Source organism: Lagenorhynchus albirostris, chromosome 16 (genome assembly GCF_949774975.1).
Source record: "Lagenorhynchus albirostris chromosome 16, mLagAlb1.1, whole genome shotgun sequence".
In the NCBI taxonomy this organism is placed as follows: domain Eukaryota; kingdom Metazoa; phylum Chordata; class Mammalia; order Artiodactyla; family Delphinidae; genus Lagenorhynchus; species Lagenorhynchus albirostris.
Window position 1 is genome coordinate 84,036,852 of NC_083110.1, and position 138,205 is coordinate 84,175,056.

The following is a 138,205-nucleotide window of genomic DNA, read 5'->3' on the forward strand; positions in this document are numbered from 1 at the left end:
TCAGTAGCCAGTGCTGGCAGAGCCCAGGCGTGGCCAAGTGGGTGCCTGGATGGAGTTCTAAGCGGCAAACACTGAAGGGATCGGCCTTTGAAATGGTGGCCAACAGCAGCTAATAATAAACTAATATCTTCGGCCAGAGGAAAAGGAAGGTGACATTGGTTGGCTGGTCACCCTCCTTCTCAAGGATGCGCTATAAAAGCTGTGCCTCTCCCCAGGAGTGTCCGCATGAGTCGGCAGATCCCCGGAAGGCACCATGGCCGCCCTGGGCATCGTGGTCGCCCTGCTGGTGTGGATGGCCACCCTGCTGCTCATCTCCATCTGGAAACGCATCTACAGCAGCTGGCAACTGCCCCCTGGCCCTTTCCCACTGCCCATCGTTGGGAACATTTTCCAGTTGGAATTTAAGGATATTCCCAAGTCCTTCACCAGGGTAAGAGAAATATCGTTGATTTGAGGGAGGAGCATTCAGGAATTAGATGTAATATGTGTGCATTCAATTCACTCTCAGACAAATTGTAATTCGATACCAGCTTGTTATGAATTCGCTGAATTACCAGTAGCACCCAAGAGTGATAGTCAAAATATTTAGCTAGTGTTACAGCTCGGGTATGGAGCTCAGTGGGCCTTGGCCATGGCTGGCCCCGAAGGCCCTTGCTCGAGCGAAGCGTTAACTGCCGTGCTGTCGTTGGGTGGCTTGGCCAGGGCAGTGTGACCGGGGCTGCTGCTCTTTGCCACTGGGATGCAAGGAGGGACACGCGTTGAGACCAGACGCACACTAGCTGCGCGTCAACCTGCAGCACTCCGTAGCCGCCAAAGAACAGGGGGAAAAGTGAAGTGTTTGACCCCCCCCCCCCCCCACCCACTACGATTGCTGTGAACAGTGAACGAGCTAACAAATCTAAAAACAAAATGCGTTAATGAGTCTATTAAATGAGCTAGTAAAAGAACGCCACAGGGCACGGAGCCGCTCTGAAAGGCGTTGACGAGCTTCCGGCAGAGGAAGACGTGCTCGGGCCTCCGGGGCCTCCAGCAGCGTCCTGGGGTCCGGGACCTTGACTGGGGACAGCAGACAGGGGTGGGGGTGGGGGTGGGGGGTGGGGCGGATATGGGCAAAGGGGCCTCAGGGGGAACAAGAGGAATCGGCCTTCCCAGTTACTTGTTCCCCGGAGGGAGGGCAGCTAGGCACACCCAGGTGCGCCGTGCGCTGGAGGTGTTCCCGGCAGAAGAAGCCTCTAGGGAGGTCTTCCCCAGATCACTCTGGGTTCTCCTGGTCAACAACAGCGACCTTGGGGGGCACGTTAAAGCGAGGCATGTTCCCCAAGTCCGCGGTGGCTTCACTCCCCGGCCTGGTGGCCTCCGCAGCTGGCAGAGCGTTTCGGCCCGGTGTTCACCCTGTACCTGGGCTCACGGCGCTTCGTGGTCCTGCACGGCTACAAGGCCGTGAAGGAGGTCCTGCTCGACTACAGGAATGAGTTTTCTGGCAGAGGAGAAATCCCCGCGTTCCGGGTGCACCAGGACAAAGGTGCGTCCTACTTGGGGGGGGGCGGTGCTTGTGGGGTGGGGAAGATGCTGGGGGGAGGTACTGAGATAACAGTAACAACATGCTAAAGACAGAAAGGTGAAGCGATCCGCAGACAACTCGGGTGAAGGTTGGTGCATTCACTCACTCAAGTCATTGCTCTGCACCTTTTGATGGACCCAGAGTGGACAAGACCTGGAGCACCCACCCTCCGGCCAGCAGGACAGACGTGTTCATAGAGAAATAGGACCCAGGGAGCTGCTTCTGACGGCTGGGCCGGGCCTCCCCCCGCAGACCTTCCCGCCTCCCTGGGCCCTCAGTCTCCCCTGGGAGCTCTTTCCAGTCACAGTTTCAACTACTCGTGGGTGTTGGGGCTCCATCCACCGAGGGCCCCTCACCTACGATGGGCACCCCGCTTCTCCATCGAGGGGGCCTCCCGATGTCCTACCTGGGGCTGTTCTTAGACCAGGAAGGGGGTGTTGAGACTCCCCAGTGACCCCGTCTCCCCAGGCTCACCTCTTTCCTCTGCCCCTCCCCCCTCCAGTGTCTCCAGAGCCCCTGAGTCCCCCTCCGGCAGGCGGAGGAGGCCTTGGCGGGGCAGGGGTGGGGGGGGGGTCTAACTGGTCTTTATCTGAGTGTTTTCCAGACTCCTGACTTCAGACTCCATCTTCCGCGCCTCCCAGGAGGTCCTGGAGCCTGGGCGGGGGCGCCCCTCCCCCACCTCTGAGCTCTGAAAGCTCCCTGCCCCACCTGCTGTCCTCCAGCCTCACCTGCTTGGCCTTTGTCATTTGCTCCCTGGTGTTTGAGATCCAAAGCAGATGAGAAGGAAACAGTGTCCCACCAACCCAGCAAAACTTGGAAGCCTCTAGCGCTTCCTGAGTCAACTTTGGTGATGAGCCTCTAGAAAACTTTTATTCATTTTATGTAGAATTTTCAAACTGATGTGCTTACAGTTGTATACGGGCTCCTTGCCTTATTTTTCCAGTCTGCATTTCCGAGGTTATATCCTGCCACAACCAATGGCGGTTGATTGTCCCTCTTAGATATTGTGGGTGGGTTTGTTATTGGGGGCGGCTCAAAGCAAAATTAACCACCCTAATCTTTGTCATTAACACAAGAGGAGACTTACTGGAGCAGAGCCCCAGGAGAGCAGGAGTTCTGGGGCCAAAGAGCTCCATCCTGGCTCTGGGGACCCTTTATCTGCCAGCCCTGGTCCAAGTCATGGGCCCCTGAGAGCAGTCAGGCAGGGGCCAGCATCCACATCCTGCAGGTGGGACACAAGGGGCTTGCCTGCCTCCTGCCTGAGGGCTCCAAAGTGCTGTTTTTGTATGTCCCACACGGCCCAGGGCTGACCCTGAGCCTCAGCCAGGCCCTGGACCAGGGCTGCATTTGGTCCCCAGGAATAATGACGTGAGCATTGGTGATTACCAATAGTGTGGAGCAGCGGCTGCGTATTAAAGTGCCGAGGGGGCCGCACCCATCCTTTCAGTCAATCTTCACAAAGCTCTGGGAGAGGAGATTTGTTGCCCCATTTCAGCCTGTTTGGATCCCACATGATGGTGCGCCTCTGGGTTCTGTCTCTTCCTCTCTCCATCTCTGTGTCTCTCTGACTCTGTCTCTTTCGCTCTCCATCTCTGTCTCTGTCTTTCTATCTCTGTATCTCTGTCTCCCTCTGTCTCTTCTCACATTTTTCTGTATCTTCCACCTTTTCTTTCTACACAGTTCTTGCCAGAACATTTTAAAATTAACTGCTTCTCTGCCCCTCCCTCCTTAACCACCCCTTCTCCTTATCACATGCCGTTCAGGGTGGAGTGAGGTGGTCCCCCAGCGCCTCTCCTCCTGCCTTCCTTCTGGCTTCTCTGGTCCTCAGGACTAGGGGCACAGCCTCTGCTCTGTCCTCTGGCCTCCTCAGCACACGCTCCCTGGTCCCTGCCACCGCTTGCTTGTCTGCCCTGTGTCCTGGGTCAGTAACTTGGAAGGCTGGAGCTGCCCGAGGCCTGGCCGGGCTGATGGCATAGACACCCGCGAGTTTGGAGCGTCCCTCCCCTAGGTTCCCTCTTGGGCTGCTGTGCCACGTACCCAGCATCCACTTGGCCCGTTATGCAGTGTCCCACAGGAATCGGCACCAGGATACCTGAACACAGGACCCTGAACTCAGTGTCACCTGTGCTTTTAACCTGGTGAACGGCACCTGTAAATGGGTCTTCTTGGTGCCCACACACCCATCAGTAGTCATGCTGTCCATCCCCGGGCTTGACTCCATGGCAGCCTCCTTGGGTCACATCCCTATCCTCCCACCCCTGCCTGTGTGCTTCCCCTGCAGACCGTCCAGGTGTCCCTTTGGGGTAGAATGAAGCCCTCCTCCGCTGTACCTCTCAGGTCTGGCCAGACTTCCTTCTGGAATGTCCGGGGCCATGGCTTTCCTCAGGCCTCCACGTGCAGGAGGGAACCAGATCAAGATCTTCCCGGATCTGGAGGTCTCCGTGGTCCGGGGGCCCTGTGACCTCAGATTTTAGTAAGGACTTGCTGTGAAGCCACAGAGTGTGAGCTGAGGTGTCTATAGTGTGAGGGTAAAAAAATCATTGGAAACAGGATGGCTTCAAGGAAATTAGTAAACAGGAAAGAGGCAGAGGTTTTTCTCAGTGGTCAGGTGTGGTTTCCCTCCTGTGGGGAGGACACAAGGCAGAGTGGGGAAAGCAAGCAGGCTGGTGGTTGCAGAGCTTACAGGGGCAACGGAGAAAGCCAGCCGGCCCCAACGGCTTCTCTCCAAACCCAAGCATCTGTCACTGCGCGGGTCAGTGCGGCCCCTGGTCCCTCCCGCGCAGAGCGCAGCGCAGGGCGCCCATCACTCCTGCCCCTTTCTCCTGAGAGGACAGTTTGCAGTGACAGCCTGCTGCTCCCTCTTCCTTAGGGATTATTTTCAATAATGGACCGACCTGGCAGGACACCCGGCGGTTCTCCCTGACCACCCTCCGTGACTTCGGGATGGGGAAACAGAGCAATGAGCAGCGGATCCAGAGGGAGGCCCAGCTCCTGCTGGGGGCGCTCCGGAAGACCCATGGTGCGTACAGCCTGGCCTGGGCCCCACGACCCCTGACGACCGAGGCAGCTTCCCATGTTGGCCCCCAGACGCCACTTCACAAGCTGGTTTCCCCTCTAACCCAGGGAGCGGGCGTGGTCATCAAGGGGGCCGCTGGTGTGTCCTGAATAACTGACAAGTGAAGAAAACCCGAGTGGTTCCCAGTCACCACCTCCCGAGAATTCTCACAGCCCTAGGGTGTCTCTTCACAAGCACTGGAAACGGCCCTCCTGCCACACCCACGAGCGAAGTGGCCTGATGGCTCCCCTGTTTTCCAGGCCAGCCCTTCGACCCCACCTTTGTCATCGGCTTCGCGCCCTACAACGTCATCTCCGACATCCTCTTCCACAGACGCGCTGACTACAACGACAGGACGGCCCTGAGGATGCTGAGTCTGTTCAATGAGAACTTCTACCTGCTCAGCACACCCTGGGTCCAGGTGAAGCACTTCCCTCCCTCTCGCCTGGTCTGCACCCGGCTTCAGTCGAGGGTTTACAGCAGGGAAAGGATAAGAAGGGGTACTTGTGTGTGCGGACAGACAGGCACACAAGACTAGAGAGCCTGAGCGCTCCTTCGGGACACTTCCACGGGGCCCGCCTTTCCCCCTTGCTAACCGCAGGACACTTACCATTTCACTCTTTAAAATCAGTCCTCACCAGGCACACGGTACCTCTGCCTATGTGCTCGCATTCCCACCACGGAACTCACACGACCTCGTAGAGTGGTGCCCAGAAAGATACTTTCAGCCAAAATATTCTAAACAATACAATAGTGACAGCCATCAGTTCAGGTTTGGAGAAGGTTGTCAGCCTAGTACGCCAAATGCTATTGCATCTGGAAAAAATATATATAGTAAGAAAATTCTCTCCCTCCCTCCCTCTCTCTCTAGCTTTATAATAATTTCTCAGGCTGTATACGTTACCTGCCTGGAAGCCATAGAAAACTAATGAAAAATGTGTCTGAAATAAAAGAGTACGCTCTAGAAGGAGTGAAGGACCACCAGAGGTCGCTGGAGGCCAGCTGCCCCCGAGACTTCACTGACACCATGCTGTTGGAAATGGAGAAGGTACCCTCACAGCTCTCAGCGTCCAGACCAGGCGGAGCCGGGCACTCGGCCGTTGTGAGAGGGTCTGCGGGGGCAGGGCGCATCTTTCAGATTTGTATTATGACCTGCACTGCAGTGTCCACGCCGCCCACATCGTGTACATTCTGATGCTCTTAGTTTTATACAAGTACACTGGCTTGAGCGTGACCACCACACCTCGACACACGGCCAGCCTTCCTGGCCGCCCTAGGCTCCACGGTACTGTCCACTGTGCCGGCCAACAGGATGGCCTTTCTTGGGGAAGCCATCAGGGGGCTGTGGGACCGGGTGAGTGGGCCCCTCACGTTGGCTCCCTCCAGCCCAGCCTCTTAACCACTTCTGATCAACTGACTAATGACCACATGTCACCTGGGGAGAGGCCCTCGGTGCTCCTCGTCACACGTGACCCCCACGTCGTGCACGGACTAAGGGGGCCCGGGCCCTCCCGGCACCACCTCTCTGGCACCCCCCGGGTCGCCCGCCCAGATCAGTCGAGCTTCTCTTCCTTCCTCGGCATCACACGTGGCTCCAGAGGCGCACGTGAGCCCCACACCTGCCTCCCGGTGCCCTTGGGGTCCTCCTCCCACCCCTCCCACCTCCCCCCCATGCCCAGCTCCCCGGTGACTTCCCTGCCTCCTGGGACCTGAGGCAGCGGCCGTGGGGTGGAGTGAGGCCGAGGGCAGCCCTGCAGAAGCCCCACAGCTCAGCCCTGAGCTGCTGGAGGTCGTGGCGCAGGGCCAGGGAGAGCCCCACCCCCAGGAGGGCCCTCGGTGCTGTAGAAGGAGCACGGACCGCACAGCCAGGTGAGGGACCCACAGCCAGGTGAGGGCACAGTCCCACCCGTGGTCGGTTTTCTGGGAGCCTCTGTTCCCTAGCCTTGCAATGGAGACGATGGTGTCTGTGCAGGATGGGCCCCCTGTGGAGCTGGCAGGGCTGCCAGGTGCTCTTCTGCTGAGGGACACAGGGTCTCTTTCTCATCCACCTGAACACCTCCCTGTATTGAGGCCCTATCTCTCACATCGCAGGAAAAACACAGTACAGACCCTGTGTACACTTTGGACAACATTGCTGTGACCGTGGCTGACCTGCTCTTTGCGGGGACAGAGACCACCAGCACCACCCTGAGATACGGGCTCCTGATTCTCATGAAATACCCGGAGGTCGAAGGTAGGACAAGTAACAGGCAAGGCCACCGGACCATGTGGCCGTCACACCTGCACGGTCAGCCTGGAGCATTTAGGCTTCAGCTTCCCGTCGGCCACACGGGGACTGCTTGTTAACCCTGCAGCAGTGACACTGGGGTTGCTGGACGAATGCGTTAGGGGCAGTGTTCCCGTACATGACAGGCCCCGGCACTCAGCTCTCCCACACCCACTGGCAAACCCCAGATTGCAGGAAGAAAGCCCAGTGGAGAAACGCCAGGCCAGCTGCATCCCTCCAGGCCATGATCTATTTATGACAGAGAAAAAATGGGCACACCGCCCCTGGGTCAGCCCCAGCCTTCCAGGCAGAGCTGAGAGGCAGGAGGGGGCAGGGGCAAGGCCTCCTGGCGTGTCTCACCCGATTGGAAGAGTGGGGATCAGAGGAGGAACCCCAGGAAAAGCACTGCAAGTCTGCCTGCTGCCCTGGACCCGGCCTTCCCTCCCAGGGCTCCTCCCCAGCACTGGGCCGGGTGGGACCCAGGGTGGATCAGGCATGGCTTTGGGGGCCGCATGCACAGAGCACGAGGCACTAGAACCACCCGCATGGGCCAGTGGAGGCGATGTGAGCAACGCCACTTATCAACAGGCCAATCAGCGCCAACCTCCAAGGAAAGAGGAGGTAAAGGAGCCATCGCCTGGGGCCAGGGTGCCCTCCCCGGCAGTGCTCAGGCCTGGGCACAGAGCTGGGGAGGGGGGGTCCCCACTGCAAGGAGCCCCTCACCACCCGAGCCATGCTGGCTGCGGTTGTGTGCCAGGTATGGGAATCAGCCCTTTAACACACTGTATTCTTGGGGGCTGATGGAAAGGGCGTGAGGTTATTTTCCCTAGGAATGTGTATATGTGACCTGTCCAGGGTCAGACCTGGTCCGACTCCAAAGCCTTTGCTTTTCTACCTGACAGAAAGGTGATGCGAAAGAGCCGGAAGTCTAGGGCGCGAAGGCTCCACGGGTCTGTGGCAGCTCTGAGGGGGCTTCTGACCACTCTGTACTATAGGGGAGCCACGGAATCCAAGACTGTTTTAATTATGGATTATGAGGAATTTCCAATACAGAGAAAAAGACAGAAAGGAAATATGACTGACGCCCACACATCCACTGCCAAACTTAACATGTGTTGACAGTTTTCAGTACTGGCTCAGAGCTCTTGGAAAGAAAGCAGGGTGCAGAGCCAGCCCAGGCCCCTCCTCGCCTCCCTGCCTTCCACCCACCCCTAACTCCACATATCCCTGGACTGCCACGTGAGATCCCTGTGCACCACTTCTTATATTTACCATCTAGTAAACATCAGCATACTGTCCCTCTTGTTACACGTGTTTAAAATTGTTACTCGGTTGCCATACTGCGGAAGCTCTGCAGTTCACTCAACAGATTACAAGGCCCACAGGCAACCTCAAACCCACAGAGGCCAAGCGGAGGCTGGCCTGCCGGAGCCTGCTCAGAAACACACGGAGCATGCCAGTTTCCATCCTCCATTCGCCTCCACACTCCTTACAAGCCTGCAACAAACCAGCCTGGGGTAACCATAAACACAGTTTCCCTCCAACTAGAGATCCCCAAGACCCTTTCTTATTCTCTGCTCCTGGCATGACGACCAGAACGGGGCTAGCCATGACCAGCTAAGGTAGTGGAGGCCATGAATAAGTAACTACATAAATGCTGTAGACGGTTCCTAGCCTCACTGAGCCTGGTTCTTGCTGACGCACGCGGATGAACTACCCAAGAATCCAAAGCTCCATGAGCATCTACTGGGTATATGGACGGGAGCATGATCGCTGAGCCAGCCTGGAGTCGTGCATTTATTCCATGCATGTCTTCGCAGAGAAACTTCATGAGGAAATTGACAGGGTGATTGGGCCAAGCCGAATCCCTGCCATCAAGGACAGGCTGGATATGCCCTACCTGGATGCCGTGGTGCATGAGATTCAGCGATTCATCGACCTCATTCCCTCCAACCTGTTCCACGAAGCAACCCGGGACACAGTGTTCAGAGGATACGTCATCCCCAAGGTCAGATGTGAGCCTGCAGCGCACCCCCGAGCACCACCCTGCCGATCGGCCGCCGGCCAGGGAACAGGACGGGGACCAAGGACACCTGCTCTAGGCAGAGGCGGCTGAACACTGGGGGCCGGGCCAGCACCCCTACCCTGCAAAGTGCTGCTGCCCCAGCAGGCCTGTGGGGACCTGGTGACCACAGGAATGGAGGCAGTCTGGGAAGGGGCTCCTCAGACGGTGCCTGGGGTTGAGGTGTGTTCCAGCAGCAGAAAGAGACAACAACAGTAGCACCCAGCCCTGGATGAGTAGGTCAGAGGAGCTACTTCCCTGAAAAGATGAGAGCTCTCATTGCCATTTGGTCGTGACCCCCACCTGCTCTCTGTCTGCCCTCAGGCGAACTCCTTCCCCGGTTGGGAACATACCATCTTGTCTAACGTAACATTCAACCGCTGGCTCCCAGGTGAGCCTGTGTTGTGTCAACTTGACTGACCAAGGCAGCCTCTGTTCCTTCCAGGGCACAGTCATAATTCCGACACTGGACTCCCTCTTGTATGACAGCCAAGAATTCCCCGAACCAGAGAAGTTTAAGCCAGAGCACTTTCTGAATGAAAATGGAAAGTTCAAGTACAGTGACCATTTCAAGCCATTTTCCGCAGGTAAGGTCACGTGTAGCCCCTTCCCGGGGATTGTCCCTAAGTCCTGCTCTCCGTTCCATGTGTGACCAGCATCGTGCCCCTGATTTCCGTCCCCAACATGACCCAAATGTGTTCTTCCCTGTTCGGAGAGGTTAAATGACATCTTTTCACCAGAAGTCCTGGGAATGAGTTGAGATGAGTTCTTCTTTCCTTAGATACTTCACTTCATTCAGTGCTAAAACTCTTCATTTACTAGAACTTAGTGAAAATCTTTCAAAACTATATTACTGACTCTCCATAATTTTAAACAAGGGTTACTAAGCAAATTTTAACGTTTGGTTACCTGGACTCATTGTAGGACCATCTAACCTTTCCAGCCCTTGGCTGCCTTTCCAGGGCCTGCCCTTGGTGTGGGTATGATGGAAGATCTGAAACCAACTCGATAACTTTAACACCCACACGAGAGCTTTGGCTTCCACCTGGGGCCGCTCTTCTTTCCTGTAGGACATCAGGCTGAGCACTGGGCAGGGCCCATTCTCCCAACCTAACACAGGTTCATGAAGCTGAGTCCTGGTGGTTGAGGCTGTGTGAAGGCTGGTCCCTGAGCACACCCGTCGCTGATACTCTTACACTGAAATCCACTCTGGGCTCCCTTTCAACAGACAGACGGGGGTCAACTCTGCTTAGGGTGGCCGTTGACGCACAGCCTCCTCCCACCCAGCTCTGCCCTTGCTGTGTCGCCCAGGGCGGTGTCTTAGTGTTGTTGTCACCTCCAGGAAAGCGGGTGTGTGTTGGAGAAGGCCTGGCTCGCATGGAACTGTTCCTGTTCTTGGCCTCCATCCTGCAGCACTTTAACTTGAAGTCGCCAGTGGACCCCATGGATATCGACCTCAGCCCCATCGCAGTTGGGTTTGCCAAGGTCCCCCCCCATTACAGACTCTGTGTCATTCCCCGCTCACAAGTGTGAGGCACACGTTCTCTGAAGCCCGCGGGTCCCTTGATGCTGGCCTGGAGGCCTCCTGCTTCCCTGTGCCCCTCAGCAAGGCTAGCCAGGGCTCCACAGGGAACCACCTGGGCCAGAGAGGCTGCTTTCCAGGCCAAGCACATTCTTCAGGTAGAATTTGAAACAAAGTCCATAAAAGATTGTGTCAAACTAATTAAAGTAATTAAAGCAAACTATGACTTAGTTTGTGTTGGAGTTCCTAGAAACCATGATAAGTAAGAACATATCAGTGTAGGTTAAACTGAACTCTTCGGCAAAAGTAGAGCTCCCCAGTCACCAGAGTCAGCATCTCCTGTAAAGGATTCACAAAAAGGAGCACAGACACTATTTTTTGCTGTTTGGAAAAAATAAAAATAATATACCTTCGGAGGATTTGTTAGCCATATCCTAAAAGTATCCCCTGACATCTTTCCCTAGGATGTGAAGTATTCCTTTGGGCTCACTAATAGCATTATCCTGTGCTATATTTTAAGATTAAAATATGTCTGAAAAGTCAGCATAGAGATCTCTTATTATCTCTTAAGTCTTTGTGCCTGGAAGCGGAACTCATAAGGATATGGGGACCCTTGTGCAGAATGAGGCAGAAACGAGGAAATCATTAATCAGCTCCGTGAACTAAACCTCAATGTTGTGAAACAGAAGAATAATTTGGGACAAGAACCCTGTTCCCACCCAGAGGGCACACACCAGGAAACCCACTGTACGTCCAGACTTCCTGCTTTGACTTCCCCGTCAGTAAAATGGGCATGTCAGCAGCCCCCCTCCACAGCATAGAGTGTGAGGGCTGAACGGGTAAGATGCAGAGCTTTGGAACACTGTGCAGCACATAAGTCCCATGTTCCTTAGTAAAGTGAGTAAGTTTTCACAGCCAGCAGTGCAGCATCTTCCAGCTCTCACTGACCCTCCTACTTCTCACTTATAAGGTCCTGTGATAACATCGAGCTCACCCAGGTAACCCTGGAATCCCTCCCCTTCTCAGGATCCTTACCCTATCACATATGCAAAGTCCCACCTACCACGTTAGGTAACATATCCACAGATTAGAAAGAAGGAAGGGGTGTCGGGTCCCAAGCAAATCCAAAACCTAGCGAGCAAATGACAAGACCTTAAAGCCTGGGAATGATCCTCTTTGCATCATTGAAAGTCAGGCCACACTTGCAGTTCATTTTAAAAGCCAAGCATCCCCTGACATCAGACAAAAATTACGAAAACTAGAACAGGGCCCGCAAACCCCACTCTCTGTCCTACTTGACACGGCCTTTAAGATCTTCAGCGACAGGGAGGAAATTTCCAGGAATAGGTGAGAACTAAGAGAGGAGGAAAAATTAAAGCGACACACGCTCTAATACATGGCCGTTGCCACTGCTCAGTCCCCCACAACAGGGACCGACAGGAATCCCCTCTCCTTCTCAAAGACCACCGCTGACCTGCTACCAGTGCAGTCAGCAGGGGCACACTGTCAGGAAATGCTGCACCCTGCCACCCCATACCCCATGCCCTTACTGTCACCAAAAGGGCCATTGGAAAAGGAGTTGTCCCTCCCATCCTCAAGCGGGTAGGCCAACACCATGACCACCCAACACCCAGGGTATTTCAGGTCCCTGCCCCCTGGGCCAAAGTCAAGGCCAGTTTCCCCTGTCGGTGGTAAGTGGCCATCAGGAACGAGAAGTGGACTGTGCTCTGGATCTGGGGCTCCTGGGTGCGGACGACTGAAGGTGCCTGGGGCTCAACCTCCAGGCCCCTACGTTCCCCATAAGACCGGAGGAGCCCCAGGTAACCCTAGATGTGGCAGGGGCTCCTATCAGTGTCTGATTGACACTGGGGCTACTTATTCAGCTCTGACCTCCTTCTTTGGTCCCACTCGCTGTTCCTCGATCCTCCCAACAGGGATAGATGGACAACGCTCTTATGGCCATTTTACACCTCCCTCACCCTGTCTCTTGAAAATGCTTTATTCACACACTCTTTCCTAGTCCTCCCAGCCTGTCCCACACCTCTGCTAGGCTGGGACCTTTTAACAAAACTTAAAGCTACTTTATCATTTACACCAGTAAATATGGCCCTAACAGCCACCACGAAGACTACTCTAGCTAAAGTCCCACCCCATCCCCAAGTTGTCCCTAACAGAACCACAATTTTTGGTTCCAACCCTCAAATATTAAGCAAGAAGACTGCAAAAATCTCAAGACACCTGAGGATTATGACATAGGGTGGAACCTTACTATTCCTTCTTTCAACTGGGCTTAAAACTTTTCCTCTCATCCCTCAAAGGTTGCTTGCCTCTCTCCTTTAGCTGGAATGACTTTAGCTACTACCTGTGAGGGCATAGAATATTCCCGCACCCATTTAGGAAAACCCTACTTCAACATCACCTTAGACGTCTGCCTAGCCCCTACAAATCGCACCTGTTTCCTTTGCGGACCCAATGCCTATTTATGCCTTCCAGCCAACTGGACGGGGGACCTGTACCCTTGCATACATTATTCCTAATCTTATCCTTATAAATGACAGCACCCCACTTCCCTTATACTCTCAATCACGTAAACAAAAGTGGGCACCTCTCACTGTAATATCAGTCCTAGAGATTATTGTTGGGATAGAAACAGGCTCATCTGGACTTTTAAACTTTATTTTCACTGCCCGACAGCTCTTTCTTGAACTTACACAACAGACTGCCTACCCAGCAGCTCAAATTAACACTCTACAAGAACAAATAAATTCTCTAGCAGGAGTGGTTTTACAGAATAGGAGAGCTTTATACTTACCAATGGTTGAACAAGGTGGGACCTGTGCAATGTTAAAGGAGAATTGCTGTTTTTTTTGGTCAACCAATTGGGCAAAATTCAAACTAAACTTCGGAATATTATCGAAAGAGCTAAAGGGTTTTATATGAAGGGAGCCTCAGAGGGATTCGACTGGTGGGATCTCAAGACTAATATCTGGTCCTGGTTCTCTTGGCTAACTCCTCTTCTAGGTCCTATAGCAGCCTTCCTACTTCTACTGATCTTCGGGCCATGCATTTTTAACTTCCTTGCTAAGTTTGTCTCTTCTAGAATACAACCAATGAACCTCCAGATGGTAAGGTGACAAGAATACAGGCCAGTCAACACCCAGACAACACTTGAACAAGCCTCCGTCACATCCCATGGAGCCCCCACCCCCTCTCTAGGAATACTCTGACGGAGAGCAGGCATCAGGAACCCAGGGCGCCTACGACGTCCCTGCCTCTTCTCCTAACAAAAAGCGTTCTGGAACGCCTGAGAAGGAGCTAGGCAGACAGGTAGACATGAGCAGGGTGTCCAACAGGGCCAAAGGATTGGCCCTATAAATAAAGAGAGGGGGAAATGTGGCGCTCCAAGGACAAAAAGCAAGATAAACTCAAAGGGCCAGCATTGCCGGAACAAAGAGTTACAGGACTCCTATCGTTCTGTCACGTTGCGGCCACTGCAATGTCCCAGAGCCTCCCAAGCAGCATGCCCTGTCCCTTTCCCATCCACACCGCCTGCCTTGAACTCCTCTTGTGGCACATACAGGCACGCATAGACCTACGTGTAATAAAATTTTCTATTTCACGTTTCCTCGTGGTCTTTGTTGACAGTGGTTCAACAATATCGCGCACACAGGATATACATTTAAACTGTTAATTTAACAAAGTCACAACAGTTGCAATATTGGTTTACGTACTTTAATAAGGACAGACATTGTGATATTTCACGATTCATGCGGTAGTATGCAACTGTTAAAAAAAAAAAAAAAGAAAGGACGTGGGATCCATAACCGCAATGCCATTATAGTTAACAAAAACATTAAAGCTAACTTATAGTATCATCGGATTCTCGGCCCCCATAAGAATTTACCCATTCGTCTCACAACATCTCTTTCAGTTTCTTAAACTAGGACTTAATAACAAACCAGAATTCCACGTGGTTGCACGTGGGTCGAGACACAGTCTCATCCATCACATCCGGGGCTCAGGGCAGCAAGACCCATTACCCCTCGATACACAAAACGTCCCCCGACGGCGCCGACGGACGGAGACGCGTGTGGGACACGCACTCTCCCCACGCAAGGACGCGTTCCCGCGGGAGCCTCTGGGATGGAGTCTTACGGGTTTCTCCTGCGCGTGTGCGGCCCCGCCCACCTCACCCTCTTCCGTCCGGAACGTCGGGGCCCCACCGCGCTACGGCAGCTGCGCCCGCGCCCTGGCTGTCCTTCTGGGACCCTGAAGGTGGGTGCAAGGGTGGAAGGCGGCCGCGGCGCGGGGACGCAGGGCGGGGTGGGGACGCTGCTCCACTCGGTGGGAGCGTAAAGGTCGGCGGGTGTGAGCGGCGCGGCCTGAGGCGCAGGCGCGAGCCGCACCCTGGGCAGGGGCCGGGAGGCGATTGTGGCCTTAGGACCCGCTGGTCCAGGGCTGGAAAGGGCCGGCTCGGGCCGTGCTTCGAGTGTTGCTTGGTCAGAAGACGGTGCACTGCGGACAGCCGGGTGCCCGCCTCCGGAGGCTTCGCGACCTGGGGGTGGAGTCCAAGGTGACTGTGAGGCCGGGGCGGGTCTGCAGACCACGCGAGCGAGCGTGGGTGGGCTGCGGGCTGCGTGCACTGTCCAGCTGTGCCGCCGAAGCAAGCCTCCCGGGCGATGTCATTAACCTCTGTGACATTCGGTTTGCTCACCTGTGACGCGAGCGCCTTAAGGACTAGCGAGTTGCCCCCGATTCCCGGGGAAATCAGTGTGAAGTGCATGAGGAGTCTTACTGTGTGGTAGTTGTTACTGGGGTCTCTCGGAGTCTTTTCAGCAGGTGAGGTGTCAGGTCCCCTCCTGCGCTGTGTAGCCTGCTGAGCACCAGGTTTCGTTTACAGTTTTCACAAGACCTAGTTTCTAGGGACCGTGAGTGCCAGGGGGGATCGTTGGGCTCTGAATGACTGACCCCTTTTCTTTGGAACAAGGTAGTTATTATGAAGCATGAAGGGGAGGCGCCCTGTGAACGAAAGACAACCCCTGAAACCTGAACCCGCTTATTAGCGCTTCAGAGCAGAGGCAGAAGAATCACAGAAAGGAGGAGATTCTAGCTTTGCATGGCCAAGCAATTATTGATGCTTCTGCGCAGAGTGAACGAGATATGGGTGACACTGCTTCCTCCCGAGGTTGTCAAAGACTGGGTGATAATGGAAGGTCCGAATGGACTTTCAGAAGGAGACCTGAGCTAGGCTGAGGCGGGTAGGCAGAGGCCAAAAGAAATGTTACTTATTGGAGAGGTCCCGAGGGTGTGGTCTGGGGTGGAGGGATAACCTGTCACAGCTGAGAGAATCTGTCTATGGTGCTCCCTAAATATTCCCATTCCTTCATTCTGCTCCCACTGTTTCTGTTATCTGAGCTCTCTCAAGCCTATTATACCGTCAAGTTTGGTATCTGGAGGTATGCTGGTGCTTGCTCTTCCCAGCAGTTCTTTCTGTTAGTTCAGGAAGGGTTTGTCAGGGTATGTCTGCCTTATGAGAAAGACTGGGGAGTGAGCGGGGTGTGGGTGGAGGAGAGGAAAAAGGATTTGAGGACATGAGTGATGTGCCAGGCTCACGTGATTTTTTGTATACATCAGGCATCTTGACTTTTGGATAATATTATCCACTCTGCCACCATTAAGTCAAACACGTTTACTTTTGACACCATTTTTGAGAAATGCAGTCAACTTAAGAACAAATAAGTTTTAGAAGACCTTGTCTTAAACATGCCTGTCTTATTTTCCCTAATTCTTTCTGTGGACTAAGTGAGCTCCGGGGACTCATAATACAAGTGTTTCCCACTTAACATCAGAAATCTGTGCTTGATAATCATAAATTCCACAGCACAATAACAGAAGCCTATTTTCCACTGTTTAAAATGGGAAAATTAGAGTGAATCACACTTCACTCTAATTGGCTCCAAACTGATTTTTTAAAAATGTAAATAAAACACAGCATATGCCCCCATAAAATTAACAGGCTCATGTTACGGTGTAAAAAAGTTAAAATATAGTTTTCTGGTCTGCACACAATTGCTTTTTAAAATTCACGTGGTCTCTTAGTGCAACAACCTTACTGAGGTCCATCCAGGTGACATTTGTTTTCCTTTCAGAAGTTCTGCATGTGTTGTGAAGTTCTATTGGTTGTTTTTCAGCATGTAATGTAAGACTTTTTTCCCCACGTAATTTTGTTAAAAACATTGAGTTTGGGGACTTAGACATATCATTTAGCATTTGCTCAGTAATGAACCAACCCAAATTTACTGACTTAAAAAATAAAAAATAATAAAAAAACATTGGGGGCTTCCCTGGTGGCACAGTGGTTGAGAATCCGCCTAACAGTGCAGGCGACACAGATTTGAGCCCTGGTCTGGGAAGATCCCACATGCCATGGAGCAGCTAAGCCCGTGCGCCACAACTACTGAGCCTGCGCTCTAGAGCCTGTGAGCCACAACTACTGAGCCCACGTGTCACAACTACTGAAGCCCGTGCGCCTAGAGCCCGTGCCTCACAACAAAGAGAAGTCACCGCAATGAGAAGCCCACGCACTGCAACGAAGCGTAGCCCCTGCTCACCGCAACTAGAGAAAGCCCGCGCGCAGCAACAAAGGCCCAACGCGGCCCAAAATAAATAAATAAATAAGTATATTAAAAAAAAATGTGCTCAAAGTTTAGCATTTTGGGTTTTTTAAAATTTTTGTTTTGTTTTTACTTTTTAAAATTTTATTGACGCATAGTTAATTTACAATGTTGTGTTAGTCTCTGTTGTACAGCAGAGTGAATCAGTTATACATATGTCCACTCTTTTTTAGATTCTATTCCCATATAGGTCATTACAGAGTATTGAGTAGAGTTCCCTGTGCTGTCAGTAGGTTCTTATTAGTTATCTCTTTTATATATAGTAGTATGTATATGTCAATCCCAATCTCCCAATTTATTCCTCCCCCTGTCCTTTTCCCCTCGGTAACCATAAGTTTGTTTTCTACATCTGGGACTCTATTTCTGTATTGTAAATAGGTTCATTTGTACCATTTTTTTTAGATTCCATATATAAGCAATATCATATGATGTTTGTCTTTGTCTGACTTACTTCACTCAGTGTGACAATCTCTAGGTCTGTGGTTCAGCATTTCGGGGCTAGGTTTAGTTGGTCAGTTCCTATGTTCGTGTTGTCTGGTTCACAAATGAAGCTGTAGTCATCTGATGCCCTGACTGAGGCTGTTTGATTTAAGATGACTTCATTTACTTTTTTGGTGGTTTGTGCTGGCTGTTGGCTAAACCACATGTCCCTAACAGGCTAGCCCCAGAAGGCAAGCTGTAGTGGAAAAGTGCTTTTCATCTGTGTTTGCATCATATGTCCTTATTTTTTTTTAATATCTTTTTCGGAATATAATTGCTTTACAGTGTTGTGTTAGTTTCTGCTGTATCCTATGCCCTTTTAACCAAAGCAAGTCAAATGGCAGAGCCCACATCAGTTGTAGGGAACTTCACAGGGAAATAAATGCGGAGAAGCAGCCATTGTTTAAATCGGAGAATCAACCTTTGTTTAAATAAAGCAACAACCATTGTTTAAATAAGCATTTTTAAAAATTTAAATTGATGCCCCTCCATTCACCTTCTCTCGCAGCTCTATTTCCAGAGTCCTCTGTGTGTTTCTAAGAACAGCAGGAAATGAATACATCTCTGGTGAGTTGTTTTTTTTCCTCAGCTTGTTTTATATTTTACTATATGAGCTTTATGAGGGTCCTTAAAGTAAAATGGAAAAGTAAAACTAAGTAAGATTCAGCTTCAGGGCAATATACATAAAAAAGATAAAGGTGGCATGTGGATATAGGCAGGTAATATGACCTTAGAGTGGTCCAAGGTGAGTGCAATGGCAAAAACACAGATACACCTGTTCTCTGATCAGAATGGACCCTTAGAAGAAAGCATGCTATATTCCTTTGAGACATGAGAACTTGCATGCACAGATGTCTGAACAGTGGCTTAATTGGTCACATAGATGATGGAGTGGACAGTGTTTCACTGCCAGTCTGGAAATAAACACTTCATGCATTCTGCAATGGTGACACTTACCTAGTGCTGAAGCAGAACTTGCTTAATAAGGTTTTTCTGGAGTTGCTAAAAGAGTGTGGTCCCAGACAGCTTTTGGAAGGCCCTACTTGATGCATAGATAAAACGTGGAATGTCTAGAGGATTGAATTGACTGCAGGTCCTTTAAGTAACTCATTTCTCTCCGCTAGTCAATGCATGCAGGTTGTATAGCAGACTGTTCAAGGCTATATTTTCTGGCAAATGTTTCCACTGCTCTTTTGCAGCTTAACCTACTCAACATGGTCTTAATTCATTTCTTCTCAAGCTCACCAGTAACCTAAATTATAGTTGGGTTCAATGAATATGTTGTAGTGTTTGCCTTACTTGAACCTTCTGCCATATTGAAGCTACTGTCCACGATCTCCTGGAAATTCTCGGCCATTAGCTTCTGTTGTGGCCTCTCTGATGGTTTATTCCCGAATTCTTCTGTCTTTTTCTTCTGCTCCTGAGCGTTGCTCATCCAGGTGTTCAAACCTGGGCCCCATTCTTCACACGCTGCAGTTCTCCTTGACCTGTTTGGCCCTCTGTGATTTGACAGTCCTGTTTCTCTCCAGCTTGGACCTCTTCCCTACCTTTAGACCATAGGTTCAGCTCCTTGTTGAATGCTTTCTTGTAGCTATCCAGAAGGTATCACAAGCTCAACAAATCCAAAATGAAAACCACATTCTTCTTTCTTCCCGTACATATGATGCTACTTTCATGGAGCCAGTGAGTCAAACCACCAAAATGGGATTTCTCCTGGACCCCTCCCTCTCTCTCAGCTTTAATCTCATCTAAGGTAAAGTCCTGCTACTTCTGTTTGTGCCTTTAATTTCGTCTGATGTCTGCATTGTTGCTCACCAACAAACGCAGTAACTTTCTTTTTTACGTTGGAATTGTCATCCTTGGCAAAACCTGAAGGATGTGTTTGCTGTGATCTGGTTAGAGTCCCCTCGAGCTGTGCTACTGGCCAGCATGTGTGGTGACAGCCTTAGGAGTCCAGTGAGAGAAAGAATTCAGGAGTTATTCAGAGTTATTTTGAACAAGGGTCAGGACAAAGTTACACAAAGTCTAAAAACAAGGGTTACAGATTTTTGTAATTTTTAACTTCCATTTATATAAATTTGTCAGTGATTCTGTCGCTTTTATTATGATGTAATTGTGTATTGCTAGTTCAAAAATGACCTTTTTCCAAACCCTGTTAAAGACTATTTAATTCTTCTGCTATTTCAGTTAATCACTTAAAAATGAATAGGGAGAAGTGCATGTGTGCATTATTCATAACTATGACTATGGAGCAGAACTCTCCTAACTGTTGGTTAATTTTTTTTATTGTGATAAAATATACATAAGCTAATGTTGGCAATTTCACCATTTTTAAGAGTACAATTCAGTACTCGTAGTATATTTAGTTTATTCACACTGTTGTGTAATCATCACCACTAAGAATATCCAGATTCATCCTCCCCAGATAAAACTTTACTCGGGACTTCCCTGGTGGCGCAGTGGTTAAGAATCTGCCTGCCAATGCAGGGAACACAGGTTCAATCCCTTGTCCAGGAAGATCCCACATGCCACGGAGCAACTAAGCCCATGCGCTGTAACTACTGAAGCCCGCATGCTGCAACTACTGAGGCCTGAGCACCTTCTCCCGTGCTCTGCAACAAGAGAAGCCACTGCAGTGAGAAGCCCGTGCACCGCAGCAGAGAGTAGCTACCACTCACCGCAACTAGAGAAAGCCCGCACGCAGCACTGAAGACCCAACGCAGCCAAAAACAAACAAAAAAAAACTTTACTCGTTAAACCCTAACTCCCTATTCTCCCCTCCCCCAGCCCCTGGCAGCAACCACTCTAATCTCTGTGTCTATGAAGTTGATGACTCTGAGAACCTCATGTAAGTGGAATCATGCAGTGCCTGTCCTTAAGTGACTGACGTATTTCACCTAGTGTAGTGTCTTCAAGGTTTATCCATATCGTAGCATGGTAAAATTCACTTCCTTATGAAGTCTCAATAATATTGCCATTATATGTATGCCCACGTTTTACTTATCCATTAATCCATCAATGGTTTTATGGGTTACTTCGACCTTCAGGCTATAAAGGATAATGTTATGACCATGTGTGTAGACATATCTTTTCTAGTTCCCACTTTTACTTTGTTTCTTATACACCCAAAAGTAAAGTTGTAGGATCGCGTTGTAATTCTGTATTTAATTTTTTCAGGAATCACCGTGTTGTCTTCCGTGGTGGCTGCACTATTTTACATTCCCACCAGCAGTGCACAAGGTTTCCAGTTTCTTCATATTCTTGCCAACGCTTGTTCTTTCCTGTTTTGTTTTGTTTTTTACATAGTAGCCATCCTAATGGGCATAAGATGGTGTCTCACGGTGCTTTTGATTTGCTTTTCTCTAATGACTAGCAATGTTGAGCATGTTTTTATGTGTGTATGGGCCATTTGTTTATCCTTTTTGCACATTTTTTAAATAGACTTTTATTTTTTTATAGCAGTTTTAGGTTCCCAGCAAAATTGAGCAGAAGATACAGTGATTTCCAGTGTACTCTCTGCCCCCAGGCGCTGCCTCCCCATTATCAGTATCAGGTATTCATTTGTTACAATTCATGAACCTACACAGACATATCATTATTACCCAAAGTCCTCGGTTTACATTATAATTCGCTCTTGGTACTGCACTTTCTATGGGTTTGGACAAATGTGTAATGATACGTATTCACCATTATAGTCATGCAGAGTGGTTTTATTGCCCTGAGAATCCTCTGCGCTCCTTCTGTTCATATCCTTCTGTAGTCCGTAGCCCTTGGCAACCACGGGTATTTTTCCTGTCTGCATAGTTTTGCCTATTAGAGAATGTCATATAGTTAGAACCACGTTAGGTAGGTTTTTTAGATTGGCTTCGTTCACTTGTTAACATGCTTTTAAGTTTCCTCTGTGTCTTTTCATGGCTTGATAGCTCATTTATTTTTAGCACTGAGTAATATTACATTTCCTGGTTGTACCACAGTTTATCCACTCATTTACGGAAGGACATTTTGGTTGCTTCCAAGTTTGGCAGTTGATGAATGAAGCTGTTGCAAACATCCGTGTACTGGTTTTATGTGGACATACGTTTTCAGTTCCTTTGGATAAATACCAGAAGCGCACTTGCTGGATCATGTGTTAAAAGTGTGTGTTTAATTTTGAAGACAGTACCAAACTGTCTTCTAGAGTGGCTCTACCATTTTGCTACTTTGTTATGGCAGCCCTGTCAAATTAATACACTGCACTTCATTCCACGGCTTTTTTATTGGTTACTGTAAGGCTTACGATATGAGTCCTTATCAGAATATACTAGAGGAGCAGTGCATTACTTCACATAAAATGTAGAGACCTTTGAGTAGTAGTATTCCATTTACAACCCCTATCATTTGTACTTTTGTTTTTATACAAGTGTATTTACATATTGAGTCTACATACATTATGAGTCTCCTGTATGTTATTATAATTTTTCTTTAAACAATCATATCTATTTTAAAGGAATTAAGAGAAGAAATATATATATATATATATATATATATATATATAAAATCTTTTATATTTACCATTTCCAGTGATCCTGATTCTTTCCTGTGGATTCAGGTTAACATCTGGTATCTTTTTCTTTCCTCCTGGAGAATGTCCGTTATCATTTTTAGTGCTATCTTCTGATGATGAATTAGCTTAGTTTATCTTTATCTGAAAATGTCTTTATTTCATCTTTATTTTTAGCATAGTTTCACTGGGTAGAATTACAACTTGAAGGATGTTTCCATTCAGGGTAATAAAGGCGTTCCCCACGGTTTCTGATAAGAAGTCATCTATCATTCATGTGCAGATGTACCTGAGTGGGATCTTTTCCTTTGGCTGCTTTCGAGATCTTCTCTTTACCTTTGGATACTGGCAGTGTGACTGGTGTGCCTAGAGTAGTTTTCTTTTCTTTTTTTATAAATTAATTAATTTATTTTTGGCTGCGTTGGGTCTTTGTTGCTGCGCGTGGGCTTTCTCTAGTTGCGGCGAGTGGGGGCTGCTCTTCGTTGTGCGCGGGCTTCTCATTGCAGCAGCTTCTCTTGTTGTGGAGCACGGGCTCTAGGCGCGTAGACTTCAGTAGTTGTGGCACACGGACTCAGTAGTTGTGGCGCACGGGCTTAGTTGCTCTGCGGCATGTGGTATCTTCCTGGACCAGGGCTCAAACCCATGTACCCTGCGTTGGCAGGTGGATTCTTAACCACTGTGCCACCAGGGAAGTCCCTAGAGTAGTTTTCTTTGAATCTAAGCTGATCATGGGTCATTGAGCTGCTTCAATCTGTAAATTCGTGTCTTTCACAAAATTTGGGAAGGTTTTAGCCACTGTTTCTAAAAATACATATTATGTTCCATTCTTTCTCTCTCCTTTCTGGCTGGTGCTACAGTCACATATATGTTAGACTGTTTTCTAAATTGTTTCTTAGCCTCTTTTCATTTTTCTTCATTTTTTTCTCTCAAAAAGATAAGAAAATATCTACTGATCTATCTTTAAGTTCATTGGCTTTCTTTTGCTGTTTCCAATGCGATGTTCAGCTCATCAGAAAGTTTTTCATTTTTGTTACTGTAGTATGTAGCTCTGCAATTTCCATTTAATTGTTTTTCTAGTTTGTTTTTCTGTACTGATATTGCCCCTCCCCCCCCGCCAATACATTATTTTTTATCTTCCTTTAAGTACTTGAATGTATTTATGGATGGGTTAACTATGTTTCTGCTACGTGCAGCATCCGGGATACCTTGGGATTAGTTTCTAGTGATTGTTTATGGTCGTTTTTTGTTTTTCTTCTTGAATATGAGTAACATTTTCCTCTTACTTTACATGTGTTGCGATTCTGAATTATGTACTAAACATTGTAAATCATATGTTGCAAGAGTTTTTGGATCCTGTTACATTTCTCTGAAGAGTGATTTTGTTCTACAAGGCAGTTAACTTGGCTGGATTCAAATTCTAAACTTCATTTCTTATAGTGACCAGCAGCTGACTCTTCATTCATTTCCTTCAGCTTTGAGAGGCTGCTTTCTTGTTGGGCCCTCTGAGGTCTTCCACATATGTGTAGTTTAGCAGTCAGCCAACAACTGTGGTTGGTTTTGTGTGGAAATTTGGTACATTATGTTCTTTTGCTGCTTCTCTCCGAGGGCTACCCCCCAACCCCCACTGAGTTTTCCAGTTTTGTTGGCAGCCCTGAACTATGCCCTCTGACACCTAAGCCAGTAAAGCTTCAGCTTTCAGTTTCTTGATCTATTTGCAGATTGAAGATTGCCCTCTGGTAAAATGCCATAAACTTGCAAAGTAGTTTGTCCTTTAATGGATTATTCAAATCTAGTTTCTGCCTACTTTTAGTTGTTCTCCAGTGCCTTTAGGTGATTGTGTTATAAATTTTGTCCAGCTTTTATAATAGTTTTCTGCACATTGTTAGTCTGGTCAAGCTACTTTGCCATTAACATACAAGCCATGCTACATTTATGATGTTTATATTTTTAAATCTATCTTCACTAGTTTATCTGGCCTGTCTTTATCATAGGGTCATTTTCTCTCCACTGGACTATTGGTCAGCTCTCTTAAGTCTCCCAATCTTATTACTATCCCAACTCAGTTCTTTCTTCCATGGGAATAATTCATCCAAGATAAGGGGCAGTAAATTACGGCATACAGGTCAGATGTGGCTACTACCTATTGTTGTGTGACCTGTGAGCTCGTTTGTTGGCTTATTACACCTTTTCTAAGCAGTTACTGTAAGGTTTGTGCTATTCATCTTTAATTTATCATAGTCTACTTTAAAATAAGATACCATTTATATAAGAACCTTAAAACAGTATACTTCAAAAGTTTTCTCCTCCCAGCTTCTGTGATATCGTTGGCATACCTTTTACTCCCACATGCATTCTTTTGTTTTGGCTGCGTTGGGTCTTCGTTGCTGCGCACCGGCTTTCTCTAGTTGCAGTGAGCGGGGTCTACCCTTCATTGTGGTGCACAGGCTTCTCAGTACAGTGGCTTCTCTTGTTGCAGAGCCTGGGCTCTAGGTGCACGGGCTTCAGTAGTTGCAGCACATGGGCTCAGTAGTTGCAGCACACAGGCCCTAGGGCATGCAGGCTTCAGTAGTTGTGGTCTGTGAGCTCAGTAGTTGTGGCTTACGGGCTCTAGAGCACAGGCTCAGTAGTTGTGGTGCATGGGCTTAGTTGTTCCATGGCATGTGGGATCTTCCCGGACCAGGGATCGAACCTGTGTCCCCTGACTGGCAGGCAGATTTTTAAGTACTGCGCCACTAGGGAAGTCCCCCACATGCATTCTTATTTTGCTTCATATGGTCAATTACCTTTAAAGGAGTTTGAACATAAAAATAATATAATATTATATCATAATATATTATAAAACATATATTACATAATACAATATATATTATATATTTATTAATATATTTACCATTTTGAGTGCTCTTTATTCCTTTATATATACCCAGACTTCTATCTGATACATTTTTCTTCAGATTTTAGGCAATTTGATTATCGTGGTCCTTGTTCTAGTTAGCTACCTGATGTTTCTTGCTTGTACAAAGTCTGGTCCCCAGAGCGCCCTCATGCCCTTTACCATCCCCATGATCACCCTCAGGTTCAGTAATTCACTAGCAGGACTCAACAGAACTCAGAAAAGCCGTTGTGGGCTTCCCTGGTGGCGCAGTGGTTAAGAGTCCACCTGCCGATGCGGGGGACATGGGTTCGAGCCCTGGCCCGGGAAGATCCCACATGCCGCCGAGCAACTAAGCCCATGCGCCACAACTACTGAGCCTGCGCTCTAGAGCCCACGAGCCACAACTACTGAAGCCTGTGCTCCGCAACAAGAGAAGCCACTGCAATGAGAAGCCCGTGCACCGCAACAAAGAGTAGCCCCCGCTCTCAGCAACTAGAGAAAACCCCCGTGCAGCAGCGAAGACCCAGTGCAGCCAAAAGTTAAATAAATGAGTAAATAAATTTAAAAAAAGAGCTGTTGTACTCATGTTTATGGTTTTGTACAGTGAAAGGATGCAGATTAAAATCAGTTAAGGGATCAGGCACATAAAGCAGGTCCACGAGTCTTCATGTGCAGGGTTCCAAAAACCTGCCAGTGGAGCCACGTGGACGGTGCCTTTTTCTCGCAGCAACAGGGTTTGACAGTGTGCGTGGAATGTGGAGAAATAGGGAAGCTTACTTGAGCCTTGATATCCAGCTTGCACTGGGGCTCTGTCATGTAGACCTGGTTGACCATCTGTGTGGCTGACCTTAATCTCTAGTCCCTCCATAGACTGAGCTCATAAAATGTGCTGATAACAAGGCCTCCCACCATTAATCACATTTTTAGCATAGGATATCTGTGTGACCCAAAGCTATCAGGTTAAACAAAGATATTTGTATCAATCAAGACACTTCAGGGCTTATATGTAAAGCCTGAAACCGTAAAACTCCTAACAGAAAAGCTTCTACATGAGACTTGGCAATATATGGCACCAGATGCACAAGAAACAAAAGCAAAAATAAACAAGTAGGACTACATCACACTAAAAAGCTTTTGTACAGCAAAGAAAGCACTCAACCAAATGAGAAGGGAACCCGTGAGATGAGAAAAATTTGCAAGTCATATATGATAAGAGGTTAATATCCAAAATATAAGGAATTTATTACAACTCATAGGAAAAAATAACCAAGTCAAGAATGGGCAAAGGACCTGAATAAACATTTTTCCAAAGAAAACATACAGATGGCCAACATGTACATGAAAAGGTGCTCAATGTCAGTAATCATTGGGAAAATGCAAATCAAAACCACAATGAGATATCACCTCACCCCTGTTTAATGCTAGTATCCAAAAGACAAGAGATCACAAGTGTTGGTGAGGATGTAGTTAAAAGGAAACCTTTTACGCTAGGGTGGGAATTTATACAGCCATTTTAGAAGACAATATGAGGTTTTCTCAAAACTTAAAAATAGGGACTTCCTTAGTGGCCCAGTGGCTCATACTCCGTGCTCTCAATGCAGGGGGCCCAGGTTCAATCCCTGGTCAGGGAACTAGATCCCACATGCCACAACTAAAGATCCCGCATGCCACAGTGAAGATCCCGCACACGGCAACAAAGATCCCGCGTGCTGCAACTAAGACCCAGCACAGCCAAATAGATGATAGATAGATAGATAGGAAGAAAGAAACAATAAGAAACCTTAAAAATAGAACTACTCTGTGATCCAGGAAATCTGCTTCTGGGAATATTTCTGATGGAAAAGAAATCAGTATCTCAAAGAAGTATCTTAACACCCGTGTTCCTTGCAGTGTTACAACAGCCAAGATACAGAAATAACCTAAGTGTCAGTCATCAGATGAATGGATAAAGCAAATGTGGTATGTATATCTATGGGAATGTTATTTATCCATTAAAAAGAAAGATTCTGCCATTTGCAGCAACATAGATGAACCTGAGGGCATTATGCTAAGTGAAATAAGCCAAACAGTGAAAGGCTACTTTATGGTATCACTTAACTGTGGAAGGAAAAATTTAAAAAGTTGAGTTCATGAAAACATTAGAATGGTGGTTGTCGGGATGGGGGAAATGGTAAAGGTTGGTGAAAGGGTACAAACTTCTAATTATAAGATGAATAAATTATGAGGAACTAATGTACAATATGGTGACTATAAGACCATAGTTTATAATTTATTGTTTAGTTGCAATTTGCCATGAGAATTGATCTTAAGTGTTCTCACATATACACACAAAGAGGGTAACGGTGAGGTGATGGGTGTGTTAAGTAACTTGATTGTAGTAATCGGGTCATAATGCATACATTTATCAAATCAGCAGGTTATACACTTTAAATATATATAATTTTAATTGTCAATTATACTTCAATAAAAGTGGAATAATGTAAAATTAGGTATAAAATTAAAAACTAATAAAATAAAAAATAAATATGCCTTCCTCAGTGGCTGGGCTGCTTTTTTTGATATGCCTCTTGTCGATAGTCTCAAGCAGCCTCTTTAAATCTTAAACTGTCAGTACTTTTTAGTTCAGTTTGGTTGGTTTTTGACAGTACAACCATAAAAAATATAGTTGGGTTTATATATCTTTGATTTCAGCCAGTTTGAGCTTTTTGAGACATACCTTTCTTTTTTTTTGGTATTCATGTATCTATATATTTTTTAGACTGTAAGTTTTTGTTTTTTTCTTAAGTATTTCATCCTTAGTCTTTGCCATTTTGTGCAGCAGAAGGGATTTATTGTGGGCCAGCTCAAGCCATTCTTAAGTTTTAACAGTGACTGTCATAGTTATATTCTTCATTTGTTACTTGCCATACAGTTCAGTATAATTACTTTTGATTCCTAAAGTATTTCTCATTGTATTTTTTTCTGTAAGAACTGAAAGAGGCGACTTTTTCTGCCTCGACACAGTAAAAGCTAAAGAAATGTTTTGAGAGTTTTCCTACTCTACAAGACCCCAAATTTCCAGCTTCTGCTTATTTTCTTTCATCCCTCCTTGCAATCTGTTTTTTTTTCCCCTCCCCTTAGCTCATCATTTTCCTATATTGCTTTATCAGAAGCGGTGACTAGTAGTTGAGATTTACTACTCACATTTTGATTTCCTGCCTCTTTTTCTAAGATTTTAAGTCCATGAGGTAAACATTATTTGATTTAAGAAGTATGACTCATGTGGCTTAAGTAACAGTAAGTATATAACTACCAGTTATCTTAAGTAACACCATGGTCCATTATAACACCATCCTCACAGTTTCTTTGCACCACTTGTTGCCATTGTTGGTGTTCGTTTCTGTTTGGTTTGGTGCCAGTTCAGTTACCAGTTCGGTCAGGAAGAAAGGTTTCTTTCTCAGTGCTATTACCTGTCCTTCATGGGTCAGCTTTAGTTTTGTTCCTTTCAGCATCATGCAGCATCCCAGACAGAGGAGTATTTCTTTCTGTCATATTGCTGAGGATGAACATGGTAAAGGGGAAATACGGTGATCATTGTGTGACTCTTAAATAGGTTCTGTTTAGGAGTAATGCTTCCATTCACATGTCATCGGTCAAAGCAAGACAGGTGGGGAATTACAAATCTGTTTATATGTGAGTTCCAGCGCAAGGCGATATATACATCCTTTTACAGAGAAAGGCACTGCAAGGAGTGCTATGAACTGAATTATATTCCCCCCAAATATATATGCTGTAGCCTTAACTCCCAATGCATTTAAGCAAGTTTAAATGAGGTCGTAGGGTGGGGCCGTTACTCCAATAGAATTAGTGGCCCTATAAGAAAAGGAAGAGAGAGATCTTTTCCTTCCTTCTCCCTCCCTCCCTGCCATATATGGACTCAGCAGAAACACAGCCATCGGCAAGCTAGGAATGGAGCTCTTACCAGGAAATGAATTGGCTGGCACCTTGATCTTAGACTTCCCTGCCTCTAGAATTGTAAGAAAAGAGTTTTCTGTTGTTTAAGCCACCCAGTCTATGGCACTGAATTTAGCTGGACAGAAATATAACCTACCACATGTTTATTCTTAATTTTCCACATGAACTTTTAAATCAGCTTGCCATGATGTGTACTACTCATTCACATCCGTGAACGTGGTGTGTCTTTTCATTTGTTTAGTTCCTTTTTGTATCCTTCAGGGTTTTTTCCCCGCCTCATAAATTTTGTACATTATTTTGTTAAATGTATTGCTAGGTGTTTTGTCTTCTTGTTATTGTGGTTGTGTGAGTATCATGTATATGAAGGTTTATATAAAAGCCTTATATTAGTCATATAAGCTACTAACTTATTAAGTCTTCCTATGTGGAGTACTTGGATGTACTTGGATGTCATGTGATTCTCTTCAGCTTCCCAAGTATGAATTATATGGAAACCATCATCACTTTCAGTGCTGTTTTTCTCTCTTTAATTGTGTTGACTGACACTACTAGTACAGTGTTAGTAACTATGGTGATGAAGCATCCTTGCTCTGCATGTTTCCCCATAAGTGTGATGCTGGCTTTCACTTGTGGCTAAGACATACATGTTTATCATGTTAAGGAAAAATCCCGTGAATCCTCTTTTAAGTTTTTTTATTACAAATGAGAGGGTATTTTTATAGATGTCTACTTATTAGCATCTAGAATTTTCTCCACTGAACTACAAATATGATGAATTGTATTAATAGATTTCTTAATATTGAGGCTTTCTCTATTCCTAGAATAATTAAAAATTTCTTCTCCATTGTCATGGTCTGTTTTTCTTTCTCTGTCAGTAAATATCAGTGTTTCCTAAAACACTATACCTGTTCATTTTCTCCTTTCAATCTCTTAGGTTCTCTTTGAGCAATTTTATTCACTCTGATGGCTTCAGCTACCACTAAAATATTGCTGTTTCCTAAATCCTTTTCTTCATCTTGTATCTCTCTCCTGAGCTCAAGAGCATATATCCATTTGCCAGTTGCACATCTTCACATATTTGACCACAGAAATTTCAAACTTCAAACATGCTGTGTCCAAGATCTGTGTCTGTTCTGCAAATCCTATTCTTTGCCCTTATCCCAATATCAGTTTATAGCGCTAGTATCTACCAGCTTGTTGTGCAGACAGCCTGGTAGTAAAGCTTTCCCTTCACCTTCTCAGAGCAAATGAGTACCAAATTCTTTTTCTTTTTTTCTGTTTTGGAATTAGTCCCCTGTTCCGTATTCATCTTCCTCTGTTACCTCTGTTACCTAGTATAGTTGGTCATTTCTCCCTCTGGTTTTTTCTCCTCTGATTCTCCCTTAAGCCCTTCTCCATTCTCCTGCTGGATGATGACTGTTAAAGGGCACATCTGGTTATGTAGCTTACCTCTCGTTAGCAGCCCCTCATTATTCACTCCCTGTTGTTTAGGAAGTGGGTCATGTTCACTCTTGGGTAGACATAAGCAATTCCTTAGGTAATAAGAAAATTCTAGGATGCATGTGTACATACTTCTTTAAAAAAATGGTGAGCACGTAAGGTTTTTTATTGATGGAGTTAGGTCATATATTTAAATGCAGGGTAACTTTATAATCAGTTCCTTGAATACCTTTACTGTCTTTATCTCTTATCTCAGCCCAGGAGCACCCACCTGGATGTGGTGCTGCTTGTACTTCTATTAAAGTGGCATCTGTTCTTTATGCCTCTCAGCTTGACTTCTGCTCTTGCCTCATATTCATGAGAACATGTGGTTCACACTGAACAGCTGACATGTTTAGCTCTTCAGTGAAGTGCAACCTGACAGTACAAAGTACAACTATTCTTTTTCTCCCTTGATACCCCAGGCTACCTTAAATATGTGTGTAACCTGGTTCATCTAACACATTATTCCAGGTAAGTGTTTGTACTTATGTCTCCATACCAGCTCATATGTTCCTTGTATCTTTGGCAATGAGGACCATTCCAGATTTATAAGGGAAACTATGATGGTACTTTGAAGAACTACTAAATTAACACAGACGTAGGGTATTTCTATGATGGTTTCTCCTTATCCCACAATATAGAGTACAAAGCATGGTATGGTATATCCTGTGTAAGATAAAACACACACATAAGAATGAATTCCTAGACCTCCTGTTCTTTTGACCCAGGCTGATGCCTTGAATTGAGGAAAAATGTACCATTACAGGGGTTGGTGTCACTTGAGGATGTGGCTGTGAACTTCACCTGGGAGGAGTGGCAGGACCTGGATGATGCTCAGAGGACCCTATACAGGGATGTCATGCTGGAGAACTACAGTAGCCTGGTGTCACTGGGTGAGCAAAACTCCCCTAGTAACTGCCAAGTGCAAGCACGTTTTTCTTCATTGGTAAAGGTACAGTTGTTTGTGAAATGAAATGCTACTTAGGTTTAAGATTCCGGGCCAGGAAGAACGTGTGTTCACCCCTCCAGTCAGAGGTTCAGATTGGCCCTTCATTGCACTACTCTTGAGGCTGTGCTGTTGGCATTTTTCAAGAGCCCATGAAACATAAACAGTTTGGCAAAAGTCCTACAGTATTTCTCATCAACAGGGCATTGCATTACCAGGCCTGAGGTGATCATCAAGTTGGAGCAAGGAGCAGCACCATGGACTGTGAAAGAAAAACCCCAGACCAGGGTTTCCCGGTGTCAGTGCACACTGTCACTGTGCACACTGAGCAGGGAGTCAGTGCACACTGAGCAGGGAGGCTGCGAAGACAAGTGCACAGCAGATGTTGGCCGTGCTGAGCTCTTTTTCACCAGTTGTTTTCTCCAAGTTCATACCTTGGGACAGACTTCAGTCTGCATGTATCAGACTCATGCATTATTCAGTCTCCAGATACGGCTCTCACATGTAAACCTCCCCCTTTTTGTTAATTGCTGAATGTTTTCTTAGACTTACCAAAAACCGGTGCCCACCTGCCTCCTCTTGGAATTTTTTCTTGGTTAGTCACTGTCCCTAGATTCTCAGTAGGCCGCCTTTTTTGGTTTTTTAAAAATATTTATTTTTTGGCTGCGTCGCATCTTAGTTGCAGCACGTGGGATCTTCGATTTGTTGTGGTGCACGGGCTTCTCTCTAGGTGAGGCGCACAGGCTTAGTTGCCCCACAGCATGTGGGATCTTAGTTCCCCGACCAGGAATTGAACTGGCGTCCCCTGCATTGCAAGAAGGATTCTTAACCACTGGACCACCAGGGAAGTCCCAATAGGCCTCCTTTTTGTTCATTCTCAGAGACTGTTTTCTTTTGGGCATTTAGTCGTACATTCATTTATTCTTTTAACATGTTAATTGGGAAGTTTTACACACTGGTAAATTTTGTAAATGTGTGGATAACAGCAGTAATCAAAGAAATGTCCTTTTTAAAATTAATTTATTTTTATTTCTGGCTGCATTGGGTCTTTGTTGCTGCACATGGGCTTTCTCTAGTTGTGGTGAGCGGGGGCTACTTTTCGTTGCGGTGCACAGGCTTCTCATTGCTATGGCTTCTCTTGTTGCGGAGCACAGACTCTAGGTGCACAGGCTTCAGTAGTTGTGGCTCACGGGCTCTAGAGTGCAGGCTCAGTAGCTGTGGCACATGGGCTTACTTGCTCTGCGGCATGTGGGATCTCCCTGGACCAGGGATCGAACCCGTGTCTGTTGCATTGGCAGGTGGATTCTTAACCACTGTGCCACCAGGGAAGTCCCGAAATGTCCTTTTTATATAGAACTTATATTTTGTTGAAAGAGAAAAATGAAACAAATGTACATGTTTAGTAGTGAAATCAGAGCCACAAAAGTGTTAAACAAGGATGAGAGAGAGGATAATAAGAGTATAGTGTTTCCAGAAGGGTGTTAAGAAGGCACATTTAGGGGAGATTAAGTGTTTATGTTGGTAGAGCTTACGTTTGAGATGACTGTAGTCCATTTTGACATGGAACATATGCATGCATGTAAAATCTGGAGTAGAAGATGGACATCACTGCTGGAGATGCAAATTAGCAAATCATTAACTCAAGACTGGTAGGAGTAGAGGAGGTGGCCTACGGACCTATTAAGACCATGAGAGAAGTGGTCCAGGTACAGGTCTCATGAATCACTACATCAGAAACCATGAGGCTGAGAAGGACCCAGAAAACTGTTCACCGTGGAAAGCGGTGGCCTGTGACACGGGAGGATAAACTAGAGACTATGGGTCCAAGGCCAGTGAAACCAAGAATTTCATACTTTGGGAGTGGAGTTTGAAATTAAATTTTTTTTTACTTTCTCTTGTGAAGATCATTGTTTTTTTTTTTTTTTTAAAAAGAATGAGAAGTATACATGGGACTCCAGTTTCAATACAACTAAGGGACAGCTGAAACTGTAAAGTACAGTAAAGTTAATATCTTCAGAAGCAGTGAATTATCAAGTAGAGTCACTCGCACCATGAAGTGAGGTGAAAATGCCTTGGCTGTTGGTCTCAGAAGCACCCAGAGAAAGCTTTTCGAAGATGGTGGGCACATGCTGGGTTGCAGAACCTAAATCCTTCAGGCCAGCAGGGAGGAGTTTCACAAAGTGATGAATTAGAGTTTCATGAACTTGTTAGGGTTCTGAGAAGCCAAGGGTATAGTGTTAAGTTAAGAATTTGCAGAAAGCTCCCTTGTCTAGCATGGAAAAAAAGATTAAGCCTTTGAAAAACCCACAGGTGCCTATAGGTGTTCCCCAGGGAGAAGTAAAAACTAAACAAACATAGGTGTAAAGTTCTTCTCTCTAAGCAGTATTCTTGTTTAGGTGACAGACAAGTGGCCCTCTCCCATATCCTGTAAGTAACTTATCCAGGAAAATCATGCCATCTTCAAAGCTGAGCTATTAGAAAAGGGCTAGCACAAGTTACCCACAATTATAAGAAGAAAGGTAGAGATAATGAATGGAAAACCAATGGTAGATGAAAAGCTGTCAGCTGAAATCTACATTTAGACAGTAAGTAAATATTTTGATCTAATACTTCCTCATTGAAAAGAATTTAAAAGAAAAGAAAAAAACTTAAGCAAAACCAAACAAAAACAAAAAACCCAATGATTTGACATTAGAAAACCTATCAATGAAGGTTCTTACATTAATTCATTAGGGAGAAAAATCACATAAAATCAGTACCCATTATTGATTTTTTAAAATATTTATTTATTTATCTTTGGCTGCGTTGGGTCTTTGTTGCTGAGCGCCGGCTTTCTCTAGTTGTGGCGAGCGGGGGCTACTCTTCGTTGTGGTGCGTGGGCTTCTCACTGTGGTGGCTTCTCTTTGTTGTAGAGCACGGGCTCTAGGCATGTGAGCTTCGTAGCTGTGGCACGCAGGCTCTAGAACACAGGCTCAGTAGTTGGGGTGCACAGCATGTAGGATCTTAGTTGCTCTGCGGCATGTGGGATCTTCCAGGACCAGGCCTTGAACCTGTATCCCCTGCATCGGCAGGCTGATTCTTAACCATTGTGCCACCAGAGAAGTCCCCCGTTACTGATTTTTTAAAGAATCATATCCTGCTAGGATGAAAAGAAACTTCTTTACCTTTACAAACCATTCAATAGGAAATACTTATATGTGATTCAAAGGTATGATCTGTAATTATGTTTATCTCCTTTTAGATGTCCAGATTGTGGATGACATGATTGAGACCAGCCAGGAAAATCACGGTAGACGTTTGTGGCAAGTTGTAATCACCAGCAATGAAACGTCAACTAAGGGGACAGCTGACTTAGGAAAAACATTTAATTTGAGCCCAATTCATATTTCAAAACTGATGATAAATGATGGTAACTATTCAGAAATGAAGCCAGAAATGTTGAATATGTGTAAGAACACGTTTCTCCCTAGTGAGCCTGATGAGATGCATGCTGGAGAGAAACCGGAGGATAGTAATAGAACTGGGAAATCCCTCAGATATGCTGAGTACCCTAGGCATCAGAAGAAGAATCAAACTCTGCAGCAACCTTTTGAATGTAACAGACAAGGGAGAGACTTCATCAAGGAAGCAATATTCTTTATACATAGGATGGTTCGTATGGGTGAGATGGCTTACAAATATAAGAAATATTGGAAGGCCTGTGGTAAGTCAGCTCTCATTGCCCAAGAGAGAACTCACGTAAGGGAGAATCACTATAGATGTAGCAAATGGGGGAATACCTTTTGTAAGAAACCAACACAGAAACCAACACAGAGCTGATCTCCAGGAGCAACAGCATAAATGTAATCGAAGTGGGAATAATTTCTGCCAGAAATTACATCCCACTCAGCTTCAGAGAATTCAGTTAGAGAAAATGTTTGAATGTGATGTATGCGGTAAAACGTTCTATAAAAAGTCTAATCTCACTAAACATCAGAAAGTACACACTGGAGAGAAACCCTATGCACGTGATGAACGTGAGAAATCCTTCTGCCATAAATCAGGCCATACTATTCATCAGAGAATCCACACTGGGGGAAAGCCCTATGAATGTAAGGAATTTGGGAAATCATTCTGCCAGAATTCAGCCCTCACTGTTCATCAAAGGATTCACAATAGGGAGAGACCTCATGAATGCAATGATTGTGGTAAAACCTTCCATAAGAAGTCAGTACTCACTGCACATCAGAGAACTCACACAGGAGAGAGACCTTATGCATGTAAAGAATGTGGGAAATCCTTTGGACACCGGCCAGCCCTCACTGTACATCAGAGAACTCACACAAGAGATAAACCTTATAAATGTAATGAATGTGGGAAATCCTTCTGTGTGAAGCCAAAACTCACTGTACATCTGAGACTTCACACAGGTGAGAAACCCTATGAATGTAAAGAATGTGGTAAAACTTTCTACCAGAAGTCAAAACTCACTGTACACCAGAGAACTCACACAGGTGAGAAACCTTATAAATGTGACGAATGTCAGAAAACCTTTTGTGAAAAGTCAACCCTCAATAGACATCAGAGAACACACACAGGAGAGAAGCCCTATGGATGTAAAGAATGTAGGAAAACTTTCTTCCAGAAGTCAGCCCTCACTGTACATCAAAGAACTCACACAGGAGAGAAGCCCTATGAATGTAATGAATGTGGAAAAGCCTTTTGCCAGAAATCACACCTCAGCAAACATCAGAGGACTCACACAGAGGAGAAATCATGTATGGCAGAGACTGGCTGGCTGTACACCCAAACTCACTTTCTTTTTCTTTGGGGCACACAGTTAGCCTGCATTTCTCAGCCTTCCTTTACTGTGGGTGGGACCATATAACTGAGCTGTGGCCAGGAGAATTTGAACACAAGCAATAAACATTAATTCCAGGCCAGGCCAGAAGAAAAAATACAAAAACCTTCCATGCATTCCTGCTGACTTTTTATGCCCTGTGATTCTGAAGCGCAAATCTGCTCCCCACACCCCCACCCCAGTTTGCCTTGGGAGCCACTGGGTGGAGATGGCAACCATGACTTAAGACAGAAAAAATTGATTATGATTATGGAGAGCAGAAATTTTCCCAACTCTACCAAAAAAAATGTTCAGTTGTGCTTTACCTGAGTGAGAAATAAATATTCACTGTTGGGCCCTCCCATGTGTAATCTATTTACAACGCTACCAGTCCACTGTGGCCAGTTCATTTTATGAATTTGAGACAGACTTCTGTGAGAAGTTACCAGTCCTTGTGTAGAAAATTCACACAAATTGTGTAGAAAATTCAACACAATTCCTTGTGGTGTCATCTTTCATCCCCAGTCAATTGATGGAAAAATCAAGTCATATGAAGAGACAAAGAATGCAAGAAATGTAGGAATGCCTTTATCAGGCAGAGACAGCTCATTGAACACTGAGAATAAAGTAAAGCCTTATAAATATCTTTAATGTGTCAGAGTTTTCAATAAAACAACTTTATGTACATCAGAGAATTTCTAATGAAAACTATCAGCTTAGGTAACGTGAATGCAATTTTTCAGATAGAAATATTAATGTATTGAAAAATTTAAGACTGTAGACCAGTTGTTCTCTAATGGGAATGATTTTGCCTCCAAAGGAACATTTGGCAGAGCTACTCCTGGTACCAGCGCAGTGCCACTTCTGCCTTTTCATATTCAGAGAAGTTGCAAGGCCCATGAAAGTTCTGAGGAGTGGAGAAATAGACTCTCCGTCTTTGATGGAAATGTTGCAAGAGCACATTGCAGAAGAGTGTGCAGGATGGGACATGTTAATGCAACCATCTTTGGAAAATATAGTATGATACTGTCCACTGTATGGCCACAGAGTTCACATAGCTTCCACATACAAAAAATACCCATACTCTACTAAGTCTCCCCCAAATCTCATTTTATAAAGCTGTTGGCGCAGAAATCTAGGAGCTTGTCATCTGTATCAGGTCTAGGTACACGTAGGCTCTTTGGGCACAGTTCCATGTTCGTGGTTGCTCTGAATCTGAACATGTGTGACCTGAAGTGACCAGTCACCTGCCCTGCAAACGCTCAACAGGCAATGGTAACACAGAGATGGGATACCAAGAGCACGTCCATTCACGGGGCAGTGGGGAGGCACTGAGGCATCACTGGCTGAGTCTAGCAGGACACACCATCAGTTCCTTGATTAGGCTACAGTGTTTCAGGGGATGATTTCCAAGGCTCTGTGCTGAGTGAAGTCGTCTTCCCTTTTCCAAGAGACAAAGCCTGATTTTATAACTAACTAGTTGCCTCAGTCCTACTTCCTGCCCAGAGCGCTCTTTTTCTTCTCTTTATTCTTTTCCTCTTTAAAACAAATTTTTTTTTTTAATTAAAAAAATTTTTTTTTCCTTCTTTTTTTTTGGCCATGCTACACAGCTTGTGGGATCTTAGTTCCCCAACCAGGGATCGAATCCCGGCCCCTGGCAGTTACAGTGCCAAGTCCTAACCACTGGACCACCAAGGAATTCCCAGAGGGCTCTTTTCATTTGAACTGTTTTTAAACCTTTTATTTCAAATTGATTGAAATCCTTAAAAAAAAGTTTTGGGATTCACGATATGTCAAATTGTGATCCATTCCGTTAGATGGAAGCCACACGCACATTTCCTCTGGAACACATTCCCTTCCTCCACCTTGAACTGAAGCAGATGCTCACGTCTTACTGGTAGCATCTCTTCTCCCAGGCCTGATCCCTTGCCTCCACCTCAACCACTTCCCCCCAGCACTCGGCCCTTGGTTTCCCAGGAGCTCTTGTCACGTTGGAAAACTTTGGAGTCTTCTTCCTCTTATTTTCCTTCTTTTATTGCTCTGATACCTTCTCCCCCCACCACCTTCCACCTCCTGTCCCTCAGTTTCAGCCTCCTTCTCAGCTTACCCTGTGTTTGTCCCAAGAGTTGCTAAACTTCTTGTTTCTTCCAAGTCAGGGCTGAGCCCCTTCCTGGCTTGCCGTACCTTTCTTTGTCTTCTGGGTCTGTGGGTGAGAGTTTATCAGATGACTAATTTTGCTGTTGGGGGAGTATAGTAGATAAGGTATAATGGCTCACTTAACGTGCAACCAGTCCAACACTGTGGCAGCAGGCCTTTGCTCATTAAATAAGCTTGAAAGGTAAAAGCTCTTTCCCAGGTATGGAAGACTGCATAATGGCCCCCAGAGATATCAGATCTCAATCTCTGGTATCTGTGTATGTTACCTTATATGGAAAGAGTTGTACAGATTAAATTAAGGATTTTTTGATGAGATCATCTTGGGTTGTCCAGGTACACTCTAAATGCAATCACAAGTGTTCTTATAAATGAGAGAAGATTTGACACTTAAGAAATTCCTGAAACCACCAAGGGATAGATGATATAGAGTGATTTGGCCACAAGAATGCCAGCAGCCATCAGAGGCTGGAAGGGATAGATTATCCCCTAGAGTCTCTGGAGATGGGCCCTGCTGACACTTTGGTTTCAGCCCTGTGACACTGATCTTGAACTTCTGTCTTCCAGATGTGAGGGAGTACATTTCTTTTTATTAAACTATTATGTTTGCAGTAATTTCTTACACAGCAATGGAAACCAGCTAAAATCCTGTATCTGACTGAGGTTCCACCAAGCAGATGTTCCCAGCATTAAGTGGTAGCTGTCAATGGACAAATCAGATGTTCTGAAAAACACAACGGAAGTACTACTGACTCTCCTGGTGGTGATAATTGATTCTGCTGGGTGATTGTGTTGGGATTGCTAGCTTGGGGACCTGTCCACTCTTTAATTCTTGGTGGGAGTGTTAAGGTGGGTATCAATTTATTTTTGGATGGAGTCCCTATATTTGTCTTTGACTTGATCAGAGTAGGGGCTGGGTTGCCTTGCTTGGTTTTCCTGTTGTCTTCGTTTTGTATTCCAAAACACAGGTGAGACACGAGCTTGTGTAAGCAGTTTATTTGGGAAGTGATTGCAAAAAGCAGGAATGAGGTAGTGGGGGAAATGACAGCGGAGAGGAGGAAAAGCCAGTAAGGTGTATGCTACTGAGCTGGTGACCACTATGAACAAGCTGACATCCATCGTGTTGGGTACTCCGTAAGGAGCTGGGTCATGTACATCTCAACTGACCCAATAGACATGGGAAGCTGACACGTGTGTGTGTGTGTGTGTGGCTTAACAATTGGCCGTTATCACTCTGACCCTGTTTTAATCCTATTGTCTTGCATGAGGTTGCAGAACAAGAGAGGGAATCCAGAAAGTTTCACAGTTTAGTTACAATTTCCTGGGAAGAAACGGCACACCGTGCAGGGCCACTCAGAGGTAGACAGAGGGGAGGGGGAACTGTGGATCCAGTGCCTGTACTGTGGATTCAGCAAGAAGGAAGGGGATAGGCATTGCAAGCAGGCTTAGGATTGGCTAATGTGAATCTTTTCAGTGGACTTTGGGGCATTGAGGCTGTCCCTGACTGTTCTGCTACCTGGCCCTAGGGCAATTAGGGCAGGTGTACAGTAGTGCAGAGTGTGAGGGTACAACTCAGCAGGTGCTTGGGAGTGTGGACTTAATAGGCCGTTTAAGAGGGTAAACTCATCTAGCTAGGGCCGCAAAATTGAGTCAATACTGAGCTCAAGTATTTGGGGTATTGGAGTGGCCTGAATAAATGAGTGTAGGACATACATTGCCCTAAACAGCATAGGGTCAATTTCTCGGGTCAGTGTGGCAGGTCTGGCCACTATGTTGTTGGAGAGTATGGATTGTTAGTGAAGTCAGTGTAGAGATTCGTTGTATTCGTGTGTTAACTAGTAGAAAGCGGTGGTCGTGGTGCTCATGGTGGGAGACTCCAGGTGGGAATTCGTGGTGGAAAGCTGGGGCAGGGAGTAGGAGAGGCACTGGGGAGTGTGTTGTCCTTTCCCAAGCAGGTTGAGGAATTGACTGATAGGTGGCAGTTGTCTCCTGGGAAAGGCAATAGTCTCCATTAATTTGTAGAACGGTACAGACAGTAGTAATCTCTACAGATTTCCCTTTAGGCGTAGACGTGTAGGGATGTATGTTTCTGCAGAGAGCAAGAGTATACTTGGATCATGGGATAAGCAGGCCAGGAGCTCAAGAAACACAACAGAATCCCTAATGTCAAAGGAAGAAAAGCAGTGAATGTCCTGGAGCTAGTTTGCCAGCACCTTGGGTGGGGCAAGTCTTAGGCATCCCTGGAGCAGAGGTTTTAGTGTCCAGGACAGAGTTGTCTCCACCTCAGGGGGCGATGTCATCTCCAACATTGAGCTCCTGGATAGAGCAATATTGTCTAGAATGTGAGACTGGGGTATCCTTTTCAAGTGGACACCCACTTGGAGTGGTATGAGTCTTATTTTTCTGACTCTTTGGCATTATAAAGATGCTGAACAACTTGTCTAATTTGAAGGCAGCGTTGGGCCTGGGAGCTTGACTTGCAAATATCTTTTAAGTTAAGGGGCCGTGGGTGCACAGGTAGCCAAGGTGATGTTGGCACCTGTGATGCTGTCATCATGAACCAAAGTGCCGGCACTCAACTGGCGCAGTTAAAGGCTCCATTAAAGATGGCCAGATCTGAGGTTTTAACTCTCCAAGGTTTTTCCCAGATGGGTGATGAGTTGGATTCTGTTGCAAATAGGTTTAAGTCATATGGCCTGATTTGGGTGTATGTTGTCAGCAGGGTGTCCGGTTGACAATTAAAATATCTGTGGCTGTGGAGCTTTGGCATTACCCTCTAGACAGGCCCTCTAATTTGGCCAATTTCTAGGTCCCTTTGCCTCAGCTGTTGGTTTGGATGGTGACAGGCTAGCCTGCAGTCTTTGGGCTGTAAAACTTGTATTAGTCAAAAGTGATGGCATGTCGGCCTGCATTCACCATGTTGGTTTAAACCATGGCTTCCTTGGAAGGTTTGGGACTGTGGTTTGCAAACCAATGAAAACACCCAGACTGACAGTAAGGAGACATCCAGCAGAGTGGTTACAGCTCACTTGGCTGGCTTTTGTCATTTGATGTTGATTTTCCTCCAGCACGTATCAGTAACAGGTAGAGGTGTTCTGGTTTTATCCTTATGGAATATGGTTTTGATTTTATTATCTCCAAATGTGAATTTCATTTACTAAGTGGAGTTTTCTATTTATCTTTTCCGTAGTCCACACTGCCTGTGAGAACAGTCCTGGAGTACATGGAGATGTCAGCAAATTTGTAACCAAGCGTGTGGGCTCGTCTCCTGCTACACAATAGAAAAGACCAAATATTGAGACAAGTCTTTTGCAGAAAAAAAAAAGGCTTTATTGCAGGGTGGCCAAGCAAGGAGACAGGAGGCAAAGTGGTGTATTTATCTTGGAAAGAGGGAGAAAGAGGGGCAGGGAGCTCAGAAATGATTGGTGAAAAGTACGTGTAAGTTTCAATGGAAGTATTGAGTTCTCTGCCCAGGCAGTACTGCTCTGCTCTTCATGTGTCATATGTGCAAATTCAGGGTGTTTGGTGTGTAGCAGGGGTTGAATTTTTGGCTCGTGACATCTAACGTTCACTATCAGTCACCCTAGTCCCTCAATGTGCCTGTGCATCAGCAAGTTGTTTCCCTATCTGTGGTTTCCCTGGTGTTCTTGGTGTATCATTTTGTTTCTACTACATGGACCTTGTAAATTACAGGGTATGGTTTCACAAGGGGCTTTGAATTAAGCGATTAAGGCCTGGGACAAGACAGAGACCCATATAAGGTGTCCATTTGCTGGAGTGGAATTTGAAAAACTGTCTGAGGAGACCATCATGTCTCTCAGTTGAATCGGCTATCAAGAACCTATCAGGAAGATAAAAGTGCTATTGAAGGCCTTTTTAAAGAGTCTAACATGGTGTATTCTGAGAAGTGAACTATGTGCCTTGGTTAATATCAGTAATGCCTGCTACCCCAGAAGGAATGAGGGTAGGGTTAAATGTGGATGTGGATTTGCCTTCCCTGTACACAATGCTTCGGCCCAAACTGCCATCTGCAGAGTTAAGAATTCCTATTCACTATCATGGTCTCATACACAGCATTACTTCTGATTGAAGAGTTCCCTTAACAACAAAAAAAAGTTATGCAGTGGGCCCAAGTTGTGATGGAATTCACTGGTCTTACCATGCTCCTGCCATCCTGAAGCAGCTGGCTTGATAGAATGGTGGAATGGTCTTTTGAAGACTCAGTTACAATACCAGCTAGGTGGCAATACCTTGCAGGGCTGGGACAGGGTTCTCCAGAAGGTTGCATATGTTCTGAATCAGTGTCTAATATATGGTGCTGTCTCCCATGGCCAGCACTCTAAGGTCCAAAAATCATGGGGTGGAAATGGGAGTGGTAACATTCACTGTTGTCCCTAGCGATCAGCTGGAAAAGTTTTGCTTCCTGTTCCCCCAACTGTATATTCCACTGGCCTAGAGGCCTTAGTCCCAGAGGGAGGAATGCCTCCACTAGGAGATACAATAATGATTCCACTGAACGGGAAGTTAAGACCGCTGCTCAGCCCCCTTGGGCTTCTCATGCCTGTGAATCAACAGGCAAAGGAGTCCCTGTGCTGGCTGGTGTGACTGATCACTGAGCCTGACTACCACAGGGAAACTGGACTTCTCGTCAGTGCAGGTAGGGAAACCATGTCTGTGATACAGGAGATACCTTAGGGTTTCTTTGAGTATGACCACGCCCTGTGATTAATGCCAATGAAAAACGATAACAATCCAATCCAGCAAGAGTACTGATGGCCCAGATCCTTCAGGAATAAAGGTTTTGGTCACTCCACCGGGTAAAAAGGCACAGACGGCTGAGTTGCTTGATGAAGGCAAAGGGGAAGCAGAATGGGTGGTGGAAGAAGGTGAAGATGGATATAAATACCGGCTGTGATTCCACGACCAGTTACAGAAATGGATATATATATATATATATATATATGTATATATTCAGAAATGAGAGTTGTTGAGGTTTGTCTGCCCGACTGTGTCACTGTCCTACCTGGATGGGGGAGCCGTTCAAGAGAAGGAATCTCTTTGTACGTACTGAATTCACTGTCTTTTGACCCAAGAACACAGACTTTGACTCCCATCATTGCCCTGGCTTGGGTGATGCACTCCAGTGGATTTGAAACATGCCCTAAGCACCAACTGTCCTAGGTGACTGACTTCCACGACACTGAGGATTTCTAACATATTACGTTCTTGTGACAAGTGTCTCAGGTACAGGTTTTGTGCCTATGGAGGCACAAATTACATTTAGGCTCCAATTACATTTCTTTTTCTCAGCGAATCAGTGGAGGCTGTGGGCATGGAACTGACTGGCTGAGGACCCTTGGTCCTTGTTGGGATTTCTGAGACTCTGTGGTCTAGGCCTGAATAAGGAATGGAAGAAACTATCACAGGCTGGGTTTTCAGAACCCCTGGGCCTATTGTGAGAGGGTCTCAGTCTTGCATCCCTCTGCCTGGGGACCCAGAACATGTCAAGTCCTAGAGATGAGCAGACCAGAGACTGTGAGGTGAGGGAAGCACTTATTGAGTGCCTGCTGTGGGACTCTGGCTGAAGCCAAGAGGCAGAGTGTGGCCAAGGCTTCACTCAGTCTCAGGTGCCAGGGGTCTTGGGATGGACAACCCCCCACCTAACACAGACTCAGCTGAGGCAGTTGTGTTAATATGGTGCCTTTATTTCCTGAAGCCCATAAGCTCCAGTGCAGGGCATAAGCTCTAGTGCAGGGTGGCTCCTCCTTGCCTAGGAGGGCATCAGGCTCTGCTTAGTGGGCGGCTCTGGGTCTTTCTCCTCACTGACTCCAAGGGGCTTGGGATTGGCCTGCGGGAGGTCAGAGTGTGACGTGGGAGTCTCCTCACATCCCCATGCCCACACCCTCCCTGGGTCCTGCCCTTCCTCACCCCACTGCTGCCAGCTTCTGCACCTTTGCCTTGGCTGTGTCCCTTTGGGAATGCCCTTCCCTGAAGACCATCTTCTGAGCTCTCTGCAGAACCCCTCCTTGCCTCCCCACCCAGAGCTCCTTTCATAAGCTGTCTCTGCCAGGACTGCCAGATGCCAGGACTCACAGCTTCTCCTGGGCCAGCCCCTTCCTCTTGATTGCTCTGGCCTTGAGCAGGGACCTGCACTCCAAGCTTTTCCAGCTCCTCCTTCAGCCTGGACAAAAAGGGGTAGCGGGGTAGGGTAGGAGGGTAGGGGGAGAAGGGAAGGATTGTAAAGAGACCAAGTGACAGAGTCTAGGAGGGAGCAGAGACTCCCTTAGCCACCTTCCCCTTGGGGACCACGCCTACCTCTGCCTCTGCTGCTGCAGCTGCCGGCACTTCTGCTGCAGCTGCTCCTGGCGCTGGGCAGCAGCCTCCAGGAACTCCCCGGCCTTCTTGTTCTCCTCCTCAAACAGATGCCTGAGGGTGGGCGTCAGTGATGGCAGCACCTCTCCCTCCCCGCCGCCCCCCACACCGTCCCTCTCTTACACCATAGCTGCTGCTTCCTGGCTGCGCAGGAAGAGCCCCTCAGTGATTGCCGAGCAGCCCTTGGCTCCGAACTGGGAGCACAGACGATGCTTCACATCCTCCAGCTTTGCCTCCACCAGCTTTTCTGCAGCAGGAAGGGACAGTGGCAGGGCAGGGCAGGGCAGGGCAGGGCAGGGCATCCCCATTCTCCAGGCCTCACCTTCCTTGAGCAGCTTCTCCTTGCTGCTGTCCAGGGCGGCGATCTCCAGGGCCAGCTGCTCTGGCTTCTGAGGGGTAGAAAGGCAGCCTGTCCACATCTCCTGGCTTCCTCCCATGTGCCTCAGAGAAGCCGATCTGGATCTGGTCTTTACTCTGCATGCCTTACTTCCTGCTGCTCTGGCCCTCCATGCATGCCAGGCATGGCCCAGCCTCAGGGCATTTCCATTGGCCATTCTGTCCACCTGGAGCTGTTTCACCCCAGATACCTGTGGTGCTATGCTGGGGAGGCTCCTGAGGGTTAGTGTTCAGGAATTCTGCAAGGTTTGAAATCAGCCCTGGGGTATTCGCTACAGGGCATCCTGCAAACACCACAAATCGAGGCTGTTCTCTGGAGAGTCAGTTACCAGCCCAGCCCTGCAGCTCCTTCTCTTCCCGCTCTGTGACCGCACTGAGCCCTTCCGTCCTGACATTCATTCTGTTTTCTTGTTTGGGATCCCCAGGTGGCAAACACCGGCCTGCCTGGTTCCCCACTATCTGCCCTGTGTGTGTGATGGCCCCAGAAACACCCAGGAGTCTCCTTGATGGATAACCCCTCCTTGGTTCATCAGGGCTCCTCCTGACCACTTAAGGCCCCTGGGAGGGCATCAGGGATGGATGGGCAGGGCCAGTGAAGAGGACAATACCGGGTGGCAGTGAGGGTGACGAGGAACTGGACTGAGCATGATTCTAACACACGGCTGCCAGGGCTGCTCAGGAACTGGGTGCGGCAACTGAGAAGAAGGAGGCCTGGAGGATGACCCCGAGGTTTGGGCTGGTGCTGCCAGAGAAGATGTGGAAGGTGGAAAGAGTGGCCCCGAGTGACTCACGTGGAATTCCCAGAGGCCCTTATGCTGGCCCATCAGATCCTCCAGTTGCTCCTCAAAATCCAACCTGGGGACCAACCACACAGGATGAGGGGCCGTGGGCTGAGAGACGCCCCTCCTCAACCTGGCTCAGGCCGGGGTCTTCATGAAGAGACATGGGAGAGCTCGCCCATGCTCCTCCCTCTGCTGGGAGCACCTTTGCCTCCTTGACCCTCCAAGCTTCAGCTCAGCCAGCTCGTCTTCTAACCCCCATTCTTAGCATTCCCCCCACTTACAATGCATCCAGCCCCCAGGCCTTGGGCAATGGGCTTTACCTCAACTGCCTCTGCTTGTTCTTCTCCTGCCCCATCTGGGAGTTCAGGGCAGAAATTCGCTCCTTGCACTCCTGCAGCATGGTATGCTTCCTGGCAAGAGGCAAGGCAGCCGTCATGTTTTCTGAATGTCTCCCTAGGAGGGGCCTGGGGTGGGGCTTCCGCGTCCTTCTCCTGAGGTCTGTTCTAACCTTCTAGATTGAGGTCCTTCTCTGTAACTTTGTGGGAGGGGGGCATGAGCTCATGCCCTCTGGAAATGTCATTGTGAAGACTGGGGAGATCAATGTGGGCATGGTCACAAGTACAGGCACACACACATACGAATCTCATGTGAATTTCTCAAACAGTTTCAAAGTTGGTATGCTAGGGGCTTGGGGCCTCTGGTCACAAAATGAGCAAAATAAAGATTCAGGAGGTAGAGACATGGATGTACAAGTAGTTGGGTGGATGGAGGGATAATGGATGAATGGAGAGAGACTGGTGCACAGATGGTTGGCTTGACGCCTAAATGAAGGGACAGGTGAGTAGACAGCCAAGACAGCCTGCAGAAAGTATGAAGGTATAGAATAAAAACCAGCCGAGGGAATTTAATTGACATTCTAGCAAATGAATGCCCGTCCCCGTGAATGAGTACTCCTAACACTACTGCCTACTGTTGGAGTCAAGGTGGGAAGACAGGCATTTGGCCTCCCCGTTTTAGGGAGAAGATGAGAGCTGTGGGTCTAAGACCGATTTCCTCTGCTTTCTCTCTCTACCAGAATGGACAGCGCTGAGCAGGGGCCAGGGGGAAGCTCTTACCTCTGTGCCTCACTTTCCTTCTCCTGGCAGTGGAGCCGGAGGATCCTCAGGGTCTCTGCAGGGAGAGGAAGTGAGGGCCCCGTGAGAGCCCATCAGGGCATGAGGTTTGGGCAGAGGTAAAAGTGCTAGATCATGTGGGATCTCTGGAGTTGATGGGACTCTGTCATTTACTGCATGTTTGGTGGAAGCCACAGGAGGGATGCATGGTGATTCAGGTTTCAAAAGGCTCCTACTTCTATAGAGAGAGTGGGCTTCTGCAGGGTGGCAAAGGCAAAAACCTGGAGACAGAGTAGCTGCAATTACCTTGCTTTTTGCTCAAGATCTCTTTCAGGCGTACTTTCTCTCCACTCACTGGAAAAAGCAGTAACATGTTCAGGCATCAGAGTCCACACACTGAACCTTCAGGGACTGGGCTTGCCCATGGTCACATGTGTGGTCTGGTACAGCCCTACCCCCAACCCCAGATGTAGACCCCTCAAGGTGAGCCCTAACCCCAGATGTAGACCCCTTGAGGTGAGCCCCTTCCCTCTTGGGCCCATACTCCCTGTAAGCATCAAAGGGCCCTCAAGTTGATAAAGGGTGGCTGTGAGGACCCTGTGGAATGGCAGTGCGTTTACATGGAGGGAAGAGGAAAAATAAACACATCGCATGAAGTTGGATAAGGGCTGAGAAGAAACACATCAAGCAGTAAGAGCCATGTGACTAGGTGTGGGCAGAGTGCGGTCTTTGGGTGGGGTAACTGGGGAAGGCCTCTCTGAGACGGGGACATTTGAGCTGAGAACTGAATGATGATGTGAGGCAATAGGAACCTGTATTATCTGGGGGAACCTCTCCTAGCAAAGCCCCTAAGGTAAGAGTATGCTTGGAGGGTGTTTCCGGAACACTCCCACCCACAGAGTTGGAGCGGGGAGATTGGTAGGACCTGAGGTTGGAGAGGGGGCAGGAGCCCTTGGCCACGGCAAGGATGCTGATTGGAATACTGGGTTCAAGGATGCATGACATTGTGGGGACCTCTGGGTCATCCTCCACAAGCTTACATGAGTCCAGTTCCTTCTGCAGGGTCTCCCAGACAGTCCGGGCCTCTCCTAGCTCCTCACTGGCTTTCTTTTTTGCTGTGCCAAACCGCAGAACATTGTGTAAGTGTCTGTCCTTGCAAACATTTCACATTTGTCTTTAAGCAAACCTAGAGGGGCCCAGATTCTTGTTTCCGGAAGCAGGAAACAAGGCTTCCAGAGCCCAAGCCTTTCTTGTTGGGCTCAGTTGACAGCAGGACAGGTTAACAAACGTGTGAGTATAGCACCTGAATTTAGATGGGCCCGACCAACCCATGCTAAGTTTAATGCTCTGCTCTTTCAAAACACAGTAATTTGGAACAAGGGGCCCTACATTTTCATTTTGCACTGGGCCCTGCCAATCACTCAACCGCACCTGGCAGACAAGCCAAGGTCCTGAGCTCACCTTGCTGGACCTCATTAATCCGGTTAATCAGGACCTCAATCCTGGGCTCTAGGCTTCCGGCTGCAGGGAAACAAGGAGGTTGAGTGAAGATGACAGGGCAGGTGAAGGGAGGTGGATGCCCTCCAAGGGCTCACATTCTGGGGAGGGGAGACAGGAACAGATAAAGAACCTGAGTCAGGTTGTGGTTAAGTGCAGTCAAGAGAAACAGAGGAGGGGCAACAGATTACAAAGTGGAGTGGGACGTGCTTCTTCAGATATGGCAAGACCCCTTGAGGGCCCCAAATGAAGTGAGGGGGGCAGACCTTGCCGTTCCCTGGGTGGGGGTGGGAGACAGTCAGTACAAAGGCCTGCCCTAAGGTGGGAACACGGGTGGAAGGTGCCTGGTGAGCAAGCCAGAGAAGCGGAGGTGAGGTGGAGGGAAGGTGAAACCCTGGATCCAGCAGAGTGCATGGGAACCAAATGGACGGCCAGCAAGGGGACTGCAGCTGAGTTTTGGGAAAACGTTTGTACTTTATCCCCTTATACTTGAATTTTGAATCATGGGTTCATATTTTTACTTCAAAAAATTGTTTTAAAAGTAAGAGAGAACAAATGAGTTAATTTCCCAAGGTGGTGAATTTTGGGCCTTGGAATTGATTCCACTTCTGCCTGACCCCAAATCTCAGGCTGAGCCCCAGTTACAGAGGAGACATGTGACCTTTCTGTAACTGCTTCACCATTTCCATCAAGTCTTCAATTTTCTGTGAGGACTTGGCCTGCCCTGTGGAGAGAAAACCAAACATTTAAGAATTATGTAGGCTCCAATAAAGATTTTAAAAAAAAAGAATTATGTGGGAGTGAGAGGCCTGAGGAAGGATCTGATAACACTGGGCCGGGACTGAGGTGGCCTGAGGGCAGGTCTCCAGCCAGAGTGGGGCGTCTGCTCCTTGCCCTGAGGGAGACACTGCACAAGGGATGAACCGGCCCTTCCTGGGCAGACTTTCCTAAAGGGTGAAATGACACCACAGATTTCCCCTTAATAAAACTCAGGGCAAGGAAAGGGGTACACTCTTACTGCTGATACTGTTCAAGGCTCGGCCAAAGCTCAGGATGTAATAATGAAAGAAAAAAAAAGTGGTATTAAAAACTGGAAACAAGGATTCAGAAATCACTGTTAACTAGTAGGTGGCATAATGAACTAGAAATTTCTAGAGAATATTACCCAAAGAAACCTTACAAGGAATACTGAGAAAATCTAATAAGATGTCTCATTTGAATAAATATAAACAGCTTTCCTGTACACAATTGTTATTCTGTAGCCTGCAAGTATTTCATATTAACTTGCTTACAATCAATATAGGCACTTATTTTTAACTCCTTGATGAATTAGTAGACCTAGGCAATTATTATTAATGGATTAACATCACAATAAAAATAACTGGATATTATGAGCTATGTAATGTAAAAATTCAATGTAGGATTCTTGTAAAAAAATGACACTAATACTTGTTAAGCCTCTCAATCTAAATAAGCAATTCAGAGGAAATACAGGGAGAGCGGAACATTTTAAGTGGCACATGGGCATGCAATTAGTAACATCCACACTGGGAAACGTCACAGGAAAAACAACCCAGTTTCTTTAATTTAAATACATTTTGGGGGAAAAGGGAGAAAGGAAGACCCTTACAGACAAAAAGAGATTAAAGAAACGTATCAACCAATTTCAATAAATGGACCATACTTGGATTTCGATTCAATCGAAAGCACTTTTTAAAATGGTGATGACACAATCAAGGAAATTTGAAAACTGACTAGATAGTTGATGAAGCAAAGGAATTATTGTAGCCATTATTCACATGTGACAATGCTATTGTGGTTACTTTTCTGCAGAGTGCTTATGTTTTAGAGAGATATATGCAAATATTGGGTTGGCCAAAAAGTTCGTCTGGGTTTTTCCATACCATCTTAATGGAAAAACCCGGACGAACTTTTTGGCCAACCCAGTATCTATGGATGATATGTTATGTTGCCTGGGATACTTCGAAATGAAACAGTGGAGTCGGTGGTAGGGAGTGGGTGAGGATAACGAGGAAACAAGATTGGCCAAGAGCTGATAATTGTTAAAACTGAAAGATGAGTTCATGGGGTAATTATACTTTGTTCTTGACTTAAGAAAATGTTTTTAGGACTTCCTTGGTAGTCCAGTGGTTAAGACTCTGCACTCCCAATGCAGGGAACCCGGGTCTGATCCCTGGTCAGGGAACGTGATCCCATATGCCACAGCTAAAGATCCCACATGCTGCAATGAAGATCCCGTGTGCTGCAACTAAGACCCAGCACAGCCAAAGAAATAAATAAGTAAATATTAAAAAAAAAGTTTTTAAATTGAAGTATAGTTGATTTACAATAGTGTTTTAGTCTCAGGTGTACAGCAAAGTGATTTGGTTATATTATATATGTACTTTTCAGATTCTTTTCCATTATAGATTACAAGATATTGAATATAGTTCCCTGTGCTATAGAGTAGGTCCTTGTTTCTATTTAGTAGTGTGTATCTGTTAATCCCAATCCTAACTTAACTCTCCCACACCCCTTTCCCCTTTGGCAACCATAAATTTCTTTTCTGTGTCTGTGAGTCTATTTCTGTTTTGTGAGTAAGTTAATTTGTACCAGTTTTAGATTCCACATATAAGTGATATCATATATTTCTCTGACTTACTTCACTTAGTATGATAATCTCCAGGTCCATCCATGTTGCTACAAATGGCATTATTTCCTTACTTTTTATGTCTTAGTAATAATCCATTGTATATATGTACCACATCTTCTTTATCCATTCATCTGTCAATAGACATTTAAGTTGCTTCCACATCTTGGCTACTGTAAACAGTGCTGCTATGACACTGGGGTGCACGTATCTTTTTGAATTAGAGCTTTCGTCTTGGCCGGATATATGCCCAGGAATGGGATTGCTGGATAATACAGTAACTCTATTTTTAGTTTTTTTTTTTTTTGAGGAACCTCCATACTGTTCTCCATAGTGGCTGCACCAGTTTATATTCCCACCAACCGTGTAGGAGGGTCCCCTTTTCTCCACACCCTCTCCAGCATTTATTATTTGTAGACATTTTGATGGTGGCCATTTTGACCAGTGTGAGGTGATGCCTCATTGTAGTTTTGATTTGCATTTCTCTAATAATTAGCAATGTTGAGTATCTTTTCATGTGCCTGTATATTTTTTTGTATGTGCTTAAATTTATCCATAATAAAAAGTTAAAAAAAAATAAAGCAACCAACCAATCAAACAATATAGAGAAGGTAAATAATCATTTCTACGTAAGAATGGAGAAATGGAGAGAACAATTAACCAAAAACTACACATATGGCTAATAATATTTGAAAAGACGTACTACTTCAGTCATAATTAAAGAGATGAAAATAACATGTTGCATCTAGCAGGTTGGTAAAGATTAGTAAGTCTGATAAGGCCCAGTGTTTGTGATGATGTAGGGAAGCTGGCAGACTGTGGAAACTGATGCAACCTTTTGGAGGCCAGTCTGGCTACATCAACATTTTGAAGACAAATTCCACTTCTAGGAATGTATCCATCAGATATGCTTGGTTAACTATGCAAAAGGTATGTTAAATGACACTGAAGCAACATTTATGTCAAAAGTGGGAAAAAAACGTGAACGCCCATCAGTAGAGAACTGCGTGGGATTTAGCTGTTCCCTCCCCGTTTTCGTACCACCACCCAGGCTACAGGGACCATCCAGTCCATGCATCTATATGTTTTGTGTGATCCTCTAGGAAGGTGACCAAAAAGGGGGAGAAATAATTTAAATGTTAAAATTGGTGCCAGATGGGCTACTGCAAAGCCTTTACCCACTAGTCTTCCTATCATCTGAGTGTGATATCAAGTCGAAAGGATGTCCTCTGCCTACTTTTAGCTACTTAAACGGAGCAGATGGGGCAAACGAGGCCAGCGAGAGGTGTGTGACTGTAGGACGCGGGCCTGTGGGTGAGTCCTCGCGGCTGCCGGCAGAGCCGCCGAGACCCTTCCGGAGGGGACGAAAGTCGTTTTTCCCCACGTCCGCCCTGACTCGAAGCGGCGCCCGCGTGCGCTCCCTGCCCGCCCAGCCCTCTATCGCCCGGCTCTACCTCCGGCCTCGTCAGCCCGACCCACGGCTCCCGCCTGCTTCGCGCTCGAAAGCTCCGAGCGCCCCGCCATTTCCTCTCAGTCTGGCGCCTCCGCTTGGATTGGACGGAACGCACGCCGGGGGCGGGGCTCCCTCAGCACGCCTGCGCAGTGCGCCCCGCGCCGGATCCCTTCGAGAGCAGACCGCGGAATAGACAGTTGGGCCAGCGCCGGTGCGTATGCTTGAGGCCTCCCGGTGCCGATTCAGGGCAGAGCAGGCGAGGGCGGCGCCTGGTCTTCCAGGCTTGCGATTGGCCGGTTGAGGAGCCGTGGCCTGCGAGAGTGTAGAGGCCTCCCTAGAGCCCGCCCCACGTGACGTCACCTGCGTTGCGGCGAGTGGGCCAGAGCCTGGCGGTGGGGAGCCGAGTTTGATTTCCGTCTCTGCAGGCTTAGGCGAGGTTTCCGGTTTACCGCAAACCTCCGCGTGGGCGTTCTGCACCGAGGCCGTGAGTTGGCCCCACCAGACTCATCTTGGCCGCTCTTCGTGGCTGGACGCGGAGGAGAGGGCAAGGGTGCAGCGAGACCCTGATTCTTCCCAGCGTGATCCCGAGGCTGGCCCTGCCTAGCGTGACACATTCTCAAGGGAGGCGGGGCCGAAGGGTGGACGATGTCGGGCCTGTAGGGCGGGCTGGGGGTGCAGAACTGCCGCGTTCCCCTGTGGGTCTGGAAGGACCGTGGTGGACCTCAGGGCTGCATGTGGAGGGGAGGTTCAGCCAGGCTCCCTGCCGCGCGCTGGATGGGGCAGAATTCACGTTTTGGGGGAGGCCGGTGGACCTGGTTGCAGGCGGTGCAGGTGACAGTTACCAGCCTGAATCTGGACATCTGAGTGTTCACTGTGCACAAATCCTGTTCCAAGACATCCCACCCCTCGTCTTCCTCACCTGTTGACCGGGATCCAATCACGACAGTAACAACGAAGTGTGAGGAGCAGTTTTGAGAACTACCTGTGAAAAGCTTTGCTCTAAGAGCTGCCGTCAGTTTTCCTCATCTGTAGTCTGGAAATAGTAATAGCAAACAAGAACTAACATGTAAGGAGGGCTTCCTGTGCCACAACAGCTCCTGTTCTCGTCACGGTAGGAGATTATTTCATGTAATCCTGTCAAAGGACAACCTGGCTGGACTCCCCCTCACCCACTCTGCTCAAGCCACCAGCCTCCTTCCTCAAGATAAGTAGGCTCAAACCCACCTTAAGCCTTTACAAAGGCTGTCACCGCTACCACATGCACCCTTCTGAAGTTTTCAAAGCTTGAACTGTCACATCAATGTGAATATGCTGTCTAAAAATCCATAGCTCTCATGATATGGATAAGGTTATGAAAAGTCACAGAGTAAGAATTAGGATTCAGGGTCCAAGCAAAAGTCTGATTGGGGACCAGGGTCAGGGAAAGGGTCAAGAGTCAATGTCAGAGGCCATATTCAGAGTCACTGTTCATTGTTAGGATCAGCATCGAGGTCGGGGACAGGGATAGGAATTAGAGACTCGAGACCATGGCCATTCCCGCCCAAGATCATGGTTCAAGTCAGGGACTACTGACCCAAACTATGGCAGAATGGACCGTGATCTCCTTGCTACTGGGGCTACTTCTTTGGGAATGAACTGATATATGCAAGATATGGACAGACCAAAGTTCAAATGACCCTTGAATCCAGAACCCGTCTTGTACAGACTTCCTGGGGTTAGGGGCTAGGATCAGGATTAAGGACCCTAACCCCTAGGGTTAGGGTTGGGCTCTGGCTCAAAATCCAGGGTCAGTGTCAGTGTTGGGGATCAGGGTCAGTGCTAGGCTAGAGTTTAGGGCTGGGGTCGGGGTCAGAGTTTAGGGTTATGGGTCAGGATTAGAGAGTCAGGTTTGGAGGGTTAAGATTTAGAGCTTAGGGGGTCAGGGTCCACAGTCTAGGGGTCTGGGGCTAGGGTTGTTACAGTTTAGGATTATATATAGGGGGATTAGGGTTATAGGTTAGGGTGTTAGAATCAGAGGATTAGGGTTAGAGTTAGGTTTAAGCATAACTGGTCCTCTTCCGCCTCCTCACTCTCCATCTTTGTGAGGCGTCCAGGAAGGGTAGGAGTGGCCCAGGGTCACACATGAGTCAGGAAGGTAAGCTGAACCGTTGATTTTCTGTACCCCAGTACTGGGCTCTGTTAGAAGAATGAAATGTCTACTCTGGTCACTGATTGTTTTCAAATCTAACTCTACTCAGTCAAGTGTTGTGGAGGGCCCCAGAAGTCCCACAGGGTGTCCCTCTGTCCTCCCACCCTCTGTCTGCCCACTCTGTCTGGGCAGCCCCAGATTCCAGCACAGCCCTGACCCACAGAGCACTCAGAAGACATGTGTGGGTTTATATAGGACTGGGGGTAGTGACCTGCCAGCCCCCACGTGCTGCATACTTGAAGGCTGGTTGGGCCCTCCTGGGACTGAATGGATCCTTTGTCCTATTCAAGTGGCCAGCAGTAGACAGTCAGGTCTTAGCCAGGACAGCCCTTGACCTTCAACCATCCAGGCAGGCATTTGCAGTCCTCTAGCTCAGGCCAGCCTGGGCCCTGTCAAGCCCTTGTTGCCAGTCACTGAGCTGACCATGTTACTGTGCAATAGAATAGCTACCTGGGCAGCATAGACAGGCCCCTGGGTGGTTCAATTCCCTACATCCATGTGATTGAGAGAGGTGTCTCTTCCCTCACAGCCTCATAGCCTGCCAAGAGAAGTAATAACCCTCCAACACTGAGTGTGGCCCTGGCCACAACATCCAAACAGCAGACTGTTACCCCATAATTCTTTGGCCTTCCAGCTGTAATAAACTTTTGACACTCATACTCGTTAAGACTCAAGGATATGGGGGCCGCTGGGCCTCGCAATGGGCAGTTTCTCACTGGGGCCGCATGGTCTCAGCGCGCCATGTGAGCTTAGGGCTCGGCCCTGCGTCCCGCAGAAAGCTTGCCAACTGTGGACTGCGTGGCATGGAATAACCCTTGAAACTCCTACTGCTTCACTAAGCTAGAGTTTCCTTACCACCCAGCGTTCGGTCTCTGCTCTTTGTAAAGGAGAGAGAAAAGACTGGAAAGTGAGCAATTTTATTCTTCAAGGATGGGGGATTAATATGGCCAGGGGCCAGGTGTGACTACTGGGCTCCCACCTCCCAGAGTCACAAATGAAGTCTGTGTGCTTTCTGAGGCACATGGGCAATCAGGGCCAGTCTCTGATGTGAGGACCTGATGCCCAAAGCCAGAGCCTTGAGTTTACCACCAACAGCACAGTTGCTATTTTAGCAAGTGGAAGAACTTCTTGCTATCAAGGGAGGACAGTATGAGTTGCCCATATGCTAGTGCACAGTCTCTGGTCCTGTAAAACGTGATTACACGTGAGCATGAGCTCTTCGATGCTTTCTGGTTCTGGAAATCGTATAGGAGGTGGTTCACAGCAGGTGAAGCTAACGCTGTCAGTGGAGGTGGTGAAGCCAAAGGTCTGCAGTTCAGACTGAAGGTGCCTATGTCAGTGTGCATACAAGAGAAAACCATCTCGTGTGAGTGTAGGTCAGGCTCGTTTAAGAAGAATGCAGTCGGGCTTCCCTGGTGGCGCAGTGGTTAAGAATCCGCCTGCCAATGCAGGGGACCCGGGTTGGATCCCTGGTCCAGAAAGATCCCACATGCTGCGAAACAACTAAGCCCGAGCGCCACAACTACTGAGCCTGCGCCCTAGAGCCCACGAGCCACAACTACTGAAGCCTGCGCGCCTAGAACCCGTGCTCTGCAACAAGAGAAGCCACTGCAGTGAGAAGCCCGCGCACCGCAACGAAGAGTAGCTCCCACTCGCCGCAACTAGAGAAAGCCTGCACACAGCAACGAAGACCCAATGCAGCCAAAATATAAATAAATAAAATAAAATACAAAAAGAAGAATGCAGTCATGTTATGCCTATAATCTTTTTTTTTTTTTTTTTTTTTTTTTTTTTTTTTGCGGTACTTGGGCCTCTCCCGTTGCGGAGCACAGGCTCCGGACGCGCAGGCTCAGCGGCCATGGCTCACGGGCCTAGCTGCTCCGGGGCATGTGGGATCTTCCCAGACTGGGGCACGAACCCATGTCCCCTACCTGTTGGCAGGCAGACTCTCAACCACTGCGCCACCAGGGAAGCCCCAATGCCTATAATCTTGTATCTTGTGCCTATCCTCAGGGACCCCATCCTCAGTTCCTGAGGCTCCTACAACTCACAAACAGGGATTCAGATTCCTTTTTTTTTTTTTTAAGCAGACTGAAATAATCCTTATGTCAGAGAGACATATTTTGGGGTGGCATATTCTAGTCACCTTGACATAGATGTACCCCAATTTGCTTATGCATTCATCTATTGAAGGATATCCTGATTTCTTCACGTTTTTAGCCATTATGAATAGTGCTGCTGTGCATAATTGCATCCTTGTTTGCATTTGGACATAGATTTTCAAAGCATGATTGTTGGATCCCATGGTGAGACTTGTTTAGCTTTGGAAAGGAAAACTGCTAAACTGTCTTACAAAGTGACTGTACAGGCATCCCAAAAGCAAGGAGGGAGAGTTCCTGTTGTTCCTCATGCTCTAGCAATTGGTATTGTCACAGTTTTGGAGTTAAGCATTCCTAATAGGTGTGGTGTGATATCTCATGATTTTAATTCCCTAATGGTATATAATGTTGAGTATATTTTTGTTTGATTTTTACTATCTGTATATCTTTTTTGGCTGTGTGTGTGTGTTCAGATCCTTACCCACGTTTTTATAGGGCTGTTTCAGAGGTCTTTGTCTATTTTGAGTCCAAATCCTTTATTGGATATGAGGTTTGCAAATATTTTTCTCCCAGTTTGTGGCTTGTCTTTTGACTTTCTGAATAAGGTCTTTCAGAGTAGAAATCTTTAATTTTATAAAGTCCACAATATTATTTATTTTGTGTTGTGGATTGGTTTTTTTTTTTTTTTTTTTTTTTGCTGTACGCGGGCCTCTCACTGTTGTGGCCTCTCCCGTTGTGGAGCACAGGCTCCGGACGCGCAGGCTCAGCGACAATGGCTCACGGGCCTAGCCGCTCCACAGCATGTGGGATCCTTCTGGACCAGGGCATGAACCCGTGTCCCCTGCATCGGCAGGCAGACTCTCAACCACTGTGCCACCAGGGAAGCCCTGTGGATTGGGTTTTTGTGTTGTGTGTTAAATCTCAAAGTTCATGATCTACAGACCAAACCCAAGGTCATGTAGATTTTCTTCTATGTTTCTCTATAATTTTGATAGTTTTGCATTTTGAATGTCTGTGAATAAATTTGAATGATTTTTGTGTAAGTTTTAAAGTTTGTGTCTGCAGTCATTTCATTTCATATGGTTTCCAGTTAAATTGTTCCTTAACTATTTTGGAGAAGTCATGAGATATTTGGCTGTATTTCAGTTTGAATTTCTGCAGTTTAATGGATTCAGCAGAACTGCTCTCAGGGGGCGGGGCCTCTGCTGAACTGTGAGGGAGGCTTGGTCGGCACATTCGCATTGGCTGGAGGGGACGCCAGCCCACCTCCCTGACCCTCCGCAGGAATATCCGCTCTGACTGCGGACCTGGCTCTGCCCGAGCAGCTGAGAAGAGCTGGGTCTCCTCAGGACCCACTGGAGCCTTGGCTTCTGGAACACGCGGGGCCGAGGCCATGCTGACGGCCGCAGCTCCGGGAGGACAGGCATCGAGGCCACAGTAATGGAAGTCTGGTCTCCTCAGGACCTGCTGGGAGGTGATGCTCCTGAGGGAAAAAGTGAGGAAAAGTGGGGGGAAGGTTCCTGTGCGTGGCTGACCGCTGAGGGTGTCTGTCTTTAGAGGACCCAGGAGAGGAAGGGCTTGATGTGGAAAACTGGCTTTTTAGCCAGTTTTTGTGTATGGTGTAGACAGAGTGCAGTGTTGTTGTCTGGTGTGTGGTGTCCAGTTTTCCCAGCACCGTTTATTGAGGGGACTCTCCTTTCCCTGGTGTATGTTCTTGGCTCCTTTCTTGTGAATCAACTGATCACACACCTGTAGGTTTATTTCTGGGCTATCTATTCTGTTCCTCTGGTGTGTGGATGTGTTTTTGTGCCAGTTACACACTTTATTGGTGACTGTAGCTTCCTAATGTAGTGTGAAGTCAGGGAGCAAGATGCCTCCAGCCTGTTTTCCTTTCTCAGAATCCCTTTGGCTATTCAGGGGCCTTTGTGTTTTCACACAAATGTTAGGAATGTTTGTTCTGTTTCTGTGAAAAATGCCTTTGGAGTTTTGACCAGGCTTACTTTGCATTTGAACATTGCTTTGGGTAGAATGGACATTTTTAAAAAATAAATGTATTTATTTTTAATTTTATTTTTGGCTGCGTTGGGTCTTCGTTGCTGCGCGCGGGCTTTTCTCTGGTTGCGGAGAGTGGGGCCACATCTCGTTGTAGTGCACGGGCTTCTCATTGTGGTGGCTTCTCTTGTTGTGGAGCACAGGCTCTAGGCACGCGGGCTTCAGTAGTTGTGGCTCGCAGGCTCTAGAGCACAGGCTCAGTAGTTGTGGCGCACGGGATTAGTTGCTCCGTGGCATGTGGGATCTTTCCAGACCAGGGATCGAACCCCTGTCCCCTGCATTGGCAGGCGGATTCTTAACCACTGCGTCACCAGGGAAGCCCTAGAATGGACATTTTAAGAATATTCTTTGCAAACATGAGCACTGGATATCTTTCCATTTATTTGTGTTTGTTCAGTTTCTTTCATCAGTGTCTTACAGTTTTCAGGTGTGCTTTCACCTTCTCAGTTAAATTTATTCCTAGGAATTTTTTGGATGCAATTGTAAATGGGGTTGTTTCTTAATTTCTCTTTCTGATGGCACATTATTAGTGTATAGAAAGACAACTTATTTTTGTGTATTGATTTTTCCCCCTTTTTGCAGTACGCGGGCCTCTCGCTGATGTGGCCTCTCCCGTTGTGGAACACAGGCTCCGGACGCGCAGGCTCAGCGGCCATGGCTCATGGGCCCAGCCGCTCCGCGGCACGTGGGATCTTCCCGGACCGGGGCACAAACCCGTGTCCCCTGCATCGGCAGGCGGACTCTCAACCACTGCGCCACCAGGGCAGCCCGTGTATTGATTTTGTACCCTTTGTATTTTGTACCCTGTGTATTGATTTCAGCTTTACTGAATTCATTTATTAGTTCTAACAGTTTTTTGGTGGTTTGATGTGGAAAACTAGAATTCAGATATCCTACTGTTTCTACTACATCCAGGTCATCCACAGCACCCAACACATAGTGGCTTCCAATATAATCTTCCCACCATGCCTGTTAATAACGCGTGGATTCCTACAAGAAAGATGAGCATCACCGCTTTAGGTGAATCGCATCTGGTTAAGGCTTTGCCTCTATCATGAAGTTTGATGTCTTCTCTGCACTTTTTTGGGCATAGTTTTGACATGATTCATTTGAAAAGTAATTTACTTCCTAGTAATTTCAAGTGTATAAAAAAAACTGTAAGTAGCAGTACAAAACACACCACCTCCCATAAAATACTCCATTGTGTTTTACCCAATACTGGGCTCCTCTCCCAGGGAACCAGCACATAAAGCCCCAAAGAGGAAATTTTATGGTTCCACCTTATAATCCTATGCACTGGCCCGCTTCAACATTCACTGTTTCCCCAACTGCATGGAAATATCTTTTCCCATTGTGATCCAGTTTTCTTTTTCTGAAACCATTACTGAGACTTTCCCTCATTTTCTAAACCTTTATGGATTTAAAGCACATGAGATGAGTATGATCTGGGTGACCTTTTCTGCATGACCTCTTTGACTTAGAATGTTTTCAGTGTTCATCCATGTTCTAACATGTATCATCAGTGCTTCATTCATTTTTTTTCATTGTGATTAAAAATAACGTTTATCATTTAAACCATTCTGAGTATACAGTTCTGTGGCATTAACTACCTTCACATTGTTGTACAAATATTCTCACCATCCATCTCCAGGACCGATTCATTTTCCCCATGGGAAACTCTGTATCAATTTCTCTACATTTTTGCCAAAATTAGTTATTTTTAATTTTCTTGGTTATAGGCCTTCTAGTGTTTGTGGAGGGGTATGGCGTTGTGGTATTAATGTGCATTTCCATCTTGACTCATGATGTTTAACATCTCTTCAGCTGTTTGTTGACCATTTGTACGTCTTATCTGGGGAAGGGTCTTTTCAAGTCCTTTCTCCATTTAAAGATATTGGGTTGTTTGCGGGGGCCTGTAGCTCCCCCGCCCAAGCCAGGTCCCACCAAGCGCTCCTGCTGGCGGCCTTGGTCTCGGTGAGTCCAGCCTGGAGCGGTCTCCGCGCCGCAGGGGCCCGCGCATCGGGGCATCGCTAGCGGCCTCGCAGGGGCGCCGCTTCCTCCCTCATGCTCTTAGGAGAGGAGACGCCCGGCCCCAGGCGCCCGTGCCAGGAGTGCTGAGACGGCGCTGTGTCGCGCGGACGCGGCGCCGGCGGGGCGGGTTTTGTTCGGCATTGGCTGCGGCTCACCTGAGCGCGCTGGCGGTCCGCGTGCCTCTCCCGGAAGTGGGCTTCATGGCCAGAGCGCACCTGGCGCGGGGCGTCCTCGGGGCTCCTCGCCGCCGGCCCACGGCGAGCCGGCGCGGGTCTAGGAAACCTACGCGTGGCGGCTGGGAACGACCCCTCCCGTGGGTCCCTGGCACCCCAGCGGCATCCGAGCGCGGAGCGGAGGGCCGCAGACCGCTGGTAAGGGGACAGGGACTCGGTGGGGGTGGGTAGAGGAGGGAAGCACGACTCACAGCAGAGCTGTTTGGCACAGTCACGGAGCCCCCTAACCTGACGGCCGCAGGAAGGGCTCGCCTTTGAGTAAAGGCTTTGAGAACAGGCCTGAGCCTACGCTCTCAAATTTTACAAAATGTCTGCTGGTGTAAAGCTCACTCCCGCGCGCTTCTCCAAAGTAGCCAAGTGGCCCTGGCGAGGTCTCTCCAAGCAGGACCAGAGAGGGGCGGGTTGCCCTGAGACTCTCCCTTGGCCTATGGCAAGTCCAAGGAATTTATCCTGCATGGTGATTTCACCTGCTGGGACCCCTCCAACTCCTACTCTGGCCAGCTGGGCCAGCCCGGCTTCCTGCACGTCTCCAGGGTTAGGGTTAGGGTTAGGGTTAGGGTTTAGGGGTTAGGGGTTAGGGTTAGGGTTAGGGTTTAGGGTTTAGGGTTAGGGTTAGAGGGTTAGGGTTAGGGTTGGGTTTAGGGTTAGGGTTAGGGATTAGGGGTTAGGGGTTAGCAGTTAGGGTGAAGGCTAGGGCTAGGGCTAGGGGTTAGGGGTTAGGGTGAGGGTTTAGGTTTTAGGGTTAGGGTTAGGGGATGGGTTAGGGTACAGGTTAGGGTATGGCTACGGGTTAGAGTTAGGGTATGGGTTAGGGTACGGGTTAGGGTTAGGGGATGGGTTAGGGTTAGGTTTAGGGTATGGGATAGGGTTAAGGTACAGTTTAGGGTACGGCTATGGGTTAGGGTTAGGGTACGGTATAGGGTACGGGTTAGTGTTAGGGTATGGGTTAGGGTTAGGATACGGGTTAGGGTTAGGGTACAAGTTAGGGTACGGCTATGGGTTAGGGTTAGTGTACGGGTACGGGTTAGGGTATGGGTATGGGTTAGGGTATGGGTTAGGTTTAGGGTTAGGGTTAGGGTACACTTTAGGGTTAGGGTATTTATTAAACCTCTCCCACTCTCCAGATATCACTTAACACGTAAAGGAATATTATTTGGGGTCCAGCCAAGGAGAAGACTTTAGACACTAGGATAAGACAAAGAACACACACATTATGATTTTGATTTTAACCTGTTCATTAAAACACTAGTGCTTAGGAAATCTAATGGAGGCAGAAGCAGTAAAGGGTGGTTTTATGGGAATAACATCACAGATTTTCTGTAGAATACACAGATTTTGACTGGTTAGCAAGTCAAGGAGGAATGCTTTTGTTCTGAAGATATAAACCCTCTTCTAAATTGAGCTGTTATTGGAAGTTAGAAATTTTGTGTTGCTGTTGTATTGCTTTGTGTTTTCATGATTTTTCTGCCTGCATCTCCCTTGTTAAACCTTTGAATTGGGGAAGAGTGCCGTTACTGGAAATGAGTTTACAGAATTATTCTCAAAAACAGAAGGAAATGGTTCTCACCTAAATATGAAGAAATAATCTCTATACTGGTGTACTAACAGAATTATGATTCAGGGATAATAACTCTATGAAATGTAATTAAACACACTATATATATTTTTTCTTTTAATTTTCCATTGTTACTTTTTAAAAGTACAATTAAAATTCAAGTTCTTTGTAACAAGTGAAATTTGAGAAGATAAATGAAAAGATAATATTTTACCACTTGCCATCCTTTCCCACTCCCTGAAACGACCAGCATAATGTGTAGCTTTCTCATTTTATCCAGGTGTTCTTTACATCTGGAACATCATGTTTCTCACTGTAGAAAAACAGATTTAGCTCTCACAGTTTTTATAGGCTACATATCAGTCCATAGAACAGAAGTACCGAGTATTTGAGACTTAGCTTTTTGAGGGACACTCAGGTTACTTTCTGTTTACTTTTGTTTTTCTGCTAATTTGTTTTAACCACAGAAAAATATTTTTTAAAATACAAAAAAACAAAAATTAAGTTAGGGGTAAGGATTAGGGTTTAAGGTACGGGCTAGGTTACGGGTTAGGGTTAGGGTTCAAGGGTTAGGGTACAGGTTAGGATTAGTGTACAGTTTAGGATTAGGGTTACGGTTAGCATTAGGGTTAGGGTACAGGTTAGGGCACAGGTTAGGGTACAACTACGGATTAGGGTTAGGGTATGTATTAGGGTACGGTTTAGGGTTAGGATACGGGTTAGGATACGGGTTAGGGTATGGGTTAGGGTTAGGGTACAGTTTAGTGTACGGCTACGGGGTAGGGTTAGGGTATGTGTTAGGGTACAGTTTAGTGTTAGGATACGGGTTAGCATTAGGGTACGTGTTAGAGTACGGGGTAGGGTTAGGGTTAGGGTTCGGGTGGGGGTTAGGGTACAGGTTAGGGTTAGGGTATGGGTTAGGGTAAGTTGTAGGGTTAGGGTATGGGGTAGTGTTATGGTGCAGGGTACGGTTAGGGTACGGGGTAGGGTTAGGGTACAGGTTAGGGTATGTCTACTGGTTAGTGTTAGGGTATGGGTTAGGGTAGGGGTTAGGGTTAGGATTAGGGTTAGGGTACAGTTAGGGTTAGGGTATGGGTTAGGGTACGGGTGATGGGTAGGTTAGGTTTTGGGTATGGGTTAGGGTACAGGTTAGGGTACGGCTTTGGCTTATGGTTAGGGTATGTGTTAGGGTATGTGTTAGGGATACAGTACATGTTAGGCTTAGGGTACGGGGTAGGGTTAGGGTACGGGTATGGGTTAGGTTTAGGTTTAGGGTATGGGTTAGGGTTAGGGTACAGGTTAGAGTTGGGTTACGAGTTAGGGTTAGTGTATGGGTTAGGGTTAGGGTTAGTGTCAGGGTACGGATTAAGGTACGGTTTAGGGTTAGCGTATGCTTTAGGGTTAGGGTATTTATAAAACCTCTCCCACTCTCCAGATATCACTTAGTACGTAAAGGAATATTATTTGGGGTCCAGCCAAGGAGAACACTTTAGACACTAGGATAAGACAAAGAGCACACACATTATAAATAAATCACATTAGGATTTTGATTTTAACCTGTTCATTTAACTAGTGCTTAGGAAATCTAATGGAGGCAGAAGCAGTAAAGGGTGGTTTTATGGGAATAACATCACAGATTTTCTGTAGAATACACAGATTTTGACTGGTTAGCAAGTCAAGGAGGAATGCTTTTGTTCTGAAGATATAAACCCTCTTCTAAATTGAGCTGTTATTGGAAGTTAGAAATTTTGTGTTGCTGTTGTATTGCTTTGTGTTTTCATGATTATTCTGCCTGCATCTCCCTTGTTAAACCTTTGATTTGGGGAAGAGTGCCGTTACTGGAAATGAGTTTACAGAATTATTCTCAAAAACAGAAGGAAATGGTTCTCACCTAAATATTAAGAACAAATCTCTATACTGGTGTACTAACAGAATTATGATTCAGGGATAATAATTCTACGAAATGTAAACACACAATATACATTTTTTTCTTTTAAATTTCCATTGTTACTTTTTAAAAGTACAATTATAATTCAAGTTCTTTGTAACAATGGAAATTTAAAAAGATTAAAGGAAAAGAAAATATTTGAACACTTGCCATCCTTCCACACTCCCTGAAATGACTAGCATAATGTAAAGCTTTCTCATTTTATTCAGGTGTTCCTTACACGTGGAACATCATGTTTCTCACTGTAGAAAAACAGATTGAGCTCTCACACCTTTTATAGGCTACATAAAAGTCCATATAACAGAAGTATCAAGTATTTCAGACTTAGCTTTTGGAGGGGCACTCAGGTTACTTTCTGTCTTATTTTATTGTTCTGCAATTTGTTTTCACCCCAGAAAAATATTTTTTAAAACACACAAAAAAAATTAAGTTAAGGGTAAGGATTAGGGTTTAGGGTATGGGTTAGGTTTAGGGTACAGGTTAGGATTAGGGTACAGGTTAGGGTTAGCAATAGGGTTAGGGTACGGGTTAAGGTACAGGTTAGGGTATGGGTATGGGTTAGGGTATGGGTTAATGTACAGGTTAGGGTTATGGTATGAGTTAGAGTTAGGGTATGGGTTAGGGTACGGGTTAGGGTTAGGGTTAGGGTTCGGGTGGGGTTAGGGAACAGGTTACGATACAGCTACGGTTTAGGAATAGGGTATATGTTAGGATATGTGTCAAGGTTAGGGTACATGTTAGGGTTAGGGAATGGGGTAGGGATAGGGTACGGCTATGGGATAGGGTTAGGGTTTGGGTTCGGGTACGAGTTAGGGTACAGGTTAGGGTATGGTTACGGGTTAGGGTTAGGGTGTGGGTTAGGGTACGTGTTAGAGTTAGGTTACGGGTTAGGGTTAGGGAATGGGGCAGGGTTCGGGTACAGGTACGGGTAAAGGTTAGGGATCGGGTATGGGTTAGGGTACAGGATAGGGTACGGCTACAGGTTAGGGTACATGTTAGGGTTAGGGTAGAGGTTAGGATTAGGGTAGAGGTTAGGGTGAGGGTTAGGGTATGGGTTAGGGTTAGGGTTAGGGTTAGGGTTAGAGGGTTAGTGTTAGGGGTTAGGGGTTAGGGTAAGTGTGTTAGGGGGTTGGGTTAGGGTTAGGGGTTAGGGTTAGGGTTAGGGTTAGGGGACGGGGACGGTTTAGGGTCCAGGTGAGGGTACGACAATGCTTTAGGGTGAGCGTACGTGTGAGGGCACGGGTTAGTGTTAGCGTACGGGTTAGGATTAGGGGACGGGGGAGGGTAAGGCTTCGGGGAAGGGTTAGGGTTAGGGTTCGGGCTAGGGTTAGGGTTAGGGGACGGGGACGGTTTAGGGTCCAGGTGAGGGTACGACAACGCTTTAGGGTGAGCCTACGTGTGGGGGCACGGGTGAGTGTTAGCGTACGGGTTAGGGTTAGGGGACGGGTGAGGGTAAGGCTTCGGGGAAGGGTTAGGGTTAGGGTTCGGGCTAGGGTTAGGGTTAGGGGACGGGGACGGTTTAGGGTCCAGGTGAGGGTACGACAACGGTTTAGGGTGAGCGTACGTGTGAGGGCACGGGTTAGTGTTAGCGTACGGGTTAGGATTAGGGGACGGGTGAGGGTAAGGTTTCGGGGAAGGGTTAGTGTTAGGGTTCGGGCTAGCGTTAGGGGACGGGACGGGGACGGTTTAGGGTCCAGGTGAGGGAACGACAACGGTTTAGGGTGAGCGTGCGTGTGTGGGCACGGGTTAGTGTTAGCGTACGGGTTAGGATAAGGGGACGGGTGAGGGTAAGGCTTCGGGGAAGGGTTAGGGTTAGGGTGCGGGCTAGGGTTATGGGACGGGGACGGGGTCGGTTTAGGGTCCAGGTGAGGGTACGACAACAGTTTAGGGTGAGCGTACGTGTGAGCGCACGGGTTAGTGTTAGCGTACGGGTTAGGATTAGGGGACGGGTGAGGGTAAGGCTTTGGGGAAGAGTTAGGGTTAGGGTGCGGGCTAGGGTTAGGGTTAGGGGACGGGGACAGTATAGGGTCCAGGTGAGGGTACGACAACGGTTTAGGGTGAGCGTACGTGTGGGGGCACGGGTGAGTGTTAGCGTACGGGTTAGGATTAGGGGACGGGTGAGGGTAAGGCTTCGGGGAAGGGTTAGGGTTAGGGTTCGGGCTAGGGTTAGGGTTAGGGGACGGGGACGGTTTAGGGTCCAGCTGAGGGTACGACAACGCTTTAGGGTGAGCGTACGTGTGAGGGCATGGGTTAGTGTTAGCGTACGGGTTAGGATTAGGGGACGGGTGAGTGTAAGGCTTCGGGGAAGGGTTAGGGTTAGGGTTCGAGCTAGGGTTAGGGTTAGGGGACGGGACGGTTTAGAGTACAGGTGAGGGTACGTCAACGGTTTAGGGTGAGCGTATATGTGAGGGCACGGGTTAGTGTTAGCGTACGGGTTAGGATTAGGGGACGGGTGAGAGTAAGCCTTCGGGGAAGGGTTAGGGTTAGGGTTAGGGTTCGGACTAGGGTTATGGTTAGGGGCCGGGGACTGTTTAGGGTCTAGGTGAGGGTATTACAACGCTTTAGGGTGAGCGTACGTGTGAGGGCACGGGTTAGTGTTAGCATACAAGTTAGGATTAGGGGACGGGTGAGGGTAAGGCTTCGGGGAAGGGTTAGGGTTAGGGTTCGGGCTAGGCTTAGGGTTAGGGGACGGGGACGGTTTAGGGTCCAGCTGAGGGTACGACAACGCTTTAGGGTGAGCATACGTGTGGGGGCACGGGTGAGTGTTAGCGTACGGGTTAAGATTAGGGGACGGGTGAGGGTAAGGCTTCGGGGAAGGGTTAGGGTTAGGGTTCGGGCTAGGGTTAGGGTTAGGGGACGGGGACGGTTTAGGGTCCAGGTGAGGGTACGACAACGCTTTAGGGTGAGCGTACGTGTGAGGGCACGGGTTAGTGTTAGCGTACGGGTAAGGATTAGGTGAATGGTGAGGGTAAGGCTTCAGGGAAAGGTTAGGGTTAGGGTTCGGGCTAGGTTTAGGGTTAGGGGACGAGGACGGTTTAGGGTGCAGGTGAGGGTACGACAACGGTTTAGGGTGAGCGTACGTGTGAGGGTACGGGTTAGTGGTAGCATACGGGTTAGGGTAGGGGACGGGTGAGGGTAAGGCTTCGGGGTACGGTTAGTGTTAGGGTTCGGGCTAGGATTAGGGTTAGGGGACGGGGACGGTTTAGGGTCCAGATGAGGGTACGACAACGGTTTAGGGTGAGCGTACGGGTGAGGGCACGGGTTAGTGTTAGCGTACGGGTTAGCATTAGGGGACGGGTGAGGGTAAGGCTTCGGGGAAGTGTTAGGGTTAGGGTTCGGGCTAGGGTTAGGGGACAGGGATGTGGACGGTTTAGGGTCCAGGTGAGCATAAGACAACGCTTTAGGGTGAGCGTACGTGTGAGGGCACGGGTTAGTGTTAGCGTACAGGTTAGGATTAGGGGATGGGTGAGAGTAAGGCTTCGGGGAAGGGTTAGGTTTAGGGTCGGGCTAGGGTTAGGGTTAGGGGACGGGGACGGTTTAGGGTCCAGGTGAGGGTACGACAACGGTTTAGGGTGAGCGTACGTGTGAGGGCACGGGTTAGTGTTAGCGTACGGGTTAGGATTAGGGGACGTGTGAGGGTAAGGCTTCGGGGAAGGGTTAGGGTTGGGGCTAGGGTTAGGGTTAGGAGACGGGGACGGTTTAGGGTTCAGGTGAGGAAACGACAACGGTTTACGATGAGCGTACGTGTGAGCGCACGGGTTAGTGTTAGTGCACGGGTTAGGATTAGGGGACGGGTGAGTGTAAGGCTTCAGGGAAGGGTTAGGGTTAGGGTTCCGGCTAGAGTTAGGGTTAGAGGACGGGACGGTTTAGAGTCCAGGTGAGGGTACGTCAACGGTTAAGGGTGAGCGTATGTGTGAGGGCACGGGTTAGTGTTAGAGTACGGGTTAGGATTAGGGGACGAGTGAGGGTAAGGCTTCGGGGAAGGGTTAGGGTTAGGGTTAGGGTTCGGGCTAGGGTTATGGTTAGGGACCGGGGACTGTTTAGGGTCTAGGTGAGGGTATGACAATGCTTTAGGGTGAGCGTACGTGTGAGGGCACGGGTTAGTGTTAGCGTAAGGGTTAGGATTAGAGGACGGGTGAGGGTAACGCTTCGGGGAAGGGTTAGGGTTAGGGTTCGGGCGAGGGTCAGGGTTAAGGGACTAGGACGGTTTAGGGTCCAGCTGAGGGTACGACAACGCTTTGGGGTGAGCGTACGTGTGAGGGCACGGGTTAGTGTTAGCGTACGGGTTAGGATTAGGGGACGGTTGAGGGTAAGGCTTCGGGGATGGGTTAGGGTTAAGGTTTGGGTTAGGGTTAGGGTTAGGGGACGGGGAAGGTTTAGGGTGCAGGTGAGGGTACGAAAACGGTTTAGGGTGAGCGTACGTGTGAGGGCACGGGTTAGTGTTAGCATAGGGTGAGGATTAGGGGACGGGTGAGGGTAAGGCTTCAGGGAAGTGTTAGGGTTAGGGTTCGGGCTAGGGCTAGGGTTAGGGGACGGGGACGGTTTAGGGTCCAGGTGAGGGTACGACAACGGTTTAGGGTGAGCGTGCGTGTGTGGGCACGGGTTAGTGTTAGCGTACGGGGTTAGGATTAGGGGACGGGTGAGTGTAAGGCTTCGGGGAAGGGTTAGGGTTAGGGTGCGGGCTAGGGTTAGGGAACGGGGACGGGGTCGGTTTAGGGTCCAGGTGAGTGTACGACAACAGTTTAGGGTGAGCGTACGTGTGAGCGCACGGGTTAGTGTTAGCATACGGGTTAGGATTATGGGACGGGTGAGGGTCAGGCTTCGGGAAAGGGTTAGGGGTAGGGTGCGGGCAATGGTTAGGGTTAGGGGACGGGGACAGTATAGGGTCCAGGTGAGGGTACGACAACGGTTTAGGGTGAGCGTACGTGTGGGGGCACGGGTGAGTGTTAGCGTACGGGTTAGGATTAGGGGACGGGTGAGGGTAAGGCTTCGGGGAAGGGTTAGGGTTAGGGTTCGGGCTAGGGGTAGGGGACGGGGACAGGGACGGTTAGGGTCCAGGTGAGCGTAAGACAACGCTTTACGGTGAGCGTACGTGTGAGGGCACGGGTCAGTGTTAGCGTACGGGTTAGGATTATTGGACGGGTGAGGGTAAGGCTTCGGGGAATGGTTAGGGTTAGGGTTCGGGCGACGGTTAGGGTTAGGGGACGGGGACGGTTTAGGGTCCAGGTGAGGGTACGACAACGGTTTAGGGTGAGCCTACGTGTGAGGGCACGGGTTAGTTTTAGCGTACGGGTTAGGATTAGAGGACGGGTGAGGGTAAGGCTTCGGGGAAGGGTTAGGGTTAGGATTCGGGCTAGGGTTAGGGTTAGGGGACGGGGAGGGTTTAGGGTCCAGGTGACGGTACGACAACGCTTTAGGTTTAGCGTACGTGTGAGGGCACGGGTTAGTGTTAGCGTACGGGTTAGGATTAGGGGACGGGTGAGGGTAAGGCTTCGGGGAAGGGTTAGGGTTAGGGCTCGGGCTAGGGTTAGGGTTAGGGGACATGGAAGGTTTAGGGTCCAGGTGAGGGTATGTCAACGGTTTAGGGTGAGCGAGCGTGTGAGGGCACGGGTTAGTGTTAGCGTACGTGTTAGGATTAGGGGACGTGTGAGGGTAAGGCTTCGTTGAAGGGTTAGGGTTAGGGTTCGGGCTAGGCTTAGGTTTAGGGGACGGGGACGGTTTAGGGTCCAGGTGAGGATACGACAACGGTTTAGGGTGAGCGTACATGTGAGGGCACGGTTTAGTGTTAGCGTACGGGTTAGGATTAGAGGACGGGTGAGGGTAAGGCTTTGGGGAAGGGTTAGGGTTAGGGTTCGGGCTAGGGTTGGGGTTAGGGGACGTGGATGGTTTAGGGCCCAGGTGAGGGTACGACAAAGGTTTAGGGTGAGCGTACGTGTGAGGGCACGGGTTAGTGTCAGCGTACGGGTTAGGATTAGGGGACGGGTGACCGTAAGGCTTTGGGGAAGGGTTAGGGTTAAGGTTCGGGCTAGGGTTAGGGTTAGGGGACGGGGACGGTTTAGTGTCCAGGTGAGGGTACGACAAAGGTTTAGGGAGAGCGTACGTGTGAGGGCACGGGTTAGTGTTAGCATACGGGTTAGGATTAGGGACGGGTGAGGGTAAGGCTTCGGGGAAGGGTTAGGGTTAGGGTTCGGGCTAGGGTTAGGGTTAGGGGACGGGGACGGTTTAGGGTCCAGGTGAGGGTACGACAACGGTTTCGGGTGAGCGTACGTGTGAGGGCACGGGTTAGTGTTAGCGTACGGGTTAGGATTAGGGAACGGGTGAGGGTAAGGCTTCGGGGAAGCGTTAAGGTTAGGGTTCGGGCTAGGGTTAGGGGACAGGGACGGGGACGGTTTAGGGTTCAGGTGAGCATAAGACAACGCTTTAGGGTGAGCGTATGTGTGAGGGCACGGGTTAGTGTTAGCGTACGGGTTAGGATTAGGGGACGGGTGAGGGTAAGGCTTCGGGGAAGGGTTAGGGTTAGGGTTAGGGTTCGGACTAGGGTTATGGTTAGGGTCCGGGGACTGTTTAAGGTCTAGGTGAGGGTATTACAACGCTTTAGGGTGAGCGTACGTGTGAGGGCACGGGTTAGTGTTAGCATACAAGTTAGGATTAGGGGACGGGCGAGGGTAAGGCTTCGGGGAAGGGTTAGGGTTAGGGTTCGGGCTAGGCTTAGGGTTAGGGGACGGGGACGGTTTAGGGTCCAGCTGAGGGTACGACAACGCTTTAGGGTGAGCGTACGTGTGAGAGCACGGGTTAGTGTTAGCGTACGGGTTAGGATTAGGGGACGGGTGAGGGTAAACTTCGGGGAAGCGTTAAGGTTAGGGTTCGGGCTAGGGTTAGGGGACAGGGACGGGGACGGTTTAGGGTCCAGCTGAGCGTAAGACAACGCTTTAGGGTGAGCGTATGTGTGAGGGCACGGGTTAGTGTTAGTGTACGGGTTAGGATTAGGGGACGTGTGAGGGTAAGGCTTCGGGGAAGGGTTAGGGTTAGGGTTCAGGCTCGGCTTAGGGTTAGGGGACGGGGACGGTTTAGGGTCCAGCTGAGGGTACGACAACGCTTTAGGGTGAGCATACGTGTGGGGGCACGGGTGAGTGTTAGAGTACGGATTAGGATTAGGGGACGGGTGAAGGTAAGGCTTCGGGGAAGGTTTAGGGTTAGGGTTCGGGCTAGGGTTAGGGTTAGGGGACGGGGACGGTTTAGGGTCCAGGTGAGGGTACGACAACGCTTTAGGGTGAGCCTACGTGTGAGGGCACGGGTTAGTGTTAGCGTACGGGTAAGGATTAGGTGAATGGTGAGGGTAAGGCTTCAGGGAAAGGTTAGGGTTAGGGTTCGGGCTAGGTTTAGGGTTAGGTGACGAGGACGGTTTAGTGTGCAGGTGAGTGTAAGACAACGCTTTAGGGTGAGAGTACGTGTGAGGGCACGGGTTAGTGTTAGCGTACAGGTTAGGATTAGGGGATGGGTGAGGGTAAGGCTTCGGGGAAGGGTTAGGTTTAGGGTCAGTCTAGGGTTAGGGTTAGGGGACGGGGATGGTTTAGGGTCCAGGTGAGGGTACGACAACGGTTTAGTGTGAGCGTACGTGTGAGGGCACAGGTTAGTGTTAGCGTACGGGTAGGATTAGGGGACGGGTGAGGGTAAGGCTTCGGGGAAGTGTTAGGGTTGGGGCTAGGGTTAGGGTTAGGAGACGGGGACGGTTTAGGGTTCAGGTGAGGAAACGACAACGGTTTATGATGAGCGTACATGTGAGGGCACGGGTTAGTGTTAGTGTATGGGTTAGGATTAGGGGACGGGTGAGGGTAAGGCTTCGGGGAAGGGTTAGTGTTAGGGTTCGGGCTAGGGTTAGGGTTAGGGGACGGGGACAGTTTAGGGTGCAGGTGAGGGTACGAAAACGGTTTAGGGTGAGCGTACGTGTGAGGGCACGGGTTAAAGTTAGCATACGGGTGAGGATTAGGGGACGGGTGAGGGTAAGGCTTCAGGGAAGTGTTAGGGTTAGGGTTCGGGCTAGGGTTAGGGTTAGGGGACGGGGACGGTTCAGGGTCCAGGTGAGGGTACGACAACGGTTTAGGGTGAGCGTGCGTGTGTGGGCACGGGTTAGTGTTAGCGTACGGTTTAGGATTAGGGGACGGGTGAGGGTAATGCTTCGGGGAAGGGTTAGGGTTAGGGTGCAGGTTGGGTTAGGGAACGGGGACGGGGTCGGTTTAGGGTCCAGATGAGTGTACGACAACAGTTTAGGGTGAGCGTACGTGTGAACGCATGGGTTAGTGTTAGCATACGGGTTAGGATTATGGGACGGGTGAGGGTAACGCTTCGGGAAAGGGTTAGGGTTATGGTGCGGGCAATGGTTAGGGTTAGGGGACGGGGACAGTATAGGGTCCAGGTGAGGGTACGACAACGGTTTAGGGTGAGCGTACGTGTGGGGGCACGGGTGAGTGTTAGCGTACGGGTTAGGATTAGGGGACGGGTGAGGGTAAGGCTTCGGGGAAGGGTTAGGGTTAGGCTTCGGGCTAGGGGTAGGGGACGGGGACAGGGATGGTTAGGGTCCAGGTGAGCGTAAGACAACGCTTTACGGTGAGCGTACGTGTGAGGGCACGGGTTAGTGTTAGCGTACGGGTTAGGATTAGGGGACGGGTGTGGGTAAGGGTTCGGGGAAGGGTTAGGGTTAGGGTTCGGGCGATGGTTAGGGTTAGGGGACGGGGATGGTTTAGGGTCCAGGTGAGGGTACGACAACGGTTTAGGGTGAGCCTACGTGTGAGGGCACGGGTTAGTGTTAGCGTACGGGTTAGGATTAGGGGACGGGTGAGGGTAAGGCTTCGGGGAAAGGTTAGGGTTAGGGCTCGGGCTAGGGTTAGGGTTAGGGGACGTGGAAGGTTTAGGGTCCAGGTGAGAGTATGTCAACGGTTTAGGGTGAGCGAGCGTGTGAGGGCACGGGTTAGTGTTAGCGTACGTGTTAGGATTAGGGGACGTGTGAGGGTAAGGCTTCGTTGAAGGGTTTGGGTTAGGGTTCGGGCTAGGCTTAGGTTTAGGGGGCGGGGACGGTTAGGTTCCAGGTGAGGGTATGACAACGGTTTAGGGTGAGCGTACGTGTGAGGGCACGGGTTAGTGTTAGCGTACGCGTTAGGATTAGGGGACGGGTGAGGGTAAGTCTTCGGGGAAGGTTTAGGGTTAGGGTGCGGGCTAGGGTTGGGGTTAGGGGACGGGGATGGTTTAGGGCCCAGGTGAGGGTACGACAACGGTTTAGGTTGAGCGTACGTGTGAGGGCACGGGTTAGTGTCAGCGTAAGGGTTAGGATTATGGGACGGGTGAGCGTAAGGCTTCGGGGAAGGGTTATGGTTAGGGTTAGGGTTCGAGCTAGGGTTAGGGTTAGGGGACGGGGACGGTTTAGTGTCCAGGTGAGGGTACGACAACGGTTTAGGGTGAGCGTACGTGTGAGGTCACGCGTTAGTGTTAGCGTACGGGTTAGGATTAGGGGACGTGTGAGGGTAAGGCTTCGGGGAAGGGTTAGGGTCAGGGTGCGGGCTAGGGTTAGGGGACAGGGACGGGGTCGGTTTAGGGTCCAGGTGAGGGTATGACAACGGTTTAGGGTGAGCGTACGTGTGAGGGCACGGGTTAGTGTTAGCGTACGGGTTAGGATTAGGTGACGGGTGAGGGTAAGGCTTCGGGGAAGGGTTAGGGTTAGGGTGCGGGCTAGGATTAGGGGACGGGGACGGGGTGGGTTTAGGGTCCAGGTGAGGGTACGACAAAAGTTTAGGGTAAGCGTACGTGTGAGGGAACGGGTTAGTGTTAGCGTACGGGTTAGGATTAGGGGACGGGTGTGGGTAAGGCTTCGGGGAAGTGTTAGGGTTAGGGTGCGGGCTAGGGTTAGGGCACGGGGATGGGGTCGGTTTAGGGTCCAGGTGAGTGTACAACAACGGTTTAGGGTGAGCGTACGTCTGAGGACACGGGTTAGTGTTAGCGTACGGGTTAGGATTAGGGGATGGGTGAGGGTAAGGCTTCGGGGAAAGGTTAGGGTTAGGGTTCGGGCTACGGTTAGGGTTAGGGGACGGGGACGGTTAGGGTCCAGGTGAGGATATGACAACGGTTTAGGGTGAGCGTACGTTTGAGGGCACGGGTTAGTGTTAGCGTACAGGTTAGGATTAGGGGACAGGTAAGGGTAAGGTTTCGGGGAAGGGTTAGGGTTAGGGTTCGGGCTAGGGTTAGGGTTATGTGATGGGGAAGGGTTATGGGACGGGGAAAGTTTAGGGTCCAGGTGAGAGTACGACAACGCTTTAGGGTGAGCGTACGTATGAGGGCACGGGGTAGTGTTAGCGTACGTGTTAGGATTAGGGGACGGGTGAGGGTAAGGCTTTGGGGAAGAGTTAGGGTTAGGGTTCGGGCTAGGGTTAGGGTTAGCGGACGGCGACGGTTTAGGGTCCAGGTGAGGGTACGACAAGGGTTTAGGGTGAGCGTCCGTGTGAGGGCGCGGGTTAGTGTTAGCGTACGGGTTAGGATTAGGGGACGGGTGAGGGTAAAGCTTCGGGGTGGGGTTAGGTTTAGGGTTCGGGCTAGGGTTAGGGTTAGGGGAAGGGGACGGTGTAGGGTCCAGGTGAGGGTACGTGAACGGTTTTGAGTGAGCATACGTGTGAGGGCAGGCGTTAGTGTTAGCGTACGGCTTAGGATTAGGGGACGGGTGAGGGTAAGGCTTCGGGGAAGGGTTAGCGTTAGGGTTCGCGCTAGGGTTAGGGTTAGGGGACGGGGACAGTTTAGGGTGCAGGTGAGGGTACGACAACGCTTTAGGGTGACCGAACGTGTGAGGGCAAGGGTTAGTGTTAGCGTACGGGTTAGGATTAGGGGACGGGTGAGGGTAAGGCTTCGGGGAAGGGTTAGAGTTAGGGTTCGGGCTAGGGTTAGGGTTAGGGGACGGGGACGGTTTAGGGTCCAGGTGAGCGTAAGAGAACGCTTTAGGGTGAGCGTACGTGTGAGGGCACGGGATAGTGTTAGCGTACGGGTTAGGATTAGGGGACGGGTGAGGGTAAGGCTTCGGGGAAGGCTTAGGGTTAGGGTTCGGGGTAGGTTTAGGGTTAGGGGATGGGGACGGTTTAGGGTCCAGGTGAGGGTACGACAACGCTTTAGGGTGAGCGTACGTGCGAGGGCACGTGTTAGTGTTAGCGTACGGGTTAGTATTAGGGGACGGGTGAGGGTAAGGCTTCGTGGAAGGGTTAGGGTTAGGGTTAGAGTTCGGCCTAGGGTTATCGTTAGGGTACGGGGACTGTTTAGGGTCCAGGTGAGTGTATGACAAGGCTTTAGGGTGAGCGTATGTGTGAGAGCACGGGTTAGTGTTAGCGTACGGGTTAGGATTAGGGGACGGGTGAGGGTAAGGCTTCGGGGTGGGGTTAGGGTTAAGGTTCGGGCTAGGGTTAGGGTTAGGGGACGGGGATGATATAGGGCCCAGGTGAGGGTACGACAAAGGATTAGGGTGACCGTACGTGTGAGGGCACGGGTTAGTGTTAGCGTATGCGTTAGGATTAGGGGAATGGTGAGGGTAAGGCTTCAGGGAAGGGTTAGGGTTAGGGTTCGGGCTAGGGTTAGGGTTAGGGGACGAGGACGGTGTAGGGTGCAGGTGAGGGTATGACAACGGTTTCGGGTGAGCGTACGTGTGAGGGCACGGGTTAGTGTTAGCATATGGGTTAGGATTAGGGACGGGTGAGGGTAAGGCTTTGGGGAAGGATTAGGGCTAGGGTTTGGGCTAGGGTTAGGGTTAGGGGACGGGGACGGTTTAGGGTCCAGGTGAGGGGACGACAACGGTTTAGGGTGAGTGTACGTGTGAGGGCACGGGTTAGTGTTAGCGTACGGGTTAGGATTGGGGGACGGGTGAGGGTAAGGTTTCGGGGAAGGGTTAGGGTTAGGTTTAGGGTTCAGGCTAGGGTTAGGGTTAGGGGACGGGGACGGTTTAGGGTCCAGGTGAGTGTACGACAAAGGTTTATGGTGAGCGTGCGTGTGTGGGCACGGGTTAGTGTTAGCGTTCGGTTTAGGACAAGGGTACGGGTGAAGGTAAGGCTTCGGGGAAGGGTTAGGGTTAGGGTGCGGGCTAGGGTTAGGGGACGGGGACGGGGTCGGTTTAGGGTGCAGGTGAGGGTACGACAACAGCTTAGGGTGAGCGTACGTGTGAGGGCACGGGTTAGTGTTAGCGTACGGGTTAGGATTAGGGGACGGGTGAGGGTAAGGCTTCGGGGAAGGGTTAGGGTTAGGGTTAGGGTTCAGGCTAGGGTTATGGTTATTTGACAGGGACTGTTTAGGGTCGAGGCGAGGGTATCACAACTCTTTAGGGTGAGCGTACGTGTGAGGGCACGGGTTAGTGTTAGCGTATGGGTTAGGATTAGGGGACGGGTGAGGGTAAGGCTTCAGGGAAGTGTTAGGGTTAGGGTTCGGGCTAGGGTTAGGGTTAGGGGACGGGGACGGTTTAGGGTCCAGCTGAGGGTACGACAACGCTTCAGGTTGAGTGTACGTGTGAGGGCACGGGTTAGTGTTATCGTACGGGTTAGTATTAGAGGACGGGTGAGGGTAAGGCTTCGGGGAAGGGTTAGGGTTAAGGTTCTGGCTAGGGTTCGGGTTAGGGGACGGGGACGGTTTAGGATCCAGGTGAGGGTACGTCAACGGTTTAGGGTGAGCGTACGTGTGAGGGCACGGGTTAATGTTAGCGTACGGGTTAGGATTAGGGGATGGGTGAGGGTAAGGCTCCGGGGAAGGGTTAGGGGTAGGTTTCGGGCTAGGGTTAGGTTTAGGGGAAGGGGACGGTTTAGGGTCCAGGTGAGGGTACGACAACGCTTTAGGGTGACCGTACGTATGATGGCACGGGTTACTGTTAGCGTACGGGTTAGGATTAGGGGACGGGTGAGGGTAAGTCTTCAGGGAAGGGTTAGGGTGAGGGTTCAGGCTAGGGTTAGGGTTAGGGGACGGGGACGGTTTAGGGTCCAGGTGAGAGGACGACAACTCTTTAGGGTGAGCGTGCGTGTGTGGGTACGGGTTAGTGTTAGCGTACGGGTTAAGATAAGGGGACGGATGAGGGTAAGGCTTCGGGGAAGGGTTAGGGTTAGGGTGCGGGCTAGGGTTAGGGGACGGGGACGGGGTCGGTTTAGGGTCCAGGTGATGGTACGACAACAGTTTAGGGTGAGCGTACGTTTGAGCGCACGGGTTAGTGATAGCGTACGGGTTAGGATTAAGGGACGGGTGAGGGTAAGGCTTCGGTGAAGGGTTAGGGTTAGGGTTCGGGCTAGGGTTAGGGTTAGTGGACGGGGACGGTTTAGGGTCCAGGTGAGTGTACGACAACACTTTATGGTGAGCGTACGTGTGAGGGCACGGGTTAGTGTTAGCGTATGGGTTAGGATTAGGGGACGGGTGAGGGTAAGGCTTCGGGGAAGGGTTAGGATTAGGGTTCTGAGTAGGGTTAGTGTTAGGGGATGGGGACGTTTTAGGGTCCAGGTGAGGGTCCGACAACGCTTTAGGGGGAGCGTACGTGTGAGGGCGCGGGTTAGTGTTAGCGTACGGGTTAGGATTAGGGGACGGGTGTGGGTAAGGCTTCGGGGAAGGGTTAGGGTTAGGGTTCGGGCTAGGGTTAGGGGACGGGGATGGGGTCGGTTTAGGGTCCAGGTGAGGGTACAACAACGGTTTAGGGTGAGCGTACGTTTGAGGGCACGGGTTAGTGTTAGCGTACGGGTTAGGATTAGGTGACAGGTAAGGGTAAGGTTTCGGGGAAGGGTTAGGTTTAGGGTTCGGGCTAGGGTTAGGGTTATGGGATGGGGAAGGGTTATGGGACAGGGAAGGTTTAGTGTCCAGGTGAGGGTACGACAACGCTTTAGGGTGAGCGTACGTATGATGGCACGGGTTAGTGTTAGCGTACGGGTTAGGATTAGGGGACGGGTGAGGGTAAGGCTTTGGGGAAGGGTTAGGGTTAGGGTTCGGGCTATGGTTAGGGTTAGCGGACGGCGACGGTTTAGGGTCCAGGTGAGGGTACGACAAGGGTTTAGGATGAGCGTCCCTGTGCGGGCGCGGGTTAGTGTTAGCGTATGGGTTAGGATTAGGGGACGAGTGAGGGTAAGGCTTCGGGGTGGGGTTAGGTTTAGGGTTCGGGCTAGGGTTCGGGTTAGGGGAAGTGGACGGTGTAGGGTCCAGGTGAGGGTACGTGAACGGTTTTGGGTGAGCATATGTGTGAGGGCATGCGTTAGTGTTAGCGTACGGCTTAGGATTAGGGGACGGGTGAGGGTAAGGCTTCGGGGAAGGGTTAGGGTTAGGGTTCGGGCTAGGGTTAGGGTTAGGGGACGGGGACGGTTTAGGGTCCAGGTGAGGGTACGAAAACGCTTTAGGGTGAGCGTACATGTGAGGGTACGGGTTAGTGTTAGCGTACGGGTTAGGATTAGGGGACGGGTGAGGGTAAGGCTTCGGGGAATGGTTAGGGTTAGGGTTCGGGCTAGGATTAGGGTTAGGGGACGGGGACGGTTTAGGGTCCAGCTGAGGGTACGACAATGCTTTAGGGTGAGTGTACGTGTGAGGGCACGGGTTAGGGTTAGCGTACGGGTTAGGATTAGGGGACGTGTGAGGGTAAGGCTTCGGGGAAGGGTTAGGGTTAGGGTTCGGGCTAGGGTTAGGGTTAGGGTACGGGGACGGTTTAGGGTCCAGGTGAGGGTACGTGAATGGTTTTGGGAGAGCGTACGTGTGAGGGTACGCGTTAGTGTTAGCGTACGGGTTAGGATTAGGGGACGGGTGAGTGTAAGGCTTCGGGCAAGGTTTAGGGTTAGGGTTCGGGCTAGGGTTAGGGATAGGGGACAGGGACGGTATAGGGTCCAGGTGAGGGTTCGACAACGCTTTAGGGTGAGCGTACGTGTGAGGGCACGGGTTACTGTTAGCGTACGGGTTAGGATTAGGGGACGAGTGAGAGTAAGGCTTCGGGGAAGGTTTAGAGTTAGGGTTCGGGCTAGGGTTAGTGTTAGGGGATGGGGACGGGGACGGTTTAGGGTCCAGGTGAGGGGACGACAACGCTTTAGAGAGAGCGTACGTGTGATTTCACGGGTTAGTGTTAGCGTACGGGTTAGGATTAGGGGACGGGTGAGGTTAAGGCTTCGGGGAAGGGTTAGGGTTAAGGTTCTGGCTAGGGTTAGGGTTAGGGTATGGGGACGGTTTAGGGTCCAGGTGAGGGTTCGACAACGCTTTAGGGTGAGCGTACGTGTGAGGGCACGGGTTAGTGTTAGCGTACGGGTTAGGATTAGGGTACGGGTGAGGGTAAGGTTTCGGGTAAGGGTTAGGGTTAGGGTTAGGGCTAGGGTTAGCGGATGGTGTCGGGGACGGTTTAGGGTCCAAGTGAGGGTACGACAACAGTTTAGAGTGACCGTGCTTGTGAGGGCTCGGGTTAGTGTTAGCGTTTGGGTTAGGATTAGGGGCCGGGTGAGGGTACGGCTTCGGGGAAGGGTTAGAGTTAGGGTTCGGGCTAGGGTTAGGGTTAGGGGATGGGGACGTTTTAGGGTCCATGTAAGGGTACGACAACGCATTAGGGTGAGCGTACGTATGAGGGCACGGGTTAGTGTTAGCGTACGGTTTAGGATTACGGGTCGTGTGAGGGTAAGGCTTCGGGGAAGGATTAGGGTTAGGGTTCGGTCTAGGGTTAGAGTTAGGGGACGGGGTCGGTTTAGGGTCCAGGTGAGGGTACGACAACAGTTTAGGCTGAGCGTACGTGTGAGGGCACGGGTTAGTGTTAGCGTACGGGTTAGGATTAAGGCACGGGTGAGGGTAAGGCTTCGGGAAAGGTTTAGGGCTAGGGTTCGGCCTACGGTTAGTGTTAGGGGACGGGGACGGTTAGGGTCCAGGTGAGGTATGGCAATGGTTTAGGGTGAGCGTACATGTGAGGGCACGGGTTAGTGTTAGCGTACAGGTTAGGATTAGGGGAAAGGTGAGGGTAAGGTTTCGGGGAAGGTTTAGGGTTAGGTTTCGGGCTAGGGTTAGGGTTATGGGACGGGGAGGGGTTATGGGAAGGGGAAAGTTTAGGGTCCAGGTGAGGGTACGACAATGCTTTAGGGGAAGCGTACGTATGAGGGCATGGGTTAGTGTTAGCGTACGGGTTAGGATTAGGGGACGGGTGAGGGTAAGGCTTCGGGGAAGTGTTAGGGTTAGGGTTCGGGCTAGGGTTAGGGTTAGGGGACGGGAACGGTTTAGGGTCCAGGTGAGGGTCCGACAACGCTTTAGGGGGAGCGTGTGTGTGAGGGCGCAGGTTAGTGTTAGGGTATGGGTTAGGATTAGAGGACGGGTGAGGGTAAGGCTTCGGGGAAGGATTAGGGTTAGCGTTCTGGCTAGGGTTAAGTTTAAGGGATGGGGACGGTTTAGGGTCCAGCTGAGGGTACGACAACGCTTTAGGGTGAGCGTCCGTGTGAGGGCACGGGTTAGTGTTAGCGTATGGGTTAGGATTAGGGGACGGGTGAGGGTAAGGCTTCGGGGAAGGGTTAGGGTTAGGGTTCGGGCTAGGGTTAGTTTTAGGGGACGGGGACGGTTTAGGGTCCAGCTGAGGGTACGAAACGCTTTAGGGTGAGCGTACGTGTGAGGGCACGGGTTAGTGTTAGCGTACGGGTTAGGATTAGAGGACGGGTAAGGGTAAGGCTTCGAGGAAGGGTTAGTGTTAGGGTTCGGGCTAGGGTTAGGGTTAGGGGACGTGGAAGGTTTAGGGTCCAGGTGAGGGTACGTCAACGGTTTAGGGTGAGCGTACGTGTGAGGGCACGGGTTACTGTTAGCGTACGGGTTAGGATTAGGAGACGGTTGAGGGTAAGGCTTCGGGGAAGGGTTAGAGTTAGGGTTCAGGTTAGGGTTAGGGTTAGGAGACGGGGACGGGGACGGTTTAGGGTCCTGGTGAGGGTACGACAATGCTTTAGGGTGAGCGTACGTGTGAGGGCACGGGTTAGTGTTAGCGTAAGGGTTAGTGTAGGGGACGGGTGAGGGTAAGGCTTCGGGGAAGGGTTAGGGTTAGGGTTCGTGCTAGGGTTAGGGTTAGGGGACGGGGACGTTTTACGGTCCAGGTAAGGGTATGACAACGGTTTAGGGTGAGCGTACGTGTGAGGGCACGGGTTAGTGTTAGTGTACGGGTTAGGATTAGGGAACGGGTGAGGGTCAGGTTTCGGAGAAGGGTTAGGTTTAGGGTTCGGGCTAGGGTTAGGGTTAGGGGACGGGGACGGTTTAGGGTCCAGGGGAGGGTACGACAATGGTTTAGGGGGAGCGTACGTGTGAGGGCATGGGTTAGTGTTAGCGTACGGGTTAGGATTAGGGGACGGGTGAGGCTAAGCCTTCGGGAAGGGTTAGGGTTAGGGTTCCGGCTAGGGTTAGGGTTAGGGGACGGGACGGTTTAGGGTCCAGGTGAGGGTACGTCAACGGTTTAGGGCGAGCGTATGTGTCAGAGCACTGGTTAGTGTTAGCATACGGTTAAGTATTAGGGGACGGGTGAGGGTAAGGCTTCGGGGAAGGGTTAGGGTTAGGGTTAGGGTTCAGGCTAGGGTTATGGTTATTTGACAGGGACTGTTTAGGGTCCAGGCGAAGGTATCACAACGCTTTAGGGTGAGCGTACGTGTGAGGGCACGGGTTAGTGTTAGCGTATGGGTTAGGATTAGGGTACGGGTGAGGGTAAGGCTTCAGGGAAGTGTTAGGGTTAGGGTTCGGGCTAGGGTTAGGGTTAGGGGACGGGGACGATTTAGGGTCCAGCTGAGGGTACGACAACGCTTCAGGGTGAGTGTACGTGTGAGGGCACGGGTTAGTGTTATCGTACGGGTTAGTATTAGAGGACGGGTGAGGGTAAGGCTTCGGGGAAGGGTTAGGGTTAAGGTTCTGGCTAGGGTTCGGGTTAGGGGACGGGGACGGTTTAGGATCCAGGTGAGGGTACGTCAACGGTTTAGGGTGAGCGTATATGTGAGGGCACGGGTGAGTGTTAGCCTTCGGGTTAGGATTAGGGGATAGGTGAGTGTAAGGCTTCGGGGAAGGGTTAGGGTTAGGGTTCGGGCTAGGGTTAGGGTTAGGGGACGGGGACGGTTTAGGGTCCAGCTGAGGGTACGACAATGCTTTAGGGTGAGCGTACGTGTGAGGGCACGGGTTAATGTTAGCGATACGGGTTAGGATTAGGGGATGGGTGAAGGTAAGGCTCCGGGGAAGGGTTAGGGGTAGGTTTCGGGCTAGGGTTAGGTTTAGGGGAAGGGGACGGTTTAGGGTCCAGGTGAGGGCACGACAACGCTTTAGGGTGACCGTACGTATGATGGCACGGGTTACTGTTAGCGTACGGGTTAGGATTAGGGGACGGGTGAGGGTAAGTCTTCGGGGAAGGGTTAGGGTGAGGGTTCGGGCTAGGGTTAGGGTTAGGGGACGGGGACGGTTTAGGGTCCAGGTGAGAGGACGACAACGCTTTAGGGTGAGCGTGGGTGTGAGGGTACGGGTTAGTGTTAGCGTACGGGTTAAGATAAGGGGACGGGTGAGGGTAAGGCTTCGGGGAAGGGTTAAGGTTAGGGTGCGGGCTAGGGTTAGGGGACGTGGACGGGGTCGGTTTAGGGTCCAGGTGAGGGTCCGACAACGCTTTAGGGTGAGCCTACATGTGAGGGCACAGGTTAGTGTTAGCGTACGGGTTAGGATTATGGTACGGGTGAGGGTAAGGCTTCGGGGAAGGGTTAGGGTTAGGGTTCGGGCTAGGGTTAGGGTTAGGGGACGGGGACGGTTTAGGGTCCAGGTGAGTGTACGACAACGCTGTAGGGGGAGCGTACGTGTGAGGGCGCGGGTTAGTGCTAGCGTACGGGTTAGGATTAGGGGACGGATGAGGGTAAGGCTTCGGGGAAGGGTTAGGGTTAGGGTTCGGGCTAGGCTTAGGGTTCGGGGACAGGGACGGTTTAGGGTCCAGGTGAGGGCACGACAACGGTTTAGGGTGAGCGTACGTGTGAGGGCACGGGTTAGTGTTAGCGTACGGGTTAGGATTAGGGGACGGGTGAGGGTAAGGCTTCGGGGAAGGGTTAGGGTTAGGGTTCGGGCTAGGGTTAGGGTTAGGGGACGGGGACAGTATAGGGTCCAGGTGAGTGTAGGACAACGGTTTAGGGTGAGCGTACGTGTGAGGCCGCGGTTTAGTGTGAGCGTACGCGGTAGGATTAGGGGACGGGTGAGGGTAAGGCTTCGGGGAAGGGTTAAGGTTAGGGTTCGGGCTAGGGTTAGGGTTAGGGGACGGGGACGGTTTAGGGTCCAGGTGAGGGTACGACAACGGTTTACGGGGAACGTGCGTGTGAGGGCGCGGGTTCGTGTGAGCGTACGGGTTAGGATTAGGGGACGGGTGAGGGTAAGGCTTCGGGGAAGGTTTAGGGTTAGGGTTCGGGCTAGGGTTATGGTTAGGGGACGGGGACGGTTTAGGGTCCAGGTGAGGGTACGACAATGGTTTAGGGGGAGCTTACTCATGAGGGCGCTGGTTAGTGTGAGCGTACTTGTTAGGATTAGGGAACGCGTGAGGGTATGGCTTTGGGAAAGATTTAGGGTCAGGGATCGGGCTAGTGTTAGTGTTAGGGGACGGGGAAGGTTTAGCGTCCTGGTGAGCGTACGACAACGGTTTAGGGGGAGCGTACGTGTGAGGGCGCGGGTTAGTGTGAGCGTACGGGTTAGGATTAGGGGACGGGTGAAGGTAAGGCTTCGGGGAAGCGTTAGGGTTAGGGTTCGGGCTAGGGTTAGGGTTAGGGGACGGGGACGGTTTAGGGTCCAAGTGAGGGTATGACAACGGTTTAGGGGGAGCGTACGTGTGAGGGCGCGGGTTAGTGTGAGCGTACGGTTTAGGATTAGGTGAGGGGTGAGGGTAAGGCTTCGGGGAAGAGTTAGGGTTAGGGTTCGGGCTAGGGTTAGGGTTAGGGGCCGGGGACGATTTAGGGTCCAGGTGAGGATACGGCAACGGTTTAGGGGGAGCTTACGTGTGAGGGCGCGGGTTCGTGTGAGCGTACGGGTTAGGATTAGGGGACGGGTTAGCGTAAGGCTTCGGGGAAGGGTTAGGGTTAGGGTTCGGGTTAGGGTTAGGGTTAGGGGACGGGGACGGTTTAGGGTGCAGGTGAGGGTACGACAACGGTTTAGGGGGAGCGTACGTGTGAGGGCGTGGGTTAGTGTGAGCATACGGGTTAGGATTAGGGGACGGGTGAGGGTGAGGCTTCGGGGAAGGGTTAAGGTTAGGGTTCGGGCTAGGTTTAGGGTTAGGGGACGGGGACGGTTTAGGGTCCAGGTGAGGGTACGACAACGGTTTACGGGGAGCGACTTGTGAGGGCGCGGGTTAGTGTGAGCGTACGGGTTAGGATTAGGGGATGGGTGAGGGTAAGGCTTCGGGGAAGGGTTAGGGTTAGGGTGCGGGCTAGGTTTAGGGGATGGGGACGGGGTCGGTTTAGGGTCCAGGTGATGGTACGACAACAGTTTAGGGTGAGCGTACGTGTGAGCGCATGGGTTAGTGTTAGCGTACGGGTTAGGATTAAGGGACGGGTGAGGGTAAGGCTTTGGCGAAGGGTTAGGGTTAGGGTTCGGGCTAGGGTTAGGGTTAGTGGACGGGGACGGTTTAGGGTCCAGGTGAGTGTACGACAACACTTTAGGGTGAGCGTACGTGTGAGGGCACGGGTTAGTGTTAGCGTATGGGTTAGGATTAGGGGACGGTGAGGGTAAGGCTTCGGGGAAGGGTTAGGGTTAGGTTTCGGGCTAAACTTAGGGTTAGGGGACGGGGATGGTTTAGGGTCCAGATGAGGGGACGACAACGCTTTAGGGTGAGCGTACATGTGAAGGCACGGGTTAGTGTTAGCGTACGGGTTAGGATTAGGGGACGGGTGAGTGTAAGGCTTCGGGGAAGGGTTAGAGTTAGGGTTCAAGCTAGGCTTAGGGTTAGGGGACGGGGACGGTTTCGGGTCCAGCTGAGGGTACGAAAACGCTTTAGGGTGAGCGTACGTGTGAGGGCACGGGTTAGTGTTAGCATACGGGTTAGGATTAGGGGACGGGTGAGGGTAAGGCTTCGGGGAAGCGTTAGGATTAGGGTTCTGGGTAGGGTTAGTGTTAGGGGACGGGGACGGTTTAGGGTCCAGGTGAGGGTCCGACAACGCTTTAGGGTGAGCGTGCGTGTGAGGGCACGGGTTAGTGTTAGCGTACGGGTTAGGATTAGAGGACGGGTGAGTGTAAGGCTTCGGGGAAGGGTTATGGTTAGGGTTCGGGCTAGGGTTAGGGTTAGGGGACGGGGACGGTTTAGGGTCCAGGTGAGGGTACGAAAACGCTTTAGGGTGAGCGTACGTGTGATCGCACGGGTTAGTGTTAGCATACGATTTAGGATTAGGGGACGGTTGAGGGTAAGGCTTCGGGGAAGGGTTAGGGTTAGGGTTCGGGCTAGGCTTAGGGTTCGGGGACGGGGACGGTTTAGGGTCCAGGTGAGGGTACGACAACGGTTAAGGGTGAGCGTACGTGTGAGGGCGCGGGTTAGTGTGAGCTTACGGGTTAGGATTAGGAGACCGGTGAAGGTAAGGCTTCGGGGAAGAGTTAGGGTTAGGGTTCGGGCTAGGGTTAGGGTTAGGGGACGGGGACGGTTTAGAGTCCTGGTGAGGGTACGACAACGCTTTAGGGTGAGCATACGTGTGAGGGCACGGGTTAGTGTTAGCGTACGTGTTAGGATTAGGGGACGGGTGAGCGTAAGGTTTCAGGGAAGGTTTAGGGTTAGGGTTCGGGCTAGGGTTAGGGTTAGGGGACGGGGACGGTTTAGGGTCCAGGTGAGAGTACGACAACGGTTTAGGGTGAGCGTACGTGTGAGGCCAAGGGTTAGTGTGAGCGTACGGGTTAGGATTAGGGGACGGGTGAGGGTAAGGTTTCGGGCAAGGGTTAGTGTCAGGGTTCGGGCTACGGTTAGGGGACGGGACGGTGACGGTTTAGGGTCCAGGTGAGGGTACGACAACGGTTTAGGGTGAGCGTGCGTGTGTGGGAACGGGTTAGTGTTAGCGTACGGGTTAGGACAAGGGGACGGGTGAGGGTAAGGCTTCGGGGAAGGGTTAGGGTTAGGGTGCGGGCTAGGGTTAGGGGACGGGGACGTGGTTGGTTTAGGGTCCAGGTGAGGGTACGAAAACAGTTTAGGGGGAGCGTACGTGTGAGCTCACGGGTTACTGTTAGCGTACGGGTTAGGATTAGGGGACGGGTGAGGGTAAGGCTTCGGGGAAGGGTTAGGGTTAGGGTGCGGGCTAGGGTTAGGGTTAGGGGACGGGGACAGTATAGGGTCCAGGTGAGTGTAGGACAACGGTTTAGGGTGAGCGTATGTGTGGGCGCACGGGTGAGTGTTAGCGTACGGGTTAGGATTAGGGGACGGGTGAGGGTAAGGCTTCGGGGAAGGGTTAGAGTTAGGGTTCGGGCTAGCTTTAGGGTTAGTGGACAGGGATGGTTTAGGGTCCAGGCGAGGGTACGACAACGGTTTAGGGGGAGCGTACATGTGAGGCCGCGGTTTAGTGTGAGCGTACGCGGTAGGATTACGGGATGGGTAGGGTAAGGCTTCGGGGAAGTGTTAGGGTTAGGGTTGGGGCTAGGGTTAGGGTTAGGGGATGGGGACGGTTTAGGTTCCAGGTGAGGTTACGACAATGGTTTACTGGGAGCGTACGTGTGAGGGCGCGGGTTAGTGTGAGCGTACGTGTTAGGATTAGGGGACGGGTTAGCGTAAGGCTTCGGGGAAGGGTTAGGGTTAGGGTTCGGGTTAGGGTTAGGGTTAGGGTACGGGGACGGTTTAGGGTGCAGGTGAGGGTACGACAACGGTTTAGGGGGAGCGTACGTGTGAGGGCGCGGGTTAGTGTGAGCATACGGGTTAGGATTAGGGGACGGGTGAGGGTAAGGCTTCGGGGAAGTGTTAGGGTTAGGGTTCGGGCTAGGGTTAGGGTTAGGGGACGTGGACGGTTTAGGGTCCAGGTGAGGGTACGATAACGGTTTAGGGGGAATGTACGTGTGAGGGAGGGTATTAGTGTGAGCGTACGGGTTAGGATTAGGGGACGGGTGAGGGTAAGGCTTCGGGGAAGGTTTAGGGTTAGGGTTCGAGCTAGGGTTATGGTTAGGGGACGGGGACGGTTTAGAGTCCAGGTGAGGGTACGACAATGGTTTAGGGGGAGCTTACTCATGAGGGCGCTGGTTAGTGTGAGTGTACTGGTTAGGATTAGGGAACGGGTGAGGGTATGGCTTTGGGAAAGGTTTAGGGTCAGGGATCGGGCTAGTGTTAGTGTTAGGGGACGGGGAAGGTTTAGCGTCCTGGTGAGCATACGACAACGGTTTAGGGGGAGAGTACGTGTGAGGGCGCGGGTTAGTGTGAGCGTACGGGTTAGGATTAGGGGACGGGTGAAGGTAGGGCTTCGGGGAAGCGTTAGGGTTAGGGTTCGGGCTAGGGTTAGGGTTAGGGGACGGGGACGGTTTAGGGTCCAAGTGAGGGTACGACAACGGTTTAGGGGGAGCGTACGTGTGAGGGCGCGGGTTAGTGTGAGCGTACGGGTTAGGATTAGGGGACGGGTGAGGGTAAGGCTTCGGTGAAGGGTTAGGGTTAGGGTTTGGGCTAGGGTTAGGGATAGGGGACGGGGAAGGTTTAGGGTCCAAGTGAGGGTACGACAATGGTTTAGGGGGAGCTTACTCATGAGGGCGCTGGTTAGTGTGAGCGTACTGGTTAGGATTAGGGAACGGGTGAGGGTATGGCTTTGGGAAAGGTTTAGGGTTACGGTTCGGGCTAATGTTAGTGTTAGGGGACGGGGAAGGTTTAGCGTCCTGGTGAGCGTACGACAACGGTTTAGGGGGAGCGTACGTGTGAGGGCGCGGGTTAGTGTGAGCGTACGGGTTAGGATTAGGGGACGGGTGAGGTTAAGGCTTCGCGGAACGGTTAGCGTTAGGGTTGGGGCTATGGTTAGGGTTATGGCACGGGGACGGTTTAGGGTCCAGGTGAGGGTACGACATCGGTTTACTGGGAGCGTACGTGTGAGGGCGCGGGTTAGTGTGAGCGTACGGGTTAGGATTAGGGGACGGGTGAGTGTAAGGCTTCGGGAAAGCGTTAGGGTTAGGGTTCGGGCTAGGGTTAGGGTTAGGGGACGGGGACGGTTTAGGGTCCAGGTGAGGGTACGACAACGGTTTAGGGGGAGTGTACGTGTGAGGGCGCGGGTTAGTGAGAGCGTACGGGTTAGGATTAGGGGACGGGTGAGGGTAAGGCTTCGGTGAAGGGTTAGGGTTAGGGTTCGGGCTAGGGTTAGGGTTAGGGGACGGGGATGGTTTAGGGTTCAGGTGAGGGTACGACAACGCTTTAGGGGGGGCGTACGTGTGAGGGTGCGGGTTAGTGTGAGCGTACGGGTTAGGATTAAGGGACGGGTGAGGGTAAGGCTTCGGGGAAGAGTTAGGGTTAGGGTTTGGGCTAGGGTTAGGGTTAGGGGACGGGGACGATTTAGGGTCCAGGTGAGGATACGGCAACGGTTTAGGGGGGGCGTACGTGTGAGGGAGCGGGTTAGTGTGAGCGTACGGGGTAGGACTAGGGGACGGGTGAGGGTAAGGTTTCGCAGAAGGGTTAGGGTTAGGGTTCGGGCACGGGTTAGGGTTATGGCACGGGGACGGTTTAGGGTCCAGGTGAGGGTATGACAACGCTTTAGGGGGAGCGTACGTGTGAGGCCGCGGTTTAGTGCTAGCGTACGTGTTAGGATTAGGGGATGGGTGAGGGTAAGGCTTCGGGGAAGGGTTAGGGTTAGGCTTGGGGTAAGGTTAGGGTTAGGGGATGGGGTCGGTTTAGGGTCCAGGTGAGGTTACGACAACGGTTTACTGGGAGCGTACGTGTGAGGGCGTGGGTTAGTGTGAGCGTACGGGTTAGGATTAGGGGACGGGTGAGTGTAAGGCTTCGGGGAATGGTTAGGGTTAGAGTTCGGGTCAGGATTAGGGTTAGGGAATGGGGACGCTTAGGGTGCAGGTGAGGGTACGACAACGGTTTAGGGGGAGCGTGCGTGTGAGGGCGCGGGTTAGTGTGAGCATACGGGTTAGGATTAGGGGACGGGTGAGGGTAAAGCTTCGGGGAAGGGTTAGGGTTAGGGTTCGGGCTAGGTTTATGTTTAGGGGACGGGGACGTTTTAGTGTCCAGGTGAGGGTACGACAATGGTTTAGGGGGAGCGTACTCATGAGGGCGTGGGTTAGTGTGAGCGTACTGGTTAGGATTAGGGAACGGGTGAGTGTATGGCTTCGGAGAAGGGTTAGGGTTAGGGTTCGGGCTAGGGTTAGGGTTAGGGGACGGGGACGGTTTAGGGTCCAGGTGAGGGTACGACAACGGTTTAGGGGGAGCGTATGTTTGAGGGCGCGGGTTAATGTGAGCGTTCGGTTACGATTAGGGGACGGGTGAGGGTAAGGCTTAGGGGAAGGGTTAGGTTTAGGGTTCGCACTAGCATTAGGGTTAGCGGACAGGGATGGTTTAGGGTCCAGGTGAGGGTGCGACAACGGTTTGGGGGTAGCGTACGTGTGAGGCAGCGTGTTAGTCTGAGCGTACGGGTTAGGATTAGGGGACGGGTGAGGGTAAGGCTTCGGGGAAGGGTTAGGTTTAGGGTTCGCACTAGCGTTAGGGTTAGTGGACAGGGATGGTTTAGGGTCCAGGTGAGGGTACTACAACGGTTTAGGGGGAGCGTGCGTGTGAGGGCGCGGGTTAGTGTGAGCGTACGGGTTAGGATTACGGGACGGGTGAGGGTAAGGCTTCGGGGAAGGGTTAAGGTTAGGGTTCGGGCTAGGGTTAGGGTTAGGGGACGGGGACGGTTTAGGGTCCAGGTGAGGGTACGACAACGGTTTAGGGGGGGCGGACGTGTGAGGGCGCGGGTTAGTGTGAGCGTAAGGCTTAGGATTAGCGGACGGGTGAGGGTAAGGCTTCGGGGAAGGGTTGGGGTTAGGGCTCAGGCTAGGGTTAGGGTTAGTGGACGGAGACGGTTTAGGGTCCAGGTGAGGGTACGACAACGGTTTAGGGGGAGCGTACGTGTGAGGCCGCGGTTAGTGTGAGCGTACGCGTTTGGATTAGGGGACGGGTGAGTGTCAGGCTTCGGGGAAGGGTTAGGGTTAGGGTTCGGTCTAGGATTAGGCTTAGGGGACAGGGACGGTTTAGGGTCCAGGTGAGGGTCCGACAACGCTTTAGGGGCAGCGTCCGTGTGAGGGCGCGGGTTAGTGCTAGCGTACGGGTTAGGATTAGGGGACGGGTGAGTGTCAGGCTTCGGGGAAGTGTTAGGGTTAGGGATCGGGCTAGGGTTAGGGTTAGGGGACGGGGACGGTTTAGGGTCCAGGTGAGGGTCCGACAACGCTTTAGGGGGAGCGTATGTGTGAGGTCGTGGGTTAGTGCTAGCGTACGGGTTAGGATTAGGGGACGGGTGAGGGTCAGGCGTAGGGGAAGGGTTAGGGTTAGGGTTCGGGCTAGGGTTAGGGTTAGGGGACGGGTACGGTTTAGGGTCCAGGTGAGGGTCCGACAACGCTTTACGGGGAGCGACTTGTGAGGGCGCGGGTTAGCGTTAGCGTACGGGTTAGGATTAGGGGACGGGTGAGGGTCAGGCTTCGGGGAAGGGTTAGGGTTAGGGTTCGGGCTAGGGTTAGGGTTAGGGGATGGGGACGATTTAGGGTCCAGGTGAGGATACGGCAACGGTTTAGGGGGGGCGTACGTGTGAGGTAGCGGGTTAGTGTGAGCGTACGGGTTAGGATTAGGGGACATGTGAGGGTAAGGCTTCCTGGAAGGCTTAGGGTTAGGGTTCGGGCAAGGGTTAGGGTTATGGCACGGGGACGGTTTAGGGTCCAGGTGAGGGTACGAGAACGGTTTAGGGGGAGCGTACGTGTGAGGGCGCGGCTTAGTGCTAGCGTACGTGTTAGTATTAAGGGACGGGTGAGGGTCAGGCTTCGGGGAAGTGTTAGGTTTAGGGTTCGTGCTAGGGTTAGGGTTAGGGGACGGGGACGGTTTAGGGTCCAGGTGAGGGTACGACAACGCTTTAGGGGGAGCGTACGTGTGAGGGCACGGGTTAGTGCTGGCGTACGGGTTAGGATTAGGGGACGGGTGAGGGTCAGGCTTCGGGGAAGGTTTAGGGTTAGGGTTCGGGCTTGGGTTAAGGTTAGTGGACGGGGACGGTTTAGGGTCCAGGTGAGGGTACGACAACGGTTTAGGGGGAGCATACGTGTGAGGCCAAGGGTTAGTGTGAGCGTACGGGTTAGTATTAGGGGACGGGTGAGAGTAAGGCTTCGGGGAAGGGTTAGTGTTAGGCTCAGGCTAGGGTTAGGGTTAGGGGACGGGGACGGTTTAGGGTCCAGGTGAGGGTCCGACACACTTTAGGGGGAGCGTACGTGTGAGGGCGCGGGTTAGTGTTAGCGTACGGGTTAGGATTAGGGGACGGGTGAGTGTCAGGCTTCGGGGAAGGGTTAGGGTTAGATTTCGGGCTAGGTTTAGGGTTAGGGGATGGGGACGGTTTAGGGTCCAGGTCAGGGTACGACAACGGTTTAGGGGGAGCGTACGTGTGAGGGCGCGGGTTAGTGTTAGCATACGGGTTAGGATTAGGGGACGGGTGAGGGTCAGGCTTCGGGGAAGGGTTAGGGTTAGGGTTCGGGCTAGGATTAGGGTTAGGGGACGGGGACGGTTTAGGGTCCAGGTGAGGGTCCGACAACGCTTTAGGGGGAGCGTACGTGTGAAGGCGCGGGTTAGCGTTAGCGTACGGGTTAGGATTAGGAGACGGGTGAGGGTCAGAATTCAGGGAAGGGTTAGGGATAGGGTTTGGAGTTGGGTTAGGGTTAGTGGACGGGGACGGTTTAGGGTCCAGGTGAGGGTCCGACAACGCTTTAGGGGAAGCGTACGTGTGAGGGCGCGGTTCAGTGCTAGCGTACGGGTTAGGATTAGGGGACGGGTGAGGGTCAGGCTTCGGGGAAGGGTTAGGGTTAGGGTTCGGGCTAGGATTAGGGTTAGGGGACGGGGACGGTTTAGGGTCCAGGTGAGGGTCCGACAACGCTTTAGGGGGAGCGTCCGTGTGAGGGCGCGGGTTAGTGCTAGCGTACGGGTTAGGATTAGGGGACGGGTGAGGGTCAGGCTTCGGGGAAGTGTTAGGGTTAGGGTTCGGGCTAGGGTTAGGGTTAGGGGACGGGGACGGTTTAGGGTCCAGGTGAGGGTCCGACAACGCTTTAGGGGGAGCGTACGTGTGAGGGCACAGGTTAGTGTTAGCGTACGGGTTAGGATTAGGGGACGGGTGAGGGTCAGGCTTTGGGGAAGTGTTAGGGTTAGGGTTCGGGCTTGGGTTAGGGTTAGTGGACGGGGACGGTTTAGGGTCCAGGTGAGGGTCCGACAGCGCTGTAGGGGGAGCGTACATGTGAGGGCGCGGGTTAGTGCTAGCGTACGGGTCAGGATTAGTGGACGGGTGAGGGTCAGGCTTCGGGGAAGTGTTAGGGTTAGGGTTCGGGCTAGGGTTAGGGTTAGGGGACGGGGACGGTTTAGGGTCCAGGTGAGGGTCCGACAACGCTTTAGGGGGAGCGTACGTGTGAGGGCGCGGGTTAGTGCTAGCGTACGGGTTAGGATTAGGGGACGGCTGAGGGTCAGGCTTCCGGGAAGTGTTAGGGTTAGGGTTCGGGCTAGGGTTAGGGTTAGGGGACGGGGATGGTTTAGGGTCCAGGTGAGGGTACAACAATGGTTAGGGGGGCGTACGTGTGAGGGTGAGGGTTAGTGTGAGCGTACGGGTTAGGATTAGGTGACGGGTGAGGGTAAGGCTTCGGGGAGGAGTTAGGGTTAGGGTTCGGGCTAGGGTTAGGGTTAGGGGACGGGGACGATTTAGAGTCCAGGTGAGGATACGGCAAAGGTTTAGGGGGGGCGAAAGTGTGAGGGAGCGGGTTAGTGTGAGCGTACGGGTTAGGATTAGGGGACGGGTGAGGATAAGGCTTCGCGGGAGGGTTAGGGTTAGGGTTCGGGCTAGGGTTAGGGTTAGGGGACAGGGACGGTTTAGTGTCCAGTTGAGGGTACGACAACGCTTTAGGGGGAGCGTACGTGTGAGGGCGTGGGTTAGTGCTAGCGTACGGGTTAGGATTAGGGGACGGGTGAGGGTCAGGCTTCGGGGAAGGGTTACGGTTAGGGTTCGGGCTAGGGTTAGGGTTAGGGGACGGGGACGGTTTAGGGTCCAGGTGAGAGTCCGACAACGCTTTAGGGGGAGCATATGTGTGAGGGCGCGGGTTAGTGTTAGCGTACGGGTTAGGATTAGGGGACGGGTGAAGGTCAGGCTTCGGGGAAGTGTTAGGGTTAGGGTTCGGGCTAGGGTTAGGGTTATGGGACGGGGACGGTTTAGGGTCCAGGTGAGGGTCCGAAAACGCTTTAGGGGGAGCGTACGTGTGAGGGTATGGGTTAGTGTTAGTATATGGGTTAGTATTAGGGGACGGGTGAGGGGAAGGCTTCGGCGAAGGGTTAGGTATAGGGTTCGGGTCAGGGTTAGGATTAGGTGACGGTGACGGTTTACGGTCCAGGTGAGGGTACGTCAACGGTTTAGGGGGAGCGTACGTGTGAGGGCGCGGGTTAGTGTTAGCGTACGGGTTAGTATTAGGGGACGGGTGAGGGTCAGGCTTCGGGGAAGGGTTAGGTTTAGGGTTCGGGCTAGGGTTAGGGTTAGGGGACGGGGACGGTTTAGGGTCCAGGTGAGGGTACGACAGCGCTTTAGGGGGAGCATACGTGTGAGGGCGCGGGTTAGTGTTAGCGTACGGGTTAGGATTAGGGGACGGGTGAGGGTCAGGCTTCGGGGAAGGGTTAGGGTTAGGGTTCGGGCTAGGGTTAGGGTTAGGGGACGGGGACGGTTTAGGGTCCAGGTGAGGGTACGACAACGGTTTAGGGGGAGCGTACGTGTGAGGGTGCGGGTTAGTGTGAGCGTACTGGTTAGGATTAGGGAACGGGTGAGGGTATGGCTTCGGGGAAGGGTTAGGGTTAGGGTTCGGGCTAGGGTTAGGGTTAGGGGACGGGGACGGTTTAGGGTCAAGGTGAGGGTACGACAACGTTTTAGGGGGAGCGTACGTGTGAGGGCGCAAGTTAGTGTTAGCGTACGGGTTAGGATTAGTGGACGGGTGAGGGTAAGGCTTCGGGGAAGGGTTAGGGTTAGGGTTCGGGCTAGGGTTAGGGTTAGGGGACGGGGACGGTTTAGGGTCCAGGTGAGGGTACAACAACGGTTTAGGGGGAGCGTACGTGTGAGGGCGCGGGTTAGTGTGAGCGTACAGGTTAGGATTAGGGGACGGGTGAGGATAAGGCTTCGCGGAAGGGTTAATGTTAGGGTTTGGGCTAGGGTTAGGGTTGGGGACGGGGACAGTTTAGGGTCCAGGTGAGGGTACGACAACGGTTTAGGGGGAGCGTGCGTGTGAGGGCACGGGTTAGTGTGAGCTTACGGGTTAGGATTAGGGGAAGGGTGAGGGTAAGGCATCGGGGAAGGGTTAGGTTTAGGGTTCGGGCTAGGGTTAGGGTTAGGGGACGGGGACGGTTTAAGGTCCAGGTGAGGGTACGACAACGGTTTAGGGGGAGCGTCCGTGTGAGGATGGGGGTTAGTGTGAGTGTACGGGTTAGGATTAGGGGACGGGTGAGGGTAAGGCTTTGGGGAAGTGTTAGGGTTAGGGTTCGGGCTAGGGTTATGGTTAGGGGACGGGGACGGTTTAGTGTCCAGGTGAGGGTACGACAATGGTTTAGGGGGAGTGTACTCATGAGGGCGCGGGTTAGTGTGAGCGTACTGGTTAGGATTAGGGAACGGGTGAGGGTATGGCTTCGAGGAAGGGTTAGGGTTAGGGTTCGGGCTAGGGTTAGGGTTAGGGGACGGGGACGGTTTAGGGTCCAGGTTAGGGTCCGAAAACGCTTTAGGGGGAGTGTACGTGTGAGGGTGCGCGTTAGTGCTAGCGTACGGGTTAGGATTAGGGGACGGGTGAGGGTCAGGCTTCCGGGAAGGGTTAGGGTTAGGGTTCGGGCTAGGGTTAGGGTTAGGGGACGGGGACGGTTTAGGGTCCAGGTGAGGGTCCGACAACGCTTTATGGGGAGCGTACTTGTGAGGGCGCGGGTTAGCGTTAGCGTACTGGTTAGGATTAGGGGACGGGTGAGGGTCAGGCTTCGGGGAAGGGTTAGGGTTAGGGTTTGGGCTAGTGTTAGGGTTAGGGGACGGGGATGGTTTAGGGTCCAGGTGAGGGTCCGACAACGCTTTAGCGGGAGCGTACGTGTGAGGGCGCGGTTTACTGTTAGCGTACGGGTTAGGATTAGGGGACGGGTGAGGGTCAGGCTTCGGGGAAGGGTTAGGGTTAGGGTTCGGGCTAGGGTTAGGGTTAGGGGACGGGGACGGTTTAGGGTCCAGGTGAGGGTCCGACAACGCTTTATGGGGAGCGTACGTGTCAGGGCGCGGGTTAGTGTTAGCGTACGGGTTAGGATTAGGGGACGGGTGAGGGTCAGGCTTCGGGGAAGCGTTAGGGTTAGGGTTCGGGCTAGGGTTAGGGTTAGGGGACGGGGACGGTTTAGGGTCCAGGTGAGGATCCGGCAACGCTTTAGGGGGAGCGTACGTGTGAGGGCGTGGGTTAGTGCTAGCGTACGGGTTAGGATTACGGGACGGGTGAGGGTCAGGCTTCAGGGAAGTGTTAGGGTTAGGGTTCGGTCTACGGTTAGGGTTAGGGGACGGGGACGGTTTAGGGTCCAGGTGAGGGTACGACAATGCTTTAGGGGGAGCGTACGTGTGAGGGCGCGGGTTAGTGCTAGCGTACGGGTTAGGATTAGGGGACGGGTGAGGGTCAGGCTTCGGGGAAGGGTTAGGGTTAGGGTTCGGGCTAGGTTTAGGGTTATGGGACGGGGACAGTTTAGGGTCCAGGTGAGGGTCCGAAAACGCTTTAGGGGGAGCGTACGTGTGAGGGCACGGGTTAGTGTTAGCATATGGGTTAGTATTAGGGGACGGGTGAGGGGAAGGCTTCGGCGAAGGGTTAGGTATAGGGTTCGGGCTAGGGTTAGGATTAGGTGACGGTGACGGTTTACGGTCCAGGTGAGGGTACGTCAACGGTTTAGGGGGAGCGTACGTGTGAGGGCGCGGGTTAGTGTTAGCGTACGGGTTAGTATTAGGGGACGGGTGAGGGTCAGGCTTCGGGGAAGGGTTAGGTTTAGGGTTCGGGCTAGGGTTAGGGTTAAGGGACGGGGACGGTTTAGGGTCCAGGTGAGGGTACGACAGCGCTTTAGGGGGAGCATACGTGTGAGGGCGCGGGTTAGTGTTAGCGTACGGGTTAGGATTAGGGGACGGGTGAGGGTCAGGCTTCGGGGAAGGGTTAGGGTTAGGGTTCGGGCTAGGGTTAGGGTTAGGGGACGGGGACGGTTTAGGGTCCAGGTGAGGGTACGACAACGGTTTAGGGGGAGCGTACGTGTGAGGGTGTGGGTTAGTGTGAGCGTACTGGTTAGGATTAGGGAACGGGTGAGGGTATGGCTTCGGGGAAGGGTTAGGGTTAGGGTTCGGGCTAGGGTTAGGGTTAGGGGACGGGGACGGTTTAGGGTCCAGGTGAGTGTACGACAACGCTGTAGGGGGAGCGTACGTGTGAGGGCGCGGGTTAGTGCTAGCGTACGGGTTAGGATTAGGGGACGGGTGAGGGTCAGGCTTCGGGGAAGGGTTAGGGTTAGGGTTCGGGCTAGAGTTAGGGTTAGGGGACGGGGACGGTTTAGGGTCCAGGTGAGGGTCCGACAATGCTTTAGGGGGAGCTTCCCTGTGAGGGCACGGGTTAGTGTTAGCGTACGGGTTAGGATTAGGTGACGGGTGAAGGTCAGGCTTCGGGGAAGGGTTAGGGTTAGGGTTCGGGCTTGGGTTAGGGTTAGTGGACGAGTCGGTTTAGCGTCCAGGTGAGAGTCCGACAACGCTTTAGGGGGAGCGTATGTGTGAGGGCGCGGGTTAGTGCTAGCGTACGGGTTAGGATTAGGGGACATGTGAGGGTAAGGCTTCGTGGAAGGCTTAGGGTTAGGGTTCGGGCAAGCGTTAGGGTTATGGCACGGGGACGGTTTAGGGTCCAGGTGAGGGTACGAGAACGGTTTAGGGGGAGCGTACGTGTGAGGCCGCGGGTTAGTGTGAGATTACGGGTTAGGATTAGGGGACGGGTGAGGGTCAGGATTCGGGGAAGGGTTAGGGTTAGGGTTCGGGCTAGGGTTAGGGTTAGGGGACGGGGACGGTGTAGGGTCCAGGTGAGGGTCCGACAATGCTTTACGGGGAGCGTACGTGTGAGGGCGCGGGTTAGTGCTAGCGTACAGGTTAGGATTAGGGGACGGGTGAGGGTCAGGTTTCGGGGAAGTGTTAGGGTTAGATTTCGGGCTAGGTTTAGGGTTAGGGGATGGGGACGGTTTAGGGTCCAGGTCAGGGTACGACAAAGGTTTAGGGGGAGCGTACGTGTGAGTTGGGGGTTAGTGTTAGCGTACGGGTTAGGATTAGGGGACGGGTGAGGGTCAGGCTTCGGGGAAGGGTTAGGGTTAGGGTTCGGGCTAGGATTAGGGTTAGGGGACGGGGACGGTTTAGGGTCCAGGTGAGGGTCCGACAACGCTTTAGGGGGAGCGTACGTGTGAAGGCGCGGGTTAGCGTTAGCGTACGGGTTAGGATTAGGAGACGGGTGAGGGTCAGGTTTCAGGGAAGGGTTAGGGATAGGGTTTGGACTTGGGTTAGGGTTAGTGGACGGGGACGGTTTAGGGTCCAGGTGAGGGTCCGACAACGCTTTAGGGGAAGCGTACGTGTGATGGCGCGGTTTAGTGCTAGCGTACGGGTTAGGATTAGGGGACGGGTGAGGGTCAGGCTTCGGGGAAGGTTTAGGTTTAGGGTTCGGGCTTGGGTTAGGGTTAGTGGACGGGGACGGTTTAGGGTCCAGGTGAGGGTCCGACAACGCTTTAGGGGGAGCGTACGTGTGAGGGCGCGGGTTAGTGCTAGCGTACGGGTTAGGATTAGTGGACCGGTGAGGGTCAGGCTTCGGGGAAGGGTTAGGGTTAGGGTTCGGGCTAGGGTTAGGGTTAGGGGACGGGGACGGTTTAGGGTCCAGGTGAGGGTCCGGCAACGCTTTAGGGGGAGCGTACGTGTGAGGGCGTGGGTTAGTGCTAGCGTACGGGTTAGGATTAGGGGACGGGTGAGGGTCAGGCTTCGGGGAAGTGTTAGGGTTAGGGTTCGGGCTAGGGTTAGGGTTAGGGGACGGGGACGGTTTAGGGTCCAGGTGAGGGTCCGACAACGCTTTAGGGGGAGCGTCCGTGTGAGGGCACGGGTTAGTGCTAGCGTACGGGTTAGGATTACGGGACGGGTGAGGGTCAGGCTTCGGGGAAGTGTTAGGGTTAGGGTTCGGGCTAGGGTTAGGGTTAGGGGACGGGGACGGTTTAGGGTCCAGGTGATGGTCCGACAACGCTTTAGGGGGAGCGTACGTGTAAGGGCACAGGTTAGTGTTAGCGTACGGGTTAGGATTAGGGGACGGGTGAGGGTCAGGCTTTGGGGAAGTGTTAGGGTTAGGGTTCGGGCTTGGGTTAGGGTTAGTGGACGGGGACGGTTTAGGGTCCAGGTGAGGGTCCGATAGCGCTGTAGGGGGAGCGTACGTGTGAGGGCGCGGGTTAGTGCTAGCGTACGGGTTAGGATTAGGGGACGGGTGAGGGTCAGGCTTCGGGGAAGTGTTAGGGTTAGGGTTCGGGCTAGGGTTAGGGTTAGGGGACGGGGACGGTTTAGGGTCCAGGTGAGGGTCCGACAACGCTTTAGGGGGAGCGTACGTGTGAGGGCGCGGGTTAGTGCTAGCGTACGGGTTAGGATTAGGGGACGGCTGAGGGTCAGGCTTCCGGGAAGTGTTAGGGTTAGGGTTCGGGCTAGGGTTAGGGTTAGGGGACGGGGATGGTTTAGGGTCCAGGTGAGGGTACAACAATGGTTAGGGGGGCGTACGTGTGAGGGTGAGGGTTAGTGTGAGCGTACGGGTTAGGATTAGGTGACGGGTGAGGGTAAGGCTTCGGGGAAGAGTTAGGGTTAGGGTTCGGGCTAGGGTTAGGGTTAGGGGACGGGGATGATTTAGGGTCCAGGTGAGGATACGGCAAAGGTTTAGGGGGGGCGAAAGTGTGAGGGAGCGGGTTAGTGTGAGCGTACGGGTTAGGATTAGGGGACGGGTGAGGATAAGGCTTCGCGGGAGGGTTAGGGTTAGGCTTCGGGCTAGGGTTAGGGTTAGGGGACGGGGACGGTTTAGGGTCCAGGTGAGAGTCCGACAACGCTTTAGGGGGAGCATATGTGTGAGGGCGCGGGTTAGTGTTAGCGTACGGGTTAGGATTAGGGGACGGGTGAAGGTCAGGCTTCGGGGAAGTGTTAGGGTTAGGGTTCGGGCTAGGGTTAGGGTTATGGGACGGGGACGGTTTAGGGTCCAGGTGAGGGTCCAAAAACGCTTTAGGGGGAGCGTACGTGTGAGGGTATGGGTTAGTGTTAGTATATGGGTTAGTATTAGGGGACGGGTGAGGGGAAGGCTTCGGCGAAGGGTTAGGTATAGGGTTCGGGTCAGGGTTAGGATTAGGTGACGGTGACGGTTTACGGTCCAGGTGAGGGTACGTCAACGGTTTAGGGGGAGCGTACGTGTGAGGGCGCGGGTTAGTGTTAGCGTACGGGTTAGTATTAGGGGACGGGTGAGGGTCAGGCTTCGGGGAAGGGTTAGGTTTAGGGTTCGGGCTAGGGTTAGGGTTAGGGGACGGGGACGGTTTAGGGTCCAGGTGAGGGTACGACAGCGCTTTAGGGGGAGCATACGTGTGAGGGCGCGGGTTAGTGTTAGCGTACGGGTTAGGATTAGGGGACGGGTGAGGGTCAGGCTTCGGGGAAGGGTTAGGGTTAGGGTTCGGGCTAGGGTTAGGGTTGGGGGACGGGGACGGTTTAGGGTCCAGGTGAGGATACGGCAAAGGTTTAGGGGGGGCGAAAGTGTGAGGGAGCGGGTTAGTGTGAGCGTACGGGTTAGGATTAGGGGACGGGTGAGGATAAGGCTTCGCGGGAGGGTTAGGGTTAGGGTTCGGGCTAGGGTTAGGGTTAGGGGACGGGGACGGTTTAGGGTCCAGGTGAGGGTACGACAACGCTTTAGGGGGAGCGTACGTGTGAGGGCGTGGGTTAGTGCTAGCGTACGGGTTAGGATTAGGGGACGGGTGAGGGTCAGGCTTCGGGGAAGGGTTACGGTTAGGGTTCGGGCTAGGGTTAGGGTTAGGGGACGGGGACGGTTTAGGGTCCAGGTGAGAGTCCGACAACGCTTTAGGGGGAGCATATGTGTGAGGGCGCGGGTTAGTGTTAGCGTACGGGTTAGGATTAGGGGACGGGTGAAGGTCAGGCTTCGGGGAAGTGTTAGGGTTAGGGTTCGGGCTAGGGTTAGGGTTATGGGACGGGGACGGTTTAGGGGCCAGGTGAGGGTCCGAAAACGCTTTAGGGGGAGCGTACGTGTGAGGGTATGGGTTAGTGTTAGTATATGGGTTAGTATTAGGGGACGGGTGAGGGGAAGGCTTCGGCGAAGGGTTAGGTATAGGGTTCGGGTCAGGGTTAGGATTAGGTGACGGTGACGGTTTACGGTCCAGGTGAGGGTACGTCAACGGTTTAGGGGGAGCGTACGTGTGAGGGCGCGGGTTAGTGTTAGCGTACGGGTTAGTATTAGGGGACGGGTGAGGGTCAGGCTTCAGGGAAGGGTTAGGTTTAGGGTTCGGGCTAGGGTTAGGGTTAGGGGACGGGGACGGTTTAGGGTCCAGGTGAGGGTACGACAGCGCTTTAGGGGGAGCATACGTGTGAGGGCGCGGGTTAGTGTTAGCGTACGGGTTAGGATTAGGGGACGGGTGAGGGTCAGGCTTCGGGGAAGGGTTAGGGTTAGGGTTCGGGCTAGGGTTAGGGTTAGGGGACGGGGACGGTTTAGGGTCCAGGTGAGGGTACGACAACGGTTTAGGGGGAGCGTACGTGTGAGGGTGCGGGTTAGTGTGAGCGTACTGGTTAGGATTAGGGAACGGGTGAGGGTATGGCTTCGGGGAAGGGTTAGGGTTAGGGTTCGGGCTAGGGTTAGGGTTAGGGGACGGGGACGGTTTAGGGTCAAGGTGAGGGTACGACAACGTTTTAGGGGGAGCGTACGTGTGAGGGCGCAAGTTAGTGTTAGCGTACGGGTTAGGATTAGTGGACGGGTGAGGGTAAGGCTTCGGGGAAGGGTTAGGGTTAGGGTTCGGGCTAGGGTTAGGGTTAGGGGACGGGGACGGTTTAGGGTCCAGGTGAGGGTACGACAACGGTTTAGGGGGAGCGTACGTGTGAGGGCGCGGGTTAGTGTGAGCGTACGGGTTAGGATTAGGGGACGGGTGAGGATAAGGCTTCGCGGAAGGGTTAATGTTAGGGTTTGGGCTAGGGTTAGGGTTGGGGACGGGGACAGTTTAGGGTCCAGGTGAGGGTACGACAACGGTTTAGGGGGAGCGTGCGTGTGAGGGCGCGGGTTAGTGTGAGCTTACGGGTTAGGATTAGGGGAAGGGTGATGGTAAGGCTTCGGGGAAGGGTTAGGTTTAGGGTTCGGGCTAGGGTTAGGGTTAGGGGACGGGAACGGTTTAAGGTCCAGGTGAGGGTACGACAACGGTTTAGGGGGAGTGTACGTGTGAGGGTGTGGGTTAGTGTGAGCGTACTGGTTAGGATTAGGGAACGGGTGAGGGTATGGCTTCGGGGAAGGGTTAGGGTTAGGGTTCGGGCTAGGGTTAGGGTTAGGGGACGGGGACGGTTTAGGGTCCAGGTGAGTGTACGACAACGCTGTAGGGGGAGCGTACGTGTGAGGGCGCGGGTTAGTGCTAGCGTACGGGTTAGGATTAGGGGACGGGTGAGGGTCAGGCTTCGGGGAAGGGTTAGGGTTAGGGTTCGGGCTAGAGTTAGGGTTAGGGGACGGGGACGGTTTAGGGTCCAGGTGAGGGTCCGACAATGCTTTAGGGGTAGCTTCCCTGTGAGGGCACGGGTTAGTGTTAGCGTACGGGTTAGGATTAGGTGACGGGTGAAGGTCAGGCTTCGGGGAAGGGTTAGGGTTAGGGTTCGGGCTTGGGTTAGGGTTAGTGGACGAGTCGGTTTAGCGTCCAGGTGAGAGTCCGACAACGCTTTAGGGGGAGCGTACGTGTGATTGCGCGGGTTAGTGCTAGCGTACGGGTTAGGATTAGGGGACGGGTGAGGGTCAGGCTTCGGGGAAGGTTTAGGGTTAGGGTTCGGGCTAGGGTTAGGGTTAGGGGACGGGGACGGTTTAGGGTCCAGGTGAGGGTCCGACAACGCTTTAGGGGGAGCGTACGTGTGAGGGCGCGTGTTAGTGCTAGCGTACGGGTTAGTATTAGGGGACGGGTGAGGGTCAGGCTTCCGGGAAGTGTTAGGGTTAGGGTTCGGGCTAGGGTTAGGGTTAGTGGACAGGGACGGTGTAGGGTCCAGGTGAGGGTCCGACAACGATTTAGGGGGAGCGTACGTGTGAGGGCGCGGGTTAGTGCTAGCGTAAGTGTTAGGATTAGGGGACGGGTGAGGGTCAGGCTTCTGGGAAGGGTTAGGGTTAAAGTTCGGGCTAGGGTTAGGGTTAGGGGACGGGGACGGTTTAGGGTCCGACAACGCTTTAGGGGGAGCGTACTTGTGAGGGCGCGGGTTAGCGTTAGCGTACGGGTTAGGATTAGGGGATGGGTGAGGGTCAGGCTTCGGGGAAGGGTTAGGGTTAGGGTTCGGGCTAGGGTTAGGTTTAGGGGACGGGGATGGTTTAGGGTCCAGGTGAGGGTCCAACAACGCTTTAGCGGGAGCGTACATGTGAGGGCGCGGTTTAATGTTAGCGTAAGGGTTAGGATTAGGGGACGGGTGAGGGTCAGGCTTCGGGGAAGGGTTAGGGTTAGGGTTCGGGCTAGGGTTAGGGTTAGGGGACGGGGACGGTTTAGGGTCCAGGTGAGGGTCCGAAAACGCTTTAGGGGGAGCGTACGTGTTAGGGCGTACGTTAGTGTTAGCGTACGGGTTAGGATTAGGGGACGGGTGAGGGTCAGGCTTCGGGGAAGGGTTAGGGTTAGGGTTTGGGCTAGGGTTAGGGTTAGGGGACGGGGACGGTTTAGGGTCCAGGTGAGGGTACAACAATGGTTTAGGGGGGTCGTACGTGTGAGGGTGAGGGTTAGTGTGAGCGTACGGGTTAGGATTAGGAGACGGGTGAGGGTAAGGCTTCGGGGAAGAGTTAGGGTTAGGGTTCGGGCTAGGGTTAGGGTTAGGGGACGGGGACGATTTAGGGTCCAGGTGAGGATACGGCCACGGTTTAGGGGGGGCGAACGTGTGAGGTAGCGGGTTAGTGTGAGCGTACGAGTTAGGATTAGGGGACGGGTGAGGATAAGGCTTCGCTGTAGTGTTAAGGTTAGGGTTCGGGCTAGGGTTAGGGTTATGACACGGGGACGGTTTAGGGTCCAGGTGAGGGTACGACAACGGTTTAGGGGGAGCATACGTGTGGGGCCAAGGGTTAGTGTGAGCGTACGGGTTAGTATTAGGGGACGGGTGAGGGTAAGGCTTCGGGGAAGGGTTAGGGTTAGGGCTCAGGCTAGGGTTAGGGTTAGGGGACGGGGACGGTTTAGGGTCCAGGTGAGGGTCCGACAACATTTTAGGGGGAGCGTACGTGTGAGGGCGCGGTTTAGTGTTAGCGTACGGGTTAGGATTAGGGGACGGGTGAGGGTCAGGCTTCGGGGAAGGGTTAGGGTTAGGGTTCGGGCTAGGGTTAGGGTTAGGGGACGGGGATGGTTTAGGGTCCAGGTGAGGGTCCGACAACGCTTTCGGGGGAGGGTATGTGTGAGGGCGCGGGTTAGCGTTAGCGTACGGGTTAGGATTAGGGGACGGGTGAGGGTCAGGCTTCGGGGAAGGGTTAGGGTTAGGTTTCGGGCTTGGGTTAGGGTTAGTGGACGGGGACGGTTTAGGGTCCAGGTGAGGGTCCGACAACGCTTTAGGGGGAGCGTACCTGTGAGGGCGCGGGTTAGTGCTAGCGTACGGGTTAGGATTAGGAGACGGGTGAGGGTCAGGCTTCGGGGAAGGGTTAGGGTTAGGGTTCGGGCTAGGGTTAGGGTTAGGGGACGGGGACGGTTTAGGGTCCAGGTGAGGGTCCGATAACGCTTTAGGGGGAACGTACGTGTGAGCGCGCGGGTTAGTGCTAGCGTACGGGTTAGGATTAGGGGACGGGTGAGTGTCAGGCTTCGGGGAAGTGTTAGGGTTAGGGTTCGGGCTAGGGTTAGGGTTAGGGGACGGGGACGGTTTAGGGTCCAGGTGAGGGTCCGACAACGTTTTAGGGGGAGCGTACGTGTGAGGGCGCGGGTTAGGGTCAGCATACGGGTTAGAATTAGGGAACGGGTGAGGGTCAGGCTTCGGGGAAGGGTTAGGGTTAGGGTTCGGGCTTGGGTTAGGGTTAGTGGACGGGGACGGTTTAGGGTCCAGGTGAGGGTCCGACAACGCTTTAGGGGGAGCGTACGTGTGAGGGCGCGGGTTAGTGCTAGCGTACGGGTTAGGATTAGGGGACGGGTGAGGGTCAGGCTTCGGGGAAGGGTTAGGGTTAGGGTTCGGGCTAGGGTTAGGGTTAGGGGACGGGGACGGTTTAGGGTCCAGGTGAGGGTCCCACAAGGCTTTAGGGGGAGCCTACGTGTGAGGGCGCGTGTTAGCGATAGTGTACGGGATAGGATTAGGGGACGGGTGAGGGTCAGGCTTCGGGGAAGTGTTAGGGTTAGGGTTCGGGCTAGGGTTAGGGTTAGGGGACGGGGACGGTTAGGGTCCAGGTGAGGGTCCGACAACGCTTTAGCGGGAGCGTACGTGTGAGGGCGCGGTTTACTGTTAGCGTACAGGTTAGGATTAGGGGACGTGTGAGGGTCAGGCTTCGGGGAAGGGTTAGGGTTAGGGTTCGGGCTAGGGTTAGGGTTATGGGACGGGGACGGTTTAGGGTCCAGGTGAGGGTCCGAAAACGCTTCAGGGGGAGCGTACCTGTGAGGGCATGGGTTAGTGTTAGCATATGGGTTAGTATTAGGGGACGGGTGAGGGGAAGGCTTCGGGGAAGTGTTAGGGTTAGGGTTCGGGCTAGGGTTAGGATTAGGTGACGGTGACGGTTTACGGTCCAGGTGAGGGTACGTCAACGCTTTAGGGGGAGCGTACGTGTGAGGGCGCGGGTTAGTGCTAGCGTACGGTTTAGGATTAGGGGACGGGTGAGTGTCAGGCTTCGGGGAAGGGTTAGGGTTAGGGTTCGGGCTAGGGTTAGGGTTAGGGGACGGGGACGGTTTAGGGTCCAGGTGAGGGTCCGAAAACGCTTTAGGGGGAGTGTACGTGTGAGGGCACGGGTTAGTGCTAGCGTACGGGTTAGGATTAGGGGACGGGTGAGGGTCAGGCTTCCGGGAAGGGTTAGGGTTAGGGTTCGGGCTAGGGTTAGGGTTAGGGGACGGGGACGGTTTAGGGTACAGGTGAGGGTCCGACAACGCTTTATGGGGAGCGTACTTGTGAGGGCGCGGGTTAGCGTTAGCGTACGGGTTAGGATTAGGGGACGGGTGAGGGTCAGGCTTCGGGGAAGGGTTAGGGTTAGGGTTTGGGCTAGTGTTAGGGTTAGGGGACGGGGACGGTTTAGGGTCCAGGTGAGGGTCCGACAACGCTTTAGCGGGAGCGTACGTGTGAGGGCGCGGTTTACTGTTAGCGTACGGGTTAGGATTAGGGGACGGGTGAGGGTCAGGCTTCGGGGAAGGGTTAGGGTTAGGGTTCGGGCTAGGGTTAGGGTTAGGGGACGGGGACGGTTTAGGGTCCAGGTGAGGGTCCGACAACGCTTTATGTGGAGCGTACGTGTGAGGGCGCGGGTTAGTGTTAGCGTACGGGTTAGGATTAGGGGACGGGTGAGGGTCAGGCTTCGGGGAAGCGTTAGGGTTAGGGTTCGGGCTAGGGTTAGGGTTAGGGGACGGGGACGGTTTAGGGTCCAGGTGAGGATCCGGCAACGCTTTAGGGGAACGTACGTGTGAGGGCGTGGGTTAGTGCTAGTGTACGGGTTAGGATTACGGGACGGGTGAGGGTCAGGCTTCGGGGAAGTGTTAGGGTTAGGGTTCGGGCTACGGTTAAGGTTAGGGGACGGGGACGGTTTAGGGTCCAGGTGAGGGTACGACAACGCTTTAGGGGGAGCGTACGTGTGAGGGCGCGGGTTAGTGCTAGCGTACGGGTTAGGATTAGGGGACGGGTGATGGTCAGGCTTCGGGGAAGGGTTAGGGTTAGGGTTCGGGCTAGGGTTAGGGTTATGGGACGGGGACAGTTTAGGGTCCAGGTGAGGGTCCGAAAACGCTTTAGGGGGAGCGTAAGTGTGAGGGCACGGGTTAGTGTTAGCATATGGGTTAGTATTAGGGGACGGGTGAGGGGAAGGCTTCGGCGAAGGGTTAGGTATAGGGTTCGGGCTAGGGTTAGGATTAGGTGACAGTGACGGTTTACGGTCCAGGTGAGGGTACGTCAACGGTTTAGGGGGAGCGTACGTGTGAGGGCGCGGGTTAGTGTTAGCGTACGGGTTAGTATTAGGGGACGGGTGAGGGTCAGGCTTCGGGGAAGGGTTAGGATTAGGGTTCGGGCTAGGGTTAGGGTTAAGTGACGGGGACGGTTTAGGGTCCAGGTGAGGGTACGACAGCACTTTAGGGGGGGCATACGTGTGAGGGCGCGGGTTAGTGTTAGCGTACGGGTTAGGATTAGGGGACGGGTGAGGGTCAGGCTTCGGGGAAGCGTTAGGGTTAGGGTTCGGGCTAGGGTTAGGGTTAGGGGACGGGGACGGTTTAGGGTCCAGGTGAGGATCCGGCAACGCTTTAGGGGGAGCGTACGTGTGAGGGCGTGGGTTAGTGCTAGCGTACGGGTTAGGATTACGGGACGGGTGAGGGTCAGGCTTCGGGGAAGTGTTAGGGTTAGGGTTCGGGCTACGGTTAGGGTTAGGGGACGGGGACGGTTTAGGGTCCAGGTGAGGGTACGACAACGCTTTAGGGGGAGCGTACGTGTGAGGGCGCGGGTTAGTGCTAGCGTACGGGTTAGGATTAGGGGACGGGTGAGGGTCAGGCTTCGGGGAAGGGTTAGGGTTAGGGTTCGGGCTAGGTTTAGGGTTATGGGACGGGGACAGTTTAGGGTCCAGGTGAGGGTCCGAAAACGCTTTAGGGGGAGCGTACGTGTGAGGGCACGGGTTAGTGTTAGCATATGGGTTAGTATTAGGGGACGGGTGAGGGGAAGGCTTCGGCGAAGGGTTAGGTATAGGGTTCGGGCTAGGGTTAGGATTAGGTGACGGTGACGGTTTACGGTCCAGGTGAGGGTACGTCAACGGTTTAGGGGGAGCGTACGTGTGAGGGCGCGGGTTAGTGTTAGCGTACGGGTTAGTATTAGGGGACGGGTGAGGGTCAGGCTTCGGGGAAGGGTTAGGTTTAGGGTTCGGGCTAGGGTTAGGGTTAAGGGACGGGGACGGTTTAGGGTCCAGGTGAGGGTACGACAGCGCTTTAGGGGGAGCATACGTGTGAGGGCGCGGGTTAGTGTTAGCGTACGGGTTAGGATTAGGGGACGGGTGAGGGTCAGGCTTCGGGGAAGGGTTAGGGTTAGGGTTCGGGCTAGGGTTAGGGTTAGGGGACGGGGACGGTTTAGGGTCCAGGTGAGGGTACGACAACGGTTTAGGGGGAGTGTACGTGTGAGGGTGTGGGTTAGTGTGAGCGTACTGGTTAGGATTAGGGAACGGGTGAGGGTATGGCTTCGGGGAAGGGTTAGGGTTAGGGTTCGGGCTAGGTTTAGGGTTAGGGGACGGGGACGGTTTAGGGTCCAGGTGAGTGTACGACAACGCTGTAGGGGGAGTGTACGTGTGAGGGCGCGGGTTAGTGCTAGCGTACGGGTTAGGATTAGGGGACGGGTGAGGGTCAGGCTTCGGGGAAGGGTTAGGGTTAGGGTTCGGGCTAGAGTTAGGGTTAGGGGACGGGGACGGTTTAGGGTCCAGGTGAGGGTCCGACAATGCTTTAGGGGGAGCTTCCCTGTGAGGGCACGGGTTAGTGTTAGCGTACGGGTTAGGATTAGGTGACGGGTGAAGGTCAGGCTTCGGGGAAGGGTTAGGGTTAGGGTTCGGGCTTGGGTTAGGGTTAGTGGACGAGTCGGTTTAGCGTCCAGGTGAGAGTCCGACAACGCTTTAGGGGGAGCGTATGTGTGAGGGCGCGGGTTAGTGCTAGCGTACGGGTTAGGATTAGGGGACATGTGAGGGTAAGGCTTCGTGGAAGGCTTAGGGTTAGGGTTCGGGCAAGGGTTAGGGTTATGGCACGGGGACGGTTTAGGGTCCAGGTGAGGGTACGAGAACGGTTTAGGGGGAGCGTACGTGTGAGGCCGCGGGTTAGTGTGAGCTTACGGGTTAGGATTAGGGGACGGGTGAGGGTCAGGATTCGGGGAAGGGTTAGGGTTAGGGTTCGGGCTAGGGTTAGGGTTAGGGGACGGGGACGGTGTAGGGTCCAGGTGAGGGTCCGACAACGCTTTAGGGGGACTGTACGTGTGAGGGCGCGGGTTAGTGTTAGCGTACGGGTTAGGATTAGGGGACGGGTGAGGGTCAGGCTTCGGGGAAGTGTTAGGGTTAGGGTTCGGGCTAGGGTTATGGTTAGGGGACGGGGACGGTATAGGGTCCAGGTGAGGGTCCTACAACGCTTTCGGGGGAGGGTACGTGTGAGAGCGTGGGTTCGTGTTAGCGTACGGGTTAGGATTAGGGGACGGGTGAGGGTCAGGCTTCGGGGAAGGTTTAGGGTTAGGGTTCGGGCTTGGGTTAGGGTTAGTGGATGGGGACGGTTTAGGGTCCAGGTGAGGGTCCGATAACGCTTTACGGGGAGCGTACGTGTGAGGGCGCGGGTTAGTGCTAGCGTACAGGTTAGGATTAGGGGACGGGTGAGGGTCAGGTTTCGGGGAAGTGTTAGGGTTAGATTTCGGGCTAGGTTTAGGGTTAGGGGATGGGGACGGTTTAGGGTCCAGGTCAGGGTACGACAACGGTTTAGGGGGAGCGTACGTGTGAGGGCGCGGGTTAGTGTTAGCGTACGGGTTAGGATTAGGGGACGGGTGAGGGTCAGGCTTCGGGGAAGGGTTAGGGTTAGGGTTCGGGCTAGGATTAGGGTTAGGGGACGGGGACGGTTTAGGGTCCAGGTGAGGGTCCGACAACGCTTTAGGGGGAGCGTACGTGTGAAGGCGCGGGTTAGCGTTAGCGTACGGGTTAGGATTAGGAGACGGGTGAGGGTCAGGTTTCAGGGAAGGGTTAGGGATAGGGTTTGGACTTGGGTTAGGGTTAGTGGACGGGGACGGTTTAGGGTCCAGGTGAGGGTCCGACAACGCTTTAGGGGAAGCGTACGTGTGAGGGCGCGGTTTAGTGCTAGCGTACGGGTTAGGATTAGGGGACGGGTGAGGGTCAGGCTTCGGGGAAGGTTTAGGTTTAGGGTTCGGGCTTGGGTTAGGGTTAGTGGACGGGGACGGTTTAGGGTCCAGGTGAGGGTCCGACAACGCTTTAGGGGGAGCGTACGTGTGAGGGCGCGGGTTAGTGCTAGCGTACGGGTTAGGATTAGGGGACGGGTGAGGGTCAGGCTTCGGGGAAGTGTTAGGGTTAGGGTTCGGGCTAGGGTTAGGGTTAGGGGACGGGGATGGTTTAGGGTCCAGGTGAGGGTCCGACAACGCTTTAGGGGGAGCGTACGTGTGAGGGCGCGGGTTAGTGCTAGCGTACGGGTTAGGATTAGGGGACGGCTGAGGGTCAGGCTTCCGGGAAGTGTTAGGGTTAGGGTTCGGGCTAGGGTTAGGGTTAGGGGACGGGGATGGTTTAGGGTCCAGGTGAGGGTACAACAATGGTTAGGGGGGCGTACGTGTGAGGGTGAGGGTTAGTGTGAGCGTACGGGTTAGGATTAGGTGACGGGTGAGGGTAAGGCTTCGGGGAAGAGTTAGGGTTAGGGTTCGGGCTAGGTTTAGGGTTAGGGGACGGGGACGATTTAGGGTCCAGGTGAGGATACGGCAAAGGTTTAGGGGGGGCGAAAGTGTGAGGGAGCGGGTTAGTGTGAGCGTACGGGTTAGGATTAGGGGACGGGTGAGGATAAGGCTTCGCGGGAGGTTTAGGGTTAGGGTTCGGGCTAGGGTTAGGGTTAGGGGACGGGGACGGTTTAGGGTCCAGGTGAGGGTACGACAACGCTTTAGGGGGAGCGTACGTGTGAGGGCGTGGGTTAGTGCTAGCGTACGGGTTAGGATTAGGGGACGGGTGAGGGTCAGGCTTCGGGGAAGGGTTACGGTTAGGGTTCGGGCTAGGGTTAGGGTTAGGGGACGGGGACGGTTTAGGGTCCAGGTGAGAGTCCGACAACGCTTTAGGGGGAGCATATGTGTGAGGGCGCGGGTTAGTGTTAGCGTACGGGTTAGGATTAGGGGACGGGTGAAGGTCAGGCTTCGGGGAAGTGTTAGGGTTAGGGTTCGGGCTAGGGTTAGGGTTATGGGACGGGGACGGTTTAGGGTCCAGGTGAGGGTCCGAAAACGCTTTAGGGGGAGCGTACGTGTGAGGGTATGGGTTAGTGTTAGTATATGGGTTAGTATTAGGGGACGGGTGAGGGGAAGGCTTCGGCGAAGGGTTAGGTATAGGGTTCGGGTCAGGGTTAGGATTAGGTGACGGTGACGGTTTACGGTCCAGGTGAGGGTACGTCAACGGTTTAGGGGGAGCGTACGTGTGAGGGCGCGGGTTAGTGTTAGCGTACGGGTTAGTATTAGGGGACGGGTGAGGGTCAGGCTTCGGGGAAGGGTTAGGTTTAGGGTTCGGGCTAGGGTTAGGGTTAGGGGACGGGGACGGTTTAGGGTCCAGGTGAGGGTACGACAGCGCTTTAGGGGGAGCATACGTGTGAGGGCGCGGGTTAGTGTTAGCGTACGGGTTAGGATTAGGGGACGGGTGAGGGTCAGGCTTCGGGGAAGGGTTAGGGTTAGGGTTCGGGCTAGGGTTAGGGTTGGGGGACGGGGACGGTTTAGGGTCCAGGTGAGGATACGGCAAAGGTTTAGGGGGGGCGAAAGTGTGAGGGAGCGGGTTAGTGTGAGCGTACGGGTTAGGATTAGGGGACGGGTGAGGATAAGGCTTCGCGGGAGGGTTAGGGTTAGGGTTCAGGCTAGGGTTAGGGTTAGGGGACGGGGACGGTTTAGGGTCCAGGTGAGGGTACGACAACGCTTTAGGGGGAGCGTACGTGTGAGGGCGTGGGTTAGTGCTAGCGTACGGGTTAGGATTAGGGGACGGGTGAGGGTCAGGCTTCGGGGAAGGGTTACGGTTAGGGTTCGGGCTAGGGTTAGGGTTAGGGGACGGGGACGGTTTAGGGTCCAGGTGAGAGTCCGACAACGCTTTAGGGGGAGCATACGTGTGAGGGCGCGGGTTAGTGTTAGCGTACGGGTTAGGATTAGGGGACGGGTGAAGGTCAGGCTTCGGGGAAGTGTTAGGGTTAGGGTTCGGGCTAGGGTTAGGGTTAGGGGACGGGGACGGTTTAGGGTCCAGGTGAGGGTCCGAAAACGCTTTAGGGGGAGCGTACGTGTGAGGGTATGGGTTAGTGTTAGTATATGGGTTAGTATTAGGGGACGGGTGAGGGGAAGGCTTCGGCGAAGGGTTAGGTATAGGGTTCGGGTCAGGGTTAGGATTAGGTGACGGTGACGGTTTACGGTCCAGGTGAGGGTACGTCAACGGTTTAGGGGGAGCGTACGTGTGAGGGCGCGGGTTAGTGTTAGCGTACGGGTTAGTATTAGGGGACGGGTGAGGGTCAGGCTTCGGGGAAGGGTTAGGTTTAGGGTTCGGGCTAGGGTTAGGGTTAGGGGACGGGGACGGTTTAGGGTCCAGGTGAGGGTTCGACAGCGCTTTAGGGGGAGCATACGTGTGAGGGCGCGGGTTAGTGTTAGCGTACGGGTTAGGATTAGGGGACGGGTGAGGGTCAGGCTTCGGGGAAGGGTTAGGGTTAGGGTTCGGGCTAGGGTTAGGGTTAGGGGACGGGGACGGTTTAGGGTCCAGGTGAGGGTACGACAACGGTTTAGGGGGAGCGTACGTGTGAGGGTGCGGGTTAGTGTGAGCGTACTGGTTAGGATTAGGGAACGGGTGAGGGTATGGCTTCGGGGAAGGGTTAGGGTTAGGGTTCGGGCTAGGGTTAGGGTTAGGGGACGGGGACGGTTTAGGGTCAAGGTGAGGGTACGACAACGTTTTAGGGGGAGCGTACGTGTGAGGGCGCAAGTTAATGTTAGCGTACGGGTTAGGATTAGTGGACGGGTGAGGGTAAGGCTTCGGGGAAGGGTTAGGGTTAGGGTTCGGGCTAGGGTTAGGGTTAGGGGACGGGGACGGTTTAGGGTCCAGGTGAGGGTACGACAACGGTTTAGGGGGAGCGTACGTGTGAGGGCGCGGGTTAGTGTGAGCGTACGGGTTAGGATTAGGGGACGGGTGAGGATAAGGCTTCGCGGAAGGGTTAATGTTAGGGTTTGGGCTAGGGTTAGGGTTGGGGACGGGGACAGTTTAGGGTCCAGGTGAGGGTACGACAACGGTTTAGGGGGAGCGTGCGTGTGAGGGCGCGGGTTAGTGTGAGCTTACGGGTTAGGATTAGGGGAAGGGTGATGGTAAGGCTTCGGGGAAGGGTTAGGTTTAGGGTTCGGGCTAGGGTTAGGGTTAGGGGACGGGGACGGTTTAAGGTCCAGGTGAGGGTACGACAACGGTTTAGGGGGAGTGTACGTGTGAGGGAGTGGGTTAGTGTGAGCGTACTGGTTAGGATTAGGGGACGGGTGAGGGTCAGGCTTCGGGGAAGGGTTAGGGTTAGGGTTCGGGCTAGAGTTAGGGTTAGGGGACGGGGACGGTTTAGGGTCCAGGTGAGGGTCCGACAACGCTTTAGGGGTAGCTTCCCTGTGAGGGCACGGGTTAGTGTTAGCGTACGGGTTAGGATTAGGTGACGGGTGAAGGTCAGGCTTCGGGGAAGGGTTAGGGTTAGGGTTCGGGCTTGGGTTAGGGTTAGTGGACGAGTCGGTTTAGCGTCCAGGTGAGAGTCCGACAACGCTTTAGGGGGAGCGTACGTGTGATTGCGCGGGTTAGTGCTAGCGTACGGGTTAGGATTAGGGGACGGGTGAGGGTCAGGCTTCGGGGAAGGTTTAGGGTTAGGGATCGGCCTAGGGTTAGGGTTAGGGGACGGGGACGGTTTAGGGTCCAGGTGAGGGTCCGACAACGCTTTAGGGGGAGCGTACGTGTGAGGGCGCGTGTTAGTGCTAGCGTACGGGTTAGTATTAGGGGACGGGTGAGGGTCACTCTTCGGGGAAGTGTTAGGGTTAGGGTTCGGGCTAGGGTTAGGGTTAGTGGACAGGGACGGTTTAGGGTCCAGGTGACGGTCCGACAACGATTTACGGGGAGCGTACGTGTGAGGGCGCGGGTTAGTGCTAGCGTAAGTGTTAGGATTAGGGGACGGGTGAGGGTCAGGCTTCTGGGAAGGGTTAGGGTTAAAGTTCGGGCTAGGGTTAGGGTTAGGGGACGGGGACGGTTTAGGGTCCGACAACGCTTTAGGGGGAGCGTACTTGTGAGGGCGCGGGTTAGCGTTAGCGTACGGGTTAGGATTAGGGGATGGGTGAGGGTCAGGCTTCGGGGAAGGGTTAGGGTTAGGGTTCGGGCTAGGGTTAGGTTTAGGGGACGGGGATGGTTTAGGGTCCAGGTGAGGGTCCAACAACGCTTTAGCGGGAGCGTACATGTGAGGGCGCGGTTTAATGTTAGCGTAAGGGTTAGGATTAGGGGACGGGTGAGGGTCAGGCTTCGGGGAAGGGTTAGGGTTAGGGTTCGGGCTAGGGTTAGGGTTAGGGGACGGGGACGGTTTAGGGTCCAGGTGAGGGTCCGAAAACGCTTTAGGGGGAGCGTACGTGTTAGGGCGTACGTTAGTGTTAGCGTACGGGTTAGGATTAGGGGACGGGTGAGGGTCAGGCTTCGGGGAAGGGTTAGGGTTAGGGTTTGGGCTAGGGTTAGGGTTAGGGGACGGGGACGGTTTAGGGTCCAGGTGAGGGTACAACAATGGTTTAGGGGGGGCGTACGTGTGAGGGTGAGGGTTAGTGTGAGCGTACGGGTTAGGATTAGGAGACGGGTGAGGGTAAGGCTTCGGGGAAGAGTTAGGGTTAGGGTTCGGGCTAGGGTTAGGGTTAGGGGACGGGGACGATTTAGGGTCCAGGTGAGGATACGGCCACGGTTTAGGGGGGGCGAACGTGTGAGGTAGCGGGTTAGTGTGAGCGTACGGGTTAGGATTAGGGGACGGGTGAGTATAAGGCTTCGCTGTAGTGTTAAGGTTAGGGTTCGGGCTAGGGTTAGGGTTATGACACGGGGACGGTTTAGGGTCCAGGTGAGGGTACGACAACGGTTTAGGGGGAGCATAAGTGTGGGGCCAAGGGTTAGTGTGAGCGTACGGGTTAGTATTAGGGGACGGGTGAGGGTAAGGCTTCGGGGAAGGGTTAGGGTTAGGGCTCAGGCTAGGGTTAGGGTTAGGGGACGGGGACGGTTTAGGGTCCAGGTGAGGGTCCGACAACATTTTAGGGGGAGCGTACGTGTGAGGGCGCGGTTTAGTGTTAGCGTACGGGTTAGGATTAGGGGACGGGTGAGGGTCAGGCTTCGGGGAAGGGTTAGGGTTAGGGTTCGGGCTAGGGTTAGGGTTAGGGGACGGGGATGGTTTAGGGTCCAGGTGAGGGTCCGACAACGCTTTCGGGGGAGGGTATGTGTGAGGGCGCGGGTTAGCGTTAGCGTACGGGTTAGGATAAGGGACGGGTGAGGGTCAGGCTTCGGGGAAGGGTTAGGGTTAGGTTTCGGGCTTGGGTTAGGGTTAGTGGACGGGGACGGTTTAGGGTCCAGGTGAGGGTCCGACAACGCTTTAGGGGGAGCGTACGTGTGAGGGCGCGGGTTAGTGCTAGCGTACGGGTTAGGATTAGGAGACGGGTGAGGGTCAGGCTTCGGGGAAGGGTTAGGGTTAGGGTTCGGGCTAGGGTTAGGGTTAGGGGACGGGGACGGTTTAGGGTCCAGGTGAGGGTCCGATAACGCTTTAGGGGGAACGTACGTGTGAGCGCGCGGGTTAGTGCTAGCGTACGGGTTAGGATTAGGGGACGGGTGAGTGTCAGGCTTCGGGGAAGTGTTAGGGTTAGGGTTCGGGCTAGGGTTAGGGTTAGGGGACGGGGACGGTTTAGGGTCCAGGTGAGGGTCCGACAACGTTTTAGGGGGAGCGTACGTGTGAGGGCGCGGGTTAGGGTCAGCATACGGGTTAGAATTAGGGAACGGGTGAGGGTCAGGCTTCAGGGAAGGGTTAGGGTTAGGGTTCGGGCTTGGGTTAGGGTTAGTGGACGGGGACGGTTTAGGGTCCAGGTGAGGGTCCGACAACGCTTTAGGGGGAGCGTACGTGTGAGGGCGCGGGTTAGTGCTAGCGTACGGGTTAGGATTAGGGGACGGGTGAGGGTCAGGCTTCGGGGAAGGGTTAGGGTTAGGGTTCGGGCTAGGGTTAGGGTTAGGGGACGGGGATGGTTTAGGGTCCAGGTGAGGGTCCCACAAGGCTTTAGGGGGAGCCTACGTGTGAGGGCGCGTGTTAGCGATAGTGTACGGGATAGGATTAGGGGACGGGTGAGGGTCAGGCTTCGGGGAAGTGTTAGGGTTAGGGTTCGGGCTAGGGTTAGGGTTAGGGGACGGGGACGGTTAGGGTCCAGGTGAGGGTCCGACAACGCTTTAGCGGGAGCGTACGTGTGAGGGCGTGGTTTACTGTTAGCGTACAGGTTAGGATTAGGGGACGTGTGAGGGTCAGGCTTCGGGGAAGGGTTAGGGTTAGGGTTCGGGCTAGGGTTAGGGTTATGGGACGGGGACGGTTTAGGGTCCAGGTGAGGGTCCGAAAACGCTTCAGGGGGAGCGTACCTGTGAGGGCATGGGTTAGTGTTAGCATATGGGTTAGTATTAGGGGACGGGTGAGGGGAAGGCTTCGGGGAAGTGTTAGGGTTAGGGTTCGGGCTAGGGTTAGGATTAGGTGACGGTGACGGTTTACGGTCCAGGTGAGGGTACGTCAACGCTTTAGGGGGAGCGTACGTGTGAGGGCGCGGGTTAGTGCTAGCGTACGGGTTAGGATTAGGGGACGGGTGAGGGTCAGGCTTCCGGGAAGGGTTAGGGTTAGGGTTCGGGCTAGGGTTAGGGTTAGGGGACGGGGACGGTTTAGGGTCCAGGTGAGGGTCCGACAACGCTTTATGGGGAGCGTACTTGTGAGGGCGCGGGTTAGCGTTAGCGTACGGGTTAGGATTAGGGGACGGGTGAGGGTCAGGCTTCGGGGAAGGGTTAGGGTTAGGGTTTGGGCTAGTGTTAGGGTTAGGGGACGGGGACGGTTTAGGGTCCAGGTGAGGGTACGACAACGCTTTAGCGGGAGCGTACGTGTGAGGGCGCGGTTTACTGTTAGCGTACGGGTTAGGATTAGGGGACGGGTGAGGGTCAGGCTTCGGGGAAGGGTTAGGGTTAGGGTTCGGGCTAGGGTTAGGGTTAGGGGACGGGGATGGTTTAGGGTCCAGGTGAGGGTCCGACAACGCTTTATGTGGAGCGTACGTGTGAGGGCGCGGGTTAGTGTTAGCGTACGGGTTAGGATTAGGGGACGGGTGAGGGTCAGGCTTCGGGGAAGCGTTAGGGTTAGGGTTCGGGCTAGGGTTAGGGTTAGGGGACGGGGACGGTTTAGGGTCCAGGTGAGGATCCGGCAACGCTTTAGGGGAACGTACGTGTGAGGGCGTGGGTTAGTGCTAGTGTACGGGTTAGGATTACGGGACGGGTGAGGGTCAGGCTTCGGGGAAGTGTTAGGGTTAGGGTTCGGGCTACGGTTAGGGTTAGGGGACGGGGACGGTTTAGGGTCCAGGTGAGGGTACGACAACGCTTTAGGGGGAGCGTACGTGTGAGGGCGCGGGTTAGTGCTAGCGTACGGGTTAGGATTAGGGGACGGGTGAGGGGAAGGCTTCGGCGAAGGGTTAGGTATAGGGTTCGGGCTAGGGTTAGGATTAGGTGACGGTGACGGTTTACGGTCCAGGTGAGGGTACGTCAACGGTTTAGGGGGAGCGTACGTGTGAGGGCGCGGGTTAGTGTTAGCGTATGGGTTAGTATTAGGGGACGGGTGAGGGTCAGGCTTCGGGGAAGGGTTAGGATTAGGGTTCGGGCTAGGGTTAGGGTTAAGTGACGGGGACGGTTTAGGGTCCAGGTGAGGGTACGACAGCGCTTTAGGGGGGGCATACGTGTGAGGGCGCGGGTTAGTGTTAGCGTACGGGTTAGGATTAGGGGACGGGTGAGGGTCAGGCTTCGGGGAAGGGTTAGGGTTAGGGTTCGGGCTAGGGTTAGGGTTAGGGGACGGGGACGGTTTAGGGTCCAGGTGAGGGTACGACAACGGTTTAGGGGGAGTGTACGTGTGAGGGTGCGGGTTAGTGTGAGCGTACTGGTTAGGATTAGGGAACGGGTGAGGGTATGGCTTCGGGGAAGGGTTAGGGTTAAGGTTCGGGCTAGGGTTAGGGTTAGGGGACGGGGACGGTTTAGGGTCCAGGTGAGTGTACGACAACGCTGTAGGGGGAGCGTACGTGTGAGGGCGCGGGTTAGTGCTAGCGTACGGGTTAGGATTAGGGGACGGGTGAGGGTCAGGCTTCGGGGAAGTGTTAGGGTTAGGGTTCGGGCTAGGGTTAGGGTTAGGGGACGGGGACGGTTTAGGGTCCAGGTGAGGGTCCGACAACGCTTTAGGGGGAGCTTCCCTGTGAGGGCACGGGTTAGTGTTAGCGTACGGGTTAGGATTAGGTGACGGGTGAAGGTCAGGCTTCGGGGAAGGGATAGGGTTAGGGTTCGGGCTTGGGTTAGGGTTAGTGGACGAGTCGGTTTAGCGTCCAGGTGAGAGTCCGACAACGCTTTAGGGGGAGCGTACGTGTGATTGCGTGGGTTAGTGCTAGCGTACGGGTTAGGATTAGGGGACGGGTGAGGGTCAGGCTTCGGGGAAGGTTTAGGGTTAGGGTTCGGGCTAGGGTTAGGGTTAGGGGACGGGGACGGTTTAGGGTCCAGGTGAGGGTCCGACAACGCTTTAGGGGGAGCGTACGTGTGAGGGCGCGTGTTAGTGCTAGCGTACGGGTTAGTATTAGGGGACGGGTGAGGGTCACTCTTCGGGGAAGTGTTAGGGTTAGGGTTCGGGCTAGGGTTAGGGTTAGTGGACAGGGACGGTTTAGGGTCCAGGTGACGGTCCGACAACGCTTTAGGGGGAGCGTACGTGTGAGGGCGCGGGTTAGTGCTAGCGTAAGTGTTAGGATTAGGGGACGGGTGAGGGTCAGGCTTCTGGGAAGGGTTAGGGTTAAAGTTCGGGCTAGCGTTAGGGTTAGGGGACGGGGACGGTTTAGGGTCCGACAACGCTTTAGGGGGAGCGTACTTGTGAGGGCGCGGGTTAGCGTTAGCGTACGGATTAGGATTAGGGGATGGGTGAGGGTCAGGCTTCGGGGAAGGGTTAGGGTTAGGGTTCGGGCTAGGGTTAGGGTTAGGGGACGGGGATGGTTTAGGGTCCAGGTGAGGGTCCAACAACGCTTTAGCGGGAGCGTACATGTGAGGGCGCGGTTTACTGTTAGCGTACGGGTTAGGATTAGGGGACGGGTGAGGGTCAGGCTTCGGGGAAGGGTTAGGGTTAGGGTTCGGGCTAGGGTTAGGGTTAGGGGACGGGGACGGTTTAGGGTCCAGGTGAGGGTCCGAAAACGCTTTAGGGGGAGCGTACGTGTTAGGGCGTACGTTAGTGTTAGCGTACGGGTTAGGATTAGGGGACGGGTGAGGGTCAGGCTTCGGGGAAGGGTTAGGGTTAGGGTTCGGGCTAGTGTTAGATTTAGGGGACCGGGACGGCTTAGAGTCCAGGTGAGGGTACGACAACGCTTTAGGGGGAGCGTATGTGTGAGGGCGCGGGTTACTGTTAGCGTACGGGTTAGGATTAGGGGACGGGTGAGTGTCAGGCTTCGGGGAAGTGTTAGGGTTAGGGTTCGGGCTAGGGTTAGGGTTAGGGGACGGGGACGGTTTAGGGTCCAGGTGAGAGTACGACAACGGTTTAGGGGGAGCGTACGTGTGAGGGCACGTGTTAGTGTTAGCATACGGGTTAGTATTAGGGGACGGGTGAGGGGAAGGCTTCGGGGAAGGGTTAGGTATAGGGTTCGGGTTAGGTTCAGGAATAGGTGACGGTGATGGTTTACGGTCCAGGTGAGGGTAAGTGAACGGTTTAGGGGGAGCGTACGTGTGAGGGCGCGGGTTAGTGTTAGCGTACGGGTTAGGATTAGGGGACGGGTGAGGGTCAGGCTTCGGGGAAGGGTTAGGGTTAGGGTTCGGGCTTGGGTTAGGGTTAGTGGACGAGTCGGTTTAGCGTCCAGGTGAGAGTCCGACAACGCTTTAGGGGGAGCGTACGTGTGATTGCGTGGGTTAGTGCTAGCGTACGGGTTAGGATTAGGGGACGGGTGAGGGTCAGGCTTCGGGGAAGGTTTAGGGTTAGGGTTCGGGCTAGGGTTAGGGTTAGGGGACGGGGACGGTTTAGGGTCCAGGTGAGGGTCCGACAACGCTTTAGAGGGAGCGTACGTGTGAGGGCGCGTGTTAGTGCTAGCATACGGGTTAGTATTAGGGGACGGGTGAGGGTCACTCTTCGGGGAAGTGTTAGGGTTAGGGTTCGGGCTAGGGTTAGGGTTAGTGGACAGGGACGGTTTAGGGTCCAGGTGACGGTCCGACAACGCTTTAGGGGGAGTGTACGTGTGAGGGCGCGGGTTAGTGCTAGCGTAAGTGTTAGGATTAGGGGACGGGTGAGGGTCAGGCTTCTGGGAAGGGTTAGGGTTAAAGTTCGGGCTAGGGTTAGGGTTAGGGGACGGGGACGGTTTAGGGTCCGACAACGCTTTAGGGGGAGCGTACTTGTGAGGGCGCGGGTTAGCGTTAGCGTACGGATTAGGATTAGGGGATGGGTGAGGGTCAGGCTTCGGGGAAGGGTTAGGGTTAGTGTTCGGGCTAGGGTTAGGGTTAGGGGACGGGGATGGTTTAGGGTCCAGGTGAGGGTCCAACAACGCTTTAGCGGGAGCGTACATGTGAGGGCGCGGTTTACTGTTAGCGTACGGGTTAGGATTAGGGGACGGGTGAGGGTCAGGCTTCGGGGAAGGGTTAGGGTTAGGGTTCGGGCTAGGGTTAGGGTTAGGGGACGGGGACGGTTTAGGGTCCAGGTGAGGGTCCGAAAACGCTTTAGGGGGAGCGTACGTGTTAGGGCGTACGTTAGTGTTAGCGTACGGGTTAGGATTAGGGGACGGGTGAGGGTCAGGCTTCGGGGAAGGGTTAGGGTTAGGGTTCGGGCTAGTGTTAGATTTAGGGGACCGGGACGGCTTAGGGTCCAGGTGAGGGTACGAGAACGCTTTAGGGGGAGCGTATGTGTGAGGGCGCGGGTTACTGTTAGCGTACGGGTTAGGATTAGGGGACGGGTGAGTGTCAGGCTTCGGGGAAGTGTTAGGGTTAGGGTTCGGGCTAGGGTTAGGGTTAGGGGACGGGGACGGTTTAGGGTCCAGGTGAGAGTACGACAACGGTTTAGGGGGAGCGTACGTGTGAGGGCACGTGTTAGTGTTAGCATACGGGTTAGTATTAGGGGACGGGTGAGGGGAAGGCTTCGGGGAAGGGTTAGGTATAGGGTTCGGGTTAGGTTCAGGAATAGGTGACGGTGATGGTTTACGGTCCAGGTGAGGGTAAGTGAACGGTTTAGGGGGAGCGTACGTGTGAGGGCGCGGGTTAGTGTTAGCGTACGGGTTAGGATTAGGGGACGGGTGAGGGTCAGGCTTCGGGGAAGGGTTAGGGTTAGGGTTCGGGCTAGGGTTAGGGTTAGGGGACGGGGACGGTTTAGGGTCCAGGTGAGGGTCCGACAACGCTTTAGGGGGAGCGTACGTGTGAGGGCGCGGATTAGTGTTAGCGTACGGGTTAGGATTAGGGGACGGGTGAGGGTCAGGCTTCTGGGAAGGATTAGGTTTAGGGTTCGGGCTAGGGGTAGGTTTAGGGGACGGGGACGGTTTAGTGTCTAGGTGAGGGTCCGACAACGCTTTAGGGGGAGCGTACGTGTGAGGGCGCGGGTTAGTGTTAGCGTACGGGTTAGGATTAGGCGACGGGTGAGGGTCAGGCTTCGGGGAAGGGTTAGGGCTACGGTTCGGGCTAGGGTTAGGTTTAGGGGACGGGGAAGGTTTAGGGTCCAGGTGAGTGTCCGACAACGCTTTAGGGGGAGCGTACGTGTGAGGGCGCGGGTTAGTTTTAGCGTACAGGTTAGGATTAGGGGACGGGTGAGGGTCAGGCTTCAGGGAAGTGTTAGGGTTAGGGTTCAGGCTAGGGTTAGGGTTAGGGGACGGGGACGGTTTAGGGTCCAGGTGAGGGTCCGACAACGCTTTACGGGGAGCGTACGTGTGAGGGCGCGGGTAGTGTTAGCGAACGGGTTAGGATTATGCGACGGGTGAGGGTCAGGCTTCGGGGAAGGGTTAGGGTTAGGGTTCGGGCTAGGGTTAGGGTTAGGGGACAGGGACGGTTTAGGGTCCAGGTGAGGGTACGACAACGGTTTAGGGGGAGCGTACGTGTGAGGGCGCGGGTTAGTGTGAGCGTACGGGTTAGGATTAGGGGACGGGTGACGTAAGGCTTCGGTGAAGGGTTAGGGTTAGGGTTCGGGCTAGGGTTAGGGTTAGGGGACGGGGACGGTTTAGGGTCCAGGTGAGGGTACGACAACGGTTTAGGGGGGGCGTACGTGTGAGGGTGCGGGTTAGTGTGAGCGTACGGTTTAGGATTAGGTGACGGGTGAGGGTAAGGCTTCGGGGAAGTGTTAGGGTTAGGGTTCGGGCTAGGGTTAGGGTTAGGGGACGGGGACGATTTAGGGTCCAGGTGAGGATACGGCAACGGTTTAGCGGGAGCGTACGTGTGAGGGCGCGGGTTAGTGCCAGCGTACGGGTTAGGATTAGGGGACGGGAGAGGGTCAGGCTTCGGGGAAGGGTTAGGGTTAGGGTTCGGACTAGGGTTAGGATTAAGGGACGGGGACGGTTTAGGGTCCAGGTGAGGGTCCGACAACGCTTTACGGGGAGGGTACGTGTGAGGGCGTGGGTTAGTGCTATCGTACGGGTTAGGATTAGGGGACGGGTGAGGGTCAGGCTGCGGGGAAGTGTTAGGTTTAGGGTTCGGGCTAGGGTTAGGCTTACAGGACGGGGACGATTTAAGGTCCAGGTGAGGGTCCGACAACGCTAGAGGGGGAGCGTACGTGTGAGGGCGTGGGTTAGTGCTAGCGTACGGGTTAGGATTAGGGGACGGGTGAGGGTCAGGCTTCGGGGAAGTATTAGGGTTAGGGTTCGGGCTAGGTTTAGGGTTAGGGGACGGGGACGGTTTAGGGTCCAGGTGAGGGTCCGACAACGCTTTAGGGGGAGCGTACGTGTGAGGGCGCGAGTTAGTGTTAGCGTACGGGTTAGGTTAGGGGACGGGTGAGTGTCAGGCTTCGGGGAAGTGTTAGGGTTAGGGTTCGGGCTAGGGTTAGGGTTAGGGGACGGGAACGGTTTAGGGTCCAGGTGAGGGTACGACAACGCTTTAGGGGGAGTGTACGTGTGAGGGCGTGGGTTAGTGCTAGCGTACGGGTTAGGTTAGGGGACGGGTGAGGGTCAGGCTTCGGGGAAGGGTTAGGGTTAGGGTTCGGGCTAGGGTTAGGGTTAGGGGATGGGGATGGTTTAGGGTCCAGGTGAGGGTCCGACAACGCTTTAGGGGGAGCGTACGTGTGAGGGCGCGGGTTAGTGTTAGCGTACGGGTTAGGATTAGGGGACGGGTGAGGGTCAGGCTTCGGGGAAGGGTTAGGGCTAAGGTTCGGGCTAGGGTTAGGGTTAGGGGACGGGGACGGTTTAGGGTCCAGGTGAGGGTCCGACAACGCTATAGGGGGAGCGTACGTGTGATGGCGTAGGTTAGTGTTAGCGTACGGGTTAGGATTAGGGGACGGGTGAGGGTCAGGCTTCGGGGAAGGGTTAGGGTTAGGGTTCGGTCTAAGGTTAGGGTTAGGGGACGGGGACGGTTTAGGGTCCAGGTGAGGGTTCGACAACGCTATAGGGGGAGCGTATGTGTGAGGGCGCGGGTTAGTGTTAGCGTACGGGTTAGGATTAGGGACGGGTGAAGGTAAGGTTTCGGGAAAGCGTTAGGGTTAGGGTTCGGGCTAGGGTTAGGGTTAGGGGAAGTGGCCGGTGTAGGGTCCAGGTGAGGGTACGTGAACGGTTTTGGGTGAGCATATGTGTGAGGGCATGCGTTAGTGTTAGCGTACGGCTTAGGATTAGGGGACGGGTGAGGGTAAGGCTTCGGGGAAGGGTTAGGGTTAGGGTTCGGGCTAGGGTTAGGGTTAGGGGACGGGGACGGTTTAGGGTCCAGGTGAGGGTACGAAAACGCTTTAGGGTGAGCGTACATGTGAGGGTACGGGTTAGTGTTAGCGTACGGGTTAGGATTAGGGGACGGGTGAGGGTAAGGCTTCGGGGAATGGTTAGGGTTAGGGTTCGGGCTAGGATTAGGGTTAGGGGACGGGGACGGTTTAGGGTCCAGCTGAGGGTACGACAATGCTTTAGGGTGAGTGTACGTGTGAGGGCACGGGTTAGGGTTAGCGTACGGGTTAGGATTAGGGGACGTGTGAGGGTAAGGCTTCGGGGAAGGGTTAGGGTTAGGGTTCGGGCTAGGGTTAGGGTTAGGGTACGGGGACGGTTTAGGGTCCAGGTGAGGGTACGTGAATGGTTTTGGGAGAGCGTACGTGTGAGGGTACGCGTTAGTGTTAGCGTACGGGTTAGGATTAGGGGACGGGTGAGTGTAAGGCTTCGGGCAAGGGTTAGGGTTAGGGTTCGGGCTAGGGTTAGGGATAGGGGACAGGGACGGTATAGGGTCCAGGTGAGGGTTCGACAACGCTTTAGGGTGAGCGTACGTGTGAGGGCACGGGTTACTGTTAGCGTACGGGTTAGGATTAGGGGACGAGTGAGAGTAAGGCTTCGGGGAAGGTTTAGAGTTAGGGTTCAGGCTAGGGTTAGTGTTAGGGGATGGGGACGGGGACGGTTTAGGGTCCAGGTGAGGGGACGACAACGCTTTAGAGAGAGCGTACGTGTGATTTCACGGGTTAGTGTTAGCGTACGGGTTAGGATTAGGGGACGGGTGAGGTTAAGGCTTCGGGGAAGGGTTAGGGTTAAGGTTCTGGCTAGGGTTAGGGTTAGGGTATGGGGACGGTTTAGGGTCCAGGTGAGGGTTCGACAACGCTTTAGGGTGAGCGTACGTGTGAGGGCACGGGTTAGTGTTAGCGTACGGGTTAGGATTAGGGTACGGGTGAGGGTAAGGTTTCGGGTAAGGGTTAGGGTTAGGGTTAGGGCTAGGGTTAGCGGATGGGGTCGGGGACGGTTTAGGGTCCAAGTGAGGGTACGACAACAGTTTAGAGTGACCGTGCTTGTGAGGGCTCGGGTTAGTGTTAGCGTTTGGGTTAGGATTAGGGGCCGGGTGAGGGTACGGCTTCGGGGAAGGGTTAGAGTTAGGGTTCGGGCTAGGGTTAGGGTTAGGGGATGGGGACGTTTTAGGGTCCATGTAAGGGTACGACAACGCATTAGGGTGAGCGTACGTATGAGGGCACGGGTTAGTGTTAGCGTACGGTTTAGGATTACGGGTCGTGTGAGGGTAAGGCTTCGGGGAAGGATTAGGGTTAGGGTTCGGTCTAGGGTTAGAGTTAGGGGACGGGGTCGGTTTAGGGTCCAGGTGAGGGTACGACAACAGTTTAGGCTGAGCGTACGTGTGAGGGCACGGGTTAGTGTTAGCGTACGGGTTAGGATTAAGGCACGGGTGAGGGTAAGGCTTCGGGAAAGGTTTAGGGCTAGGGTTCGGCCTACGGTTAGTGTTAGGGGACGGGGACGGTTAGGGTCCAGGTGAGGTATGGCAATGGTTTAGGGTGAGCGTACATGTGAGGGCACGGGTTAGTGTTAGCGTACAGGTTAGGATTAGGGGAAAGGTGAGGGTAAGGTTTCGGGGAAGGTTTAGGGTTAGGTTTCGGGCTAGGGTTAGGGTTATGGGACGGGGAGGGGTTATGGGAAGGGGAAAGTTTAGGGTCCAGGTGAGGGTACGACAATGCTTTAGGGGAAGCGTACGTATGAGGGCATGGGTTAGTGTTAGCGTACGGGTTAGGATTAGGGGACGGGTGAGGGTAAGGCTTCGGGGAAGTGTTAGGGTTAGGGTTCGGGCTAGGGTTAGGGTTAGGGGACGGGAACGGTTTAGGGTCCAGGTGAGGGTCCGACAACGCTTTAGGGGGAGCGTGTGTGTGAGGGCGCAGGTTAGTGTTAGGGTATGGGTTAGGATTAGAGGACGGGTGAGGGTAAGGCTTCGGGGAAGGATTAGGGTTAGCGTTCTGGCTAGGGTTAAGTTTAAGGGATGGGGACGGTTTAGGGTCCAGCTGAGGGTACGACAACGCTTTAGGGTGAGCGTCCGTGCGAGGGCACGGGTTAGTGTTAGCGTATGGGTTAGGATTAGGGGACGGGTGAGGGTAAGGCTTCGGGGAAGGGTTAGGGTTAGGGTTCGGGCTAGGGTTAGTTTTAGGGGTCGGGGACGGTTTAGGGTCCAGCTGAGGGTACGAAACGCTTTAGGGTGAGCGTACGTGTGAGGGCACGGGTTAGTGTTAGCGTACGGGTTAGGATTAGAGGACGGGTAAGGGTAAGGCTTCGAGGAAGGGTTAGTGTTAGGGTTCGGGCTAGGGTTAGGGTTAGGGGACGTGGAAGGTTTAGGGTCCAGGTGAGGGTACGTCAACGGTTTAGGGTGAGCGTACGTGTGAGGGCACGGGTTACTGTTAGCGTACGGGTTAGGATTAGGAGACGGTTGAGGGTAAGGCTTCGGGGAAGGGTTAGAGTTAGGGTTCAGGTTAGGGTTAGGGTTAGGAGACGGGGACGGGGACGGTTTAGGGTCCTGGTGAGGGTACGACAATGCTTTAGGGTGAGCGTACGTGTGAGGGCACGGGTTAGTGTTAGCGTAAGGGTTAGGGTAGGGGACGGGTGAGGGTAAGGCTTCGGGGAAGGGTTAGGGTTAGGGTTCGTGCTAGGGTTAGGGTTAGGGGACGGGGACGTTTTACGGTCCAGGTAAGGGTATGACAACGGTTTAGGGTGAGCGTACGTGTGAGGGCACGGGTTAGTGTTAGTGTACGGGTTAGGATTAGGGAACGGGTGAGGGTCAGGTTTCGGAGAAGGGTTAGGTTTAGGGTTCGGGCTAGGGTTAGGGTTAGGGGACGGGGACGGTTTAGGGTCCAGGGGAGGGTACGACAATGGTTTAGGGGGAGCGTACGTGTGAGGGCATGGGTTAGTGTTAGCGTACGGGTTAGGATTAGGGGACGGGTGAGGCTAAGCCTTCGGGAAGGGTTAGGGTTAGGGTTCCGGCTAGGGTTAGGGTTAGGGGACGGGACGGTTTAGGGTCCAGGTGAGGGTACGTCAACGGTTTAGGGCGAGCGTATGTGTCAGAGCACTGGTTAGTGTTAGCATACGGTTAAGTATTAGGGGACGGGTGAGGGTAAGGCTTCGGGGAAGGGTTAGGGTTAGGGTTAGGGTTCAGGCTAGGGTTATGGTTATTTGACAGGGACTGTTTAGGGTCCAGGCGAAGGTATCACAACGCTTTAGGGTGAGCGTACGTGTGAGGGCACGGGTTAGTGTTAGCGTATGGGTTAGGATTAGGGTACGGGTGAGGGTAAGGCTTCAGGGAAGTGTTAGGGTTAGGGTTCGGGCTAGGGTTAGGGTTAGGGGACGGGGACGATTTAGGGTCCAGCTGAGGGTACGACAACGCTTCAGGGTGAGTGTACGTGTGAGGGCACGGGTTAGTGTTATCGTACGGGTTAGTATTAGAGGACGGGTGAGGGTAAGGCTTCGGGGAAGGGTTAGGGTTAAGGTTCTGGCTAGGGTTCGGGTTAGGGGACGGGGACGGTTTAGGATCCAGGTGAGGGTACGTCAACGGTTTAGGGTGAGCGTATATGTGAGGGCACGGGTGAGTGTTAGCCTTCGGGTTAGGATTAGGGGATAGGTGAGTGTAAGGCTTCGGGGAAGGGTTAGGGTTAGGGTTCGGGCTAGGGTTAGGGTTAGGGGACGGGGACGGTTCAGGGTCCAGCTGAGGGTCCGAAAACGCTTTAGGGGGAGCGTACGTGTTAGGGCGTACGTTAGTGTTAGCGTACGGGTTAGGATTAGGGGACGGGTGAGGGTCAGGCTTCGGGGAAGGGTTAGGGTTAGGGTTCGGGCTAGTGTTAGATTTAGGGGACCGGGACGGCTTAGGGTCCAGGTGAGGGTACGAGAACGCTTTAGGGGGAGCGTATGTGTGAGGGCGCGGGTTACTGTTAGCGTACGGGTTAGGATTAGGGGACGGGTGAGTGTCAGGCTTCGGGGAAGTGTTAGGGTTAGGGTTCGGGCTAGGGTTAGGGTTAGGGGACGGGGACGGTTTAGGGTCCAGGTGAGAGTACGACAACGGTTTAGGGGGAGCGTACGTGTGAGGGCACGTGTTAGTGTTAGCATACGGGTTAGTATTAGGGGACGGGTGAGGGGAAGGCTTCGGGGAAGGGTTAGGTATAGGGTTCGGGTTAGGTTCAGGAATAGGTGACGGTGATGGTTTACGGTCCAGGTGAGGGTAAGTGAACGGTTTAGGGGGAGCGTACGTGTGAGGGCGCGGGTTAGTGTTAGCGTACGGGTTAGGATTAGGGGACGGGTGAGGGTCAGGCTTCGGGGAAGGGTTAGGGTTAGGGTTCGGGCTAGGGTTAGGGTTAGGGGACGGGGACGGTTTAGGGTCCAGGTGAGGGTCCGACAACGCTTTAGGGGGAGCGTACGTGTGAGGGCGCGGATTAGTGTTAGCGTACGGGTTAGGATTAGGGGACGGGTGAGGGTCAGGCTTCTGGGAAGGATTAGGTTTAGGGTTCGGGCTAGGGGTAGGTTTAGGGGACGGGGACGGTTTAGTGTCTAGGTGAGGGTCCGACAACGCTTTAGGGGGAGCGTACGTGTGAGGGCGCGGGTTAGTGTTAGCGTACGGGTTAGGATTAGGCGACGGGTGAGGGTCAGGCTTCGGGGAAGGGTTAGGGCTACGGTTCGGGCTAGGGTTAGGTTTAGGGGACGGGGAAGGTTTAGGGTCCAGGTGAGTGTCCGACAACGCTTTAGGGGGAGCGTACGTGTGAGGGCGCGGGTTAGTTTTAGCGTACAGGTTAGGATTAGGGGACGGGTGAGGGTCAGGCTTCAGGGAAGTGTTAGGGTTAGGGTTCAGGCTAGGGTTAGGGTTAGGGGACGGGGACGGTTTAGGGTCCAGGTGAGGGTCCGACAACGCTTTACGGGGAGCGTACGTGTGAGGGCGCGGGTAGTGTTAGCGAACGGGTTAGGATTATGCGACGGGTGAGGGTCAGGCTTCGGGGAAGGGTTAGGGTTAGGGTTCGGGCTAGGGTTAGGGTTAGGGGACAGGGACGGTTTAGGGTCCAGGTGAGGGTACGACAACGGTTTAGGGGGAGCGTACGTGTGAGGGCGCGGGTTAGTGTGAGCGTACGGGTTAGGATTAGGGGACGGGTGACGTAAGGCTTCGGTGAAGGGTTAGGGTTAGGGTTCGGGCTAGGGTTAGGGTTAGGGGACGGGGACGGTTTAGGGTCCAGGTGAGGGTACGACAACGGTTTAGGGGGGGCGTACGTGTGAGGGTGCGGGTTAGTGTGAGCGTACGGTTTAGGATTAGGTGACGGGTGAGGGTAAGGCTTCGGGGAAGTGTTAGGGTTAGGGTTCGGGCTAGGGTTAGGGTTAGGGGACGGGGACGATTTAGGGTCCAGGTGAGGATACGGCAACGGTTTAGCGGGAGCGTACGTGTGAGGGCGCGGGTTAGTGCCAGCGTACGGGTTAGGATTAGGGGACGGGAGAGGGTCAGGCTTCGGGGAAGGGTTAGGGTTAGGGTTCGGACTAGGGTTAGGATTAAGGGACGGGGACGGTTTAGGGTCCAGGTGAGGGTCCGACAACGCTTTACGGGGAGGGTACGTGTGAGGGCGTGGGTTAGTGCTATCGTACGGGTTAGGATTAGGGGACGGGTGAGGGTCAGGCTGCGGGGAAGTGTTAGGTTTAGGGTTCGGGCTAGGGTTAGGCTTACAGGACGGGGACGATTTAAGGTCCAGGTGAGGGTCCGACAACGCTAGAGGGGGAGCGTACGTGTGAGGGCGTGGGTTAGTGCTAGCGTACGGGTTAGGATTAGGGGACGGGTGAGGGTCAGGCTTCGGGGAAGTATTAGGGTTAGGGTTCGGGCTAGGTTTAGGGTTAGGGGACGGGGACGGTTTAGGGTCCAGGTGAGGGTCCGACAACGCTTTAGGGGGAGCGTACGTGTGAGGGCGCGAGTTAGTGTTAGCGTACGGGTTAGGTTAGGGGACGGGTGAGTGTCAGGCTTCGGGGAAGTGTTAGGGTTAGGGTTCGGGCTAGGGTTAGGGTTAGGGGACGGGAACGGTTTAGGGTCCAGGTGAGGGTACGACAACGCTTTAGGGGGAGTGTACGTGTGAGGGCGTGGGTTAGTGCTAGCGTACGGGTTAGGTTAGGGGACGGGTGAGGGTCAGGCTTCGGGGAAGGGTTAGGGTTAGGGTTCGGGCTAGGGTTAGGGTTAGGGGATGGGGATGGTTTAGGGTCCAGGTGAGGGTCCGACAACGCTTTAGGGGGAGCGTACGTGTGAGGGCGCGGGTTAGTGTTAGCGTACGGGTTAGGATTAGGGGACGGGTGAGGGTCAGGCTTCGGGGAAGGGTTAGGGCTAGGGTTCGGGCTAGGGTTAGGGTTAGGGGACGGGGACGGTTTAGGGTCCAGGTGAGGGTCCGACAACGCTATAGGGGGAGCGTACGTGTGATGGCGTAGGTTAGTGTTAGCGTACGGGTTAGGATTAGGGGACGGGTGAGGGTCAGGCTTCGGGGAAGGGTTAGGGTTAGGGTTCGGTCTAAGGTTAGGGTTAGGGGACGGGGACGGTTTAGGGTCCAGGTGAGGGTCCGACAACGCTTTAAGGCGAGCGTACGTGTGAGGGCGCGGGTTAGTGTGAGCGTACGGGTTAGGATTAGGGGACGGGTGAGGGTAAGGTTTCGGGAAAGCGTTAGGGTTAGGGTTCGGGCTAGGGTTAGGGTTAGGGGATGGGGACGGTTTAGGGTCCAGGTGAGGGTCCGACAACGCTTTAGGGGGAGCGTACGTGTGAGGGCGCGGGTTAGTGTTAGCGTACGGGTTAGGTTTAGGGGACGGGTGAGGGTCAGGCTTCGGGGAAGGGTTAGGGCTAGGGTTCGGGCTAGGGTTAGGGTTAGGGGACGGGGACGGTTTAGGGTCCAGGTGAGGGTTCGACAACGCTATAGGGGGAGCGTATGTGTGAGGGCGCGGGTTAGTGTTAGCGTACGGGTTAGGATTAGGGACGGGTGAGTGTCAGGCTTCGGGGAAGGGTTAGGGTTAGGGTTCGGGCTAGGGTTAGGGTTAGGGGACGGGGACGGTTTAGGGTCCAGGTGAGGGTCCGACAACGCTTTAGGGCGAGCGTACGTGTGAGGGCGCGGGTTAGTGTGAGCGTACGGGTTAGGATTAGGGGACGGGTGAAGGTAAGGTTTCGGGAAAGCGTTAGGGTTAGGGTTCGGGCTAGGGTTAGGGTTAGGGGAAGTGGACGGTGTAGGGTCCAGGTGAGGGTACGTGAACGGTTTTGGGTGAGCATATGTGTGAGGGCATGCGTTAGTGTTAGCGTACGGCTTAGGATTAGGGGACGGGTGAGGGTAAGGCTTCGGGGAAGGGTTAGGGTTAGGGTTCGGGCTAGGGTTAGGGTTAGGGGACGGGGACGGTTTAGGGTCCAGGTGAGGGTACGAAAACGCTTTAGGGTGAGCGTACATGTGAGGGTACGGGTTAGTGTTAGCGTACGGGTTAGGATTAGGGGACGGGTGAGGGTAAGGCTTCGGGGAATGGTTAGGGTTAGGGTTCGGGCTAGGATTAGGGTTAGGGGACGGGGACGGTTTAGGGTCCAGCTGAGGGTACGACAATGCTTTAGGGTGAGTGTACGTGTGAGGGCACGGGTTAGGGTTAGCGTACGGGTTAGGATTAGGGGACGTGTGAGCGTAAGGCTTCGGGGAAGGGTTAGGGTTAGGGTTCGGGCTAGGGTTAGGGTTAGGGTACGGGGACGGTTTAGGGTCCAGGTGAGGGTACGTGAATGGTTTTGGGAGAGCGTACGTGTGAGGGTACGCGTTAGTGTTAGCGTACGGGTTAGGATTAGGGGACGGGTGAGTGTAAGGCTTCGGGCAAGGGTTAGGGTTAGGGTTCGGGCTAGGGTTAGGGATAGGGGACAGGGACGGTATAGGGTCCAGGTGAGGGTTCGACAACGCTTTAGGGTGAGCGTACGTGTGAGGGCACGGGTTACTGTTAGCGTACGGGTTAGGATTAGGGGACGAGTGAGAGTAAGGCTTCGGGGAAGGTTTAGAGTTAGGGTTCGGGCTAGGGTTAGTGTTAGGGGATGGGGACGGGGACGGTTTAGGGTCCAGGTGAGGGGACGACAACGCTTTAGAGAGAGCGTACGTGTGATTTCACGGGTTAGTGTTAGCGTACGGGTTAGGATTAGGGGACGGGTGAGGTTAAGGCTTCGGGGAAGGGTTAGGGTTAAGGTTCTGGCTAGGGTTAGGGTTAGGGTATGGGGACGGTTTAGGGTCCAGGTGAGGGTTCGACAACGCTTTAGGGTGAGCGTACGTGTGAGGGCACGGGTTAGTGTTAGCGTACGGGTTAGGATTAGGGTACGGGTGAGGGTAAGGTTTCGGGTAAGGGTTAGGGTTAGGGTTAGGGCTAGGGTTAGCGGATGGGGTCGGGGACGGTTTAGGGTCCAAGTGAGGGTACGACAACAGTTTAGAGTGACCGTGCTTGTGAGGGCTCGGGTTAGTGTTAGCGTTTGGGTTAGGATTAGGGGCCGGGTGAGGGTACGGCTTCGGGGAAGGGTTAGAGTTAGGGTTCGGGCTAGGGTTAGGGTTAGGGGATGGGGACGTTTTAGGGTCCATGTAAGGGTACGACAACGCATTAGGGTGAGCGTACGTATGAGGGCACGGGTTAGTGTTAGCGTACGGTTTAGGATTACGGGTCGTGTGAGGGTAAGGCTTCGGGGAAGGATTAGGGTTAGGGTTCGGTCTAGGGTTAGAGTTAGGGGACGGGGTCGGTTTAGGGTCCAGGTGAGGGTACGACAACAGTTTAGGCTGAGCGTACGTGTGAGGGCACGGGTTAGTGTTAGCGTACGGGTTAGGATTAAGGCACGGGTGAGGGTAAGGCTTCGGGAAAGGTTTAGGGCTAGGGTTCGGCCTACGGTTAGTGTTAGGGGACGGGGACGGTTAGGGTCCAGGTGAGGTATGGCAATGGTTTAGGGTGAGCGTACATGTGAGGGCACGGGTTAGTGTTAGCGTACAGGTTAGGATTAGGGGAAAGGTGAGGGTAAGGTTTCGGGGAAGGTTTAGGGTTAGGTTTCGGGCTAGGGTTAGGGTTATGGGACGGGGAGGGGTTATGGGAAGGGGAAAGTTTAGGGTCCAGGTGAGGGTACGACAATGCTTTAGGGGAAGCGTACGTATGAGGGCATGGGTTAGTGTTAGCGTACGGGTTAGGATTAGGGGACGGGTGAGGGTAAGGCTTCGGGGAAGTGTTAGGGTTAGGGTTCGGGCTAGGGTTAGGGTTAGGGGACGGGAACGGTTTAGGGTCCAGGTGAGGGTCCGACAACGCTTTAGGGGGAGCGTGTGTGTGAGGGCGCAGGTTAGTGTTAGGGTATGGGTTAGGATTAGAGGACGGGTGAGGGTAAGGCTTCGGGGAAGGATTAGGGTTAGCGTTCTGGCTAGGGTTAAGTTTAAGGGATGGGGACGGTTTAGGGTCCAGCTGAGGGTACGACAACGCTTTAGGGTGAGCGTCCGTGCGAGGGCACGGGTTAGTGTTAGCGTATGGGTTAGGATTAGGGGACGGGTGAGGGTAAGGCTTCGGGGAAGGGTTAGGGTTAGGGTTCGGGCTAGGGTTAGTTTTAGGGGTCGGGGACGGTTTAGGGTCCAGCTGAGGGTACGAAACGCTTTAGGGTGAGCGTACGTGTGAGGGCACGGGTTAGTGTTAGCGTACGGGTTAGGATTAGAGGACGGGTAAGGGTAAGGCTTCGAGGAAGGGTTAGTGTTAGGGTTCGGGCTAGGGTTAGGGTTAGGGGACGTGGAAGGTTTAGGGTCCAGGTGAGGGTACGTCAACGGTTTAGGGTGAGCGTACGTGTGAGGGCACGGGTTACTGTTAGCGTACGGGTTAGGATTAGGAGACGGTTGAGGGTAAGGCTTCGGGGAAGGGTTAGAGTTAGGGTTCAGGTTAGGGTTAGGGTTAGGAGACGGGGACGGGGACGGTTTAGGGTCCTGGTGAGGGTACGACAATGCTTTAGGGTGAGCGTACGTGTGAGGGCACGGGTTAGTGTTAGCGTAAGGGTTAGGGTAGGGGACGGGTGAGGGTAAGGCTTCGGGGAAGGGTTAGGGTTAGGGTTCGTGCTAGGGTTAGGGTTAGGGGACGGGGACGTTTTACGGTCCAGGTAAGGGTATGACAACGGTTTAGGGTGAGCGTACGTGTGAGGGCACGGGTTAGTGTTAGTGTACGGGTTAGGATTAGGGAACGGGTGAGGGTCAGGTTTCGGAGAAGGGTTAGGTTTAGGGTTCGGGCTAGGGTTAGGGTTAGGGGACGGGGACGGTTTAGGGTCCAGGGGAGGGTACGACAATGGTTTAGGGGGAGCGTACGTGTGAGGGCATGGGTTAGTGTTAGCGTACGGGTTAGGATTAGGGGACGGGTGAGGCTAAGCCTTCGGGAAGGGTTAGGGTTAGGGTTCCGGCTAGGGTTAGGGTTAGGGGACGGGACGGTTTAGGGTCCAGGTGAGGGTACGTCAACGGTTTAGGGCGAGCGTATGTGTCAGAGCACTGGTTAGTGTTAGCATACGGTTAAGTATTAGGGGACGGGTGAGGGTAAGGCTTCGGGGAAGGGTTAGGGTTAGGGTTAGGGTTCAGGCTAGGGTTATGGTTATTTGACAGGGACTGTTTAGGGTCCAGGCGAAGGTATCACAACGCTTTAGGGTGAGCGTACGTGTGAGGGCACGGGTTAGTGTTAGCGTATGGGTTAGGATTAGGGTACGGGTGAGGGTAAGGCTTCAGGGAAGTGTTAGGGTTAGGGTTCGGGCTAGGGTTAGGGTTAGGGGACGGGGACGATTTAGGGTCCAGCTGAGGGTACGACAACGCTTCAGGGTGAGTGTACGTGTGAGGGCACGGGTTAGTGTTATCGTACGGGTTAGTATTAGAGGACGGGTGAGGGTAAGGCTTCGGGGAAGGGTTAGGGTTAAGGTTCTGGCTAGGGTTCGGGTTAGGGGACGGGGACGGTTTAGGATCCAGGTGAGGGTACGTCAACGGTTTAGGGTGAGCGTATATGTGAGGGCACGGGTGAGTGTTAGCCTTCGGGTTAGGATTAGGGGATAGGTGAGTGTAAGGCTTCGGGGAAGGGTTAGGGTTAGGGTTCGGGCTAGGGTTAGGGTTAGGGGACGGGGACGGTTTAGGGTCCAGCTGAGGGTACGACAATGCTTTAGGGTGAGCGTACGTGTGAGGGCACGGGTTAATGTTAGCGATACGGGTTAGGATTAGGGGATGGGTGAGGGTAAGGCTCCGGGGAAGGGTTAGGGGTAGGTTTCGGGCTAGGGTTAGGTTTAGGGGAAGGGGACGGTTTAGGGTCCAGGTGAGGGCACGACAACGCTTTAGGGTGACCGTACGTATGATGGCACGGGTTAGTGTTAGCGTACGGGTTAGGATTAGGGGACGGGTGAGGGTAAGTCTTCGGGGAAGGGTTAGGGTGAGGGTTCGGGCTAGGGTTAGGGTTAGGGGACGGGGACGGTTTAGGGTCCAGGTGAGAGGACGACAACGCTTTAGGGTGAGCGTGGGTGTGAGGGTACGGGTTAGTGTTAGCGTACGGGTTAAGATAAAGGGACGGGTGAGGGTAAGGCTTCGGGGAAGGGTTAAGGTTAGGGTGCGGGCTAGGGTTAGGGGACGTGGACGGGGTCGGTTTAGGGTCCAGGTGAGGGTCCGACAACGCTTTAGGGTGAGCCTACATGTGAGGGCACAGGTTAGTGTTAGCGTACGGGTTAGGATTATGGTACGGGTGAGGGTAAGGCTTCGGGGAAGGGTTAGGGTTAGGGTTCGGGCTAGGGTTAGGGTTAGGGGACGGGGACGGTTTAGGGTCCAGGTGAGTGTACGACAACGCTGTAGGGGGAGCGTACGTGTGAGGGCGCGGGTTAGTGCTAGCGTACGGGTTAGGATTAGGGGACGGTTGAGGGTAAGGCTTCGGGGAAGGGTTAGGGTTAGGGTTCGGGCTAGGCTTAGGGTTCGGGGACAGGGACGGTTTAGGGTCCAGGTGAGGGCACGACAACGGTTTAGGGTGAGCGTACGTGTGAGGGCACGGGTTAGTGTTAGCGTACGGGTTAGGATTAGGGGACGGGTGAGGGTAAGGCTTCGGGGAAGGGTTAGGGTTAGGGTTCGGGCTAGGGTTAGGGTTAGGGGACGGGGACAGTATAGGGTCCAGGTGAGTGTAGGACAACGGTTTAGGGTGAGCGTACGTGTGAGGCCGCGGTTTAGTGTGAGCGTACGCGGTAGGATTAGGGGACGGGTGAGGGTAAGGCTTCGGGGAAGGGTTAAGGTTAGGGTTCGGGCTAGGGTTAGGGTTAGGGGACGGGGACGGTTTAGGGTCCAGGTGAGGGTACGACAACGGTTTACGGGGAGCGTGCGTGTGAGGGCGCGGGTTCGTGTGAGCGTACGGGTTAGGATTAGGGGACGGGTGAGGGTAAGGCTTCGGGGAAGGTTTAGGGTTAGGGTTCGGGCTAGGGTTATGGTTAGGGGACGGGGACGGTTTAGGGTCCAGGTGAGGGTACGACAATGGTTTAGGGGGAGCTTACTCATGAGGGCGCTGGTTAGTGTGAGCGTACTTGTTAGGATTAGGGAACGCGTGAGGGTATGGCTTTGGGAAAGATTTAGGGTCAGGGATCGGGCTAGTGTTAGTGTTAGGGGACGGGGAAGGTTTAGCGTCCTGGTGAGCGTACGACAACGGTTTAGGGGGAGCGTACGTGTGAGGGCGCGGGTTAGTGTGAGCGTACGGGTTAGGATTAGGGGACGGGTGAAGGTAAGGCTTCGGGGAAGCGTTAGGGTTAGGGTTCGGGCTAGGGTTAGGGTTAGGGGACGGGGACGGTTTAGGGTCCAAGTGAGGGTATGACAACGGTTTAGGGGGAGCGTACGTGTGAGGGCGCGGGTTAGTGTGAGCGTACGGTTTAGGATTAGGTGAGGGGTGAGGGTAAGGCTTCGGGGAAGAGTTAGGGTTAGGGTTCGGGCTAGGGTTAGGGTTAGGGGCCGGGGACGATTTAGGGTCCAGGTGAGGATACGGCAACGGTTTAGGGGGAGCTTACGTGTGAGGGCGCGGGTTCGTGTGAGCGTACGGGTTAGGATTAGGGGACGGGTTAGCGTAAGGCTTCGGGGAAGGGTTAGGGTTAGGGTTCGGGTTAGGGTTAGGGTTAGGGGACGGGGACGGTTTAGGGTGCAGGTGAGGGTACGACAACGGTTTAGGGGGAGCGTACGTGTGAGGGCGTGGGTTAGTGTGAGCATACGGGTTAGGATTAGGGGACGGGTGAGGGTGAGGCTTCGGGGAAGGGTTAAGGTTAGGGTTCGGGCTAGGTTTAGGGTTAGGGGACGGGGACGGTTTAGGGTCCAGGTGAGGGTACGACAACGGTTTACGGGGAGCGACTTGTGAGGGCGCGGGTTAGTGTGAGCGTACGGGTTAGGATTAGGGGATGGGTGAGGGTAAGGCTTCGGGGAAGGGTTAGGGTTAGGGTGCGGGCTAGGTTTAGGGGATGGGGACGGGGTCGGTTTAGGGTCCAGGTGATGGTACGACAACAGTTTAGGGTGAGCGTACGTGTGAGCGCATGGGTTAGTGTTAGCGTACGGGTTAGGATTAAGGGACGGGTGAGGGTAAGGCTTTGGCGAAGGGTTAGGGTTAGGGTTCGGGCTAGGGTTAGGGTTAGTGGACGGGGACGGTTTAGGGTCCAGGTGAGTGTACGACAACACTTTAGGGTGAGCGTACGTGTGAGGGCACGGGTTAGTGTTAGCGTATGGGTTAGGATTAGGGGATGGTGAGGGTAAGGCTTCGGGGAAGGGTTAGGGTTAGGTTTCGGGCTAAACTTAGGGTTAGGGGACGGGGATGGTTTAGGGTCCAGATGAGGGGACGACAACGCTTTAGGGTGAGCGTACATGTGAAGGCACGGGTTAGTGTTAGCGTACGGGTTAGGATTAGGGGACGGGTGAGTGTAAGGCTTCGGGGAAGGGTTAGAGTTAGGGTTCAAGCTAGGCTTAGGGTTAGGGGACGGGGACGGTTTCGGGTCCAGCTGAGGGTACGAAAACGCTTTAGGGTGAGCGTACGTGTGAGGGCACGGGTTAGTGTTAGCATACGGGTTAGGATTAGGGGACGGGTGAGGGTAAGGCTTCGGGGAAGCGTTAGGATTAGGGTTCTGGGTA

The 138,205-nt window shown here is 52.6% G+C and overlaps 3 protein-coding genes across 9 annotated transcripts; 2 read left to right on the plus strand and 1 right to left on the minus strand.

The window, feature by feature from the left end:
- Window positions 1-238: 238 nt before the first annotated feature.
- On the plus strand, window positions 239-10,686 carry LOC132507220 (cytochrome P450 2E1). 4 transcript variants are annotated; one of them, XM_060126349.1, is made up of 9 exons: window positions 239-430; window positions 1,363-1,522; window positions 4,431-4,580; window positions 4,877-5,037; window positions 5,488-5,664; window positions 6,708-6,849; window positions 8,703-8,890; window positions 9,390-9,531; window positions 10,232-10,686. In XM_060126349.1, exons 1-9 carry the CDS (start codon window positions 254-256, stop codon window positions 10,363-10,365), a joined length of 1,431 nt encoding a protein of 476 aa, XP_059982332.1. In that variant the 5' UTR covers window positions 239-253; the 3' UTR covers window positions 10,366-10,686. The 4 variants fall into 4 exon arrangements, with proteins under 4 accessions (XP_059982332.1, XP_059982331.1, XP_059982333.1 ...); XM_060126348.1 differs by having other exon boundaries at window positions 10,287-10,686; XM_060126350.1 differs by lacking the exons at window positions 239-430; window positions 1,363-1,522 and adding exons at window positions 1,802-3,078; window positions 3,899-4,034 and having other exon boundaries at window positions 10,287-10,686.
- A 3,979-nt stretch (window positions 10,687-14,665) lies between these two features.
- LOC132506966 (zinc finger protein 717-like) lies at window positions 14,666-36,880 on the plus strand. The gene is made up of 6 exons (XM_060125786.1): window positions 14,666-14,741; window positions 18,129-18,187; window positions 26,926-26,994; window positions 31,238-31,364; window positions 31,620-31,715; window positions 35,161-36,880. Exons 3-6 carry the CDS (start codon window positions 26,977-26,979, stop codon window positions 36,282-36,284), a joined length of 1,365 nt encoding a protein of 454 aa, XP_059981769.1. The 5' UTR covers window positions 14,666-14,741; window positions 18,129-18,187; window positions 26,926-26,976; the 3' UTR covers window positions 36,285-36,880.
- Window positions 36,881-44,131: 7,251 nt separating this feature from the next.
- SYCE1 (synaptonemal complex central element protein 1) lies at window positions 44,132-53,100 on the minus strand. 4 transcript variants are annotated; one of them, XM_060126171.1, is made up of 13 exons: window positions 53,013-53,100; window positions 49,211-49,273; window positions 48,514-48,573; window positions 48,093-48,167; window positions 47,359-47,406; window positions 47,056-47,110; window positions 46,261-46,350; window positions 45,950-46,013; window positions 45,085-45,151; window positions 44,886-45,009; window positions 44,706-44,816; window positions 44,484-44,571; window positions 44,132-44,238 (listed from the first exon to the last, which is right to left on the minus strand). In XM_060126171.1, exons 2-13 carry the CDS (start codon window positions 49,236-49,238, stop codon window positions 44,161-44,163), a joined length of 888 nt encoding a protein of 295 aa, XP_059982154.1. In that variant the 5' UTR covers window positions 49,239-49,273; window positions 53,013-53,100; the 3' UTR covers window positions 44,132-44,160. The 4 variants fall into 4 exon arrangements, with proteins under 4 accessions (XP_059982154.1, XP_059982152.1, XP_059982153.1 ...); XM_060126169.1 differs by lacking the exon at window positions 53,013-53,100 and adding an exon at window positions 52,654-52,763; XM_060126170.1 differs by lacking the exon at window positions 53,013-53,100 and adding an exon at window positions 52,679-52,731.
- Window positions 53,101-138,205: the final 85,105 nt, after the last annotated feature.

What these genes read in the sequence shown, in the direction of transcription:
- LOC132507220 (XM_060126348.1), top strand. Translation starts at nt 254, where the DNA reads ATGGCCGCCCTGGGCATCGTGGTCGCCCTGCTGGTGTGGATGGCCACC. An exon ending in TTCCCAAGTCCTTCACCAGG is followed by an intron (nt 431 to 1,362) that starts GTAAGAGAAATA and finishes TGGCCTCCGCAG; the next exon opens with CTGGCAGAGCGTTTCGGCCC. An exon ending in TCAGCACACCCTGGGTCCAG is followed by an intron (nt 5,038 to 5,487) that starts GTGAAGCACTTC and finishes CTCTCTCTCTAG; the next exon opens with CTTTATAATAATTTCTCAGG.
- LOC132506966 (XM_060125786.1), top strand. An exon ending in CAGTAGCCTGGTGTCACTGG is followed by an intron (nt 31,365 to 31,619) that starts GTGAGCAAAACT and finishes TCTCATCAACAG; the next exon opens with GGCATTGCATTACCAGGCCT. An exon ending in CCAGACCAGGGTTTCCCGGT is followed by an intron (nt 31,716 to 35,160) that starts GTCAGTGCACAC and finishes AACTCACGTAAG; the next exon opens with GGAGAATCACTATAGATGTA.
- SYCE1 (XM_060126168.1), bottom strand. Translation starts at nt 52,723, where the DNA reads ATGGCGGGGCGCTCGGAGCTTTCGAGCGCGAAGCAGGCGGGAGCCGTG. An exon ending in CAGGAAGCAGCAGCTATGGT is followed by an intron (nt 44,817 to 44,885) that starts GTAAGAGAGGGA and finishes GCCCACCCTCAG; the next exon opens with GCATCTGTTTGAGGAGGAGA. An exon ending in GGGCTGGCCCAGGAGAAGCT is followed by an intron (nt 44,239 to 44,483) that starts GTGAGTCCTGGC and finishes GACCTCCCGCAG; the next exon opens with GCCAATCCCAAGCCCCTTGG.